General features: G+C 38.4%; 1 pseudogene; it reads right to left on the bottom strand.

Annotated features, from left to right (window-relative positions):
• Positions 1–7,813: 7,813 nt before the first annotated feature.
• LOC114080911 (egl nine homolog 1-like) lies at positions 7,814–63,268 on the bottom strand (annotated as a pseudogene).
• Between the last annotated feature and the right edge of the window lie 63,746 nt (positions 63,269–127,014).

Raw genomic sequence — 127,014 nt, 5'->3', positions numbered from 1 at the left:
AGCAAATAAAACCAGAGGAAATGCCTCCAAAATGAGCCACATGCCCAGTCCTTTTAATTAATTAATTAATTAATTAATTTCTTGAGACAGAGTCTTGCAAAGTTGCTTAGGGCTTCACTAAGTTACTGAGCCTGGCTTTGAAGTTGAGATCCTCCTGCCTAAGGCTCCCACCACATGTTACTATGCCTGGCTTATGTGTTTCTTCTTTTGAGAACTTTCTGTTTAGTTCTTTTGCCCATTTATAGATTGGTCTATATGGGGGGGGGGGGCATTGAGTCTTTTTTTTTTTTAAGTTCTTTATGTATTCTGGATATTAATCTCCTCTTAGAGGAGTATCTGGCAAAGATTTTTCTCCCAATCTGTGGGCTCACTCTTTATTCTCCTAATCATTTCCTTTACTGTGCAGAAATTATTTAATTTGATGTGTTCCACCTATTGATTCTTGGTTTCATTTCTTGAGCTTTAGGGGTCTTGCTGAGGAAGTCAATGCCTTAACCTATATGATGGGGTGTTGATCGGATGTTTTCTTCTTGCAGTTTTAAGGTTTCTGGTCTTTGATTCATTTTGTTTTGACTTATGCGCGGGGTGAAAGATAATGACCTAAATACACTCTTCTAATATGAATATCCACTTTTATAACACCATTTGTCATAAAGTGTATTTTTTCTCCAACATATGTTTTTGGCACCTTTGTCAAGTATTTGATGGCTGTGTAATTTTGGTTTGTCTCTGTGTTTTCTTACATTGGACTTTATGTCCATTTTGATGCAATACCATGCTGTTTTTGTTGCTATAGCTCTGTAGTATAATTTCAGATAAGGTGTTGTCATGCCTCCTGATTTGGCTTTCTTGATTAGTATTGTTTTGGATATTGTGGGTCTCTTATTCTTCCAAATTAATTTTAGGAATTTTTTTCTAGTTTTATGAAGAATGACATTGGTATTTTGATGGAGATGGCATAGAATTTGTATATTGATTTTGGTAGTAGGGCTGTTTTGACAATATTAATTCTATTTACACAAGAAAATGGTAGGTCTTTCCATCTTTTGTCGTTGTCTTCAACTTATTTCTTCAGCATTCGATAGTAGAGATTTTTCACCTTCTGGTTAGATTAATTCTCACATATTTAATTTTTTTGAGGCTAGTGTTAATGGAGTAGTTTTCCTGATATCTTTCTCAACTGAATCACTACTGTAGTATAGAAAAGCTATTAATTTGTGTGTATTGATTTTGTATCATGTTACTCTACTAAATTTATTTATCAACTCTAGAAGTCTTCTGGGAATTTTTGTTTTGTTTTGTTTTCTAGATATAGCATTATGTTATCAGCAAACAGTGATAGTTTGACTTCCTCTTTTTCAATTTGTATCTCTTTAATTTCTTTCTCTTGCCTGATTGCCCTGGCTAGGGTTTTGAGAACTACATTGAATATAAGTGGAGAGAATGAATATCTTTTGTCTTTTCCTTTATTTTAGAGAAAATGCTTTCAATTTTCCTCCATTCAGTATGGTGTTGACTATAGGTTTGTCTCATATAGAATTTATAATGTTCAGGTAATTTCCTTCTATCCCTAATTTATCCAGTGTTTTTAGCACAAATAATTGCTGTGTTTTCTGCATCTGTTGAGATGACCATGTCATTCTCATGCTTAATTCTGTTTCACTGGTGAATTACATTTATTAATTTGCATAAGTTGAACCAGACTTGCATCCCAGGGATGAAAGTCATATTTTCCTAACAGTTTTTGAATACAATTTGATAATATTTTATTAAGAATTTTTGCATCTGTGTTCATCAGGGATATTGGTTTGTAGATTTATTTCCTTGATTCATCTTTATCTGGTTTTAGTCTCAGAGTTATACTGGCTTTATAGAATGTATTTGAGTATTAAGTTTCAGTCTTTTGAGAACATCACTGAATCTCTTAACCCTCCCTCTCCTCTCTGAAGGGAACCAAGCTGAAGAGCACCAAATTCAAAGGTTTTCTCAACCAATCCCCACAGGACACAGTGCCCATTCTCTGTTCCTGATTCACCCTGCCAATCAGCACCTGCCGTGTCCCCTACTTAACCCTTCTTAAGCCGAAGCTTGTAAGCACATGATCTTTGCCCTCTTCTTCTCTTCTTTTTCTCCTCTCTCTGCTCTCTGCCTCTCCTTCCCTTCTGTCAGCCCCCCAATAAAATCTCTTTGTTGACTCTCTGTCTCGGGTGAGTCACTCACCTTTCACACTGGACACAAATTTTAAAGTATTTTAAAAGATAATGACAGCTTGATCATTTAAAGGTTAATATTATAAAACACTTTGCCACTTTTCCACAGAAAAGGAAAGTTAAAAACTCTCAGCCTTTCCTTGATTCATGTTTTAGATGTAATACCATATTGTGTTAGCTAACATTCATACAGACTCAGGAAACAATATATGGAAATTTTATAAAATGATATCTAAAAAAGAGAGATCAACTTCAGAACTAGAACATTTTACCTAAGATTTGTAAAGAGCCCCACTTTACCTGAGATAAGGCTCTGCCTTCCACTTTATAGTGTGTCAGAATGACTCCAAAGTAGGTCAGACTTCAGTTCATTTAAAGTTGTATTCAAAGATTGATTTTATTTTAAGAATTACTGTGTTCTCAAACAGGTGATATAATGTATGACTCAGCCAACGTTCAAAATTATATACAAGCTAAATATGTTTTTACTCTTGTTAATTTCACTTTCTATTTTTCTTATAACTAATGCCTATTAATGTTTTGCAGAGGTAATAATTCAAGAACACACAACCTAAATTAATTTGAGATATTAAGCCATCATCCATAGACAGACAGTAATTGAAAGAAATAAAATTAACTGTAAAGTAATGAACATTAACATTAAACTCAAGTACTCTTAGTTTAAGACTGATAAGACTAACTTGCTGAATGTTTAAGGCCAAGGTTTAAAGATGAAGTTTACAATAAAAGGGGCCAAGAAAACCATATTTGACTCTTGACCTCTGAGTCAGCCTGAACCTAGGGAAAAGGGGAAGAGCTTTGCAACCCTGGGCCACTTAATCTCTCAATAAGGGAGATTAATGAGACCACTGGAGAATGGAAAGCCAATCAGTGGGCATGCTGCAAAAGAGGAGGGTCATTGAAAAAAGGAGACCCACCTGATAATTCCAAGGAAAGCCACATGGTCAGCAAGATCTTGACCCATCCTAACGCAAATGGCACTAGCAGAGCTAAAATGCTGCTCACAAGTTACCCAAGAGTGTCCCCCAAGGGAACTCAGCTGACTCTTAACAATAGATGGGAGCAAGGTCAGTTTGAGCATCTTGATCTTAAACACCTAGCAAAAGCAGTCAAAACCAAAGCACAGCCATTCTTTACTTGTATTGACTAGGAACATTTTGATCTATTTCTTTTAATTATGGTTATGGAAAATCCCATGAGAATACAAATATGATTAATTACCTTGCATTGTTTTGCTAACAGCTGTACTCAGCTTCTGTATGCGTGTGTGCTTGCTTGCTTGTTGCTATGCCAACATAACTGCATTTGTGTGTGTGTGTGTGTGTGTGTGTGTGTGTTTTTCTGCCTTTAAATATCCCGAAGTGTTAAAGGTGGGGCTGCTTTCTGTGGAGACAACTTGGTCCTGTGAGAAGCAGACACAACCAGTCAGAATAAAGACTCTTTAATTTGGACAAACTTGGGACTTGGTGAGTTTTCTAAGTGACCCACCCCACCACACATGTGTGGATAAGATACCATGAAAAATGAATGAATACCCATGGAGAAGAGTGGGATGGAAGTGGGAAGGGAAAAGGGAGGAATTGTAGAATGTTATTGACCAAATTATGCTACGTACATAAATGAATATACCACAGTGAGTGTTATCTTTATGTATATCTATAAAGCACTAATTAAAAATTAAAAGTCTACAAATAAATAGAAGAAAGACCAGTGAATTAGAGAGAGGTGAGTAGAGAGAGAGGAGGGAAGGGAATGTGGAAGTACTGAGGACTTAATTGGAGCATGCTATAATTTATCCATGCATGATTATGTCAAAATGAACCCCAATTTTGTGTGTAAATATAATGCACTAATAAAACATAAAAAATTCTGGAGTGTGACTGGAACACATGATTTTCATAGTACTAGCCTCAGACTCTAAACATTTAGAGACCACTAACTCTGGATTCCTGTGGCAACCCTTTTAAGCAAACTTTGGAACCCACAATGCTATTATTTACCCCAAAACCATAGCAAAGACTTTGAAGTAATCAGGGAAATGAGAGTAGCCAGTGGAAAAAATGAAGAAAGGAGAAAACTTTGTGGTTTTCCAGCTTCACTTGGAAGCTTGGCTTCCTGCACTCTATCTAGAGTTTCACACATGGAAGCAATCATTCATCATGAGGTATATTAAGGCCCCTTTGCCATATTTGAAAGAAAATACACCTAAGAGTATTTTCTGTCAGAGAACAGCATTTCTTGTGAATTTATAAAGTTTACAATAGTGACCAATTGCCATGCCTTTGCAAAAGAAATTCCCTTCTTTCATTTTATGCCCATTTGAAAGTTTTCTCATCCCCCAACCCCCCCACTAAGTTCTTTGTCTCTAGTACCTCATTGCTACACTGGGTTTAGGCACATTTGAGACATAGCTTTTCAAGTCTCACCTTTTCCAAGTCTCACTCTCTTGAATTTTTCTTTGGTTTTTGTCTAACAAGGTTCAAGGTATTTTAATCTCATACTACTGTGGCCTTGGCTATTTTGTTCTGAAAAAAACATTTAATTCTACAAAAATTTTTATGATAGGGAGAATCTTCCCTTTGCTACAGATTTATTTCAGCTGGAGATTCACCCGTCAACTTGTACTTGAACTGAAACTAACTGCTATTTGTTTTTCTAGAATCTGGCTTCAGCAGATCCAATGGAGACCAATACTTATGTATGCACTTCTCAGATTTTGTTCTTTCTTGTTTGCATGTTAAAATTTTGAATAACTTATGCTGGCTTCTTTGCCTATTGTTTAGTGTTTCTCACCTTCCTGGTACTTTGATAAGCACACTCTTTAAAAGTATGTGCTGTACTAACCTCCCCATTTTTAGTTATTAGATTCTTAAAGTTGGTATGTCAATGCTTTCATATTTAACATCAATCTCTCATTCAGATCTGTCTCTATCATCTATAATTTTCTAACACAGGTGTTCTGTAATCTTTAAGGGGTACCTGAAAATGATAGTTGTAATAGGTTCTCTATTTCTTTACAGGTCACCTTTTATAGGAAGTGGGGTGGTGGTGGGGAGTCATTTCAGTTAATCTTTCTTGCTCTTTTTGAATACAGACACTCTTGCTTATCTTGCTAAAAATGAGTTGGAGCTGGGGGAGGTCAGTATTTTATTTGTTCTCTGTTCTTGAGAAGACCTGAAACTTTACTTAAAATACAAATACAAGGAATCTTGAGAGCATTTTCCATAAAGGGGGAATAAGGTAATAATAGGATATTATTTTCTGAAGAGTCTCTTGGCTTTCTTCATAAGAAAGAACCTGGAAATATCTAAACTAAAAAATTTCTGAAGAAAGCTTATGCTATTAGTAGTTGTCAGAATTTGTAAAAACAGAATGATAGATTCAAATACTTCATATACCTTTTATAGAAATTCTTCAGGTTACCTTTTTTTTCCTTGAATTAAACTCATGATGTGATTATAGTGAGGGGCCCATTCTTCTAAATATGAATATTTAGTTTTTTCTAGCACCATTTGTTTAAAAGATAATCTTTTCTCCAATCTATGGCTTTGGAACCATTGTCAAGGATCAGATGACTCTATCTGTATGGATTTTTCTCTGTGTCTTCTATACTGTACCATTGGTTTACATGTATGTTTTTATGCTATACCATGCAGTTTTTGTTACTATAGCACTGTATTGCTATGCCTCCAATATTGCTTTTTTTGGTTTAGAATTACTTTGACTATTGTGGTTATTTTATTCTTCCAAATTAATTTTAGAACTTTTTTCCCTAGTTTTGTGAAGAATGTCATTGGTATTTTGATGGGCATTGAATTGAATCTGTAGAATACTTTTCACATTATGGCTATTTTGACAATATTAATTCTACCTACCCGAGAACATGGGAGATCTTTTTATCTCTTAGTGTATTTTTAAATTTTTTTTGGTGTTTTATAATTTTTATTATAGACAAATTTTTTTTCTTCTTGGTTAGATTTATTCCTCAGTGGGGTTTTTCTGAGCCTCTTATAAATGGATTTCATTCTCAGCAGTTTCATTATTAGTGTATTTAAGAGATACTAATTTTTGTGTGTTGATTTTGTATCCCAGAACTTTGCTGATTTATTCAGTTCTTGAAGTCTTCTGGTGGGCTTTTTTTGTTGTTGTTTGTATATTTTAAGTACAGGATCATATCATCTGCAGATATTGGTAATTTGCCTTCTTTCTTTTCTATTTGTATCCCTTATAATCTTCTCATGCTAAATTTATCTGGATAAAATTTGGAGTACTATATTTAATAAGAATGGTGTTGATGAAAATCTCTGTGCTGTTTCTGATTCAAGAGGAAATGCTTGCAGTTTTTCCCCAGTCAGCATGATTGTGGCTTTATAATGTTAAGGTAAGTTCCCTTTTAACTCTAATTTCTTCAGTGTTTTTAACATGAAAAAGTGCTGAAATTTATCAAAGGCCTTTTCTGCATCTATTAATATGGTCATGTGACTTTTGTCTTTAATTCTGTGCATATATTGAACAATTCTTGTATTCCTGAAATTCAGCTGACTTGATCATGATGTATATTATTCTTAATGTAATTTTGAATAAAAATTGCTAATATTTAATTAAGCATTTTTACATCTCTGTTCATCATGGAAATTGGTCTGTAGTTTTCATGCCTTATGTGTCCTTAATCTGTTTTTGTTATCCAGGTGATACTGACTTTTTAGAACAAATTTAGGAGTATTTCCTCATCTTATATTTTATGTAATAATTTACAAAACATGAACATTAGCTCTTCTTTAAAAGTCTGGTAGAATTTATAGGGATTCTGATCATGGAAATATACAGGAAAGCATTCCTCTGGTGAGTAAACTCCCGGGGGTAAAAGGCATACTGTTTCCCATGCTTAGAATGCTCTGCAGTTTCTCTGAGAAGCTAGTAAGATAACTAATATATGCAATGTCTAGTTGCTATGGTAATGTTCTTCGTGAAGAGGCTCTGTGCTAGAGCCTTATCAGCATGGACCTTGATCTCAGACACTCAGCTCCTGGGAAAAAAGAAACACTAAACAATATTGACTTAGAGGTATGCCTCTAAGTCAAAGCATCTACTCATTGTATTCACAGTGCTTTAATCAACCCCTTCCATCTTTTTGAGGGAAGACGATGGTCACCTGTAACTGCAAATACATGGTAGCAAACCACACACTAATGTTTTTTCCAACTCCAGTAGTTCTGAAATGGATAAAATGAGGGTATACTCTACAAGATTGTTTTTCAAGAAAGTTAAATTGATATTAAACTGTATAGGACATGAAAATAAAGATAAAGGAGAAGAAGGATAAGAAGAGGAAAAGAGAAAGAAAAAAAAGAAGCAGCAGAGAAGAGAGGTACAGCCACAAGTATGTGATACTAATTAGAATAAGTTATATTCTATGTAAGCATAATATGTCTAAATACACTCTACTGTCATATGTATGTAAATAGGCAGGCAGACTCTCTGCCAAGGGGCTTGCTAGACAGATTTGGTAGCAGCCCTTCTAGCAAGAGTAAAAGTTTGCCTTGCCCACCCATATTCTGATTTCTTGGTATTTCTAACACCTGTTAGATATTTCTAATACCTGTTAGATATTTTAATTTAGTTCATACTTTCTCATCTATATCAAATACAAAAGTTATTGTGTACCTTGTAGCATATGCTGGTTGCCACCTCATGTAGCATGTGAGAATTGCCACCAGTCTAATCAGAAAAATAATAGTCTATCAAATTTGGATTCAATGTTAGCAAACTGGGCTTTTCCTTCTTGGAAAAGTTGAAGTATACTTCCACTTACCTTAGCACCCCAGTTTTTATTTAAATAATATATGTACCACACACATCTTTTATTTCCATTTGGATTATCAACTGGAAAATCTGTCCCACTGCTTGGGTTACCAGCAACCATGGCTTTCCTCTGACCCTTGATCTTGTAGTTGACCAGCTTGCTGTTGCAGTGGAGTATCAGGTCATTCTTACTGTTCATGAGCAGCCTGATGGTCTCACAGCTGGCCTTCTAGCCCTTGGTCAAGGTGATATTGTCACCCCAGATGTCCTTGGATGAGTCACTCTTCTAGTTGAATAGCTGCCATTAACTTGATGGAGTTGTACAAGGCAAGAGCAGTGGAGCTGATCTGCTGCCTGGTCTTCTTTTCCAGGAAGTCATTCACCACTTAGATACTTTGCTTAGTGAGGCATCTCATCATGTATGCTAGTGCCAGCTTTAGCATGGGAAGCAACTTGGTTTGCTAGTATGTTGGCTTCTGTTGGAGGCTCTGTGCCACTGGGTGAATTGCCTCCAGGCATAGGCAGGCACCATGAACACTGTGTGGGTGGCTTCTCCTGATCATGCTCAGATGCAATACAGTAGACCTGGTTCTGGGATGCGCATGCTCATCACTGCCTTCCTTGTCAGTTCCTCCTGGGATGGGCTGACTGGGCACAGGGGCCAATGGTGAGGTTGGTGTATATTAGCCTTTGACAGGAGCTATGCTTCTTCCAGTCCTAGAGACAGTTAGTGCTCCTTGCAGCAGTAGAAGGAACTGTGGCAAGGAGCCTACTTCAGTAGAATGTAAGCTGCTCCAGTGAGGGAGATTTAGAACTAAGATGCTAAATAAGGAATTTAGGAGCTGGTCTAGGTGTTAAGAGTATAAAGAAGTTCCCCCAGTAAGGTCAATTTCTTGGTTGAGGAAATGCTCACGGACATGAACAGGGGATACATCTGAGGCCGGAAGGTAGGTCTCCCATAGGCAGATAGGATAAGAGCCCTCAAGGAGCATAGGATGGGAGGGGAACATTATGCCATCATGAAAGGAGACAGCATGGTTTGAAAGACATCTGTGACTCACTGCTCTATGCCAATGTTAATCAAAATGCCTTCTTCTGACCAGTAATGCCGGTTTCTGTTCTTCACAGCTGCAACTACAGCAGCCTTTCCCATGTTATCCTTGCCCTACCCTAGAATGGCTGATTACAAGCAGGCCCCTACTCAATATTCTTCCTTTTTCTAACAGGAAGGTTAAAAACCACCAAGTGAGGGATTCAAGATGATGAGCTAGAGGAAGGCTGCATTCCTTGTCACTTTGTGATTCGTGACTCAAGCAAAGAAAATACTGTTTCTCTGGAAGACAGTGCTCGCTGCCAATTGATCCTCTATTCTTTGTCCCCTCCCCTGTTTGTCCACTGCAATTACCAGCCTTTGGCCAGTATATTGTCTGATTTTCATCTGCAGCCACCTCTGCCTTCTCAAGGTGTGGCTCCCCCAGTCAGGGGACACTGGCCAGGAACTAGAAATATATTGTCAGAGTACCTGTAGGTCTGGTTGCCCTTACGGTCTTCCTGCTGAGTGTTCTAGTGGCCTCCATCTGGTGGCCTCTTTGCAGGATCTCTACTTTGTGTGAGTGCATCCCTGGTGGTCTCTCTGCAAGTTGGAATGGCATTGAGATAGTGGGATGGTGGTAAGGCAGAGCCTGCAAAATATGAAGCCCAGGTCTGTCAGATTGCAGCTGGATCTGCATGGGCCAGTCTGGGCCTGACAAGCCTGTGGAAAGCCAAAGATTGGGGGCAGTTTCCCAGGGGTAGCACAGGTTGGGCTCTCTCCAGCTCAGTGAGTCCTGAAGTGTGTGGGGAAGAAAGGAGCTGGCTACAGGAGGAAAAACTGGAAGAAGGTGTAAGGGCATCCTGTTTCGGCTCACCCAGTCAATTGGTCCAGCATGCACAAGACTGGAGGTACAGTTAAACTTCAGACAATCCCACCTATAAGCAGAGAATGGAAGGTGAGAAAATTATTGAAAGCAAACAGAAGCAGTGATAATTTTCCATAGAGACTTTCCTTTTTCTTTTCCATCTCTTTCATACCTCTACTATCTTTAAATCCAAATATGTTTTATGCATCAATTTATTAAAGAGTGGGATGTCTGAATAGTATATTACATTTTGGTTGTGTATTCTTATATTTTAACTTTGTAAAAATATCTGTATTTATTTTTTCTCTCACTTATATGTCTCCTTGGATTCTCTTCCTCACTTCTCATGCTTACAGCCAACCTCTATTAATTCCTTCCTTTTTCTTCCTAAATTTTTTTACCTCTATCTTCTCTCCTTCTCCTTTATAAACATCACATCCTACACTACTTCTGTATCTCTTTGTCTATCATTTGAAGTGGTAAACATTTTTAGCAAACTTACTGTTTATATTGTAGACAATAAGTGAACACATCATTTCTATTTATTGCAACAAAACTGTAGATGCCTTAATAGGAGCTATTCAGTTTAAGGTTGTATATTGTTTGCATTGGATGTTATTAACATTGGTCTGCACCTTAAAGGTAAGGGACTGGAAGCCTTCAGGTACATTATAAGATTATAGGAAACTGTACTGCCTCAGATCCATGCCACTAGATGGGAAGAACACAAACGACTTGAAAAACAAGGGAACAAAACACCTCAAACAAACCAAGATGTTTCAGTAATATAATCTGTAGGCACAGTAGAAGAAATTCCAGTCCAGAGAAGGAGTTTAGAATGTACATAGTTGAATTAACCTGCAAAGTATAGTATGAGGAGTAAAATCAAAGAGAAAATACAAGAAGTGAAAGATCACTTCAATAAAGAGTTAGGTTGGCTGGGGTTGTGGCTCATACAAAGAGCACTTGCCTTCCATGAGTGAGGCACTAGGTTTGATTCTCAGCACCACATAAAAATAAAATAAAGATATTGTGTCCACCTATAAGTAAAAAAATAAATATTAAAAAATAAAGAGTTAGATTGTGAAAAAAAAAACAAGCAAAAATTCTCAAAATGAAGGAATCAATAAACCAAATTATAAATTCAATAGAAAGCATCACCAACAAACTAGATTAATTGGAAGACAGAATCTCAAGCAATGAAGAACAAACTTTATACTCTTGAAAATAAAGTCAACTGTATGGAGAAGAGGAACAGAAACCAGGAACAGAAATTATAAGAAATATGGGAATAACATGAAAAATTAAATTTAAGATTTATTAGAATAAATGAAGGCATGGAGATACAAGCTAGAGGTCTGCACAATCTTTTCAATTACATAATATCAGAAAATCTCCCAAATCTAAAGAATAAAATGGAAAATCAATTAGAAGAGGTTTACAGGAATACAAATGTACAAAATTACAATGGACCCACACCAAGACACACTATAATGAGAATGACTAACATACAGAATAAGAATATAATTTTAAAGGCTGTGAGAGAAAAAAAGTCAAATTACATGTAGGGGAAGCCAATTCATATTTCAGCTGACTTTTTCAATCCAGACCCTCAATGTCAGAAGGTCCTGAACTACATACATCAAACCTAGAAAGAAAATGGACCTCAACTGAGAATTTTAAATCCAGTGAAACTAAAGCTTCAGATTTGAAGATGAAATAAAAGCATTCCATGATAAACAAAAGTTAAAAGAATTCACAATTAGAAAGCCTACAGTATAGAACATTCTCAGAAAAAAATATTTCACAAAGAGGAAATGAAAAGAAAAAAATGAAAAACAGCAAAGAAAGGAATTACACTAAAGGAAAGGTCAATCGAAGGAGAAACCAAGTCAAGTTAAAAACCAAAAATAAACCAAATGACCAGGAATGAAAATTATATTTTAGTAATAACCCTGAATGTTAATGGTCTAAACTCATCAATCAAAAGACATAGACTGGCAGATTGGATTAAAAAATAAAGACCCAACAGTATGTTGTCTTCAAGAGACTCACCTCCTAGGAAAAGACATTCATAGACTGAAGGTGAAATGTTGGGGGAAAAATGTCATTCACATGGACTTCCTAAACAAATGAGGTTTTTTCCCCTCATATTAGGTAATCTTCAAGCCAAAGTTAATCAGAAATGATAAATAAGAACATTTCTTATTGCCAAGGGAATCATACATCAATAAGACATAACAATCATAAATATATATGCCCCAAACAATGGAGCATCTACATACATCAAATAAACCTTTCTTAACTTCAAGAATCAAATAGACCACAACAGCATAATACTGGATGACTTTAACACACCTCTTTCACCACTGGGAAGATCTTTCAAACAAAAAGTCTCTCATCATTGAGTGAATACACTTTCTTCTCAGACGCACATGGATTCTTCTCTAAAATATACTATATGTTATGTCACAAATCAACTCTTACCAAATACAAAAAGTTAGAAATACTACCCTGAATTCTATCAGAATAATAGGACTAAAACTAGAAATCAATGATTAAAAAGAAAAAGCACCGAAGTTACTCCAACATCTGGAGGCTAAATAACATGCTGCTGAATGATGAATGCATAGCACTAGAAATCAGGGGCAAATAAAAAAAATACTTAGAGGTAAATGAGAACACCAATACAACATATCAAAATATCTGGAACCCTATGAAGCCAGTGCTAAGAGGAAAGTTTATTGCATTGAGCTCATTCATTAAAAGAATAAAACATCAAAGAAGTGGCCTAACATTACATTTCAAAGCCCTAGAAAAAGAAGAACACATCAACATTAAAAGCAAAATAAGACAGGAAATAATTAATATCAGAGTTGAAATCAATGAAATTGAAACAAACAAACAAAAAATTTAAAAAATTGACAAAACAAAAAGTTGGTTCTTTGACAAAATAAATAAAATTGATAAACCCTTAGCTTATCAATGAAGAGAAAGAGAAAACAAAAATTTCTAAATTTGTATCATAAAAGACACTATTAAAATACAGAAGATAATTAGAATATAGTTTGAAAATTTATACTTTAATAAAATAGAAAATCTCAAAGAGATCAACAAATTTCTAGAAACATATGAAGTACCCAAACTGAATCAAGAGGACATACACAATTTAAACAGATCAATTTCAAGCAATGACATAGAAGATGCTATCAAAAGCCTACCAACCAAGAAAAGCCCAGGACAATAAGAATTTTGAGCCAAGTTCTACAAGACCTACAAAGAAGAATTAAGACCAATACTTCTTAAATTATTCCATAAATAGAAAATAAGGGAACCCTTCCAAACTCATTCTATGAGGTTAGTATCACTCTGATACCAAAAGCAGAAAAAAACACATGAAGGAAAGCAAACTTCAGACCAATATCCCTGATGAAAATAGATGCAAAAATTATCAATAAAATTATGGCAAATTGAATATAAAAACCTATTAAAATGATAATGAAACACGATCAAGTGGGGTTATCCCAGGGAAGCAACTTTGGTTCTGCATGCAAAATTCAATAAATGTAATTCATTACATCAATAGATTTAAACACAAGAATCATTTGATCATCTCAATATATGCAGAAAAAGCATTTGCAAAATACAGCACCCCTTCATGTTGAAAACAGTAGAAAACTTAGGGATAGTAGGAACATACCTCAACATCATAAAAGCTGTATATGCTAAACCCAAGGCCAATATAATTCTGAATGGAGAAAAATTGAAAGCATTCCCTCTAAAATCTGGAACAAGATAAGGATGCCCTCTTTCATCACTTCTATTCAACATCATCCTTGAAACTCTAGCCAGAGCAATTAGACAGGAGAAAAATATAAAGGAAAAAAAGAACTCAAAAACAATCACTATTTGCTAATTACATAATTCTATATTTATAAGAGCCAAAAATTCCACTAGAAATATTCAAAAACTTATAAGTAAATTCAGCAAAGTAGCAAGATATAAAATTAACACCCATAAATCAAATGCATTCCTGTACATCAGTGATGAATCTCCTGAAAGAGAAATTAGGAAAACTACCTCATTCACAGTAGCTTAAAAAACTTCAATAAAATAAAACAAAATAAAATAATAACAACAAACAAGGTGAAAGACCTATACAATAAGAATGACAGAACATTAAATAAATAAATTGAAAAGTTAGCCAATCCCCCAAAAAACAAATGCCGAATGTCTTCTCTGATATAAGGGGGATGACTCAAAATGGGGTTGAAAGGGAGAGCAAGGAAGGAAGATTACCTCTAGATAGGGAATAGGGGTGGGAGGGAAAAGGAGGGAGAAGGAGAATAGCATAGATGGTGAAAGGAGACCCTCATCACTATACAAAATGCATGTATGAAGATGTGAATTTGGTGTCAACATACCCTATATATAATCAGAGATATGATAAATTATGATATAATGGTGTATTAAGAATTGTAATGCAAAAATAAATAAATATTAAAAAAAAGAAATTGAAGAAGACCTTAGCAAATGGAAAGACCTTTCATGCTCCTACTTAGGCAGAATTAATATTGTCAAAATAGCCATACTATCAAAAGTGTCATACAGATTTAATACAATTCCGATTAAAATCTCAACAACATTCTTTATAGAACTAGTAACAGTAATCATGAAATTCATCTGGAAAAATAAAAGACCCAGGATAGCCAAAGAAATCCTTAGCAAAAACAGTGAATCAGGAGGCATCTCAATACCAGACTTTAAACTATACTACCTTAAACTATACTATATAACAAAAATGGAATGGTATTGGATCCAAAACAGACATGTAGACCAATGGTACCAAATAGAAGACACAGAAACAAACCCACATAAATGTAGTTATACTAGACAAAGGCACCAAAAACATACTTTGGAGAAAAGATAGCCTCTTCAACAAATGATGCTGGGAAACTGGAAATCCATATGCAGCAAAATGAAATTAAGCCTCTATCTCTCATCCTGCACAAAACTCAACTCAAAGTGGACCAAAGACTTAGGCACTAGATTTGAGACCCTGTGCCTAATAGAAGAAAATGTAGACCCAAATCTCCACCATGTCTGTTTAGGACTTGATTCCTTAACCAGACTCCTAAAGCACAAAAAGTAAAATCAATGATCAGTAAATGGGATTAAATCAAACTAAAAAGCTTCTTTTTAACAAAGGAAACAATAATTTGAAGAGGGCCTACAGAAAGGAAGAAAATCTTTACCATATGCACATCAGATAGAGCACTAATCTCCAGAATACATAAAGAATTCAAAAAATACCAAAAAACTAAATAACCTAATCAATAAATGGGCTAACTAAACAGACACTTCACAGAAGAAATACATTAGATCAAAACATGAAAAATTGTTCATCATCTCTATTGATTAGAGAAATACAAATCAAAACTACACTAGGATTTTCTCACTCCAGTCAGAATGGCAATTATCAAGAATACAAGCAACAATGAATGTTGGTGAGGATATGGGGAAAAAGGTACATTCATACATTTCTGGCAGGACTGCAAATTGGTGCAACCACTATGGAAAGCAGTATGGAGATTCCTCAGAAAACTTGGAATGGAACTACTATTTGACCTAGTCATCCCATTCCTTGGTTTATACTCAAAGGGCTTAAAGGCAGTATACTACAGTGACATAGCCACATCAATGTTTACAGTAGCTCAATTAACAATAGCTAAACTATGAAACCAATGTAGATGCCATTTAACTGATGAATGGATAAAGAATATGTGGTACACATACACAAAGATATATTACTCAGCCTTAAAAATTGATGAAATTATGGAATTTAGCAGTAAATGATGGGGCTGGAGAATATCATGCTAAGTGAAATAAGTAAAACCCAAAAAACAAAAGTCAAATGTTTTCTCTGATAAGGGGATGTTGATCCATAATGGGGGTGGATAATAAAAGGACTTTTGATTATGCAGAGGGGAATGAAGGGAGGGGAAGGGGTTAGAGGATGGGAAGTGTAGTGGAATGAGACAAATATTATTATCCTATATACAAGCATGATTACACTACCAGTGTGACTCAGCACCATGTTCAGCCAGAGGAAGGAGATGTTGCATTCCATTTGAGTACAATGTGTCAAAATACATTCGACTGCCATGTATAACTAATTAGAACAAATTTAAAAATAAAAAACCCACCAAGTGAGATTAATTTTCTTAATTATGTAAATGAGGGATTGAAATTATTCTCTCCTTATTGGCTTAATAAGTCCAAATCCATCAGCTTGATTGGTCTGTAGCAGCATTTCCCAATAGCACAGACTCTCATTCCCCAAACTAGTAGATAAGCCCTTAATATCCCAAGCAAAGAGGAGCAAACCGTATCCTCTCTTGGGACCCCTTCCATTCTTTGGGAGTCTTGTCTTTCTCTGCTTTAAATAAAACATATTACTTTATCCTCCACTTGCATGGATCTCATTCCTTGAATTTATAAGGCAAAGAATAAAACTGCCTAAATCCAGTGTTATATATTGGTAGCTTGTCTGGGCTTCACAAAGGGCAAATAATATGAACAAAGGAACTCTTATCCCTCTTTTCTGTGATTTTTCCTAGTTAGCAATTTGTCTGAAAAAGAATGAGGGCCTGTCAGTTGATGAGTTACATGTGACTAACACAGCTGCCAGTTTTAAACTCGGTGATAGTTTTCTCATCTTGCCTAGGAGTCAATTCCCTGATGCTCATTAAGAATGTTGGTCCTGGAGAGATGATTTCTATTTTCAGTTTTTTTTTTGTACACAGAAAGAGAGCAGAAATAGGTTCATGGGCAACTGAGGATCTCAGGTAAGAGCTATCCTCCCATGTGATCCAAAGGCCCTAAACTGCAACCTCCCATCAGGGTGAGAAGCCTGAATTTTGCACTTTCATATTTCACTTTTGCATTTTATTGGGAAACTGAGATCTGATGGTGTTGAGTGTCTGCATCTGTTGATCCTGGATCCCAGTTGGTCTGGGATCTGTGACATCAGATTTAATGGCAACCCAGGAATCCCCAGAGTAAGAATCTCAAATCCCTTCTTTTTGCCTGGAATTCTGTCTTGACCCAATCTGTCCCTCTCTAATTCTCCTAATTCTTCAAGGTCTCTGTAAAAGAAAAGGAAAGATTTTTTCTCATATTCTTTGTTGTCTTCCCCAAAACTGCTCTTGGTGTGCCTTTAAAGCTCCAGTCCATATTCCTGTGACCCACTACCCTCATGTGATTCTACAGCATTATCCAGAGGAAAGCTCTTCCATAGATCCTTCTCATGCACTAGTTGTCCTGTAGATACATTTAATCAAGTGTCCAACTACAAGGGAACTTCCATTAAAATACCATTTTGATGTCCTAACCTCTAGGACTCATTTCTTGGCCATACTTAAGAATGGATTTTTGTCTCTGGTCATATGATAAGGATTGTCTCATTCAGTCATGCAGATTTTCAGGGATCCCCATATGACTTTGAAGGCCTCTAAGGTCATAAGGCCACCTTGCCAAGACTTCTAGAAGATGAAAGCTGGATAAAACCCAACTGACCTACACTTGACCTGCTTGAAAAAATTGTAGAATCATATTGTCAGAGAGCTCCAATACCATAACCCCAAAAGTATTACAATTGGTTTTGGGATCAGGACATCCCAGAATTAAATAAGTTTAAGGCATTCTATCAGTGAGGTCATTTAGTAGATCAGAGGAGGGAGTCAGATGAGGCCTTGGTGGTAAGAACATGACTTAGTCCACTAGGTTGGTTCCTCTCATGATTGAGCATGAGGGCAAAACTGCCACTATGCAGCACTGTGTAGATGTTGTTAGTACAGGTGAAGTTGCCAGTATGCAGCAGTCAATATGGTTGTTATTAGTATGCAGGCAAAAAGCGGTTACTATTCAGACACTGCACAGCACTGCACAGGTGTTGTTAGTGTGCAGGGAAAACCAAAGGATGCTCTGGTTCACAAGAGACAATAAATTTTGGGGGATTTCCTGTATCTTTCCTCTGTCTCACAGATGGGAAGCCAGGTTTCCACCCCTCTGGGATGCATAGAAAAAAAAACCACTGGGATATACTTGACCCCTGGAACTTAAGGAAGAAACATTGAAGGTTTTTCTGAACTCAAGTCTGGCCAACATATCAACTGGAGGATGGAGAAAAATGTCCTCTTGAGGGAAGTATCAGCTATAAGGCCATCTTACAATGAGATCTATCCTGTAGACAGGAAGGCAAATGATCTCAAGCCCCTTAACTTCAAGGCTTCTTTGCTTTGAAAGACATTCCTCAGTTATATGCACAGTGCCAGTTAGACCCAGACTTTATAAGAGCCCTCATCTCTGCACCAGGTATCAAGAAAGATCCTCCAACTCCTTGTCTACCTTATCCAGGATCTTTTGGGGCCTCAGGTTCAAGTGCTCCAAAATTTATTACTCCTAAGTTTCCATTCCTCAAAACCTTAAAGCCACTTTTCTGGATCAATCCTCCCCTATTTCCATTAAAAGTGACAGGAATTTCTGGGAGGCCCATCAGAGTGCATACTGCTTTTAACTTACAGAATACAGGACAGATAAAATCAGCTCTGGAGAAGTTCTCAGAAGACTTTAACAAATATATTGAAGGCATGTAAAAAGTTTTTCTCACCTTTGACCTAACCTGGAGGGATATTATGGTACTTCTAAACCAAATCCTGATGTCTGAGGAAAAGACAGCTGCCCTTTAGGCAGCTGAGATTTACAGAGATGAGCACATTGTAATCTATGAAAGGGAGACCTATTATATGGCCAGGTCATAGAACATCCATTTCTCCTGGGGATAGAGGCAGTTTACCAAGATGACACATTCTGGGACACCAGCCATCAGATAGGACAATGGAGAAATAAATATCTCCAACAATGCATCCTTGAAGGGTTTTATCATATCTGCACTAAGCCTTTAAACTACACCAAACTTTCCTAGGTTAGCCAGGGACATACTGAGAGTCCCACAAACTTCCTAGAACAAAAAAGGGGTCCCTCATAAAGTTTACCAAGTATGCTTAATTATATGAGAGATGATTGATTTTAAGGGATCATTTTATTACCCAGTCAGCAACAGACATCTGTGAGAAACTCCAAAAATACCTCTGGATCCAGACCATGCACTATAAAATCTCTTACAGAGATTTTTAAAGTTTATTGTGACAGAATCCAGGAGGAAAGAAAAACAAAGAGGTTTGTAATTAGAGAAAAATAATGGCTCTTGTAGCTGCTTTAAGGGAGGCCAATTATGAGCCTGAGGATTTCCAGAGAAGGTAAACTCCTCCCACATATTACTGCTGTGGACAAAAAGGCCATGTTCAAAAGGAGTGCTCTTGAGAGCCCCAAAGGCTTCAAAGGCCCTATCCTTTGTGTCAAGGAGACTATTGGAGGATAAGTTGTCCATGAAGGTGAAGGCTGCCAGGTCTAAGTTCTTCCTTGATGGTACAAGCTCAGGGCTGAAGGAGCCTAGGTGATTCCCTTCTGGTTCCTATGTCACAGACTACTATCACTGAAAAGGAGTCTCAGGTAAAGATGACCACTGAAAGAAAAGAAATTGATCTCCTCTTAGACACAGAAGGCAGCTTTTTCATACTCCTGGCAAATCCTGGTTTCACTTCTATACTCCAAATAAAAGTACAAGAAGAGATCCACCCAACTAGCCTGTGCAGGAACCAGGCTCACAGTAGGCCCTTTCCACCCCTCCACAGGGGCGAGGGTGGGGGGAACAGACACCTGCCAGAGCCTAACCTCTGGTGCAGGACCACCCCTTCTGACTCGGGAGGTCAAGTCCAGTGGCCCAGATCTACCCACACCAGCCTGTGCAGTGCCCAGGCTTGCTCACAGTAGGCCTGGGTCCACCCCTCCACCAGCAGGCAACAGCCAGGGCAGAGCCTCCAGCATAATACCAACTCTTCTGACCAGCAGACTACTGTGGGAGTCAGGACTGACCCAGATCTGTCCGGACCAACTTGCTCAGGACCCAGGTCCAGGATGCAGTAGCATACATTGAGATACTTCAGCAGGGACTGAAGCCCACCATCAAGGTGAGGTACAGACAATCTGCATAGGTACTACATGAATATAGGGAAGAAACTGTAATATTTCAGATCCACACTGCAAGAAAGGAAGACACATAGACAACATGAAAAAAAACAAGGGAAGAAAGTGCCCACCCCCCCCAAACCAGGACACTATAATAACAGAACCCATGGACAGTGAAATTGATGAAATATCAGAGAAGGAGTTAAAAATGTTCATAATTAAAATAATCTGTGAATTAAAGAATGAGGTAAATTAGCAAATACAGGCAAAAATTGATCACTACAACAATAAAATTAGAGAGCAAATACAGGTAGCAAGAGATTACTTCAAGAGAGAGACTCTGAGAAAAAAAAGTCAGAAATCCTTGAAATGAAGGATAAAATAATTCAAATAAAAAACTCAATAGAAAGCATAATCAGCAGACTAGATGGATAACTTGGAAGAAAGAATGTCAGATAATGAATACAAAGTGTACAATCTGGAAAATAAAGTTGATGACACAGTGAAGATAGTAAGAAACCATGAATAGAACATCCAAGAACTATGGAATAACTTCAAAGGCCAAATCTAAGATTCTTGAGATAGAGAAAGACACAGAGATTCAAACCAAAGAAATGCAGAATCTCTTCAGTGAGATAATATCAGAAAATTTCCCAAGCAAGAAGAACAAATTGGAAAACCAAATACAAGAGGCTTACAAGACACAAAGCTTACAAAATTACAACAAATCTACACCAAGGCACATTATAATAAAAATGCCTAGCATACAGAATAGGGATAGAATCTTAAAAGTCACAAGAGAGAGGAATCAGATCATGTATAGGGGGAGGCCAATTTGTATCTTAGCAGATTTTTCAACCCAGAACCTCAAAGCCAGGAGTTTGTGGGACAGCATATACCAAACTCTGAAATAAAATGGATGCCAACCAAGAATCTTATATCTAGCAATACTAAGCTTTAGATTTGATGATGAAATGAAAACCTTCCATGATAAACAAAAGTTAAAAGAATTTGCAACTAGAAAGTCAGCACTATGGAACATCCTCAGAAAAATATTTCAAGAAGAGGAAAAAAAAAAAAAAACAATGATGAAAATCAGCAGAGGGAGGTAGTACATGAAAGGAAAATCTAATCAGAGGAGAAACCAAGTCACATTAAATACCAAAAATAAACAAAAATGGCTGGAAATACAAATCACGTCTCAATACTAACCCTGAATGTTAGTGGCCTAAACTAACTAATCAAAAGAAATGGACTAGCAGATTTAGACATCCACAGACTGAAGGTGAAGGGTTGGGAAAAATCATACCACTCACATGGACTGTGGAAACAAGCAGGGGTTTCCATCCTCATATCAAATAAAGTAGGCTTCAAACTAAAATGAATCAAAAAGGATAAAGAAGGATACTACATACTGCTCAAGGGAACCATACACCAACAAGACTTAAAACAATTATAAATATATATGTTCCAAACAATGGAGCATCTACATTCATCAAACAAACTCTTCTCAAGTTCAAGAGTCAAATACACCACAACAAAATAATTTTGGGTGACTTTAACACACCTCTTTCATCACTAGATAAATCTTCCAAACAAAAGATAAAAAAGTAACTATAGAATTCAATAATACAATAAATAATTTAGACTTAACTGACATATATAGAATATTTCATCCTTCAATGAGAGAATTCACTTTCTTCTCAGCAGTACATGGATTTTTTTCCCTAAAATAGATCATTTACTATGCCACAAAGCAACTCGTAGAAAATATAAAAAAGTAGAGATACTACCTTGCATTCTATCAGATCATAATGGAATGAAATCAGAAATAAATGATAAAATAAATAATAAAATCCACTCCAACATCTGGAGACTAAATAGTATGCTACTGAATGAATAATGGGTTGCGGAAGACATTGAGATGGAGATTAAAAAATTTTAGAGGTGAATGAGAACAAAGATACAACATATCAAAATCTCTGTGACACTATGAAAGCAGTTCTAAGAGGAAAGTTCATTGCATGGAGTTCATTCCTTAAAAGAAGAAAAAGTTAACAAATAAATGACTTAATATTATATCTCAAAGCTCTAGAAAAAGAAGAACAAATCAACACCCAAAACAGTAGAAGACTGGAAATAATTAAAATCAGAGCTGAAATCAATGAAATTGAAACAAAAGAAACAAATAAAAAATTTGACAGAACAAAAAGTTGGTTCATACTTAGAAGATAGAACATCTGACAATGAAGACAAAGTATTTCAACTTGAAAAGAACATAGACAGCTCAGCAAGACTGTTAAGAAACCATGAGCAGAACATACAAGAAATTTGGGATAACATAAAGAGACCAAACTTAAGAGTCATTGGAATACAGGAAGGTATAGAGGTCCAAACCAAAGGAATGAGCAATCTGTTCAATGAAATAATACAAGAAAACTTCCCAGACTTGAAGAATGAGACAGAATCCCAAATCCTAGAAGCCTACAGGACGCCGAATGTGCAAAATCATAAGAGATCCACACCTAGACACATTATAATGAAGATGCCCAACATACAGAATAAGGAGAGAATTTTAAAAGCTTCAAGAGAAAGGAAGCAGATTACATTTAGGAGTAAACCAATCAGGATAACAGCTGATCTTTCAACACAGACTCTGAAAGCTAGAAGATCCTGGAACAACATATTTCAAACGCTGAAAGAAAATGGGTTCCAACCAAGAATTGTGTATCCAGCGAAATTAAGCTTCAGGAAGGAAGAGGAAATTAAAACCTTTCACGATAAACAAAAGTTAAAAGAATTTGCAGCTAGAAAACCATCTCTTCAAAACATCCTCGGCAAAACATTACAGGAAGAGGAAATGGAAAATAACAATGAAAACCAACAGTGGAAGGTAGTACAGTAAAGGGAAAAATAATCAAAGAGGAAAAACAAATCATGTTTAGTAACATAAATAAACAAATATGGCTGGAAGAACAATCCATATCTCAATAATAACCCTAAATGTTAATGGCTTAAACTCACCAATTAAGAGACACAGGCTAGTAGAATGGATCAAAAAAAAAAAAAAAAAAAAGATCCAACAATCTGCTGCCTACAGGAGACGCATTTGATAGGAAAAGACATACATAGACTGAAGGTGAAAGGTTGGGAAAAATCATATCACTCATATGGACTTCGGAAACAAGCAGGAGTGTCCATACTCATATCAAATAAAATAGATTTCAAGCCAAAGTTAATCAAAAGGGATAAAGAGGGACACTACATACTGCTCAAGGGAACCATACACCAACAAGACATAACAATCATAAATATATATGCTCCAAACAATGGTGCAGCTATGTTCATCAAACAAACTCTTCTCAAGTTCAAGAGTCTAATAGACCACCATACAATAATTATGGGAGACTTTAACACACCTCTCTCACCACTGGACAGATCTTCCAAACAAAAGTTGAATAGAGAAACTATAGAACTCAATAATATAATTAATAACCTAGACTTAATTGACATATATAGAATATACCATCCAACATCAAGCAGTTACACTTTTTTCTCAGCAGCACATTGATCCTTCTCAAAAATAGATCATATATTAGTTCACAGGGCAACTCTTAGACATTATAAAGGAGTAGAGATAATACCATGCATCTTATCTGATCATAATGGAATGAAACTGGAAATCAACGATAAAAGAAGGAAGGAAAAATCATGCATCACTTTTAGAATGAACAATAGGTTACTGAGTGATCAATGGGTTATAGAAGATATCAAGGAGGAAATTAAAAAAGACTCTTAGATTTACATATTGCCATACTAGTGTCTGTTGTATTCTGCTGCCTTTGTAACTGATGTGATTCTGCAATCTGTATACGGGGTAAAAATGGGAGTTCATAACCCACTTGAATCAAAGTGTGAAATATGATATATCAAGAACTATGTAATGTTTTGAACAACCAACAATAAAAATTAAAAAAAAAATTCTTAGAGATAAATGAAAACACAGACACAACATATCGGAATCTATGGGACACAATGAAAGCAGTTCTAAGAGGAAAATTCATTGCCTGGAGTTCATTCCTTAAAAAATCCTAGAAAAAGAAGAGCAAATCAACAGCAAAAGAAGTAGAAGGCAAGAAATAATTAAAATCAGAGCTGAAATTAATGAAATCGAAACAAAAGAAACAATTGAAAAAATTGACAAAACTAAAAGTTGGTTCTTTGAATAAATAAATAAAATCGACAGACCCTTAGCCATGCTAATGAAGAGAAGAAGAGAGAGAACTCAAATTACTAGCATACGGGATGAAAAAGGCAATATCACAACAGACACTTCAGAAATACAGAAGATAATCAGAAATTATTTTGAATCCTTATACTCCAATAAAATAGAAGATAGTGAAGGCATTGATAAATTTCTTAAGTCATATGATCTGCCCAGATTGAGTCAGGAGGATATAGACGACCTAAACAGACCAATATCAATTGAGGAAATAGAAGAAACCATCAAAAGACTACCAACTAAGAAAAGCCCAGGACCGGATGGGTATACAGCAGATTTTACAAAACCTTTAAAGAAGAACTAATACCAATACTTTTCAAGCTATTTCAGGAAATAGAAAAAGAGGGAGTACTTCCAAATTCATTCTATGAGGCCAACATCACCCTGATTCCTAAACCAGACAAAGACACTTCAAAGAAAGAAAACTACAGACCAATATCTCTAATGAACCTAGATGCAAAAATCCTCAATAAAATTCTGGCCACTCGGATACAAAAACATATCAAAAAAATTGTGCACCATGATCAAGTAGGATTCATCCCTGGGATGCAAGGCTGGTTCAATATATGGAAATCAATAAATGTTATTCACCACATCAATAGACTTAAAAATAAGAACCATATGATCATCTCAATAGATGCGGAAAAAGCATTTGACAAAGTACAGCATCCCTTTATGTTCAAAACTCTAGAAAAACTAGGGATAACAGGAACATACCTCAATATTGTAAAAGCAATCTATGCTAAGCCTCAGGCTAGCATCATTCTGAATGGAGAAAAACTGAAGGCATTCCCTCTAAAATCTGGAACAAGACAGGGATGCCCTCTCTCTCCACTTCTGTTCAACATAGTTCTCGAAACACTGGCCAGAGCAATTAGACAGACGAAAGAAATTAAAGGCATAAAAATAGGAAAAGAAGAACTTAAATTATCACTATTTGCATTGACATGATTCTATACCTAGCAGACCCAAAAGGGTCTACAAGGAAACTATTAGAGCTAATAAATGAATTCAGCAAAGTGGCAGGATATAAAATCAACACGCATAAATCAAAGGCATTCCTGTATATCAGCAACAAATCCTCTGAAATGGAAATGAGGACAACCACTCCATTCATAATATCCTAAAAAAAAAAAATAAAATACTTGGGAATCAACCTAACAAAAGAGGTGAAAGACTTATACAATGAAAACTACAGAACCCTAAAGAGAGAAATAGAAGAAGATCTTAGAAGATGGAAAAATATACCCTGTTCATGGATATGCAGAACTAACATCATCAAAATGGAGATATTACCAAAAGTTTTCTATAGGTTTAATGCAATGCCAATCAAAATCCCAAATGGCATTTCTTGTAGAAATAGAGAAAGCAATCATGAAATTCATATGGAAAAATAAAAGACCCAGAATAGCAAAAACAATGCTAAGCAGGAAGTGTGAATCAGGCGGTATAGTGATACTAGACTTCAAACTATACTACAGAGCAATAGTAACAAAAACAGCATGGTACTGGTACCAAAACAGGCGGGTGGACCAATGGTACAGAATAGAGGACACAGAAACCAATCCACAAAACTACAACTATCTTATATTTGATAAAGGGGCTAAAAGCATGCAATGGAGGAAGGATAGCATCTTCAACAAATGGTGCTGGGAAAACTGGAAATCCATATGCAACAAAATGAAACTGAATCCCTTTCTCTCGCCATGCACAAAAGTTAACTGGATCAAAGCTTGATATCAAATCAGAGACACGGCATCTGATAGAAGAAAATGTTGGCTACGATCTACATACTGTGGGGTTGGGCTCCAAATTCCTCAATAGGACACCCATAGCACAAGAGTTAATAACTAGAATCAACAAATGGGACTTACTCAAACTAAAAAGTTTTTTCTCAGCTAAAGAAACAATAAGAGAGGTAAATAGGGAGCCTACACCCTGGGAACAAATCTTTCCTCCTCACACTTCAGATAGAGCCCTAATATCCAGAGTATACAAAGAACTCAAAAAATTAGACAATAAGAAAACAAACAACCCAATCAACAAATGGGCCAAGGACCTGAACAGACACTTCTCAGAGGAGGACATACAGTCAATCAACAAGTACATGAAAAAATGCTCACCATCTCTAGCAGTCAGAGAAATGCAAATCAAAACCACCCTAAGATACCATCTCACTCCAGTGAGATTGGCAGCCATTATGAAGTCAAACAACAAGTGCTGGCGAGGATGTGGGGAAAAGGGTACACTTGTACATTGCTGGTGGGACTGCAAATTGGTGCAGCCAATTTGGAAAGCAGTATGGAGATTTCTTGGAAAGCTGGGAATGGAACCACCATTTGACCCAGCTATTCCCCTTCTCGGTCTATTCCCTAAAGACCTAAAAAGAGCATGCTACAGGGACACTGCTACATCGATGTTCATAGCAGCACAATTCACAATAGCAAGACTGTGGAACCAACCTAGATGCCCTTCAATAGACGAATGGATAAAAAAAATGTGGCATTTATACACAATGGAGTATTACTCTGCATTAAAAAATGACAAAATCATAGAATTTGCAGGGAAATGGATGGCATTAGAGCAGATTATGCTAAGTGAAGCTAGCCAATCCCTAAAAAACAAATGCCAAATATCTTCTTTGATATAAGGAGAGTAACTAAGAACAGAGTAGGGACGAAGAGCATGAGAAGAAGATTAACATTAAACAGGGATGAGAGGTGGGAGGGAAAGGGAGAGAGAAGGGAAATTGCATGGAAATGGAAGGAGACCCTCAGGGTTATACAAAATTACATACAAAAGGAAGTGAGGGGAAAGGGAAAAAAAGGGTGAAAAATGGATTACAGTAGATGGGGTAGAGAGGGGGGAGGGGAGGGAAGGGGGGATAGTAGAGGATAGGAAAGGCAGCAGAACACAACAGACACTATTATGGCAATATGTAAATCAGTGGATGTGTAACCGAAGTGATTCTACAATCTGTATACGGGGTAAAAATGGGAGTTCATAACCCACTTGAATCAAAGTGTGAAATATGATATATCAACAACTATGTAATGTTTTGAACAACCAACAATAAAAATTTAAAAAAAGTTGGTTCATTGAAAAAATAAATAAAATTTACAGACGCTTGGCCATGCTAACAAAGAGAAGGAGAGAGAAAACTCAAATCACTAACATACGTGATGATAAATGAAATATTACAACAGACACTACAGAAATACAGAAGACAATTAGAAATTATTTTGAAAACTTGTACTCCAATAAAATAAAAAATACTGAAGGCATCAACAAATTTCTAGAGACATATAATTTGCCCAAATTGTATCAGGATGATACACATAATTTAAACAGATGAATTTCAAGTGAAGAAATAGCAGACACCATCAAAAGTCTGCCAGTCAAGAAAAGCCCAGGACCAGTTGGATAGACAGCCGAGTTCTACAAGACCTTTAAAGAAGAACTAATACCAGTACTCTTCAATTTATTTCAGGAAATAGAAAAAAGTGAGCACTTTCAAAGTCATTCTATGAGGCCAATATCACCCTGATTCCAAAACCCGGCAAGGACACATCAAAAAAAGAAAACTTCAGACCAATATCTCTAATGAACATAGGTACAAAAATTCTCAATATAATTCTGGAAAATCTAATACAAAATCATCAAAAAGATTGTGCAACACAATCAAGTGGGCTTCATGACAGAATTGCAATGTTGGTTCAACATACAGAAATCAATAAATATAATTCACCACATCAATAGACTTAAAGATAAGAATCATATGATCATCTCAATAGATGCAGAGAAAGCATTTGATAAAATACACACCCCTTTATGTTCAAAACACTGTAAAAACTAGGAATAAAAGAAACATATCTCAACATCATAAAGGCTATCTATGCTAAGTCCCAGACCAACATCATTCTCAATGGAGAAAAATTGAAAGCATTCCCTCTAAAAACTGGACCAAGACAGGGATGCCCTCTTTCACCACTTCTATTTGATATAGTTCTTGAAACACTGGCCAGAGCAATTAGAGAGATGAAAGAAATTAAAGGGATATACATAGGAGAAGAAGAACTCAAATTAGCACTACTTGCTGATGATATGATTCTAGACCTAGAAGACCTAAAAGCTCCACCAGAAAACTTCTAGAACTAGTAAATAAATTCAGCAAAGTAGCAGAATATAAAATCAACACCCATAAATCAAAGGCATTTCTGTATATTAGTGACAAATCCTCTTAGAGAGAAGTGAGGAAAACAACCTCATTTATAACTAAACAAACAAACAAACAAAAAACCTACCAACAACAAAAACTTGGGAATCAACATAATAAAAGAGGTGAAATATCCAATCAACATAATAAAAGAGGCAAAATATCTATATAATGGAAATGACAGAAATCTAAAAAAAGAAGTCAAAGAAGACTTTAAAAGATGGAAAGATCTACCTTGCTCTTGGATAGGCAGAAGTAGTATTATCAAAATGACCATACTACCAAAAGCACTATACAGATTTAATGCAATTCCAATCAAAATTCCAATGAATTTTTAAATAAAAAAATTCCTCATTGAAATAAAAAAAAGCAGTCATGAAATTTATCTGGAAAAATAAGAGACCCAGAATAGCTAAAGCAATCCTTAGCAGGAAGAGTGAAGCAGGTGGCATCACTATACCAGACTTAAACTATACTACAGAGCAATAGTAACAAAAACAATATGGTATTGGAACCAAAACAGATTGGTAGACCAATGGTACAGAATAGAGGACACAGAGACTAACCCACAAAATTACAATTATCTTATATTAGACAAAGGTGCCAAAAACATGCATTGAAGAAAAGATAACCTCTTCAACAAATGGTGCTGGGAAACTGGAAATCCATATGCAACAAAATAAAATTAAACTCCTGTCTCTTACCATGCACAAAACTCAACTCAAAATGGATCAAGGACCTAGGAATAAAACCAGAGATCCTGCGTCTAATAGGAGAAAAAGTAGGCCCTAATCTTCATCATGTGGGATTAGGCCCCAGCTTCCTTAATAAGACTCCTTTTGTGCAAAACTTAAAATCAAGAATCAATAATCGGGATGGACTCAAACTAAAAAGTTTCTTCTCAGCAAAAGAAAAAAATCTGTGAGGTGAATACAGAGCCTACATCTTGGGAGCAAATCTTTACCCCTCACACATCAGATTAATCTCTACGGTATATAAAAAACCCCCAAAGCTAAACACCATATAAACAAATAACCCCATCAATAAATGGGCCAAGTACCTGAAAAGACACTTCTCAGAAGATGATATACAATCAATCAACAAGTATATAAAAAATGTTCATCATCACTAGCAGTTAGAGAAATGCAAATCAAAACCACTCTAAGATTTCATCTTGTTCCAGTCGGAATGGCAGCTATTATGAATACAAGCAACAATAAGTGTTGGAGAGGACATGGGGAAAAAGTACACTCATACACTGGTGGTGGAACTGCAAATTGGTGCAGCCAATCTGGAAAGAAATATGGAGATTTCTTGGAAAACTGGGAATGGAACTACCATTTGACCCAGCTATCCCTCTCCTCGGTCTATACCCAAAGGACTTAACAGCATACTACAGAGACACAGCCACATCAATGTTTATAGCAGCACAATTCACAATAGCTAAACTGTGGAACCAATCTAGATGCCCTTTAATAGATGAATGACATATATAATTCTATTATGTATACAGTGGAATCTTACTCAGCAATAAAAGAGAATAAAATCATGGCATTTGCAGGTAAATAAATCAAATTAGAGAAGATAATGCTAAGTGAAGGTAGCCAATCCCCCAAAACAAATGTTGAATGATTTATTTGATATAAGGTGGCTGGTTCATAGTGGGATAGGGAGAGGGAGCATGGGGGGAATAGAAGAACTCTAGATAGGGTAGACGGTTGGAGGGAAAGGGAGGGAGTATAGGGTTAGAAATGATGTTGAAATGTGATGGGCATTATTACCCAAAGTACATGATTAAAGACACAAATTGATGTGAATATACTTTGTATACAACCAGAGATATAAAAAAATTGTTTTCTATATGTGTAATAAGAATTGTAATGCAGTCTGCTGTCATATATATATATATATATATATATATATATATATATATATATATATATATATATGAATGAAATGCTTGTAAATCTTTAATAAGGAGATTTTTTCAGGATTTTTCTGTTGCAAATGGGATAATATTCTTTTTTACTCAGATTTTCTTGATCATGCTTGGAAGCCCTACCATTTTATTGGAAAGAGAAAATTTAGCTCATTTACAAAGAACTGATTACATTTGGGCAGCTTCTCTGCCTGCCATTAATGGAGGTGGAAATAGACCCTAAAATTTGGACTACCTAAAGCAAGATAGGAAAGAACATTGAGACCAATCCAGCCAGGATTCATCTCAAAAACCTCATATCTTTACTTCATCAGAAACAATGCCCCCCAAACCACAGACAAAGAAAGAAATTCAGGACATAATAAATTATCAGAAATTGTAGGGACTCTTAGTATCTTGCAACACTCCTTGAAACACACTTATGGGGAGCGTACAAAAACCAAATGGGGGCTGGAGGCCAATTAAAGACCTGTAAGGCACTAGTTCCTTGATACCTAGTTGTTCTTAATTTTTACACTCTGTTATGTCAGGTTCCAGAAGATTCTGAATGTTCATAGTACTATACCTAAAGGATGCTTTCTTTTATAATCTTTTACACCCTGATTCCCAATTTTTATTTGCTTTTTAGGACCTCACATACCAATCAACCCAATTGACTTAAACTGTTTTACCATAGGGATTCAGAGATAGTCCATATCTCTTTAGACAAGTTCTAGCCAACACCTGTCCCAATTCAGCTATGCACAGAAAAGTGTTATTCAGTATGTAGATGACCCTTTCTATGCCCCACTGCAAAAACTGTTTCAAGAGGGCACTCAAGCTTTTTAGCCAAAAAAGGATATAAAGTCTTCAAATCTAAGGCCCAAGTATGCAAGACATCTGTCAGGTACCCGGGCCTAATTTTGAGTAGTGGGATCAGAGTGTCCTATGAGCATTTGTAGCAGTGGTTCTTCTAGTCTCAGAAGCTACTACATGAATTTTGGTGAGAGAGCTAATCATGCTCACCTTTCATGATGTAGCTGGACTTCTAGAGGCTAAGGGAAGCCTCTGGCTGTTAGATAATAGGCTTCTTAAATACCAGACACTGTTAATTGAAGAACAAATTTTTCCACCAAAAACTTGTTCAGCTTTAAACCCAGTCGCTTTTATCTCGAAAAGGTAGATGAAATCAGTAAACATAGTTGTACATAGTGTACAAGTTATACTCCAGACCTATGCTGAGAGAGAAAATCTTGGGGAGAGAACTCTGGAAGCCCCAGATCTAATCCTTTGTACTGATGGAAGTTCCTTCATGGAAGCAGGAAATTTCCAAGTCAGGATATGCTGTAGTCACTGCCAAGTAAGTCACTGAAAGTTTACTCCATCCACCAGGCACTGGTGAACTCATAGCTCTCACCTGGACATTAGAAATCATTTGAGGCAAGAGAGTTAACATATATACTGACTTTAAATATGCCTTTTTTGTTGTATATGCCCATGGTGCCATCTGGAAATTGATACACTTCCTAACAATTAATAGATCCCTTATAAAATATCAGGAGGTCAACAGGCTTTTATTCACTGTCTTCTTGCCTTCTAAGGTTGCTTTAAGTCGTGGTAAAGGATATCAAAAAGAGAATAGACAGCTGAATGCAACAAACTGGGCAGACTCAGCAGGTAGGACAGCTGTGACCAGGAATCCCATGACCCCAAACAGTTCTAGAGGTACCTTTATTATGGAACAATTCTGTTAAAGAATTACAATCCAAATATTCTCAATCTGAGAAGGATGAAACCCTTTCTCAGTAATATATCATACTAACTTCAGGATGGATCCGGAACCTCAATGAAAAAGTACTCATCCTGGTGGCAAATCAAGGGAAGGTTATTAAAACATTTTAATAGCACAATGCAATAAAGATGAATGACTTTATGACATTTGCTGGTAAATGGGTGGATTTGGAGATAATCATGCTAAGCCAGTCTCCCAAAACCAAAGTGTGAATTTCTCTGTGATATATGGATGTTAACCCACAACAAGGAAGGGGAAGGGGAAGAATAGAAGTTCAATGGATTAGATAAAGGGAAATGAAGGGAATACTGAATAGATGGGAATAGGAAAGACAGTGGAATGAAACTGATATAACTTTCCTGTGTACAAATATGAATATAACACAGTGAATCTCAACATTGCACACATCTGTAAGACTGGGATTACAATAAAATATATTTCATGCTTGTGTAAATATGAAAAAATAGATTATACTGTCATGTGTAACTAAAAAGAACAAATAAAAAAAAGGAAAATGAAAAAAAGAAAAACACTCCACCAGGCCTTCCATTTGAGAATAAACAAAACCTATCAAATGGTACAAAGATTATTTACAGGAAAAATCTCTTAAAGACAGTCCAATAAGTAACCAGGACATATTATCAGAGAAAGAACTTCTTCAATAAGAGGATGAGTCCTCCTTTTCCCTTGTGTAAGGGGTTCTATCTGGGAGAAGGCTAGCAATTAGATTTTACCCATATGCTGAAGTGCCAAGGCATACAGTACTTACTGATATGGGTGGGTACCTTCCCCAACTGGGTGGAGGTATTCCCCTGCTGAATTGATAAAACCATGGATGTGACAAGCTTTCTGGTTTTTGAAATCATTCCCAGATTTGGACTCCCCAAAAACTTACAAAGTGGTAATAGACATTCCTTTGAGGTCACTGTCACTCATGGAGTCTCTGAGGCATTGGATATCAAATATCATCTACATTGTGCCAGGAATGGTAGAAAAGAGTAATGACACTATTAAGAGAGTAATGAGGAAATTGACTCAAGAACCTTATCTTCCATGAGCTACATTTCTTCCTATGACATTGTTACATATGAGGAACACACCTTAAGCCATAGGAATAAGACCATATGAGATGTTAGTTTATATGGGAGGTCATTTCTTAGCAATGATTATCTACTTGATAAGAAAATGACAGCACAGATACAGGACAAATTCTAACAAACCTTACAGCAGTTGTAAGAAGCCTGTAGCAGGAGTCAGGGCCCCCAACTGTTTAACCCTGGAAATCTGGTGCTGTTCACTTCTCTCCCTTCTGTCTCCCTGTTCTTAGAACTAGTCTGAGATGGTTTGTACACAGTCATTCTGGCAACTCTCACTGCCATCAAGATTTCTGGAATTGACACCTGGATTCATCACTTCCTAGTCAAATGTTGGAGACCTGCAGGAGCTGAGTCAACTTCATAGCCTGATTCAGGAGAGGAACCTGACCAGTACATTTTTAATTCTAAAGAGGATTTAAAACTCCTCTTCAAATAGCTACCATCTGGTAAGACCCATCCATGACAATTGATCATCAGGCTCTCAAAAAAACCCCTGTTTTTGATAGTGACTTTATTGTGGATAGTTGCTATAGTTTTTGTTTTCTGTGTTAGCCATTGCTTGCTTCCACTGGGATGGAACTTCTCAAACTCTTTATGTCCACCCCCATAACTCTTTTAATGACTCCTATTATTTTGACCTCTCATTAACAGCTTGAAGAGGAAAATACCCTCCTAAACCTAACTCATGTCTTGGCTTGTGGCCCTGAGATTCATAATTGCTGGGTATGTTACAAAGGTATCAAGGCAGGGGCCAATGTTCCCTTGTGGAATATCTGACTGGCAAATAAATCAGAGCCTACTGGTATCATTCTTGAGGGAAAACCCCTTTTACCTCTCAACCCAATCATCTTTCTCAATTACCTTGTCTGGACAAACAAAAAACTATGGTATGTCTCAGTGAGTACTCTTCTCTGGAAAACAAATGTAGATCTCTCTTCTTAAAAACTTAATGAGAGATTTTAACCATAAATTTACAGAAGATGAATGTCTAAAGAAAATCAATTGTTTTGCAGATTGGTATGTGGCTGTCAGGCATTAAAAACAAAACAAAACAAAAACCCCCAAACTCCTCTGGTTCTGGATTAACAATCCTCTGACATATGTCTATTTAATTACTTTTCACTCACTCTCCTCTATTAACATGACTCTTCAGAAATATTCTAAATTTTTTAGCTAAGAAAGGTGAATTCTGTGCTATTGCCAACACCTTTTGCTGTCATAAATTCTACCACAGAGGTGGAGTCACAAGCACAGATGATTCTAAAAAAAAGTTAAATGGAACAGGATCAAGCCCTCCAATTCATGCTAACTGAGGAAACATAGGAACAGATAAAATATAGGATGCCTTCTCTGGTATGGCTAACCACACTTTTTGAACCCATAATAATAATTGGTTTATTTTACTTTTTGGAACACATCTCTGAAACTTCCCTACAGGATTTCCTTCTCATATAGAGAGCATGAAGCTTCAAATGGTGATGGAAATTCAATCCCTCATGGAACTTCCTTCTGACTTCTCTGGAGGCCTTCTAGACAGCGCTCTGAGGGAGGGGTGAACTCTGACTGCTGCAGCCAGTGTCTCTTTTCAGTATTAAGCAGCCAGAGTGATCATTGCCCAATTCTATCTAATGGCAGTTAGATACCTCTCTGGAGGAGGGATCTGAGGTAAAGAGGTACATCCCTGAAAATGGATATGATTAGGACAGAGAGGGACATCATACCAACTGGAAAAGAGACAGCAGGCCTGAAAGACATCCTGTGACTTGCTGGTCTCTTCCAGTATTAACCAAAATTCTCTCTTCTGATAGGAATACCTGTTTTTGTTCCTCACAGCTGCAACCACAGCAGCCCTTTTTTAGTTATCCTTGCCCTACCCCTAGCAATGGCCAATCACAAACAGACCTCAACTCAAAATCCTTCCTTTTCTAAGAGCAGTGCCCAAAACCACCAAGTGAGACCAATCTTCTTAATTATGTAAATAAGGGATTGAAATTATACAATCTTGATTGATCTTCCTAATTATGTAAATAAGGGATTGAAATTATACAATATTGATTGGTTTAGTAAGTCCAAATTCATCTGCTTCATTGGTCTATAGAAGCATTTCCATTAGCATAGAACCTCACCATCCCCCAGTCTCCCTGCATAAAGCCAGTAGATAAACCCTCAAAAACTCCAATCAGGAATATTACTCAGCCATAAAGAAGAATAAAGTTATGGTATTTGCTGGAAAATAGATGGAACTAGAGACTCTCATGCTATGTGAACTAACCCAGTTTCCCCTGAAACCAAAGGCCAAATGTTCCCTCTGATATGTGAATGATAACACACAATAAGGGTGGTGGTGGTGGAAGAATAGAAGTTCATTGGATTAGATGGAGGAAATGAAGGGAAGAGCAGGGGATGGAAACAGAAAAAAACAGTAGAATGAGTCAGACATAACTTTTCTATGTTTATATATGAAGACATGACCAGTGGAACTCCACACCATATATAACCACAAGAATGGGATCCTAATTAGGATAAGATACACTCTGTTTATGTATAAAATGTCAAAACACCCTCTACTGTCAAGGATATCTAAAAAATGAAGAAAAACAGAAACAAAAATAAACAAGCAAAGAGCAGCCAGCTGTACTCTCCCTTGAAACTCCTCCCATTTTTTGGGAGTCTTGTTTTTCTCTGCTTTAAATAAAATCTATTACTTTACCTTCCACTTGGCCATGAATCTCTTCCTTGAATTCAAAAGACAAAAAGAATGTGACTGGCTAGATCCTGTGTTACAAAATCAGTTACCACTGTGTTCTAGACATAAGTGGGGGATTCAACAGAAAGATTAAACAGATGCACGAACATGGGGTGCCAATGAGTGAAATAAGGAGAGCATGGAGAGGGGATGAGATAGAAAAGGGAGGAAAACCCAAAGCCCATAAAAAGAAAAGTACTTTCCTATCAGACTACCAGTTCTTGGGCCCCTTCTCTTTAAAGAAGTCTGTTACTTTATTTATCTATTTATTCTTTTTAGTTAAACATGACAGCAGAATCCATCTTGATATAATCATACGAGTATAACGTGTAAATTATTCTAGTTAGGGAAGCCTATTACTTTGTTTCTTTTGCTCTTGCAATAAACCTGCTGCTTTCTTGCTATCTCTTTGTCCTGTTTTTCAGTTCTTTGCTGAGTGGATATAAGGAATCTGAGACCATTAGAAAGTAACAAGCCTGGGTCAGTAACAGTTATGTTAAACAGCTGTTGAAACTGAGAAAGTCACTGTTGATTGTCTGGCTCTTCTTTGGGCCCCCGAGGCTGGGGAAAACTCAGCCATGGTTAGCACTGCTGAATTCCCAGACTGACTGACTCCTTTTGTTTTCTGAGTAGGTACAGAATGAGCAATGAACTCCACTGTTCCAGACAACATTGGTACAGTTTCTTCTTTTCTTTGTGGGAGACGATTCTGTCTTCAGATGTAAGGCTCCTACTAGGTTGCTTATGTCCTCCACTGCTGGGGGAGAGGGGGACTATCAATAGAAGGAAACTAAGACCAGACCCAGTATGGAAGAATTCCCCCATTTCTGAGACCTTTAAGTGATCATCACCCCCTATTTCACAAAAGCATAACGACAAAAAATAAAAATAACAAAAGGGAATCAGGAGAGGGAAAGGAAGAGGAAATTTTTATAGTGGTTGACCATCTCCTATATTTTGACTGCATAGAGTTTGAAAAACAAGGACTAGGTGGGTTTCAACACCACATTCATAGGTGCAATTACTTTATCCTAGACTGGAAAATAATTGCCTAGATAAAAAAGTGACCAAAAAATTCTTTACAAGAAGGATGCCCTCCCTAGAAATCCTTTCCCTTTTGGTGGCCATCAATTCTATTGTAGTAGCAATGTTAGGACTGAATGATTAGAGAAATCTCCCAAGACAGAATCTCATGCTCAGTAAGCAAAGTTTATTGACAGAGATGTCCTACCAGGCTGCCCAGTTGAATGGCACATCAGCCAGTGGCATTTGAGTGGAGGCTTATATACTTTTTAAAACAAGGAACAAGAGCAAGCTCGAAATGACCTAAATGCAGATGGTTGGGTAATAACAGATTTTTGTGTTTAGGAACATTGGGAGGATTATGGGAACAGGATATCTTAAGTTTCTTTTTCTTGGCAGTTTATAATTTCATTTTTGAGTTAAAGTATAGTTCCAAGTTCAAAAAGTGTGTATTCCTAGGACTCATAATATAATATTGCCTTCCCTATTTCAAAACATATATATTTATATATATTTTCAGACATATTTTCACATGAGCAGTCTTATGAATATTTATGTTTTCTGATATTACTATTTATTCCTTAAACCTAACCCTAACCCAGCCCCCTCTTGCCTATGCCACTGGAGACAGGACCACTGAGCCCATGTGGAGAGGAACACTGTGCCCATGTGGAGAGGACCATCACACTGTGGTTCCATATCCACTAACATGGGACTCCACCCAAACCACCTCCATCATGGGACAGTGCAGCCACTGCTATAGCCCTCCCCATGTGATAATCTCCACTGTGGGACAACAGACAAGGCCAGGATGCAGCTGCCCATTGCAGCATGGCACACCACAGTATGGCATCACTGAACAGATTGCCCAATGTTATTGCATACCCATACTTCCAGTCCTAGCTCTGAGAGCTATTGCCTCCACCTTGGTACACCTCTACTGCCATCTTGGGTTACCTCTACTGCCACTTCTGCCATTTTTAGTTGGGGAAGCTTCCATCTTGGGACACACATTGGTGTCTTTAAGCCCAACATCAAGGTACCTACAGGTTTGACACAACTGCCATCACCAAATAGGAACATGGCTGCTTACATCTAGGAACAACAACCAGGACCTAGAAGATCATTACCAAGGTCCCTGTGGGCCTAGCTGCACCAGAAGTATCCCTACTAGATGTGCTAACAGACATCATCCTGTTACAGGGAAAAAGGGTGCACTTTTGAGTTAAGATGTAGTTCATCTCATTCTCTTTTTTCTCCTGCTAAGAGCAAATTAATTTTAATTCCCCTTCACTCATCCTACAATCTAATACCTCTATATTCTCACATCCTACCTCATAAACATCACATCCTATCCCCCCATTCTCTATCAGTTCACCATTAGAAACTATAAACGCTTATGCAAACCTACTGCATATATGGTAGAAGATAACCAAATTCATCATTTCTGTTTATAGTGACAAAACTGTAAGTGTTCAAATAGGAGCTAATGCATATTGGTTGCATTGGATACTGTAAACATTGATTTTCCCTGTAAAGGTAAGGTACTGGTAACATACAGGAACATCAAAGATTTTAGGGTAGAAAATGCAATACCTCACATGTGCATTGCAAGAGAGGAAGAAACATAGACAACATAAAAAACCAAGGAAGAAAATTATACCACACAAGACAAAATACTGCAATAATAGAATCAATTTTCAGTGCAGTAGATAAAATGTCAGAGAAAGAGTTCAGAATGTATATAATTAAAATGATATGTCAATTAAAGAATGACCTAACTGAACAAATACAAGAAAGGTTGATGACTCCAACAAAGAAATAAGTGAGCAAATACAGGCAACCATTGGTCACACCAACAAAGAGACAAGAGAGCAAATACGGGTAGCAAAAATTACTTCAAGAAAGACATAGACATTCCAAACAAAACAAAACAGAAATACTTGAAATGAAATAGTTGAAAAAAGAAACTCAATAGAAAACAACACCAACAGACTACATCACTTGGAAGACAGAACCTCAGACAACAAAGACAAAATATACAATATTAAAAATAAGTTGACCACACAGTGAATATGGTAAGAAACCATAAACAGAATATTCAAGAATTATAGGGTAATATAAAAAACCATATCTAAGATTTATCAAAATAGAGAAAGGCACAGAGATTCAAACCAAAGGAAGGCACAATCTCTTCAATAAAATAACATCAGGAAATTTCCCAAACATGAAGAATGAATTGAAGAATAAAATACAAGAGGCTTACAGGACGTCAAATGTGTAAAATTACAACAGATCTACACCAAGGCACATAATAATGAAAATACCTATCATACAGAATAAGGGTAGAATTTTAAGGGCCACAAGAGAGATGCATTAGATTACATATAGGGGGAGATCAATTCAGATCTCAGCAGATTTTTCAACCCAGACTCTCAAGGCCTGGAGATCCTGGAACAACATATACGAAGCTCTGAAAGAATATGAATGGCAACCAAGAATCTTATCTCCAGCAAAATTAAGCTTCAGATTTAATAAAGAAATAAAAACCTTCCATGGTAAACAAAAGTTAAAAAAAATTTACAGTAAGAAAGCCTGCACTACAGAACATTCTTGGCAAAATATTTCATTAGGAGGAAATAAGAAACAACAATGAAAATCAGCAAAAGGAGAAACTACATCCAAGGGAAGGCCAATCAGAGGAAAAAAAACAAGTCAAGTTAAAGACCAAAAATAAAACAAAATGATAAGGAATACAACACAATTTTCAATAATAACCCTGAATGTGAATGACCTACCCTCATCAATTAAAAGAAATAGACTAGCAGACTGGATTAAAAAGATAGCCAGAAATATGCTGCCTTCAAGAGACTCATCTCACAGGAAAAGACATCCACAGTCTGAAGGGAAAAGAATGGGAAAAAACATATCACTCACTAGGACCATGTAAAAAAGGAGGGGTTTTCATCCTCATACCACATAGAGTGGACTTCAAACCAAAGTTAGTGAAAAGGTACAGAGAAGGACATTTCATATTACTTAAGGGAATCATACATCAGCAAAACAAAACAATCATAAATATCTATGTCCCAAACAATGGGGCATCTATGTATAGCAAACAAATCCCTTTTAAATACAAATACAAGAATCAAATAAGCTACAACACAATAATACTGGGTGGCTTTAACATTCCTCTCTCACCACTGGATATATCTTTCAAACAAAAGCTAAACAAAGAAACTATGCAACTCAATAAAACAATCAATAATTTAGACTTAACAAACATATATAGAATATTACATCCATCAATGAGTGAATACACTTTTTTTTTCTCAGCAGCACACGGATCTTTCTCCAAAATAGACAATGTTATGCCACAGAGCAAGTCTCAGCAAATTAAAAAAAAAATAATAGAAATACTCCCCTGAATTCTATCTGACCATTATGGAAATTAATGATAAAATTAGAAATCAATGTTAAAATAAAAAATAGAAGCTACTCCAACAGGTGGAGACTAAATAATGCAGTATTGAATGATGAATGGATAACAAAAGACAACAGAAAGGAGATAAAAAAATTGTTAGAGGTAAATGAGAACTCCAATACAACATATAAAATATCTGGGACACTATGAAGGCAGTGCTAAGAGAAATATTCATTGCATTAATATTATTCATTAAAAGAAGAAAAAGTCAGGCCCGGCCTCGAGTGCCAGACCAGGGGAGGAAAGCCCATCAACCCTTAAAACCCATCAACAGGGGGCATGGCTACCAGCACGGTTCTGCAGCTGATCCAGGTACCGGGTTTCCAACTCCCCCACCCTTAGCTGCGATAACTCAAAATTTTTCCAACAAGCTTTTGGGGGGTGTAGCTATCAACACAAAACAACAACTGTACAGGCACCTGTTTCCATCTCAGAGACTAGAGTAGGGAGGCTACAGGTCGAAGCTCAAGTCCTTTCACACTGGCTTCATCCACCACCCTGAATGCAGAGGCTCAAGCTAGACAACACCACCCACTGGAAGAAAGGAAAACAGAGTTCTGAGACACTTTTTTTTTCTTTCTTTTCTTCTCTCTCTCTTCTCATCCATTCATCCAGTCTCCTCTAACCTTCCCCCTCTGGTCCTCACAACCTCAACATATGTGAAACCAAAAACTGTGCATGAAATAGGACCTTAACAAGAACTGCATGAAATAGGACTTTAACATCTGAATCAACAGAATAATATTATATAGAGGAATTGCATATGCCCCACCTCCTCCCCTTTTTTCTTTCTTATTTTCTTTTTGCCTCTCTCTCTTTTCTCTTTTTTTCTTGTTATTTTTTTTCCTTCTTACTCCCTCTACCCCACTTTCAACCCGCTAACTTTTACTAGTTTATACATAGGGTAACTTTCTAAATACAGATAGGAGTTTGAATCTATACATTCTTCTGTAAATTACCCATCTATTGGTTAGAGTTCTCCAAAGTTGCTAAGTTAGATTAACCTCATACCCTCACTCCTTTCCCCCTAAGCATAACATCCTATGTCTGAAATTCAGTTTTCTATATGCCATCAGAAATGATATGCCTTTTATGAAACTAATGACTATATTTTTAAGTAGTAACTGAAGCCAACATCTGTAGATTTACAGTCTAACTATAAATGTATTAATAATGAAAACTTGTGCTTAGATGATGTACTATTGATATTGGGAACTGTTAACATTGTATTTCTTCACAAAAGAGAGATTTTGGAACTATACAAGAGCCATATAAATATATAGGGAGAAAATCATTAACACAACAGTTTCACAAAGCTGGAAAGAAATGTGAGCAGTATGAAAATACAAGGAAAGAAAGGACCACAAACAATGCAGGTCAATTCAACATTAGAAGAGGTAATATCTTCAGTAGATGGAATGTCAGATAAAGAGTTCAGGATATATATGCTTCAGATGATCTGGAGTCTCAAGGAAGACATTAGACAGCAAAATCAGACAATGAAAGACCACTTTGACAATGAATTACATAAACAAATCCAAGAAGAAAAAGATTAACTCTACAGGGAGATAGAGGCTATAAACAAACAAACAAACAGAAATCCTGGAAATGAAGGAAATAATAAACCAAATTAAAAACTCAAATGAGAGTATTACCAGCAGAGTAGAGCACTTAGAAGATAGAACGTTGCTGAGAGCCATAGCCGCATTGGAATGACGCATGGCATTTTTGCCAGAACTGAGTGGTTGAGAGGTGACACCAGCAAGCCATTCAGATGATAATGGTTATGTTAAGCTGTGTATTCAATTGTATATTAGACCCCTGCTGTCCGCCTCAGCCTGCTACTTTGGAGTTCTTGAGCTACTTTGGAGTTCCCGTGGGGATTCCCCGAGAGTTCCCATTGGTTGGGGAAGTGTGGGAAGAGGGATTTTTGGAGAAGGGATTTCCGGGGTGTGGTGTATCCTGGGAGAAGGCTGCATGCAAGAGTGTGGAGAATAAAGGAGTTCCTGTTTTTAACCTACAAGGCTGTGTGGTGGCTCGGTTATTTTGTGCCCAGCCAGACTGCGGTAGAACGTCAGACAATGAAGACAAAGTATTTCAACTTGAAATAACATAGACAGCTCAGTGAGACTGTTAAGAAACCATGAGCAGAACATGCAAGAAATATGGGATAACATAAAGAGACCAAACTTAAGAGTTATTGGGATACAGGAAGGTATAGAGGTCCAAATCAAAGGAATGAGCAACTGTTCAATGAAATAATACTAGAAAACTTCCAAGAGTTGAAGAATGAAACAGAAATCCAAATCCTAGAAGCCTACAGGATGCCAAATGTGCAAAATCAAAGAGATCCACACTAAGACCCATTATAATGAAGATGCCAACATACAGAATAAGGAGAGAATTTTAAAAGCCACAAGAGAAAGGAAGCAGATTACACTTAGGGTAAACCAATCAGGATAATGGCTGACCTTTCAACACAGACTCTGAAAGCTAGAAGATCCTGGAACAACATATTTCAAACACTGAAAGAAAATGGGTTACAACCAAGAATCATGTTTCCAGCGAAATTAAGCTTCAGGATTGAAGATGAAATAAAAACCTTCCACGATAAACAAAAGTTAAAAGAGCTTGCAGCTAGAAAACCAGTGCTTCAAAACATCCATGGCAAAACATTACATGAAGAGGAAATGGAAAATAACAATGAAAACCAACAGTGGGACGTAGTACAGTAAAGGAAAAACTAGTCAAAGAGGAAAAACAAATCATGTTAAGTAACAAAAATAAACAAATATGGCTGGAAGTACAAACCATAGCTCAATAGTAACCCTAAATGTTAATGGCTTAAACTCACCAATCAAAAGACATAGGCTAGTAGACTGGATTCAAATAAAAGATCAACAATATGCTGCCTACAGGAGACTCATCTGATAGGAAAAGACATACACAGACTGAAGGTGAAGGGTTGGGAAAAATCATACCACTCACATGGACCTTGGAAGCAAGCAGGGGTGTCTATACTCATATCAAATAAAATAGACTTCAAGCCAAAGTTAATCAAAAGGGATAAAGAAGGACACTACATACTGCTCAAGGGAACCATACACAAACAAGACTTAACAATCATTAATATATATGCCCCAAACAATGGTGCAGCTACATTCATCAAACAAACTCTTCTCAAGTTCAAGAGTCAAATAGACCACAACACAATAGTTATGGGAGATTTTAACACACCTCTCTCACCACTGGACAGATCTTCCAAACAAAAGTTGAATAAAGAAACTATAGAGCTCAATAATACAATTAATAACTTAGACTTAATTGACATATATAGAATATACCACCCAACATCAAGTGGATACACTTTTTTACACATGGATCCTTCTCAAAAATAGACCATATATTATGTCACAGGGCAAATATAAGCAAATACAAAAGAGTAGAGATACTACCATGCATTTTATCTGATCATAATGGAATGAAATTGGACATCAATGATAAAATAAGGAAGAAAAATTCCTACTTCACATGGAGAATAAACAATATGCTACTGAATGAACAAGGGGTTACAGAGGACATTAAAAAATTCTTAGAGGTAAATGAAAACTCAGACACAACATATTGAAATCTCTGGGACACTATGAAAGCACTACTAAGAGGAAAATTTATTTCATGGAGTTCATTCCTTAAAAGAAGAAAAAGCCAACAAATAAATGATTTCACACTACATCTTGAAGCCCTATAAAAAGAAGAACAAATCAGCAGCAAATGCAGTAGAAAGCAAGAAATAATTAAAATCAGAGCTGAAATCAATGAAACTGAAACAAAAGAAACAATTGAAAAAATTGACAAAACTAAAAGTTGGCTCTTTGAAAAAAATAAATAAGATTGATAGACCACTAGCCATGCTAACAAGAAAAGAAGAGAGAGAACCTAAATTACTAGCTTATGGGATGAAAAAGGCAACATCACAACAGACACTTCAGAAATACAGAAGATAATTAGAAATTATTTTGAAACCCTATAGTCTAATAAAATAGAGGATAGTGAAGGCATTGATAAATTCCTTAAGTCATATGATCTACCAAGTTTGAGTCAGGAGGATATACACAACTTAAACAGACCAATATCAAGTGAGGAAATAGAAGAAGCCATCAAAAGATTACTAACCAAGAAAAGCCCAGGACCGGATGGGTATACAGCAGATTTTACAAGACCTTTAAAGAAGAACTAATACCAATACTCTTCAATCTATTTTGGGAAATAGAAAAAGAGGGAGTACTTCCAAATTCATTCTATGAGGCCAACATCACCCTGATTCTGAAATCAGACAAAGATACTTCAAAGAAAGAAAACTTCAGACCAATATCCCTAATGAATATAGATGCAAAAATCCTCAATAAAATTCTGGCAAATCAAATATAAAAACATATCAAAAAGATCGTGCAACATGACCAAGTGGGATTCATCCCCAGGATGCAAGGCTGGTTCAATATATGGAAATCAATAAATGGAATTCACCACATCAATAGATTTATAAAGATAAGAACCATATGATCATCTCGATAGATGCAGAAAAAGTTTTCGACAAAATACAGCATCCCTTTATGTTCAAAACACTAGAAAAACTAGGGATAACAGGAACTTACCTCAACATTGTAAAAGCTATATATGCTAAGCCTCAGGCCAGCATCATTCTAAATGGAGAAAAATTGAAGGCATTCCCTCTAAAATATGGAACAAGACAGGGATGCACTGTCTCATCACTTCTATTCAACATAGTTCTTGAAACACTAGCCAGAGCAATTAGACACATGAAAGAAATTAAAGGCATAAATACAGGAAAAGAAGAACTTAAATTAGAACTATTTGCAGGTGACATAATTCTATACCTAGCAGACCCAAAAATTTCAACCAAGAAACTTCTAGAACTAGTAAATGAATTCAGCAAAGTGGCAGGATATAAAATCAACACGCATAAATCAAAGGCATTCCTGTATATCAGTGACAAATTCTCTGAAATGGAAATGAGGACAACTACTCCATTCACAATATACTAAAAACAAACAAACAAACAAAAACCCTGGGAATCAACCTAACAAAAGAGGTGAAAGATCTATACAATGAAAACTACAGAACCCTAAAGAAAGAAATAGAAGAAGACCTTAGAAGATGGAAAGATATACCTTGCTCATGGATAGGCAGAATTAATATTGTTAGAATGGCCATATTACCAAAAGCACTTTACAGATTCAATGCAATTCCCATCAAAATTCCAATGGCATTCCTTGCAGAAATAGAAAAAGCAATCATGAAATTCATCTGGAAAAATAAGAGACCCAGAATAGTTAAAGTAATTCTAAGCAGGAAGAGTGAAACTGGTGGTATCACAATTCCAGATTTTAAACTATACTACAGAGCAATAGTAACAAAAACAGCATGGTACTGACACCAAAACAGGCTGGTAGACCAATGGTATAGAATAGAGGACACAGAGACAAATCCACAAAATTACAACTACCTTATATTAGACAAAGGTGCTAAAAGCATGCAATGGAGAAAGGATAGCATCTTCAACAAATGTTTTTGGGAAAACTGGAAATCCATATGCAACAAAATGAAATTGAATCCCTTTCTCTCACCATGCACAAAAGTCAACTCAAAATGGATCAAGGAGCTAGGAATCAAACCAGAGACTCTGTGTCTAATAGAAGATAGAGTTGGCCCTAATCTTCATCACGTGGGGGCAGGACTCAAATTCCTTAATAAGACACCTATAGCACAAGAGTTAAAACCAAGAATCAACAAATGGGACAAATTCAAACTAAAAAGTTTTTTCTCAGCAAGAGAAATAATATGTGAAGTGAATAGGGAGCCTACATCCTGGGAACAAATTTTTACTCCTCAAACATCAGATAGAGCTCTAATCTCTAGAGTATACAAAGAACTCAAAAAGTTAAACAACAAAAAAACAAATAACCCAATCAACAAATGGGCCAAGGACTGAACAGACACTTCTCAGAAGAGGATATACAATCAATCAACAAATACATGAAAAAATGCTCACCATCTCTAGCAATCAGAGAAATGCAAATTAAAACTACTCTAGGAGCCCGCGGGGACTGCTTCTTGGAGCTTACATTTATAGGAGCTTACACCGAGCACGGAGCGGCCGAGTTCCGGCTCCCAGAACTTCCCTGGCCCGGGGCTAGGAGCCCGCGGAAACTGCTTCTCGGTCCGGGTCCTGCTGAGGGCCGGTCAGGACTCACCCGGTGCTTTGGTTGCCCGGCAAGGGGAACGAAATGCTGCCATTCGCATAGGATACCAACATGGCAGAGATCTGATGTCATCAGAAAGCGGCGGAGGAGGGAACTTCATCAATACCAGTGGTGACATAAGCAGTTGGTCTCCTGGTAGGGGGGGTGAGGCACAGTCACCCGAGTCTCCTCAATTTGTCGTCGAGCCAGAGGGAAGGAGCCGGGCCGCCGCCAGCGCCCGGAGCAGGCCCGGCGGCTCGCCAGCGTGGTGACCGCGTGACCCCAATTGGAGAGGGGGCGGAGCGGAGCCGCCACCTGCAACCGCAAGGTGGGCAGACCCGCGACCCAGTGGTACATGGGCGTGGTAGGAGGGGCAGGGCAGAGCCGCGGTTCGCGCTGTGACGAATGAGCATGCAAGGTAAACAGACCTGTGACAGCTTGGTGGGTCAGGCCCAGTGGCCTGCCAGTGTGGTACACACGTCACCCCAACTGGAGTAGGGGCAGAGCAGATCCTTCGCCCACGCCCGGATCAGGCCCTGCCGGTGTGGTGGTCACGTGACCCCAATTGGAGTGGGGGTGGAGCGGAACCGCCACCCGTGCCCGCAGGGTGAGCAGACCAGTGATCAACCTGCAGATCAGGCCCAGGGGTCCGCAGGCGAGGTAGGAGGGGCAGGGCAGATCCGCCGCCCGCGCCTCCAAGGTAGGCAGACCTACAACAGACCGGCGGATCAGGCCCAGGAGCCTGCCGGCGTGGTACAAACACCACCCTAATTGGAGTAGTGGCAGAGCAGAGTCGCCGCCCGTGCCAGGAACAGGCCCAGCGTCCTGCAGGCGGGGTAGTCACGACACCCCAATTGGAGTAGGGGCAGAGCAGAGCCTCCACCCGTGCCCGAAAGGTGGGCAGATCTGCGACCGACCAGCGGGACAGGCCCAGTGGCCTGCCGGTACGACAGACACGTCACCCCATTTGCAGTAGGGGCAGAGTAGAGCGGCCGCCCGCGTCTGCAGGGTAGGCAAACCTGCAACCGACCGGCGGATCAGGCCCGGTGGCCTGCCGGCGTGGTACACTCGTCACCCCAATTGGAGTAGGGGCAGAACAGAGCCGCCGCCAGCTCCCAGAACAGGCCCAGTGACCTGCCAGCGTGGTAGCCACGACACCCCAATTGGAATAAGGAGAGAGCAGAGCCGCCGCCCGCACCTGCAGGAAAGATACGCAAGCAGTATGAAAAGACAAGGAAAGAAAGGACCACAAGCAATGCAGGACAACACAACTTTAGAAGAGGTAACAGCTGCAGCAGATGGAATGTCAGATAAAGAATTCAGGATATACATGCTTCAGATGATCTGGAGTATCAAGGAAGACATTACACAGCAAAATCAGACAATGAAAGATCACTTCGACAACGAATTACGCAAACAAATCCAGGAAGCAAAGGATCAACCGTACAGGGAGATAGAGGTTATAAAAAACAAACAAACAGAAATCCTAGAAATGCAGGAAGCAATAAACCAACTTAAAAACTCAATGGAGAATACTACCAGCAGAGTAGAACACTTAGAAGATAGAACATCAGACAATGAAGACAAAGTATTTCAACTGGAAAAGAACATAGACAGCTCAGCAAGACTGTTAAGAAACCATGAGCAGAACATCCAAGAAATATGGGATAACATTAAGAGACCAAACTTAAGAGTCATTGGGATACAGGAAGGTACAGAGCTCCAAACCAAAGGAATGAGAAGTCTATTCAATGAAATAATACAAGAAAACTTCCCAGACTTGAAGAATGAGACAGAATCCCAAATCCTAGAAGCCTACAGGACGCCGAATGTGCAAAATCATAAGAGATCCACACCTAGAGACATTATAATGAAGATGCCCAACATACAGAATAAGGAGAGAATTTTAAAAGCTACAAGAGAAAGGAAGCAGATTACATTTAGGGGTAAGCCAATCAGGATAACAGCTGATCTGTCAACACAGACTCTGAAAGCTAGAAGATCCTGGAATAACATATTTCAAACACTGAAAGAAAATGGGTTCCAACCAAGAATTGTGTATCCAGCGAAATTAAGCTTCAGGATGGAGGATGAAATTAAAACCTTCCACGATAAACAAAAGTTTAAAGAATTCGCAGCTAGAAAACCATCTCTTCAAAACATCCTCGCCAAAGCATTACAGGAAGAGGAAATGGAAAATAACAATGAAAACCAACAGTGGGAGGTGGGACAGTAAAGGGGGGGGGAATAATCAAAGAGGAAAACAAACCATGTTTAGTAACAGAAATAAACAAATATGGCTGGAAGAACAACCCATATCTCAATAATAACCCTAAATGTTAATGGCTGAAACTCACCAATTAAGAGACACAGGCTAGTAGAATGGATCACAAAACAAGACCCAACAATATGCTGCCTACAGGAGATGCATTTGATAGGAAAAGACATACATAGGCTGAAGGTGAAAGGTTGGGAAAAATCATATCACTCATATAGACTTCGGAAACAAGCAGGAGTGTCCATACTCATATCAAATAAAATAGATTTCAAGCCAAAGTTAATCAAAAGGGATAAAGAGGGACACTACATACTGCTTAAGGGAACCATACACCAACAAGACATTATAATCATACATATTTATGCCCCAAACAATGGTGCAGCTATGTTCGTCAAACAAACTCTTCTCAAGTTCAACAGTCTAATAGACCACCATACCATAATCATGGGAGACTTCAACACACCTCTCTCGCCACTGGACAGATCTTCCAAACAATAGTTGAATAAGGAAACTATAGAACTCAATAACACTATTAATAACCTAGACCTAATTGACATATATAGAATATACCACCCAACATCAAGCAGTTACACTTTTTTCTCAGCAGCACATGGATCCTTCTCAAAAATAGATCATATATTATGTCACAGGGCAACTCTTAGACAATATAAAGGAGTAGAGATAATACCATGCATCTTATCTGATCATAATGGAATGAAACTGAAAATCAATGATAAAAGAAGGAAGGAAAAAGCATTCATCACTTGGAGAATGAACAATAGGTTACTGAATGATCAGTGGGTTATAGAAGACATCAAGAAGGAAATTAAAAAATTCTTAGAGATAAATGAAAACACAGACACAACATATCGGAATCTATGGGACACATTGAAAGCAGTTCTAAGAGGAAAATTCATTGCTTGGAGTTCATTCCTTAAAAAAAGAAAAAACCAACAAATAAATGATCTCATACTTCATCTCAAAATCCTTGAAAAAGAAGAGCAAAACAACAGCAAAAGAAGTAGAAGGCAAGAAATAATTAAAATCAGAGCTGAAATTAATGAAATCGAAACAAAAGAAACAATTGAAAAAATTGACAAAACTAAAAGTTGGTTCTTTGAAAAAATAAACAAAATCGACAGACCCTTAGCGATGCTAGCGAAGAGAAGAAGAGAGAGAACTCAAATTAGTAGCATACGGGATGAAAAAGGCAATATCACAACAGACACTTCAGAAATACAGAAGATAATCAAAAACTATTTTGAATCCTTATACTCCAACAAATTAGAAGATAGTGAAGGCATAGATAAATTTCTTAAGTCATATGATCTGCCCAGATTGAGTCAGGAGGATATAGAAAACCTAAACAGACCAATATCAATTGAGGAAATAGAAGAAACCATAAAAAGACTACCAACTAAGAAAAGCCCAGGTCCAGATGGGTATACAGTAGAATTTTACAAAACCTTTAAAGAAGAACTAATACCAATACTTTTCAAGCTACTTCAGGAAATAGAAAAGGAGGGAGAACTTCCAAATTCATTCTATGAGGCCAACATCACCCTGATACCTAAACCAGACAAAGACACTTCAAAGAAAGAAAACTACAGACCAATATCTCTAATGAACCTAGATGCAAAAATCCTCAATAAAATTCTGGCCACTCGGATACAAAAACATATCAAAAAAATTGTACACCATGATCAAGTAGGATTCATCCCTGGGATGCAAGGTTGGTTCAATATACGGAAATCAATAAATGTTATTCACCACATCAATAGACTTAAAAATAAGAACCATATGATCATCTCGATAGATGCGTAAAAAGCATTTGACAAAGTACAGCATCCCTTTATGTTCAAAACTCTAGAAAAACTAGGGATAACAGGAACATACCTCAATATTGTAAAAGCAATCTATGCTAAGCCTCAGGCTAGCATCATTCTGAATGGAGAAAAACTGAAGGCATTCCCTCTAAAATCTGGAACAAGACAGGGATGCCCTCTCTCTCCACTTCTGTTCAACATAGTTCTCGAAACACTGGCCAGAGCAATTAGACAGACGAAAGAAATTAAAGGCATAAAAATAGGAAAAGAAGAACTTAAATTATCACTATTTGCAGATGACATGATTCTATACCTAGCAGACCCAAAAGGCTCTACAAAGAAACTATTAGAGCTAATAAATGAATTCAGCAAAGTGGCAGGATATAAAATCAACACGCATAAATCAAAGGCATTCCTGTATATCAGCGACAAATCCTCTAAAATGGAAATGAGGACAACCACTCCATTCAAAATATCTTCAAAAAAAAAAAAAATAAAATACTTGGGAATCAACCTAACAAAAGAGGTGAAAGACTTATACAATGAAAACTACAGAACCCTAAAGAGAGAAATAGAAGAAGATCTTAGAAGATGGAAAAATATACCCTGTTCATGGATAGGCAGAACTAACATCATCAAAATGGCGATATTACCAAAAGTTCTCTATAGGTTTAATGCAATGCCAATCAAAATCCCAACGGCATTTCTTGTAGAAATAGAGAAAGCAATCATGAAATTCATATGGAAAAATAAAAGACCCAGAATAGCAAAAACAATGCTAAGCAGGAAGTGTGAATCAGGCGGTATAGTGATACTAGACTTCAAACTATACTACAGAGCAATAGTAACAAAAACAGCATGGTACTGGTACCAAAACAGGCGGGTGGACCAATGGTACAGAATAGAGGACACAGAAACCAATCCACAAAACTACAACTACCTTATATTTGATAAAGGGGCTAAAAGCATGCAATGGAGGAAGGATAGCATCTTCAACAAATGGTGCTGGGGAAACTGGAAATCCATATGCAACAAAATGAAACTGAATCCCTTTCTCTCGCCATGCACAAAAGTGAATTCAAAATGGATCAAGGAGTTTGATATCAAATCAGAGACGCGCCGTCTGATAGAAGAAAAAGTTGGCTACGATCTACAGTCGGTGGGGTCGGGCTCCAAATTCCTCAATAGGACACCCATAGCACAAAAGTTAATAACTAGAATCAACAAATGGGACTTACTCAAACTAAAAAGTTTTTTCTCAGCAAAAGAAACAATAAGAGAGGTAAATAGGGAGCCTACACCCTGGGAACAAATCTTTACTCCTCACACTTCAGATAGAGCCCTAATATCCAGAGTATACAAAGAACTCAAAAAATTAGACAATAAGAAAACAAACAACCCAATCAACAAATGGGCCAAGGACCTGAACAGACACTTCTCAGAGGAGGACATACAGTCAATCAACAAGTACATGAAAAAATGCTCAACATCTCTAGCAGTCAGAGAAATGCAAATCAAAACCACCCTAAGATACCATCTCACTCCAGTAAGATTGGCAGCCATTAGGAAGTCAAACAACAACAAGTGCTGGCGAGGATGTGGGGAAAAGGGTACACTTGTACATTGCTGGTGGGACTGCAGATTGGTGCAGCCAATTTGGAAAGCAGTATGGAGATTTCTTGGAAATCTGGGAATGGAGCCACCATTTGACCCAGCTATTCCCCTTCTTGGTCTATTCCCTAAAGACCTAAAAAGAGCATGCTACAGGGACACTGCTACATCGATGTTCATAGCAGCACAGTTCACAATAGCAAGACTGTGGAACCAACCTAGATGCCCTTCAATAGACGAATGGATAAAAAAAAATGTGGCATTTATACACAATGGAGTATTATTCTGCATTAAAAAATGACAAAATCATAGAATTTACAGGGAAATGGATGGCATTAGAGCAGATTATGCTAAGTGAAGCTAGCCAATCCCTAAAAAAACAAATGCCAAATGTCTTCTTTGATATAAGGAGAGTAACTAAGAACAGTGTAGGGACGAAGAACAGGAGAAGAAGATTAACATTTAACAGGGATGAAAGGTGGGAGGGAAAGGGAGAGAGAAGGAAAATTGCATGGTAATGGAAGGAGACCCTCAGGGTTATACAGTGGATGAGGTAGAGAGAGAGGAGGGGAGGGGAGGGGAGAGGTGGGGAGGGGGGAGGGTGGAGGATGGGAAAGGCAGTGGAGCACAACAGACACTAGTATGGCAATTTGTAAATCAATGGATGTGTAACTGATGTGATTCTGCAATCTGTGTACGGGGTGAAGGTGGGAGTTCATAACCCACTTGAATCAAAGTGTGGTATATGATATGTCAAGAAATTTGTAATGTTTTGAACAACCCACAATAAAAAATTGAAAAAAAAAAAAAAAAAAAAAACTACTCTAAGATACCATCTCACTTCAATAAGAATGGCATCCATTATGAAGTCAAACAACAATAAGTGCTGGCGAGGATGTGGGGAAAAAGGTACACTCATACATTGCTGGTGGGACTGCAAATTGGTGCAGCCAATTTGGAAAGCAGTATGGAGATTCCTTGGAAAGCTGGGAATGGAAACACCATTTGACCCAGCTATTCCCCTTCTCAGACTATACCCAAAAGACCTAAAAAGAGCATACTACAGGGACACAGCCACATCAATGTTTATAGCAGCACAATTCACAATAGCTAGACTGTGGAACCAACCTAGATGCCCTTCAATAGATGAATGGATTAAAAAATGTGGCATTTATACACAATGGGATATTACTCAGCACTAAAAAAAAAAAAAAAACAAGATCATGGCATTTGCAGAGAAATGGATGGCATTAGAGCATATTATGCTAAGTGAAGTTAGCCAATCCCTAAAAAACAAATGCTGAATGTCTTCTCTGATATAAGGGGGGTGACTCAAAATGGGATAGGGAGGAAGAGCATGAAAAGATTACCACTAAATAGGGAAGAGAGGTGGGAAAGAAAAGGAGGAAGAAAAGGAATTTCATGGAAGATAGAGGAGACCCTCATCATTATACAGAATACATGTATGATGATGTGAGGGGGGAAAATAAAGTGTGTCACATTAGATTGGGTAGAGAGAAGTGATGGGAGGGGAGGGGAGGGGAAGGGGGATAGGAAGGGCAGCAGAATAAAATAGACATTATTATGGCTGTATGTATATAGGTGACTGTATGACCAATGTGATTCTGCAACCTGTACAATCAGAAAAATGAGAAATTATACCCCATTTGATTCAAATGTATGAATTGTCAAGACCATTGTAATGTCATGTGTAGCTAATAAAAAAAAGAAGAAAAAGTAAAAAAATAAATTACCTGACATTACATCTTAAAGCCTTAGAAAAAGAAGAACAAACCAACACCAAAAGTAGAAGAAAGGACATAATTAAAATCAGTGCTGAAATCAAAGAAATTGAAACAAAAGAAATAATTCAAAAATTGACAAAAACCAAAAGCTGGTTCTTTGACAAAATAAATAAAATTGATAAACCCTTAGTTACACTAATGAAGAAAAAGAGAAAACAAAATTTACCAAAATTTGTAATGAAAAAGGAAACATGACAGACATTATTGAAGTACAGAAAAAAATTAGAAACTATTTTGAAATTTTTTCCAATTAAGGAAAATCTCAAAGACATCAACACATTTCTAGAGACTTATGAACTACCCAAACTGAATCAAGAGGACATACAAAATTTAAACAGACCAATTTTAAGCAATGAAATTAAAGATGCCATCAAAAGCCTATCAACCAAGAAAAGCCCAGGACCAGATAAAATTTGAACCAAGTTCTGCAAGACCTACAAAGAAGAATTAAGATCAATACTCTTTAAATTGTTCCATGAAATAGAAAATGAGGGAATCCTTCCAAACTCATTCTATGAGGCTATTATCATCCTGAAACCAAAACCAGACAGACACACAAAAGAAAGCAAATTTCAGACCAATATCCCTGATGAACATAGAATGCAAAAATTCTCAACAAAATTCTGGCAAAATTGAATACAAAAACATTAAAACATAGTGCATGATGATCAAGTGTGTTTTATTCCAGAGATGCAAGGTTAGTTCAACAAATAAATAAACATAATTCATCACATCAATGGACATAAAGATAAGAATCATAAGATTATTTCAATTGATGCAGGGAAAGCATTTGACAAAGTACAGAACAGTTTGATGTTCAGAACACTAGAAAAACTTTAGGTAGAAACATACTTAAACATTGTAAAATCTATCTATGCTAAGACCAAAGCCAATATTATTCTAAATGGGGAAAAATTTAAAGCATTCCCTCTAAAACTAGAAGAAGACAGGGATGCCCTCTTTTACCACTTCTATGCAACATAGTCCTTGAAAGTGTAGCCAGAGCAATTAGACAGATGAAAGAAATTAAAAAGATACTAGTAGGAAAAGAAGAACTCAAACTATCATTATTTGCCAATGATAATTTTATACTTAGAGGATCCAAAAAACTCCACCACAAAACTTCTAGAATTAATAGATTCAGCAAAGTAGCAGAATATAAAATCAATACCCATAAATCAAATTCATTTTTAATACATCAGTGATGAAGCTTCTAAGAGAAATCAGGGAAACTACCCCATTCACAATAGGTTAAAAATACTCGGGAATCAATTTAACAAAAGAGATGAATGACCTTTACAATGAAATCTACAGAACACTAAAGAAATTGAAGATCTCCTTAGAAGACGGAAAGATCTCACATGCTCTTGGATAGACAGTATTAATATTGCCAAATGGCCATGCTACCTAAAGTGCTATACAGATTAAATGTGATTCCAATTAAAATCCCAATATCCTTCCTTATAGAAACAGAAAAAGCAATCAAGAAATTTATTTGGAAAAATAAGAAATCCACAATAGCCAAAGCAATCCATAGCAAAAAGAGTGAAGCAGGATGCATCACAATACCATACCTTAAACTATACCTCAAAGCAATAGTAACAAAAATGGCATGGTATTGGCACCAAATAGACATATAGACAAATGATACAGAATAGAAAACACAGAGAAACTCACATAATTATAGTTATCTCATACTAGATAAAGGCTACAAATGCATATATTGAAGAAAAGATAATCACTTAAACAAATGATGCTGAGAAAACTGAAAACTCATCTGCAGCAAAATAAAATTAAACTCCTATCTCTCACCATGCACAAAACTCAACTTGAAGTAGATCAAGGACCTAAGATTTGGACAAGAGACCTTACACCTAATAGAACAAAAAGTAGACTCAAATATTCATCATGTTGGATTAGACCCCATCTTCCTTAACAAGAATCCTAAAGCACAAGATATAAAGTTAACAATCAATAAATAGAATGGATTTAAACTAAAAAGCTTCTCAGCAAAATAAACTATCAATGAGGTGAAGAAAGCACCTACATTTTGGGAGCAAATATTTTTCTCATACCCATCAGATAGAGCACTGATCTATACTCTAATATATCTCAGAATATATAAAGAACTCAAAAAACTTAACACTAAAAATAAATGAGCTAAGGAGCTGAACAGACACTTCTCAGAAATATGTAAAAAATGTTCAACTTCTCTAGTAATTAGAGAAATGCAAATCAAAGATATTTTCAGATTTTATCTGACTCCAGTCAGAATGGCAAGCAATAATAAGTGCTATTGAGGATGTTGGGGAGAAGGTACACTTATACATTACTGGTAGAACTACAAGTTGGTGCAGCCAATATGGAAAGCAGTATGGAGATTCTTTAGAAAACTTGAAATGGAACCACCATTTGACCCAGTTGTTCCACTCCTAAGTCTATACCCAAAGGACTACATACTACAGTGATGTAGCCACTTCAATGTTTATAGCAGCACAATTCACAATAGCTAAACTGTGGAACCAATCTAGCCTCCCTTCAATAGATGAATGGACAAAGAAAATGGTACATATACACAATGGAATATTACTCAGCATTAAAAGAGAATAAAATTATGTCATTTACAGGTAAATGAATGGAGTTGGAGAATATCAGGCTAACTTAGTAAATCTCCAAAAACCAAGGGCCAAATATTTTCTCTGATAAGTGGATGCTAATCTATAATGAGGTGGGCATGGAATGAGTGGAGAAATTTTGGGTATAGCAAAGGAAAGTGGGGGGAGCATGGGGTAGAAAAATTGGTGGACTAAGATGAACTTCATTACCCTAGGTACATGTATGATTGCAAAAATGGTGTTACACTACTTTATGTACAACAACATAAGTGAAAAATTGTGCTTCATTTATGTATAATGAATCAAAGAGCTTTCTACTGTAATGTATAATTGATTAAAATTAATAAAAAAATTTTAAAAAAAACCTAACCCTAACCTAACCCAAATTTTAATACTTACCCTAACCTTACTGTCATACCTAAACCTAATTTTACAAAAAAATACATACAGTAATTTGAACATTTATGTGTATTTTGACTTATATATTCAATTATTAATAGTTCATTTGCATATATTATATTTATTTATATATCTATGCATCACCAATTTTAAGTATGCATATTCCTAAAACTCACATTATCCTTGACCCTGTTTCAGAACATATATATTTGTGTATGTTTTCATACATATTTTATGCATACTTATATATGCATTCTTATAAATATTCATGTTTTTAAATATACATATTCATTTCCTAACTCTAACCAACAACCCAACCCAAAATATAATACTAAGCCTAACTTTCCTATATACATAAACACAATTTTACATAAAAACATGTATCATGCTATGAATATGTGTATTTTGACATATATATTATTTTTTCAATGGTTTATTTGCATATATATTATTATATACTCATTTGCATGGTATATCCATGCATTAACAAATTTAAAAATGTGTATTCTTATGACTCAGATTGTACTTTTCTATATTTCAGAACATATGTGTTTATATATGTATATACATGTTTTACACACATATTCTTATGAATATTCATATTGATTTCAAAAACCTAACCCTAACCAACCAAAATTTTAATACTAACCCTAACCTTACTGTTATACTTAAACATAGTTTTATATAAGAGCATATAGAGTAATGTGAATGTTTTTTTTTTTGACAAATATATTCTATTTTCAATGGCATGTTTGTATATATTGTATTATATATTTATATATATGACATTTCCTTGCATCCTGAATATAAAAAATTGTAACCTTATGACTTACATTGTTACATTTTACCATTCACTATTTCAGCACATGTTTTCATACATATTTTTACACTTTCATTTTTATGACTATACATATTTTTTGATCTACATATTTACTTCCTAAACCTAATCTGCCCCAACTTGCATAGCTGATCCTAAGAAACTAGTAAGGGGTAATGGGGATTAAGAAACACACACACACACACACACATTAAGATAAAAGCCTGGGGTCAGGTGGAACAGTGCTGGAGAAGCCATGAATAAAGAGGTAACCCAGTGAGTTTTATTTATATATGGTCTCTTTATCAAGAAGTTAAAAAACCATAGGCATTATTCTTTATGCTAAGAAAGATACATGACTAGAAACATTTATGTAGCTTTTCCATTGTTGCAATGTGCAATGTTAGTAGCTTTCTGCAGCACTCAAGAAACTCATTGTCTAAAATTACTGTTAAGCTGGTAGGCTCAGAGATACCAGTGCTGGTGAAACATTGTGATTGTCTTGCCATGTTCAGAATTTCTCTATCCCTGGGGGCTATGTGTCTGAGATCAAGCTTGAAGTTGATACGACTTGTTCACACAATCTCTTTGGGTGGGATGTCACTGTAGCAATTGGGAATTTTGTACCCTTGCAAAGAAGCATTCCAAAGGAGCAGGCACACCATAGTAATTTAAATATTTAATTAGCAAGCTATGTGGGATCCACAGAATCAATCTGACTTTCTCGAATGTCCTGGATATGGTGATGTAACTCCATAAGATCCAAGCTACCATCATTTCTCTGCCAAATGCTCATTAGATGATATTTTAATTTTCTCCCAATCCCATTGAGAAGCATTATTCTTTGCTGATGTGACACAAATGTATTTGTAGTTAGCATGGCAGTGAAGCTTCTTTCTGAATTTAAGAACAGTAACTTCATTACCTATAATAATAATTGTAGCTTCCAAGATGTTTAATTTAGTTTCTAACATGTCATCAAGACCTGCCTGTTTTTTCAGGGCTTTGGAAGTATTTTGAAGAATTATTAAGAAAGTGATAAGGCTATCACAGAGGTCATGACAGAAATGCAAATGGATATCCAAGTGACTACTCCAAATACAACAATACCAAGAACATCCTGGTGATACCGCTGTTGACCGGTGACGAGTTCTTGCTTCCCCAATGTTGAAGAATAACACCAAAGAAGCACGCCGAGGAAAGGTCAGAGTAGAAATTAGAAGTTTATTAAAGGACAGCAGAAAAGACTTCTCCCAGAGGAAGAAGGGGACCCAAGAGGTGGAATCCGTGGAAGGGATGTTGTCTCCCCTTTTTATAGTTCTTTCAGTGATGGAATGTAGGTGGGAAGGACCGAGGGGTGGGACACAGGTGGGCCAAAGAAGTAATCGGGTCAGGAAGGACTTGAGTCAGCACCTTTTTGCTGGGGGCTGTTCATTAACATTTCTTTGAGGTGGACTTTGGCCTAGGGCCTTTTTGGGACTTCATTAACATTCCATGAGTTGTCCTGCGTTTCCTGGAATCATTGCCAGCATGGCCTCCATTTTAGATTTCATTAGACCCGATTTATCTAACTACACTGACTACCTAACTTTAAATCTGGCTTCACTGGTATCTTCCTAAGTGGTCATGAATCTGCTGAAGTAATTGAATTCCAGTATCAGAATACCAGGGCTCTGAAATATTAGCTGGAGTCATAATAAATTAAGGTTTCCAGGTTTCCTGGCACCAATTGTTGGAAGAGGCTCTCTTTTCTCCAGTGTATGTTTTTTGGTGCCTTTGTCTAGTGTGAGATAACTGTATTTATGTGAGATTGTATCTGTGTCCTCTCTTATGCCCAGACATTGTTCTTTTAATTTTTCCTAATAAATTATAAGATACACCTAAGAGTAGACTCCTGAAATAATATAAAATAAAGTAGAAATCTCTTAAGTTTGTATTCAACTTCTTCTGACTCACCTGACAATATCCATTGGTCTCCGTATCCATTTTGGTGCCAATCTTATTCCATTTTCTTTCTGTTCTCATGAATGCAAAGAGATTCTAGCATGAAATTTAGCCAATCCATACTTTCCAGACACTGCTTGAAATTTCAGTGCTGTGGTTGTGGGATTAAGACCTTTCACTCAGGGACCAGTCTTCTAAAGCCACATCAGTAATGATTAACAGTTACTTGTCTCTGTGGGCCATTTAGTAGCCTACATTAAATCACTTAGTGGTCTAAATTTAATTCCAGTTTGAAAAATAGAACAAGAATGGAATGGACCTGTTAACTAAGAGTGAATTTCTTCTGTGGACTTAGCAAAGTTTATCTCCTGAAACTTAGAAGTGGCCTTCGAGTTTTATGAAGAGAAAGATGTTTTATGCAGTGAAACATTATAGTGAATAAGCAGATTTTTATTGCAGTGTGTACACAAGGGTAATCCTCTTACTAATAATATGAATTTAGAAATGAATATCATGTTTCTGCCTTTATTCTCCATATTTGTCTTGTCGAATTTCATTAAAGTGAACTACGTCATACTATTTATTGTCAGGTGAGTCAGAAGAAGTTGAATACAAACTTAAGATATTTCTACTTTATTTTATATTATTTCAGGAGTCTACTGTTAGGTGTATCTTATAATTTATTAGGAAAAAATTAAAAGAACAATGTCTGGGCATTCTCCACATACTTTATAATTTATATTGAAAGCAAATGGCTGATAAAGTGTGTCCTGGCAGTTTGTGGCTATTCCTCTCAGGTGACATTCGTTATGGTGGTGACAAGGCTGCTTAATGTGTAGTTCTTGTGCATTATTAGTGATTGATACCTTCCTTAAGTAACTTGGCACACTTTCCTAGAAATACTCCAGATCCCAGGGGAAATAAGTGGGGAAAAAAGAAAAAACTACTGTCAGCAAGTGAATATTTAATAAGCACCTAGCTCAAAGGCAGATAACAATAATATGCTCTCTGGTTATCAAATAGAAATTGTTGTACAACTTTTTAAAGATAGTTTTAATGACTTATAGATAGTCTTTTGAAATTCATAATCTCCTACTTAGAACCATTTCAAGCATCTTCACAACAGGCATTTTAAAAATGTGATATGAACAAAGAATAAATGTACCACTGATTACTTCTTTCCCACTTCTGCTGACTGCCTATTCACAGCCCAGGAAGGGGGCTTTTCAACAGGTTTTCATTTCTACTGGATGTTGTTGACAGTCACAAACCAAGGTAATGGTGTCTCATGGTTCATGACTCTCAGACAAATAATGGTTCAAACAGCAGTCAGTGCCACAGGGTTGTGTCTGGTATTACTGCACAACCCCTGATAGTGTAGGTATAGTGCCAACCACAAAATCTTCAGTGATTCAGAGGAAGCTTGCTTTTTACTAGTTCCACTTTCTAAGACCCTTTTATCATAAGTGGGTACTGACTCTGATTGACCTATTTCCCCCAGTCAAGTAAGAGAGTGTCATAATTGTTGATTTTACTTCTTTTTATAACTCAAAACAATTTCCTAACTAGGTCATGTTGAGCAGTGGAAAGTTATCATAAACACATAATTATTATCAGCATTTTTGACAGCTAATTTGTTACTGAAAGGTAATGTGTTCAAGACTATCACATGAACTAAACTTCATAGAAATATATCAGTTTGATTATGACACAGAGAATATAAATGTACTTTAAACTCTTTGAAGTGAACACTTCTGATGGACACTATCATGTGGTTCTCTCTTTGAATTGTATTGTTTTAAATTTAAAATTTATGTTCAACTTTCTGATTTAAATTTATTAGATTTTTATTCTTTGTAAGAATTTCATTTTAATATTTTTCCTTTAATTTAGTGATTACACAAAGAGATATGCTTATATGAGGATCTCTGATAGACCCAATATAACACCAATCACAACGTTCCTTCACAGAGGAAATTTGTTTTGTTTCCCTAAACTTCAAAATTAAAAGTGAGTTCTTTCATCCTTGGGTGATATAAACTACTGTTGAATGGAGTTCTGCTCCTCAAAATTCTTGTTGAATTCAAACTCCCAATATTATAGTATTCGGCCTCTGGGAGATAATTTGGTTTAGATGAGGTCATGAGAGTGAGAACCCTGTAACAGAGTTAGTATCCATAGAAGAAGAGAAGTCCAAACAATGTCCCCCCACCCTCCCTTGTTCTCCCTCTCCCCCTCCCTCTTCCCTCCCCCACCTCTCCCTCTCCCTCTTACCTGTGAGGACACAATGATAAGGCAGCCCTCTGAAAGTCAGAAAGAGAGCTCTCACCAGGTACCTGATGAAAGGGGAAGTCAGTTGAGCTTCAATTTCCCAGCCTCAAGAAGTATAAGAAATAAATTCCTTTTGTTTAAGTGGGGATTCAGTTATGGCACCTTGTTATGGCAGTTCAGACTAATACATCAATAAACAAAAGAGTTGCTCTATTTGTTTCCTACTTTATTTGTGATTTTCAGCCTGACCCAGCCAGTATTCTTTCAGATTGGCCACAACTTCTACATGATGTATCTAACCCCCTTCAAACCACAGTAATGGTCCTTCATAGACCAAAACACTCTGGGTCTGCAGGTCTTCATTAAATGTTCACCGAGAGAGTTTAATAGCTCCCATTATTCATTGTTTACAAAATGTCAGCCATTTAGTAATTTGTATTACCAAACTAATTTTAATCACATTTAACATAAAAGCTTATTAATATTCTAAGAGCTTAACTATTTTAAATGTTGACTTATCAATATTCATCGATTTCAAATTTAGTAATTATAGTAATCTATACAAAAGTTAATTTTTGGAATTAAATGCAAATGGGGGAGCCCCATGTTGGTAGATGGGGTCTACCTGGGAGTGGCAGCTGGAGTTCCTACTTGTGGGAAGCTGCCAGGTGTCCTGTGTGGGAGTGGCATCTTCTGCTCAGGTGGGTGACTGAAAATTCTGCAGGGGTTCTGCTGCTGCAGATGGTCTCTCTGGGGCACCCAGTACTCCTGCATGGGTGAGTAGTTGGGAGACCTACTCTGACACTGATTCCTGGAGCCAAGGATGGGCACAGGACCATGATTCCTGTGCGGCAGCAGGAACATTGCTGGCAGAGAAGCAGTATTCTCACTACTTGAATCCCAGGTCACTTAGAGACACAGAATGCTACCTCACTCTGGCCCACCATCTTGAATCCTTCAGAAAGTAACTTTCTTAAAAACCATGATCTGGTGTAGTTGTGTTTTGGGGAAAGTCTGTTTGATTGATCCACAGGAAATTGTCATTTTTGTAAGTAAAAAACATGACAATATCATATGACTGTATGTAAATACAAGTGGACAAGAAAAGGACAAACAGGTGTACAAAAACTACTTACTCCAGAACCAATTAGTACTAAAAGTCAAAGGCAGAGCTGGGGCTGTAGCTCAGGGGAAGAGCACTTGCCTAGCATATGTGAGGCACTGGGTTCAATCCTCTGCACCACATAAAAATAAACAAATAAAATAAAGGCATTCTGTCCATCTACAACTACAAACAAAATTTAACAACAACAACAAAAAAAGTTAAAGGCATTTATAATTAACATGATGATGGCCACTTGATATACTAAATATATATATATAATTAAATAGGGAATATATTTATTGTTGTTCTCTAGATCATACAAAGTTAAGTCTCCCAGAAAGAAATGGAGTCTTGTCCACATAGATGAATTAAATTTCTTCTATGAACCATGTATCTGAGATATGAAGATCATTGGAACTTTTCCAGAAGCTGTCTATCCACCACTAACTTAAAATATTTATTACAATAATTTAAATTCTAATGTTATGAAAGTTTTAATCAATTGACAGTGGAGTAATTATGAATGAATTAGTAATAATAAATGACACAAATAACATTTGACATATCAAATTCTTACTATATGTCATGTACTATTTTTAAGGTTTTTGTTATATATGACTGATGTGATATGTATAGCAATAAGAAAACATGTAACAAAATAATAATTCAACAAATCTGTGAGACTTCATTTTCATTGCAGTTTGTGACTGTAATTTGTAATTTTGAGATCTAATCTCTAGGAAATGAAATACCCCAAATTAAACTAAAATGCAAATACTGACTAGACTGAGAAACAATTTTAAATGTCCCCAAAAGAGAATAAGAAATTAGCTTTAAAATTTTAAAAAATGTGATGTTTGACCAATATCCCTATTGTTTGAATCCTATAAAAACAGAAATAAATATCCTGGTCAAAATTTTATATACTTGTATGCAAAGAAAACACACACAAATGTATGTATTTGCTGCATGTGCTATTTTTTTTCCTGCAAAAGAATTAAAAGTTTCTGGAACTTAGGAAAGTAAAGAGTACTGCAGTGATTTTAGCAATTTCTGAGAGTTGTTATATTCATCTTGGTTTAGAAAGCTAAGTTGTTGGGCATAACCTTTTGATTCATTTTCATTTTTCTTGTTACTAGTTTTTTTTTTTTTTACCATGATTTACAAAATCACACTTTCATTCCGACTATGGAATCTCTGACAGCTCTAGTTCTAGAAGGCTACATTCTACATGTGTTAACATTGACTCAAGCTCTTTACAGTCTCCTATTGATATTGTTTTGCATCTAGAACTTCATTTGTATTTTAAGTATTTTAATTAGGTATATATGACAGCAGAATTCATTTTTGATTCATTGTACACAATTGCAGCCCAACTTTTCATTTCTCTGATTGTATAGGATGTAGTGTTGCACCATATGTGCAGTCATACATGTACCTAGGTATGATGTCCATCTCATTCCACCATCTTTCCTGCCCCCAATCTTCCTCCCCACCACTCCCTTCCCTTTGCCCCATCAAAGTTCCTCCATTTTTTCCACACTCCCCATTATGGATCAGCATTCACTTATCAGAGAGAACATTTGGCCTGTGGTTTATGGGGATTGGCTTACTTCACTTAGCATGATATTCTCCAACTTAATCCATTTATCTGCAAATTCCATAATTTTATTCTCTTTTAATGCTGAGTAATATTCCATTGTGTAAATGTACCACAGTTTCTTTATTCATTCATCTCTTAAAGGGCATCTAGGTTGATTCCACAGTTTAGCTATTGTACATTGAGCTGCTATAAACATTGATGTGGCTGATTTTAAGTCCTTTGGGTATAGATCGAGAATTGGGATAGCTAGGTCAAATACTGGTTCCATTCCAAGTTTTCTAGGGAATCTTTATACTGTTTTTCTATAATGGTTACACCAATTTGCATTCCCACCAGCAATATATGAGTGTACTTTTCTCCCACATCCTCGCCAACACTTACTGTTGTTTGTCTTCATAATAGCTGCCATTCTGACTGGAGTGAGATGAAATCCTAGAGTAGTTTTGATTTGCATTTCTCTAATGTTGATGTTGAACATTTTTTATATATATATTTGTTGATTGAATGTATATCTTCTTCTGAGAAGTGTCTGTTCATCTCATTAATCCATTTATTGGTTGGGTTGGGTTTTGTTTTTGGTGTTAAGTTTTTGGAGTTCTCTGTATATCTTGGAAATTAGTGCTCTTTCTGACATACCTGTGGCAAAAATTTTCACCCCAAAATGCAGGCTCTCTCTTCACCTCATTGATTGTTTCTTTTGCTAGTAAGAAGCTTTTTAGTTTTGAGTCTATCCCATTTATTAATTCTTGATTTTTTTTTAATGAAGGTAAAAATCCTCATTGAGTTCCTTAAATTTCTTTTAGAGTGTGTGGCATGCAATTTTGTAATATTTCATACCTTAGACTACTTATTATTGGAAGGTATTATATTTTATATTATCTGGTTATTTTGACCCCCATTGCATTTGAAACTGCCTTAGAGGAAGAGCTGGACATATTTCCTTAAATAAACACACATTTTTCTTCAAATTGCCAGCATCTGTCTTCTTAATAGGCTTCATGGGAAATAGATATTTTGACTTTGAAGTCACATGTGTTGTGTTCATGTTGATAAGTTTGTTTCATACCTTTATTTTTCTCATATTGACCAATGTCTTTCAATTCAAGTTTGTTTTAAAATGTTTAGCACAGAGTCATAACTTATCCTTTTCCTGTACTATCAGGAAATATTTTTGCAAATATAAATGTAATATTTTATATTTTGTTGTATATTCTCACCAAATGTAATATAATGTACCAAAAATAAAATTTTTAAATGCATGCAGACTACATGAAATATTTAATTCTATTTAGTTTATTATCTCAATAATTAATGAGAGGTTGGCTCATCATTAAAACAAACAAACAAAACAGAAAGCATTTTTAATTGGGGTCTGAAGAAAAATTAATTTACCTTGTCAATTTCCTAGTTTTGCTAAAGTGACAAAGGGGTAATAATTACTGGAATGAAAAGTGGTCAGGAAATTTTTCGTGCCACTAAATTTGTCCTCATGGAATTATTTATATGAAACTAGTCTTTTTCTAAAAATCATTTATAAAATGACTAATACATTTAAGATTGATAAATGAATAGAGTCTCTGAAAGAGGCTGAAGCCATGATATTCCATGGAGGTTTGTAGAATTGGTTTGTATGTTCTCTGTCTAGACAGAAATAATTTGCAGATTATTCAGCATTCCAGTTTTCTAGGCTCCTAGTGTTGGAAAGATTGTATTTGAATGGACATAAAAAGTATTTGATGTTGAAAGAATGATTATTTAATATTCTAGATTAAAATATTTTGGATATTTAAGAAAGAAGTTAATAAACAGAAGAATGAGATCTAAAAAATTAGGGCATGATATCACTGATATGTTTGTTATTGATATTTTCTTTCAGGCTTGTGAAAATTGGTCTCTGAAAATCAGAATCAGGCTAGCCAGCAGCTAATTCCTGTGTCTCCTATAGTAAGCAGCTTAGATAATCACTTTCTACCATGGCTGGGAAAGTTGATCTTTTTGTATATTCCTTTATAACCTGTAAGCAAATTACATTTTATCTAGATATTTATCCTATATGCAAATTATAATTTAGATATTTGGCTGTAACTCTGAAAGAAGGAAAGTATATTATTTTGTTCACTGCCCCATCCCCAGCATGGCCGACCAAGCCCAAAGCAGCCCAGGAGCCCAACATCAGTAGTCATGAAGGGTAAAAAAAATAGATTGCCTTACTTATATATCTATTTAAGCAAGTAGTGGACTGGAGTTGTAGCTCAGCAGTAGCATACTTGCCTGGCATGTGTGAGGCACTGGGTTTGATTCTCAGCACCACATATAAATAAATAAAATAAAGATCTATCAGCACTATTTCAGCAAGTAGAAATCTCAGTCATTTGTATCCAGTAACTCCCTATGTTATAGTTGATTGATGAAAAATATCTTTTGCCTTTTCACACTCTGTTTTAGTTAGCTATGTGCCACTGTGACTAGAAGACCTGCCAAAAACAAAACAGAGGTGGAAAAGTTTATTTTAGCTAGTGGTTTCAGAGATTCAGTCCATTGCCAGCTGACTCCATATCTCTGGGACTGAGCTGAAACAAACATCATGGTGGAAGGGTATGGTGGAGAGAAGCAGCTCAGGACATGACATTCAGAAAGTAGAGATCTCGAGAGAGCTGTGCTCACCAGGAACAAAATATAAACCTTAAAGACACACCCCACTTCCAGACACACCTTACCTGCCTATAGTTGTCACCTAATTAATCCATATCAGTGGAGAAATCCACTGATTAGGAAGAAGCTCTCACAGTTAAATCATTTCACCTCTGAAAATTCTTGCATTGTCTTGCACATGAGCTTTTGGGGGACACCACCTATCTAAACCATAGCAAACACACAAGTATTTATAGATGATATTCATCTAGAATGACTTTTCTCAATTTCTGAAGTTATTTTGTCTATTGACAGTCTTAGTTTCCTTATTTCATGAGAATTGTTCAAAAGCATCTAAAAATACTGGAATTGTGTCCTGTTTAATTTAGCAGTATTTACCCCAAACATTACCCCAAACACACTCTGGAAGTGATATGAAATGCACATGGTGGCCCTCACCCAGAATCAGTTGTTGCACTAGTCATTAAGCAAGCATACTAGTGTCTGGTTAATTTAAAGCTTCTAGATTCTAGTGTCATTGTGTTTCAAGAATTGGAGGCTGGAACACTTTTAGAATTAAAGCTTGATTCTCTACATTCTGTTTTGTCCCCTTATCCAGGGTTGCCCCTGCTGCTAAGTTTAATTATTCCCTAAATCAATTTTGCATCACCTAAAAGAACAAATTGTTTATTTCTCCACAGATTTGTAGCTGTCAATCTCAGCAGTAACTCAATGATTGATTTTTTTTTTCAAACTTCCACATCAGAAAGACTCAGATGGGAAGGAATAATTTGAGTTGGACTCCCAGGATGTACTAGTTGAAGTATGAAAGTTAAGACTTCATGCCATACAAAGTAAATGTTTGTCATTAATTTCTTAAACCATCTTTGAAAGATATAATTGGAAAGGTCATAAAGTAATTTTACTTCCCACTTTCTGATTCTGTTCCTTCATTGTTCTTTTCATATTATTGCTTCTCAGTAGTGGTATCAACTAGAAATTCTTAAATTATGACTCAAAGTGACCTCATTTCTAAAGCATTTAAAGTTATCACAGGTGAAAGCTTTCTCAAGAGCTTTCAGTCTTTCAAATGCATGGATATGCAATTTATGTCAATAAAGAATACTGAACATTAAATTGACCTGAAGATTGGAGCCCAAACATTTTTTCTCAATTTTGACAAATTTTTGACATAAAATTTAGAATGTAAGAGTTGAAAAAAAGCAATTAGAATAATGTACAAACAGACTGGTAGACCAATGGTGCAGAATAGAGGACACAGAGCCAAACCCACAAAATTACAATTAACTTATATTAGACAAATGTGCCAAAAACATGCATTGTAGAAAAGATAGCCTCTTCAACAAATGGTGCTGGGAAAACTGGAAATCCATATGCAACAAAATGAAATTAAACCCCCATCTCCCACCATGCACAAAGCTCAACTCAAAATGGATCAAGGACTTAGGAATAAAACCAGAGACCCTGCATCTAACAGAAGAAAAAGTAGGCCCTAATCTCCATCATGTGGGATTAGGCCCCAACTTCCTTAATAACACTCATTTGGCACAAGAATTAAAATCAAGAATCAATAAATGTGATGGACTCAAACTAAAAACTTTCTTCTCAGCAAAAGAAACAATCTGTGAGGTGAATAGAGAGCCTAAATCTTGGGAGCAAATTACCCCTCACACATCAGATAGAACATTAATCTCTAGGGTATATAAAGAACTCAAAATGTCAAAACACCAAAAAAAAAAAAATAATCCAATCAATAAATCGTCCAAGGATCTAACAGACACTTCTCAGAAGAGGTATGTAATCAATCAACAAATATATGAAAAAATGTTCATCATCACTAGCAATTATAATTACAAAATTACAAATGCAAATCAAAACCACTCTAAGATTTCATCTCACGCCAGTCAGAATGGCAGCTATTATGCATACAAACAATAATAAGTGTTGGTGAGGATATGGAGAGAAAGGGACACTTACACAATGCTGGTGGGGCTGCAGACTGGTGCAGCCAATATACAAAGCAGTATGAAGATTTCTTGGAAAATTGGGAATGGAACCACCATTTGGCCCAGCTATTCCTCTCCTTGGTCTATACCCAAAGGTCTTAAAAACAGCATACTACAGGGACACAGCCACATCAATGTTTATAGCAGCACAATTCACAATAGCTAAACTGTGGAACCAACTTAGACACCCTTCATTAGATAAGTGGATTAAAAAATGTGGCATATGTACACAATGGAATATTATTACTCAGCAATAAAAGAGAATAAAATCATGGCATTTGCAGGTAAATGGATGGATTTAGAGAAGATAATGCTAAGTGAAGTTAGCCAATCCCAAATAACCAAATGCCAAATGTTTTCTTTGATATAAGGAGGCTGATTCATAGTGGGATAGGGAGAGGGAGCATGGGAGGAAGAGACAAACTCTTTATAGGGCAAAGGGGTTGGAGGGAAAGGGAAGGGGTATGGGGTCAGAAATGATGGTGGAATATGATGGTCATTATTATCCAAAGTACACATATGAAGAAAAGAACTGGTGTGAATATACTTTGTATTCAATCAGAGGTATGAAAACTTGTGTTCTATAGTGTAATAGGAATTGTAATGCATTTTGTTGTCACATATAAATAAAAAGAGAAAGGAGACCTAGAAAAAAGAAAAAGAATAATGAGAATAATGTACAGACTCTGAAAAGATTTCCAGATAACTACATTTTTTTCTTTGATAACTATAACTGAAATTTCCAATAAGTTTTACTGAAGAATAATTTGACTTTCTGAATTTGGTAGTTTAGAAAAAGATAAAATTATTAGAGGAACTGTAAGTAATTCAATAAAGAACTGAAGGCAAAATATCATGTACTTGATAAATTTATGTAAAGGTTCTTCCCTGAGTTCATTCTAGCACCAAGATAAAATTATCAGGGTCATAGAATTTCATTCTTCATGATTCAGGTAGTTTACTTTGACTTTCTTCCTGACAACCATTGAAGTAATCCTGCCCAGATATCCTATACATCTCAATACAACAGTGAATGAATGATGAAAGACAGACCAGAGCCAATGCAGAGCCATCACAGATACAATATCTATAAGTGAATATATTACTAGTGTGATAATATAGGTGCATATTTATATATGCCTACATGCATATATATAATGTGTATACATAGTATCACACATATACACATCTATCTACATATTAAAACAATTCTTTACAAAAGAAGCAGATCTCTGATTTAATGACAATTATTTGTTTTCATTTTAGTTTTTAAAGCAGTGAAATTAAACCAGACTAACATTCTGTTTGATGAAAGGTCAAGTTCATGCATTTGTAATTTTACAGGATACAAAATATCTACAAAAATGTTTCAGAGGGAGCAATAGTTTTTGACAGTTTCCTAAAATGGGCAACAGTTAAACTCCTCCTACTGTTTGGCAACTTAAGGAGTGTTCTAAATTCATAACTTAAAATATTTATATTGTTTATCTCTTAGTAACAAGATAAATGACAGGTTTCCTATCTGAAATGTAAACAATTTACCATCATTATTTCTTCTCTTTAGACACCCAAGCATAATGCCCTGCCCAAAGCATTCATAGCAAATGTTTGTTGAAGATATTTAGTCAGTTGTCTGTGGTAGAGGAAAAATGTCCCAAACTCTTGACCTACAATTACAATTTCTAACAACCTTAAAATGTACCATCTTTAACATTTATTTAGAATTTATCTCCTTGATTTCTTTTGGCTCAGAGTCACAAGTGTTAATTGAGGACTTGTAAAGCAACTTGTTTTGACCTCTGCTCTAATATTTGCCAAATTATTTTAAATTGAGCCAAAAAATTCCTATGTATTTTATCAGTGCAATAACCAAACTTCTCAATTAGCCCATTGGATTATATTTCAAAAATTCTCCCACTCTGTGTACACTAAGTTGTTTAAGATTTTATTGGCAAATTCTTCATTTTCCTGGAGTTTGTATTTGAAATTTCACCAGGTGAACATCAAATCAATAATGCTTAATTAAAACTAAATATAGGTGCTCTGTATATTTCACAATGCTTAATTAATCTCCCTCAATAATATAGTTCAATTCTGTTTTCAAAATGGTAATAGTATTATGAACTCTAAAAATATATTATGTTTCAGTCAGTTGTGAATTATGAAGCAAAACTTCATTCCTATTTCCCCCTTGGTGTGCCATCACACTATTTACTGTTTATTATGTCCTGAATTTTATACCAGTTAAATTGGTTATATATACTATAATTGCATATAGTTAATGAGTATTCTATAATTTTTCTACTGCTTAAGATCTGCCTAAACTATATTTTTATTATCTCAGTATCCATTTTATTGAAGTTACTACATCAAAAATGTCTTCTTAACCTTCATGAAGTGGCTTAAGCCAAGACTATTTCTTTCTAGATATAACATTATTTCTAATGTCATTAAATAATATACAAAGACACATTGTCAAGAAAAGGCAAAAAAAAAAAAAATACAAGAATGGGTACAGTCCACACTTAATTCTTTTCACATTACTGTAAAAATTTGATTTGCCATAATGTTAGTTGATTATTTGGAACACTGAATCCAATCAATCAGTTAACCAAGGAAACTGGATAGTGTTAAACAAGAACTTTAATAAGATTGGTATGGAGTACTAAAATAGATTATCTAGTTTGAGTCATGTTTTAATAATAGTGGTGCTGTGTACTTTCATAGATAATATATATGTTCACACATAGAACAATTGTTAGAGTCTGCAAACAAATCAAAATAACACCTGGCATTTTGCCAGGGGAATGTTAGAGTTCATAAACAAGTCTGGATGGTGCCTGGCAAAATGCCAGAGGGAGTGGTTTGAGAAGTAACAAAAACAAGCCATTAAGTGTGGAGATTCCTTATTGGTTGACTGATGTATCTAGTTTATGTTAATTAGATAAGCTGTGTGGAATGTATAAATACTGCTCCTGTCCTGCAATAAACGGCTCCTACTCCTGCTGTATCAAGTACACAAGTTGTTCGTCACCCCCTGATTATTCTGCGGCAGCCGGACTGCGGCAAACAATGTTGACAAACTTAATTTTCATTTCTTCTAAAAATAATCATCTTTGCATTTATTGCATTGTAGTTCAGTGTGAATATTGTGTAGTATATGTCTATGAGTCCTTCAAAGAAATATGATTATAAAACTGCCAGAAACCAAATATAGGACACTCATACTAAATCATACAGATTCCTATATATCTCACCTTGTAAATATTAGAGATACTGAAAGCTTTGATCTAGCTGAAAAATAACCTACATAAACATGTTTTATGTATTTTTTTCATAGATGCCTATAGGGATAGCAAACAGTTAATAACATTAAGCAATTTTAGTGTAAAATCATCAGTTTCTTTTGATTTTAAAATGAGGATTATGAAAACAATAATACTTCAAAAGCAACTAGGTTTCCATTTTCATTGGACATAAAGCAATTAAATACTAATACTTCCCCAAAATATTAAACTAAAGCTTTTCTTTGTTATAAAAGCAAATGCAGATACATAAAATGGTCTTAAAGTAACTTGAGTCCTTTGTATCTGCAGTTTCCACATCTGTGGCTTCAATCAACTGCAGATCATTTACTACATATGTAGTCGGGCCTCTCATGGCTGTAGCTGTACTAAACATGTACAAGCTTATTTGTCATTCCATAAACAATATAGTATGCAAACTATTTAACTACCATTTACATTGTCTTAGGTTTATGCAGAATCTAGAGATGACTGAGAGTACCAGGAAGAATGTGTGTATATTACATGGAAATACTATACCATGTGATTTAAGGGATTTGAGCATCAGTGCACTTTAGTACCTGAAGAAAATTTCAGGAACCATTCTGTACAGACCAAGGACAACCGTGTATGAAAAGAAGAAATTATTAAACAACTGTTTTGAATTACTGTATACATAGACAAATCTCATTTTTAATGTAATTAATCAAGATTATACTTATATAACTTTCTTTTTATAGCATGTTCTGTACAATGTTTTTCTTACAGATAATGGTTGAAAAATTAGGAGAGTATAATAGAGATGTTTTTGTTACTACTTAACAGTTCACTTGGTGTTGGAAGAATGTAAGTAAAGGATAATGTGTAAACTAATAGGATTTAAGTTCTATTTGTTCTTTCAAATGAGAAATAAAGAGTGCAACTCCATTTTTAACAACAAAATTTATAAAACAGAATTTGTCTTTAATTCATGTTTGAAAACTAAGTACACAATATCATAAAATATAATACCTGTGTATTTTGTGTGTGTGTATGTATACACTCACACATATGTATAAAGATAGAGACATTGATTGGGTGATCAATGGAAGAAAGATACTGAATTATTACTCCTAATTTAAGAGCCAATTTCCAACAATTTGCTGTATTTTTTCTGCTCTTATTAACCAAGTCTTTTTTATGGCTACAGCCCAAGTTATCCTCTTCAGCTTTAAAATAACACAAACACTAAATTCACCCATTTGTTTGACAAGCATTTCTTTTCGTGAACTGTCCTATGCCTGGCTTCATGAGGGTAGAAATGATAAGCTTTGCTAAACCCAGAATCTATGTCTACAATCTTGTATGTATAAATTGAGGATGAAATGTAAATCTGGTTTATGCATGATTGGCCGTAGTATATTGACAGAATTTTTATACCAAGGAACCAGAAAAAAATGATATCTATTCACAATATGTAAAGAAAGAATCCTAGAATGGACAAAATCTTTTGGATTCTTCAGTGTCTCAAGAGCTTTGACTTCTGAAGTATGTAAAACTCAATGCAATTTGTAGAAAAGTTGGAGCCACTGCTGTGTTCTCTGTGTGTGCTGTGGGTCATGCTTGTATCAAACAGGGGGCGTTGAGAATCCGTCATCCTCAGCTCACTTTCTAGTCAGTGCATCTTTTATGTCCTTCCATGAAAGCAGCAGCACTCTGCCATTATCCTAGGTGGACCATTTTCTTTCTCTTAGAAGGTAGTTCCCATGACCTTCTGTGACCACTCCCTTAGGTCTTTTTCAAGACCTCCTGGGACTCTTGCATTCAGTCTTTCTTGGTTTAATCATATACTTCATCACACCAGGCTGAAAAAGAGGGACAAGAGGAAAAGGCAGAAGTAGAAGAAGTCTTGAAGGACTCATTGAGGAGGGCCATAATACATCCTCCAGTTACTATGAACTGCCTGATATACATCAACCTCCCTGTTCCAGTGTTGACCTGTTGAGTGAGTATGAAGTCTCTTCTCTGGATGCAGCTTGGGAGTAGTTCATTAAATGAGAATTATACTCATATCAGTCATATTTCTGGGGGGTTCAGTGAAAATTCGGGATGATGAACATGGGAATAACCAGAGTGGGGTGGTTGTGGAGTCTGCAACAGTCCCACAGGCATCACTGATGCACGTGTGGAGCAGAGATCTTCATGGTCTCTTTCCTCCAAGCTGTAACAACTGACCTCTCCTATAATATTCTTGCTAATTTTTGGTCCTGAACAGTAAGCCTACTTTGAGGTTTAGTGAGTGTACAAATAGAATAATGCTTTTGATTGCATCATGGGAAATATTGTTTGTATGGTCCCTCATAAATGTCTTAGAATTATTCCTGAAGGCCTGGACTGGACCCTGACACACTTCACTCCCTTTAATAGTAATTATCCTATTTTCTCAGTAGCATAAAAGATCTTTCCTCATGGAAGATCTACAGATCCCACACATTTCAGTCCCCATAAATAATCTCAAATTTACCAAGAAGCACCAGCTTCTGGAGTAAGGTCTGAGTTTTGAAGAAAGTTTTCTAGAAGCCAGTCTTCAAGTTTTTCTTGATCACTGGGATAATGAATAGTTTTAACTGATCACCAGATTCAGAAAATAGAATATGATGCTATTAATTGACCAAATAAAGGATATCTGACCAGTGACTAAGGAAATGACACCTTTCCATTTCTCAGAAGATACAACTGAAGAGTTCCTTGAGTGTCCTCCTCAGAGTTTTTTTTTTTTTTTTCATCACATAAAGAACACTCATCCTGTAAATAAATTGGTATAGGGTTGGTAATAGGGTATAAGGTTAAATTTTTCTTGAGATTGTTTCTGCCTAAATATATTTGCCGAAACTCAAGGCAATGTGAAGCAAAAGAGCCAGTGGACTCCAGGAAAATGTGAAAATCATAGATAATGAATGTAATGGTGACATCTTGAGATTGCAAGTTCCAAGGAAGAGCAAAAGCATGGAAAAGTACTTATTTCATCCATTCTGATAACCAGGAGGGGTATCTATTTTTTTCCCCTGGTGGTTCTTTTCTGGTTTCTACCTGTAGTAACCTAGAAACAGTCTTTCCCATGGTGTTAAACTTATGTTTCCTTTATTCATAGTGACTTGCAAGGTAAGTGCAAGGTAGTTAGGAGGAGCCACATGTCATTTTCTGTGTGTTGGGCCTGAGTTTGTTGGCTTTGTTGAATTCCATAGCAAGAAATGTGACCAAATCAAAGTCATAATAAATCAAAATATTAAAGAACAAGGCCTGATTGCCCAACATATTTTGGAATCAATAGTGACTCAGAAACTTTGATTTAGCTGAACCATTCAAGGAACATGGAGCAAAAGACCTGGGGTTGTACCATCTGTTATGGCTGTTATTGTGGTATGACATGCCTGAACCATGCAGGGAAAGATGAGTCTCCTTCCTCATCAGCAATGTTACCTAACCAGTGAACTGAGCACCTGAAGCCCTCTCTCACACTCCACCCTCCTTCTCAAATTCCCATGAAAGTCACACTCTTATAATCAAGGGGTTTGATTTGTTTCTCTTCTTTGAAGGGATAACCACTCTGCCTTCTGGAGCTTTCCCTTGCAGGTTTTAATCAAGACCAGGTGAGTAGTTGTAAAGTCCAATCTTTCATATTTTAGCATTCTGCTCTTCTTACATACAAGTCCCAGCTTGGAGCTGCAAGTGTAGGAGGACATGAATGAAGTGCTAATAGACTCATTGAATGAGGTATTTTTGGCTCATTCCAGCTGTCATGACTTGTTTCACTCTGCCAGCTTCCCAAGCAAGAGTCCATCCTCCCTCTCTGAGGAACATGTGGTTTACTCTACTCTGGATGTGGCCAGTGAATACACTGCTTACAAAAAAGACAGTGGGCTGAGGCTGTACCTCAGGGGCAGAGTGCTTGCCTAGCATGTGTGAGGTACTGGGTTTGATCCTTAGCACGTCATAAAAAGCTAAACAAAGGCATAAAAAATAAACAAATAAAGCCGTCCATTTACAACTATTAAAAAATTAAAAAGAAAAGAAAAGGTGGCTCCTGATGGCTCCCCAGGTAGTCTCCCTATTCTTCAATTTCAGCCTTTTGTGTGGGTAGAGAGACCTCTCTGCAGGCAGGTCCCATAGTTACTCACTGGTATGAGTCAAACACTATGACTAGGTCTGAAGCACAGGCATTGGGTGGGTCAGGTAGCTTGCACTCTTACTACTTTTAGCCCCACCTGTCCCACCTGGCACTCACTGGCAAATGCAAGTTATGGAACATTGCAGGCAGGGGTGAGGAGAGTGAATGTATCCAAGAAACTCATTCAGTTCTTCAACATGCAGATGCCTCATCATCTATCTAAAAGATTTTTTTTTTTTTTGCAGTAGGTTCTCTTATCTCCTCTCTACTTGTCCTCTTAAATGTCAATCTCAGCAGTGTTGTTTGAGCATTTGTGGCTATCCAAGAAGGACAGCAAAATCGCTTATATGTTTAAAGATGGTACCGTGTTTGCTTGGCTCTAAGCTCCGGTCCCAAATCCTCATTACCCATGTATGGCATTTTCCCTGAAGGAAAGGCTTCACTCTGTCACTTGCAAATTCCATGAATGGCCAAGCATCCTGTGTCCATGGAGCATCAGTAATTCTTTCCCTTGTGAGAGTTTGCATATTGCATCTAAATCTACTTTCTGTCTCTTTTCTAATTTGAACCAACATCAAGCAAAGTGTCTACTGAGGCAAATTACCCATGTGTTTTAGAAGGCAGCAAGGCACTTTTAACAGGATCTCTGGGGGTGAAAAAGTCATGCATGACTTTTTGCCGGATTTCAGATGCAGGATCTGGGTCAATAATTTATCAAAACAGGACCGCCTACTCACTTGGTCCCCCAAACAAGGCCAGTTTTTCTCATAAGTGCAGAGTACCTACATTTAAGTTCTCGTTCAGTATTCTTCTCAGGATATCCCAATGTACCCAGAGAACATTTATATGCTTGTGTTTGCAATGTGTAAAGCAGAAGTGGTGTAATGTGGCTGGTCCAGTCTGGTTTTATTGGCAGAAAACAAGATAGTAAGGATGAAGGACAAGAGCCAAATGTCCCCAGGTAATTCTCATTATTGAGGGGTGCTAAGCTAACTAATGTGATATGTTGATTGTATATCATCTTCCCTCCAGATCCAGGGAAAAATTGGTCTGCTCTATTTACATATCTATTGCACACTATTTAAAAGTGTGTTTTCAAAGTATGTCACTTGATTTCTTCAATATTCCTGTATTAAATGCCAAAATTTATTATTTCTGAACTTACTGAAATAGAGTTCAAGTAAACTATAAATGCTCATGGACTTCTGACATTAAATGAGTCAGAATTGCACTGAAGGACTTTCCATGATACCTTCCAAAATGCCTCTCTCAAATCCTTATCACTTCTCAATACTGCATGCATTCTGATGCATTCCCTTCTACTTGCATCAGGAAATTCTTTCTTCTAAGTCATGCTCAAGCTTGAGAGCTGTCATCCAGTTACTCCAGCAGTCACTGTAAGGGAGAGATGCCTAATTCTCCTTCAGTCAGCATCTCAAGGACTTCCTCATTAAGGAAGACTCTGACAGTCACCTGGGGCAGGTCCTCTGAGAGCAAGTTGCTGATGGGAGTAGGCTGGCACAGCACTTTGTCTGCAGGCTCAACCCAAGTGGAAGGACAGAGAGAAACATGGCCACATCCATGACAGAGATACACACAAACTGCTGATTTTTACCAATTCCATTCACCCAAACAACAATGCCATTGCCCACATAAGTTTGTATGTTTTCCTTCCGGTACTTGTAGTGTTACTCTGAATGAATCAGTTTCGGGATTTCTTGTACCCCCAAGTCCCATCCACCTTTTCATGTTTGGTCTAAAGGCAGGGTTAAATTTAGACTTCCTCTCACATACTTAATCTTTTTTAGTAGTGATCTCATGGCAAGGAATGCAGTTAGATATATTTCTATACTTATGTATGTTTTATCTATACATATGTATGAATGTATACATATACATATATGTGCTTAAATGTATAGATATACAAACATACACAAATGTATTTTTTATAGTATCAAAAGAAAAGAACCCAGAAAGTATGTGAAGTACCAACATTGGGTGTTTACTAGTCTGCAGAAGCTAAACTGATAGTTGCAAGAATGTATGCACAATTGCTCAAAGTGTACCAGAATTCTGTTTGAAAGCTTCAAAGGGCTATTGTCATAGAAATCTCTGTTCAAATCCTACTATCCCATCATTCATTGAATTCTAATTATAAATTTCCCCTTGTATCCTACCTTAGGGATTTTAATTTTCTGATTGAAGTTCAGGCACCAGAATTGGCCCACTGAAGGCAGAAGCTGCAGGAAGATGGAGATGCTTCTTTTTTCCTCAATAGGCATATCAAGGACCTCCTCACCCAGCATGACCCTGAGAGCAACTGGCTGAGGAGTGCAAGCTGGAAGAGCACTTTGTAAGTTACCCAGAGTTCCTGCTCAGAGAAAGCTGCTCCAAGGTGCCCAGCTTGTGGGAGATTCCATTAGGGAAGTGATATTTGTACCTGCTCTCCTGGTATCCACATTTTGTTTGTAGTCTTGAATGATGAGGACTGCCTCAGTGGGAGGACAGTAGATATATCCACAGGTTAAAGGTCATACTGTCCCAACACTGTTCCTACATGAAGGCATGTGCCAATTAGATGGCAGGCAGCCTGTACTCAGCATACTTTCAGGAAGGAGAGTGTGACAAGTGCAAGTTTGTGGGTTTGAAAAGAGCCTGCCCTAAGAAAGAAAATTTTCAGGTATCTGCAGGCTAATTTAATTGTGGGCCAAAGGGTGATTTATCCTTTCTGTATGTTTACTCTTCTCAAAAATATTGTTTAAAATGCACATTGCATGATAGCTGTACTTTCTAAAGAATAAAGTCACTTCCATTTTTTTTATGGAGTTGAAGTAGTAGAATCTGAGGATGGGATGTAGGGTACACTGTAATACTTAAGAGGTGACATGAAGAGACTTTTCCCTGGTTAGGTCATAGAAGGCAGGGAGGGTCCTGTGAAGTTCCCAGGTGTATGGAGTATCATGGGACAGGGTTGTCTTTCTTCCCTGAAGAGGAATGAGTAGGTTTTCTATGAAGCCATATTGGGAAGTAAACCATTGAGCCTGGGAAGCAGCCATGTGGTAGGAGGTAGGTACAGCTGGAGCTTCCCAACATTCACCAGTTGTCTCTAGTTTCTGTTGATATGGGGAGAAAAAGACATTTTCCTCTTTGCCCAGTTAAACAAAAAGCATGCTGCTAAGGAGATCCATTTGATGGGGGCCACTTTGTTTTATAGATACCTGTTCAGGATATTTGTTTAAAGAAATTCATGAGCCCTTTCTAAATTCATACTAATAATTTCTGTGTGCCATGATAGGCACTGTGTTTTTAACAGATGAGGTAGAACTGCCTAAAATCTAAAAGGGCCTTTATAAATTTGTTTGTAGGAAACAGTGAAGAGCATCATGATGAAGAAAAAGCATCACTTGAGTTACTGATTCCCAGGGAATCTTCAGGGGAGGGTAATTATCCAACAAAAAGGAGCACATAAACAGACCAAAATAGCTGTAAGGGTAAAAACCATCTGCTGGTGTCACTGGCTTACTATGCTTAATCAGTCTGTATTGCCTGTTTTCTGTTGGGCATTTTTATCATTTATCTTAGGAGTCTTGGGAACTTTTTCCCTTAAAAAAGTCACTTGTTACATTGTAAGTACTAAAATGAGAATGACATGAATAACTTCTTTCAGCAGTGTTATCCCAAGACCATGGACAGTTCTGCCTTAGCAAAAACAGCAGCTACACAAACAACAACAACATATATGATGTGAAAATATTGATAGGAAGAGGCCTAGAAGGCACAAGTTCTCTGGATCTTTCCACATGCTGGAGACTATATTCACTGGACAGGTGAGTGTAAAATTCAACTTTGATTATGCATAAGGTTGAATCACTTCTATGGTTTTCACTCTGAACCCTTTTCTGTATCCAAAGCTGCTGTCTTGCTCTTCTCTGTAACTGCCACACTGACACAGAGCCAACTCAGTGTCCAAATATTATGAAAATTATCCTTCAAACACATGGTGCTGTCCCTGAATCACACACTTTGCAGGCTGTTTTGCCTTCTCTTCCCAGCTCCCTCAGCTCCACTCCCTCTTTCTCCTGGGAGGCATGGTCTTCACAAATCACTGGCACATGGACGCTTTTCTATCTTTTAGAACAGGAGGAAGACCTATCTTTTAGAACCAAGAGGAAGTCAACCTGTAAGCCTTTTTTTTCAGTCAACATTTAACTTTTATATAAATTAAAAATTTAAAACTGATCAAGAGCCCCAATTACAAACCCTAAAGTGAAATGTGGAGTATATGTGGGAAACAAACTCTTCTAAGGACAGTTTTCTCTTCATTACATCTGCAGAGTTATGTGCAGGAATCTGTATGTGGCACTCATGGACTCAATGAAGGGGACACTAACTAGAACGCTTTAGATGACACCATAAATGGACTCCTTCTAATAACAGTGATATGCAACCACTTTTATGCATTCATTGAGTGTATCCTGGAAGGTGCCTCAGTGCTTGGTCTTCACTGGAAACTATGAACAGAGATGGGTTGAACATAATCTTAGCTTTCACAGAACTGTCAGTCTGGTGAACAGCAAGTGAAAGAATTGATAGTAGGCTAATTGGTGAATGTAGCTAGGGCTGTATCAAAAAATGTTGGTAGTCAGGTTGATTCCGCTACTGGTTGTTTCCAACAGGTTCCAGCATAATGATGGATGACTTCTCAGACCAACACCTGCTCTCCAGTTTGGCTCATAGAAATGTATACTCTCAAGGTCTGAAGATGATTCTGATGATATCAGTAGCTACTGAGTATTTTCTGGCCAACTGGAGAAAGAAAGAGGCAAGTTAAGTAAGATACATCAGTTCATCCTTGAGAAAATTATCGTGATGTTTTCTCTAGACCTCAGCATTTTCTATCCACTTCAAAACAAACTAATATTAGTCATCCCTCGAAGTGCAACTCTTGTTTTTACTCAAACTTCATTTCAAATGCAGGGAAAGAATTGAAGTAATTTTCAGGTTTGCAGTCCAAAGGGAGGAAGGTGGGGCTAAAAGCCTGGCTTTCTGACATTCAAGTGGATGAGAGTTGATGACTCTTGTGTTCATAGAAGCAGAATAAACTAACTCCCTGCTTTGCTCCTCAGTTTACCCTATCATGTGTATAAAATGTAAAATCTCCACGTATCTTGAGAATTTGCATTGTAAGTGAGTTAAGCCCAATGAATGCATTTGCTGAGCTCCTACAGGTAAAGCATTGGGCTCATTTCACTGGGGCACACTAGGAAGGGTATCCAGTCTTTACTGAAAGGAGCTTAAAGTGTCTGCTCCACATTCAGCCATGCTTCTCAGTAGGTGAGAACATCAATAGCAGACACCAGTAGCCTGACCTAGTGAAGGGAAGATTGCCATGAAGAGCAGAGTCAGCACTGGACTTTATGTGCTGAGGACTTAGTAAGGGGAATCTGGAAAATCTCTTCCAAAGAGCCCCACAGTTGAGGGTTCACAAATATTAGCATGGTTCCCCTCCATGTTTCTATTCTCCCTACCATGTTCCTATTGCCTGAGCCAATAGGAACTTAAGTAATGGAAGTGAGGAATTCCTTCAGAGTCTGATACATTAACAGATGTTCCAGTGAGAGAAAAGAGGCCACAATAAAGATGGAGTATAACAAAATAACATTGATAAAGTGCAGAAAACAATTTCAAACTCTCATGGTTTACTTTTTAGTGTTCTAGAGTGTTCGTTGTTCTGTATTTTTAATGGATTTTGAGTTAAAAAAAAACTTTAGTCTGATTACTTCTAGTTGGATACAGAAAGGAACCACAGAGAAAAAAGACACTTTGTTAAAAGATGGACTTCTTCCATGGTTGAGAAATGCAGTCATACCAGCAGCTTGAGAAGAGAAGAACACTATGACTATGTTACATTGGCAGTTTTGCATTGTTCCCTTGAGGAAAAGCCTTATGATACACTTTAATATAAAGAAAACAATGAGGTGACCACTGGGTAGTCCTGTAGATAAGTTTAACTTGTTGGGAAACCATTTTTACTTTGAGAATTCTCAACATACACCCTTAGGAGAAATGTGAAATAAGATAAGTTTGGAGAGGGAGCAAAGAAAAGTTGGTAATATTGGCATGAGGGTACACAAGTACTGAGACTGCCCGATGAGTGGTGGTTTACATCTGTGGTGATCTTCTGAAGAAACCAGTAGATCAGCCATCATGAGGCCATTGGAAGGCAGGGGCTCCCCACATTCCATGACATCTCCTACCTTCTGATTCTGTTAGACTGTTACCTAGCACACTCAGCCCTACCTCCTCATTCCTGTCTTGAGTCCATGCTATAGACTCAGGTATCAGAATCCTTGTTTGGAAGGTGAAGGAGTTTTAAGTGTTGTTGACTGCTGAGTACTCAGTTTTCAACTGTAAGTTAATCATGACAACTGCTGTCATCCCTTAGTCCTGATGAATTCTACTTGGGTTATTATTATTTTTTAATTTGAATCAGAAGCACTCAAACACTGAGCCACATACACAGTCCTTTTTTGTATTTTATTAAGAGACAGGGTCTCACTGAGTGGCTTATTGCCTCACCGTTGCTCAAGCTGACTTCTAACTCCATATCCTCCTGTCTCACTCTCCGAACCTCTGGGATTACAGGCATGTGCCACTGCAGCCAGCTCTTGGGTTCACTTGTTTTTAACCATAACATGTTTGGGTTTCTTCTTTGCAGGCCCCAGCTGTATGTGTACTGTACAAACACCACCATGGCAGTATCCTTCAGCCCTTCCCCTAATGGAGGGGCTGAAATGAACCTTGAAGAAATCATGTGGGGATTACAATCTGAATCATAAGAACACAAACAGAATTTCTGAGATCTGGAAAAAAAAATTCATCTTATGTCAATCTACCATGTATGCCCTGGCCAACCAGTTCCAGAAATATCGTAAGTTGCAGATAGGTCACTAAATGGAAGTATGATCGTCTGTTTCCCCTCTGAGAAAAAGATTTTCTCCAAAATTTATTCTCCTCTTTTCTTTCATCAAAATGAAATCCATCATTAGCACCTTTCCAGAAGCAAAAATATTGATATTTTGCCATCAGTTTACTGACAAGGGGGAATAATGAAACACAAAGACTTCAGCAACTTCTAGTTTACAGGGAAGTGTAGGGTGGGAATAGGGTTAATTCCCAGTTACTGATTTCTACTGTAGGCATGGAAATGCCTTTTCATCCTCAAGAATAGCTCAAATCTTTTTTATTAGGATCCAGTCTGTACCATGTCAGATCCACAGACATATAACAGCCTTGTTGGTAAAGGTCTGGGACTAATGACTCTCCATTCAGTTCAGGCTTCCCCTGTGTTTGTAGTGAGTGATGTAGAAACTACTCATTGACTGACTGCACATTTCTGAATTTGATTTCATAGAGTAGTGCAGAGGAGGAGAGTGGAAAAGAACAGAAATTACTGGCTCCCAGGTATCAATGAGTGTTAAGAGCCTGGAAGAGGATGGGTTAAATATAAGGAGGGTTCCCAGATGAGCAAACCAAGAGGTACAAAGTGTCCAGACAATTCACATGCAAAGGCAAACACAAGCTGCTAGTATGACTGCATTCCTCAATTATGGAAGAAGTCCATCTTTTCACAAAGTGTCTTTTTTCTCTGTGGTTCCTGTCTGTATCCAACTAGAAGTAATCAGACTAAAGTTTTTTTTTTTTTTTTAACTCACAGAATCTACATCTCCTGTCTTGTATGGGTCCATTGAGTATGAGATATAAAACTGGTTTCTTTCTGGTTGATATGACTTTTTGGCAGGAATGTCATAGCCTTGGGTGGGGGGAATACACATACATACACATACACAAACACATGCACACACACAACACACATGTAAAATCCATTCTCTATGTATGCTCTGGGTCCTGGTTGTATCACACAGGGAGAGTGGAGTCTCTGTCCTCAGCTCTTTTCTAGTCAGTAGACTGAGCCTCTCCTCCTATCTCCTGTCATGAAGACATCTGCAACCTGCCTACATCCTAGGAGGATCATTTTCTTTCTCTTTCAAAGGAGTACCTACTAGCCCTTCTGTGACCATTCCCTTAGGCCTCTATTTAGACCACCCGGGACTCATATTTAATACTTCTGGTTTAATTGTACTCAGTATGAGACAAGCCACAGAGGAGAAGAAAGAAATCCTGCTGGACATATTGGATGAAGGCTGTAACACTTGCCCCAGTCACTCTGAATCATCAGATAGCCACCAGCCCCCCTGCTTCAGTGCTGATCTGTTGGGTGAGCATGAAGTCTCCCATTCTGTAGACTGCAGCTCATGACTACCCAGTTAAAGCACAAATGCACTCCTAGCAATCATACTTCTGAGGGTGCAGTGACAAATTCAGGATGGTAAACCTAGTACTAAAAAGAGTGGGGAAGTTGTAGAGATTATAACCTACTCACAGGCACCATTGATGTGTGTGCATATCAGGGCTCTGCATGACCTTATTCTTTCAACCTAGGACAACTGATCTCTCCTACAGGGTTCTTGCTCATGTTTGATCTTTGACTCTAGGCACAAGCCTATAATCCCAGATTCTCAGGAGGTTGAGGCAGGAGGATCTCGAGTTTAAAGCCAGCCTCAGTAAAAAGCAAAGCGCTAAACAACTCAGACCCTATCTCTAAATAAAATATAAAATTTTATGTTGGATAACACCGTGGGGCCAGGAATGAGGACTTTGAATGCCAGATGGGAGTTGGAATTATTCAGGGGGATGTAGGAATACAGTTTTCACAAGCAGAGTGGGAACATGTTAAGAGCAGGACATCGAGTGAGAAGGATAGTGAGGCTGGACTCGGCAGCACACACAAGTGGTCCCAGCATGAGGTTCTCTCATGGCCAGGAGTGTGAGGCCAGCGTGGGTAACACTGTGCAGCTGTATCTTAACAAAAGTGAACCTGAGGAGACAGTTGATCTTTGGGGAACTTCACAACCAGAGAAGGTAATGAGGAGAGTGGATGAATCTATAGACACCAGTGATGAGAGACTGATGTGGTGTGCTCTCAGGGAGATGGAGCCGGTCACATGGAAGAAATTTAGAGAAAACTGAAGCAGACCGTGGTGAGAATGAGAAGTTTTTATGGAGACCGTGTGGAGAACACAGCAGTGAGGAGCCGGCCATGTTGGTCTCATTCCTTTCTGAGCCTGATCTGAGTTGGCATGAGGCTGTTGGAAGACTTCAGTCAGCTCAGTTTCTGAGGGCATCTGTTCATTTCCCTAGGGACATAGAACTCTATCAGGATGAATGTCCAAGATGCCTCATAAAGATGTGGAAAATATAAGGATTTTGGACCCGGCATCTCTTCACAGTCCCATACAATTTATTTACAATAAGGAGCCAGCTCCTCTGCTGCATTGCTTACAGCTGCTAACAGCCTCCAGGTGGCAATAGACTGTATATATTTATGGACGGGTGGTACATAGGCCACAGGAGTCATAGGCGTCCAAAATCCAGAGAGGGTCCCATAACTAGAAATGTTATGTAGCCACTCAACACCCCTTTCCATGGTATCCTAGATTCTTTCCATGATCTTTCCTCCCTGGGGAGAGAGATCAATAACTCTTTTTATTTCAGACATGTCCTTGGGTCTCAATAGAATGTCCTCTCTACAAAAAGTGACTGAGTTTAATAATACTGGGAAAATAGCCTTCAACTCATTTTTCCTTCAAAGCCATCTTAAGTGGATGATTTTTCTTTACTATTTTCTGGGCACCTGCCTTTGTTGTTGTTGTTCTTGTTTAGTAACATATGACAGTAGAATGTATTTTGCAAATTATACATTATTAGAGTATAACTTATTTATGGTCCCACTCTCTCTGTACACGATGTGAATTTATCCTGGTCATGTATTCAAATACAAGGCTAAGAATGTTAGGTGCAGTTAATTCTACTGTCTTTCCTAGTCCTCTATCCCCTCCCATCCCTTTATTTTCCTTTGTCCAATCCATTAGATTTCTATTATTCTCTTCCCCTACCTCCCTTGTTTCAGGTTAGCATCTACAAATCAGAACATATAGCCTTTGGTGTTTGGGATTGGCTTATTTCACTTAGCATGATATCTCCAGTTCCATCCATTTACTGGCAAATGCCATCGTTTTATTTTTCTTTACGGATGAGTAATATTCTATTCTCTACATACACTACATTTTCTTTATCCATTCATCTGTTGATGTCAAATGGTGGTTTCATTTCAGGCTTTCTAAGGAATCTCCATCCTGCTGTCCATAGTGGCTGCTCTAATTTTCAGTCCTACCCAAAATGTATGAGAGTACCTTTCTTGCTCCATCCCCACCAACATTTATTGTTACTTGTATTCTTTATAATTGCCATTCTGATTCAAGCAAGATGGAATCTCTGTGCAGTTTTAATTTGCAGTTCTCTAATTGCTAGGGACGTTAAAGAGTTGTGCATATATCTTTTGGCTACTCCGATTTTTTTTCATCTGTGAAGTGTGTGTTCAATCCTTTGCCCATTTATTTATTGGGTTATTTGGGGGGGGGGGTTATTGTTTTGTTTTTGGTGTTGAGATTTTTGAGCTCTTAATATATCCTGGAGATTGAATGCTCTTGTCTGAGGTGCATGTGGTAAAAATCTTTTCCCATTCTGTAGGTTCTCTCTTCACATTATTGTTTCATTAACTGTGAAGAAGCTTTGCAGTTTGCCATCCCATTTATTGATTCTGGCTTCTTAACATCCCAGACACAGAAACCAAAGGTGACATATCCATCACACTCATGGTCTCTGTCACTGTACCTGAGTCACTAGATGATTTTTCCCACAGGCAGGGACATAAGAAATGGGCATTCTGGGGGTACTAAACAAAGAGAACTGGGATAGTTACTGAACCCTCTTCTCCTTTTAGGTGACACTGAGAAGGTCTGTTTCCAAGGGCCTTTGAGTGGACATGTGAGCGCCAGTGTGTCAGAGATGCAAGCTTCAGATGCACACCTGGATTTAAATGCCCAAATGAGAAGTTGTCAGGGGACAATGTTGGACACTAGTTCAACTGTGGTGATGGTGGAGCCAGGCTGAGCCTTCCCTCTGCTATCAATAGCTGTGTAGCCAACACTGACCCTGGTAAACAGTGGATGCTCTTCTCAGGTCAAGAAGGAAAGGGAATTTGTAAGCTCTGATCCACGTGTTGGTTGTCAGAATGTTGTGGGTGGCAGAGATGATGGGCCTGTCTTTGTTCTCTCAGGGTCAGACTGAAATCTGAGATTCTCTGACATGTTGATGTGAGCTGGAGCCTGGGGTCTAGGGTTAGACACACTCATAGGTCCTGGACTGGCCTTGACCAAGTGGATATCTTAGGTGCTTTCATCTCTTTCATGGTTGTATTAGTTAAAATAATTTCCGTAGTGCCAATTCAATAAAAAAACTTTTTAATGCAAGCTTTGATTATGTAATCTCAAATCCTTAGATAACTTCTGGTGATTTGATAAATATAACTTCACAAAAGATATTTTCATTTGATATAGAGCAATTTTTCAGTAATAGTATCAATCCTGGGCCCACAAGTCTGTGTCCTGACATATCCAGCTCACTTTTCTCCTTTCCTCATCTCTTTGAATTAATGTGACACCTTCACACAGAAAGTGCACAAATTGTCTCCTTGATGATTCCACACTGAGTCCATCCTCTCCATTCATCTCTCTCCATAGCCATGTTGTCAGTGTCCTCACAAGGACTCAATTCTGCTCAGATGTGAAGACTGAGTTTCAGTCCCTCCTGCCCCCTTAATCTGGGTTGTGTTCATTTTGATTCTCTGTCTCCCTCAATATCAGCTTCTGGAGCCTCTGGTTCTCATGTCAGGTGCCACACTCATCTGGCACATGTGGGCAACCTTGCACTCATTATAAACATTTGAGGGTCATGCAAGAGAAGAAACACCTGTCCCTCATGTGGAGCACTCCCTGGCATGGGCTCACTGTGTGTCACTGGTGTGTAGTTCTTGAAGCACGTGTGAAAACTTGAGGAGGTTCCTCATCTTTACTTCCTGCTGGACTCTACTGGATGCTCCCAGAATCCCAGTCAAGACTCAGCCTACAGGCTCAGTTGTGTGATTGTGTTCTGGTGTCTAACAGGGCATTTTTTAACATCTGCTTTTCAAACATCTGTTTTTTTTCTCATGTTTCTAAATTATTTCCAAATTCTCGTGGCCAGCATATCAATAATATACAATCCCTCATTTAAACATTCGTAATTTTGTGTTCATCAGATGTATCCATCCTATGTTAGGTGTATACAGTAGTTCAATTAGTAATAATGCCTGTATATAAAATAAGTCAGTCGTAAGTAAGATTTAAAAATTTCCAGGGATGATTCTTCCCCACTTCTTGACTTTCACATAGTTTTTTCTTCTACTATGATTTTGCTTAACTTTGATAATCTCTTTCTGACTAAAAGCTCTGCCTATATCTCTAATGGTATTATTGCCTTATATACCAGTGAGCAATAGATGTCTATAACTTCCATATTTCTTGAATATTTTCTAGAATTGGAAGCACACTTGCCTCCTGTCAAGTTTATCATTACTGGATATATCAGAAGCATCAACAAAAGTATCAGTCTCTATAAGCTGCACATCAATCCTTAGACTTTCTTGTGCAAGGCTGCTTTCTTGATTTGGTGACCCTTTTGGATCAATAGGTGTGTCACAGGATAATAATTCCTGTTTTATTTTCAGATCTGAAGTTGGATACTTGCACTAAATTGAAGAACCCTCCCAAGCTTGAAGGTGACGCCCTTGGAGGCTCAGCTGTCAAAACACCTGGGTGTAAGCTGCATGTCCTCATTGACAACATTACACAGAAGATCATGAAAAGAAAACAGCTCTTCCGCAAGTGGAGAATGGCAGGCAGATTCCCAGTACTTCAAGCTTCAGGTAGAGTGGTGACAGCTTTTGTGGTTCTGGGATGCACTTTCCCATTTTAGCTCTCTCTATGAGGATGTAGCTCCTTCTGCTGTGATTTCTCTTCACCATTGGTTCTTTCCAACAGCAGATGGAAACTGTCTGGTCTTATGTCTCTTTCTTATGGTCTCCCACCCTGAGAGGCCCTTCCATCTCCATCTCCTTTTTGCATTCTGAATTCTGTTCTGTTCCTATGTCTGCTGTACTGATATTCCCTGTAACTGCCACAGGAAAGCCCAGCCTGATTGGGGGTCCTAATCCCATGAAGAGCATCTTTCAGACACATGCCACCTTCCCTGGAATCATACGCTGTCTGGGCTTTTGATCTACACAGCTTCCTTGACTCTGCTGCCTCTTTATTCTGGGAACATGGCCTTCATAAGTCACTGGCACATGGCTCCTTCGTGGACCCTCCTTGGCAAACAGGACTAAGTCAACCATGGATTCTTATCTTGTACACACAAAGCAAAATTGTGAAAACTGATGAGAAAGATTATGACAACTAAACTTCATCTGGGCTGTAGGTGGCAGACCCAAACAGGTCTAGAGTCATTTTGTCTTCACCCCTTATCCCACTCCATTTTCCATGACTCCTTTTTCTGCTCATTCCTGACCTACATTGCAATAACTTTCAAGATTTCCTGCAGATTCTTATTCCTGTCTAGCCAAGGTGACTGAAGAATCCAAGTGGCCTCTATGTTAAAATGGGTGAAATAGCACTATTTAATGACTCCTGGATGTTTTTGAATTGTTTGCAGAAAACCATGAAAATGATGATGAAAAAGATCAAAATTCACTGAATTCCAGGTAACAACAAATAATCTGGGGATTGTAAGAAAGGGCAAAATAAGGGGTTAAGGATAACCTGAAGGATTAGATCATGAGGTCAAAAGTAGACACATTTGATGACCAAATGTAAAGAAAGACTACTGTTGGCAGTGGTGATGGTGACTAAGCCCAGTGTGATGGAGCCCTTTAGCAAGGTTATCTTTTATCTTCCTGGTGATGGTAGAATGAGTGTGACTATGAAGAACTGCACAGTCAGTCTTGGGCATATTTTGCTTTTAATGAAATCATTTGTTAACTTTGTAAATTTCAAAATCAGGTTTAGAGACATACCATCTTTCTACACTAATGGTCTGAGATTGTGGACAGGTGTGCCATAGCAAGAAAAGCAGAAATACGCTCTGTCCCTGAAAGAACGAACAAGGCTTGTCATTGGAGCAAATGCCCATTTATTGAGGAATAGCTCTGCATATATATAGAGCCAGGGGTGGTTTGACAGTTGGCATGGGGTGATTTTTGATTAGAGGGTAAGGATCAGGTAAGCCAACAGGACTAGTCTGATTGGTGGGTAGGATCAGGTGAGCCAGCAGGGCTCTGATTGGTGGGTAAGGATCATGTGAGCCAGCAGGGCTCACCATTGGACAGCTCTTCTTGGGGGATGGGGAAGTTAGTCTTTGGAGCCTGGGCGACTCCCAACATTCCCCCCTCTTTGTTATTAAATGAGAATGGGCGTCGACTCATTCTGGCTGCTTCCTGCTGAAATGAGGTGGTGAAGGAGAAAGAGGAGGGAAGTAAGGAGCCCCCACAGGAGGGCAGAGAAGACCGGTATCAATGAAGGTTCCTTGCCACCACAGATCCATGATGATGTCAGTCCATTTCGGTATAGGTCTCCACTGGAGGTATCATCAGTAGCCAGGAGTTGGTAATTCCTGAGGAGAAGCTGGTTAAAAGCTTGATCAGAAATTTTACCTACCTGAGTTTGAATGAACTTTATGATGGGGGAAGGAATAGGCACAGGGAGTTTTTATAGCCCAAATCTAATAGGGTCTCTGGGTTTGCAAGCTGCCTTGTTGGCCCAAGGGGGGTTAAGTGTTCAACCCTGAGTGGGGGGTTGAGTGTTTAGCCTTGAGTGGGGGCTTGGGAATTTGGGCTTGAAGCAAACAGGTGATATAGAACCAGAAAGAGGGATTGAGAGGCCAGGTCACCCTGCAGCTAACTTTGTTTGGCATGCCCTGCAGGCCTGCAGACCAGCCTGTCCTGCACCTAAGACCCTCAATTCCACTCTTCATTCCTAGTCCAATCTAGCTCCCTCTCCTCTCTATTAAGGCTGCTCTTCAAACTTTCTCCTACCTGGGTGTACCAGCTACCATATTTCCCTTTGAGAGTAGTCAGATCTCTCCAGGTTTTATGTGAAACACCTCAACTTTAAATACTGATACTTGGAATTCTTACAAAACTGGGAGGCCCTCTGGAGCCCTGTGTAAACTTGAAGGTGGACACACTAATTGCATGCTATCACACTTGGCATAGATGCACCAGCTAACCACTGGTCTGAGCAGCGAGTCTCAGTGGTACTTAAAGTACACTCCAGCTGCCATCAGAAGATGGTGATTTCTTCCCCTGGGAACTTAAAACTGAACTCAGACATGCACACACATACACATAGGAAAAGCAGAAACTATCAAAGCCTGTAACTAGCTTATGACACCAAAGATTCTCACTCTTCTATTGGCAAACAGGCAGGACCCAAAGAAGCACCTTGATTTTTCAGAAGCAGGGCATGTGGATCACCATAACAGGGCAACCTCCACACAGGATGGAGAAGTTGAGGAAAGGAAGGATTTAGAGAGTACTTCAGACAGGGGAAGACAGAGTGACTATAGAGCAGGTGGGCTGGACCAGAGCACACCCAACACCTCACCCAAGGAGAGCTCAGGTTGCCTCCCAGGACAGTTATGGACTCACTGAAGGTAACTCAGGTAGGGGTAGATGTAAGCAACAGGAAGAAACAACTTCACCAGGAACCCAGGCGTGGGAACGCTGTTGGAGGGTGGTGATGGGAACATCAGTGTGTGCACATGCCCAAACTGTACGCGCCAACTATGTGCAGGGTCCTGCACACCAGTTACACCTCAATGAAACTGGAAGGGTAAACAAAACACACATGTTTCTCCTTAGGCCCAGAAGGCAACTGGTAAAGTGCTCTCTTATGATCACACTTATTCAGGGGTCACCATGCTCTGGACACCTAAGTGGTTTGTCAGTGGTTTGACACAATGGTCCCACTACCGGCCAGATCCAAGCAAGTAGGGGGTCTGTAGGGAAGAGAAGGGGATCTGGCTGGAGGGGGCCCTTAGGGTAAACTGCCTTGAATAAAGGGCAAAGAGAGGACCCAAGAGGGGCCAGGAATGAGGGGGAGCATTCACAAGAGTACTTAATGACAGGTGACGATCATTGGCTCTTCTGATGAAGCTGTAGGAGTGCCGGGCTTAAGCCTGGAAATATGAATCCACGGGTAAGTTGATTATTAGGTAGTTTGAGTTTGGCTGCCAAGGGAGTGCACATAATCACCTGAGCAGGACCCTCCCAGTTTGGTTTTAGAGGGGGCTTTTCCCCCGGTGGGCAAAACAAGTTGACCAGGTGTTAAGGAGGTAGGGTTTTGAGAGAGACTGGGGTCAGGAAGGAGCCAGGCTTGATAGTGCCAGAGGTCAGAACATAGATGGAAGAGGAGGGGCAGGGCATAGGTTTCGGAGATGGATAGGGGTTCTGTAGGCAGTCTGGGAGGAACGAGGGGACGGCCATACATGACTTCGAAAGGTGAGAAATTAGAAGGCTTTATTGGCAGGGCCCTAATGTGCAATAAAGCCAAGGGGAGCACCTTTACTCAGTCCAGGCTTAATTCCATGGTGAGCTTGGTGAGGGTCTCTTTAAGGGACCAATTGGTCCTTTCAACCTTTCTGGAAGCCTGGGGGCTGTAAGGGCAATGGAAATGCCAAGGGAGTGATAGCACGTGAGCCAGACCCTGAGTTATCTTTGAGGTGAATTCTGGGCCATAATCTGATTGGATAGAAGTGGGCATCCCAAAACAGGGGATTAGTGAGTAAGCAATAGATCAACTACCATAGAGGCCCATTTATTGGAAGTGGGAAAGGCTTCAACCCATCCTGAAAAAGTATCTACCAATACAAGAAGATATTTTATGTTTTTTACTTGGGGAATGTTGGTGAAATCAATCTGCCAGTCTGCAGCTGGGGTATGACCGCGGGCCTGATGAGAAGGGAAAGGTTTATGTTTTAATGGAGTATTGGTATTGGTTTTCTGGCATATCTGACAAGCATAAGTGATCTGTTGTAGGAGGGTCTTATCGTGTGGGAAAGGGTGAAAAAGGAGTGAAGGAAAGTAGTAAGACTCTGTGGACTAGAATGGAATAGAGAGTGAAGAAACTGGAAGAGTTGTTGGGGATCTTTGGGCTGATCCCCAGTGGTAATGAAGAGTAGCAGAGAGGAGGTAAAGCTCTGTAGGGAAGCTGATTGAGCTGCTTGATTGGCCTTGGAATTCCCCATAGTATTAAGGGAGGAGTCAGTTTGGTGGGCTTTGCAATGGATTATTCCCAGTTAGGAAGGCAGCCTGGAGGCTTGTAGTAGGCCAGAAATAAGTGTGGAATTAATGACTGCCATCCCTCTGGTGGTCAATACCCCCTTTCTTTCCAAATGGCTGCGTGGGAGATCAGGATATGGAAGACATATTATATAGGATGATGGATGAGAGGGAAATGACAGCATACCCCGCTACTTTAACCCCTTTGTATATAAAGGAGCTACCATCTGAGAACCAGACAAGGTTCAAAGAGGGCAGGGGTCCCTCCGAAATGGTGGTAGGGCAGGGTAAAATCATCTCTAATACCTCCAGGCATTTGTGGATGGGATCTTGTGAGTGAGAAGATGGGAGGAGGGAGGCAGGGTTTAATGGAGAGCAGGACTGAAAAGAGATGGAGGGATTTTCAAGGAGAGACAAGGAGGGATAGAACCCTGGAAGGAGGAAGTGACTGTAGCCCCCTTGTAAGTGAGAAAATCCTTTAATGGTGAGGAGATGAGATGGTTTTCAGGGAGCCAAAGATAAGCTTGTGTGCTTCTTTCTGGAGGTCATGGGCCACTGCTAGGGCTCTGAGGCATGGGGGCCAGCCCCTGACGGTGGGTCAAACTGTTTGGATAGGTAGGCCACTAGTGCAAATGTGGGGCCATATTCCTGACCCAGAACGCCCAGACTTTGTCCCTGTTTTTCAAGTACATAGAGGGTGAAGGCTTGGGAGAGGTCGGAGAGATGCAGGGTGGGTACCCAGAGGAAGGCCTTTTTAAAGGGCTTCCCTACCGCTGAGGGTAGGGGTTCATCTTGAGGGCCCTTGGCTAGATTATATAGTGGCCTGGCAAGGAGAGAGAAATTCAAAAGTAATCCAGGCCCTGAGGTACCCAGCCAAATCCAAGAAGGAGAGTTATCTTTGGTCTTTGGTGTAGGTATAGACACAATAAGCTGTTTTCTGTCTACTGTAATGGCCTTTTTTCCCTTGAGAGATAGAGAACCCTAGATACATGCTATTTGGGCCTTTTGTGGAGAGGCCTCATATCCCTTTTTTTAAAATTTTTTATTGTTGGTTGTTCAAAACATTACATATTTCTTGATATATCATATTTCACACTTTGATTCAAGTGGGTTATGAACTCCCATTTTTACCCCATATACAGATTGCAGAATCACATCAGTTACACATCCATTGATTTACACATTGCCATACTAGTGTCTGTTGTGTTCTGCTGCCTTTCCTATCCTCTACTATCCCCCCTCCCCTCCCCTCCCCTCCTCACTTCTCTCTCTACCCCCTCTACTGTCATTCATTTCTCCCCCTTGTATTATTCTTCCCTTTCCCCTCACTTCCTCTTGTATGTACATTTGTATAACCCTGAAGGTCTCCTTCCATTTCCATGCAATTTCCCTTCTCTCTCCCATACCCTCCCACCTCTCATCCCTGTTTAATGTTAATCTTCTTCTCATGCTCTTCGTCCCTACTCTGTTCTTAGTTACTCTCCTTATATCAAAGAAGATATTTGGCATTTGTTTTTTAGGGATTGGCTAGCTTCACTTAGCATAATCTGCTCTAATGCCATCCATTTCCCTGCAAATTCTGATTTTGTCATTTTTTAATGCAGAGTAATACTCCATTGTGTATAAATGCCACATTTTTTTTTTATCCATTCGTCTATTGAAGGGCATCTAGGTTGGTTCCACAGTCTTGCTATTGTGAATTGTGCAGCTATGAACATCGATGTAGCAGTGTCCCTGTAGCATGCTCTTTTTAGGTCTTTAGGGAATAGACCGAGAAGGGGAATAGCTGGGTCAAATGGTGGCTCCATTCCCAGATTTCCAAGAAATCTCGATACTGCTTTCCAAATTGGCTGCACCAATTTGCAGTCCCACCAGCAATGTACAAGTGTACCCTTTCCCCCACATCCTCGCCAGCACTTGTTGTTGTTTGACTTCCTAATGGCTGCCAATCTTACTGGAGTGAGATGGTATCTTAGGGTGGTTTTGATTTGCATTTCTCTGACTGCTAGAGATGGTGAGCATTTTTTCATGTACTTGTTGATTGACTGTATGTCCTCCTCTGAGAAGTGTCTGTTCAGGTCCTTGGCCCATTTGTTGATTGGGTTGTTTGTTATGTTATTGTCTAATTTTTTGAGTTCTTTGTATACTCTGGATATTAGGGCTCTATCTGAAGTGTGAGGAGTAAAGATTTGTTCCCAGGGTGTAGGCTCCCTATTTACCTCTCTTATTGTTTCTTTTGCTGAGAAAAAACTTTTTAGTTTAAGTCCCATTTGTTGATTCTAGTTATTAACTTTTGTGCTATGGGTGTCCTATTGAGGAATTTGGAGCCCGACCCCACAGTATGTAGATCGTAGCCAACTTTTTCTTCTATCAGACGGCGTGTCTCTGATTTGATATCAAGCTCCTTGATCCATTTTGAATTAACTTTTGTGCATGGCAAGAGAAAGGGATTCAGTTTCATTTTGTTGCATATGGATTTCCAGTTTTCCCAGCACCATTTGTTGAAGATGCTATCCTTCCTCCATTGCATGCTTTTAGCCCCTTTATCAAATATAAGATAGTTTTAGTTTTGTGGATTGGTTTCTGTGTCTTCTATTCTGTACCATTGGTCCACCCGCCTGTTTTGGTACCAGTACCATGCTGTTTTTGTTACTATTGCTCTGTAGTATAGTTTGAAGTCTGGTATCGCTATACTGCCTGATTCACACTTCCTGCTTAGCATTGCTTTTGCTATTCTGGGTCTTTTATTTTTCCATATGAATTTCATGATTGCTTTCTCTATTTCTACAAAAAATGCCGTTGGGATTTTGATTGGCATTGCATTAAACCTATAGAGAACTTTTGGTAATATCGCCATTTTGATGATGTTAGTTCTGCCTATCCATGAACAGGGTATATTTTTCCATCTTCTAAGATCTTCTTCTATTTCTCTCTTTAGGGTTCTGTAGTTTTCATTGTATAAGTCTTTCACCTCTTTTGTTAGGTTGATTCCTAAGTATTTTATTTTTTTTGAAGATATTTTGAATGGAGTGGTTGTCCTCATTTCCATTTCAGAGGATTTGTCGCTGATATACAGGAATGCCTTTGATTTATGCGTGTTGATTTTATATCCTGCCACTTTGCTGAATTCATTTATTAGCTCTAATAGTTTCTTTGTAGACCCTTTTGGGTCTGCTAGGTATAGAATCAGGTCATTTGCAAATAGTGATAATTTAAGTTCTTCTTTTCCTATTTTTATGCCTTTAATTTCTTTCATCTGTCTAATTGCTCTGGCCAGTGTTTCGAGAACTATGTTGAACAGAAGTGGAGAGAGAGGGCATCCCTGTCTTGTTCCAGATTTTAGAGGGAATGCCTTCAGTTTTTCTCCATTCAGAATGATGCTAGCCTGAGGCTTAGCATAGATTGCTTTTACAATATTGAGGTATGTTCCTGTTATCCCTAGTTTTTCTGGAGTTTTGAACATAAAGGGATGATGTACTTTGTTGAATGCTTTTTCCGCATCTATCGAGATGATCATATGGTTCTTATTTTTAAGTCTATTGATGTGGTGAATAACATTTATTGATTTCCGTATATTAAACCAGCCTTGCATCCCAGGGATGAATCCTACTTGATCATGGTGCACAATTTTTTTGATATGTTTTTGTATCCGATTCGCCAGAATTTTATTGAGGATTTTTGCATCTAGGTTCATTAGAGATATTGGTCTGTAGTTTTCTTTCTTTGAAGTGTCTTTGTCTGGTTTAGGTATCAGGGTGATGTTGGCCTCGTAGAATGAATTTGGAAGTTCTCCCTCTTTTTCTATTTCCTGAAGTAGCTTGAGAAGTATTGGTATTAGTTCCTCTTTAAAGGTTTTGTAAAACTCTGCTGTATACCCATCCGGTCCTGGGCTTTTCTTAGTTGGTAGTCTTTTGATGGTTTCTTCTATTTCCTCAATTGATATTGGTCTGTTTAGGTTGTCTATATCCTCCTGACTCAATCTGGGCAGATCATATGACTTAAGAAATTTATCGATGCCTTCACTATCTTCTATTTTATTGGAGTATAAGGATTCAAAATAATTTTTGATTATCTTCTGTATTTCTGAAGTGTCTGTTGTGATATTGCCTTTTTCATCCCATATGCTAGTAATTTGAGTTCTCTCTCTTCTTCTCTTTGCTAGCATGGCTAAGGTTCTGTCGATTTTGTTTATTTTTTCAAAGAACCAACTTTTAGTTTTGTCAATTTTTTCAATTGTTTCTTTTGTTTCGATTTCATTAATTTCAGCTCTGATTTTAATTATTTCTTGCCTTCTACTTCTTTTGCTGTTGTTTTGCTCTTCTTTTTCTAGGATTTTGAGATGAAGTATGAGATCATTTATTTGTTGGTTTTTTCTTTTTTTAAGGAATGAACTCCAAGCAATGAATTTTCCTCTTAGAACTGCTTTCAATGTGTCCCATAGATTCCAATATGTTGTGTCTGTGTTTTCATTTATCTCTAAGAATTTTTTAATTTCCTCCTTGATGTCTTCTATAACCCATTGATCATTCAGTAACCTATTGTGCATTCTCCAAGTGATGTATGCTTTTTCCTTCCTTCTTTTATCATTGATTTTCAGTTTCATTCAATTATGATCAGATAAGATGCATGGTATTATCTCTACTCCTTTATATTGTCTAAGAGTTGCCCTGTGACATAATATATGATCTATTTTTGAGAAGGATCAATGTGCTGCTGAGAAAAAAGTGTAACTGCTTGATGTTGGGTGGTATATTCTATATATGTCAATTAAGTCTAGGTTATTAATAGTGTTATTGAGTTCTATAGTTTCCTTATTCAACTTTTGTTTGGAAGATCTGTCCAGTGGCAAGAGAGGTGTGTTGAAGTCTCCCATGATTATTGTATGGGCGTCTATTAGACTCTTGAACTTGAGAAGAGTTTGTTTGATGAACATAGCTGCACCATTGTTTGGGGCATATATATTTATGATTGTTATGTCTTGTTGGTGTATGGTTCCCTTAAGCAGTATGTAGTGTCCCTCTTTATCCCTTTTGATTAACTTTGGCTTGAAATCTATTTTATTTGATATGAGTATGGACACTCCTGCTTGTTTCCGAAGTCTATATGAGTGATATGATTTTTCCCAACCTTTCACCTTCAGCCTATGTATGTCTTTTCCTATCAAATGCGTCTCCTGTAGGCAGCATATTGTTGGGTCTTGTTTTGTGATCCATTCTACTAGCCTGTGTCTCTTAATTGGTGAGTTTCAGCCATTAACATTTAGGGTTATTATTGAGATATGGGTTGTTCTTCCACCCATATTTGTTTATTTCTGTTACTATACATGGTTTGTTTTCCTCTTTGATTATTTTTCCCCCCTTTACTGTCCTACCTCCCACTGTTGGTTTTCATTGTTATTTTCCATTTCCTCTTCCTGTAATGTTTTGCCAAGGATGTTTTGAAGAGATGGTTTTCTTGCTGCAAATTCTTTTAACTTTTGTTTATCGTGGAAGCTTTTAATTTCATCCTCCATCCTGAAGCTTAATTTCGCTGGATACACAATTTTTGGTTGGAACCCATTTTCTTTCAGTTTTTGAAATATGTTATTCCAGGATCTTCTAGCTTTCAGAGTCTGTGTTGAAAGATCAGCTGTTATCCTGATTGGCTTACCCCTAAATGTAATCTGCTTCCTTTCTCTTGTAGCTTTTAAAATTCTCTCCTTATTCTGTATGTTGGGCATCTTCATTATAATGTGTCTAGGTGTGGATCTCTTATGATTTTGCACATTCGGCGTCCTGTAGGCTTCTAGGATTTGGGATTCTGTCTCATTCTTCAAGTCTGGGAAGTTTTCTCGTATTATTTCATTGAATAGATTGCTCATTCCTTTGGTTTGGAGTTCTGTACCTTCCTGTATCCCAATGACTCTTAAGTTTGGTCTCTTAATGTTATCCCATATTTCTTGGATGTTCTGCTCATGGTTTCTTAACAGTCTTGCTGAGCTGTCTATGTTCTTTTCAAGTTGAAATACTTTGTCTTCATTGTCTGATGTTCTATCTTCTAAGTGTTCTACTCTGCTGGTAGTATTCTCAATTGAGTTTTTAAGTTGGTTTATTGCTTCCTGCATTTCTAGGATTTCTCTCTGTTTGTTTTTTATAACCTCTATCTCCCTGTATGGTTGATCCTTTGCTTCCTGGATTTGTTTGTGTAATTCATTGTTGAAGTGATCTTTCATTGTCTGATTTTGCTGTCTAATGTCTTCCTTGATACTCCAGATCATCTGAAGCATGTATATCCTAAATTCTTTATCTGACATTCCATCTGCTGTAGCTATTACCTCTTCTAAAGTTGAGTTGACCTGCATTGCTTGTGGTCCTTTCTTTCCTTGTCTTTTCATACTGCTTGCATGTCTTTCTGCTTGGTGAAACTGTTGTGTTTTTGAAATGTTTTTTTCCCCTATATATTTATATTGCTCTTGTATAGTTGAAAAGTCTCCCTTGCAGGATCGGGCAGCGGTCTGCCTAACTTGGAGGCATGGGCGGCGGCTCTGCTCTGCCCCTCCTCCAATTGGTGTGAGGTGTCTACCACGCCCGCGGACCCCTGGGCCTGTACTGCCGGTTGGTCGCAGGTCTGCCTACCTTGCAGACGTGGGCAGCGGCTCTGCTCTGCCCTTACTCCAATTGGGGTGACGTGTCTACCACACCGGCGGGTCGCTGGGCTTATTCCGGGCGTGGGAGGCGGCTCTGCTCTGTCCCCCCTCCAATTGGTGTGACTTGTCTACCACACCCGCGGTCCGCTGGGCCTGTTCCGGGCGCAGGCGAAGGCTTTGCTCTTCTCCTACTCCAATTGGGGTGACATGCCTACCACCCCGGCTGGCCGCTGGGCCTGTTCCACCGGTCGGTCGCAGGTCTGCCTACCTTGCGGGCACGGGCGGCGGCTCTGCTCTGCCCCTACTCCAAATGGGGTGTTGTGACTACCACACCAGCAGGTCGCTGGGCCTGTTCCTGGCGTGGGCGGTGACTCTGCTCTGCCCCTACTCCAATTGGGGTGACGTGTGTACCACGCCAGCAGGCCTCTGGGCCTAATCTGCCGGTCTGTCGCAGGTCTGCCTACCTTGCAGGCGCGGGTGGCGGCTCTGCCCTGCCCCTCCTACCACGCCCGCGGACCGCTGGGCCTGATCTGCAGGTTGGTCGCAGGTCTGCCCACCCTGCAGGCACGGGTGGCGGTTCTGCTCCGCCCCCACTCCAATTGGGGTCACGTGACCACCATACCGGCGGGGCCTGATCCGGGTGCGGGCAAAGGCTCTGCTCTGCCCCTACTCCAGTTGGGGTGATGTGTGTACCACGCTGGCAGGCCGCTGGGCCTGACCCGCCAGTCTGTTGCAGGTCTGCTTACCTTGCAGGCGCGGGCGGCGGCTCTGCCCTGCCCCTCCTACCATGCCTGCGTACCACTGGGTCACAGGTCTTCCCACCTTGCGGGCGCGGGTGGCGGCTCCGCTCCGCCCCCTCTCCAATTGGGGTCATGCGACCACCACGCCAGTGAGCCGCTGGGCCTGCTCTGGGCGTGGGCGGCAGCCCGGCTCCTCCCCTCTGGCTCGACGACAAAGCGAGAGACTCGGGTGTCTGTGACTCACCCTCCCTACCAGGAGACCAACTGTTTCTGTCGCCGCTGGTATTGATGAAGTTCTCTCCTCCGCCACTTTCTGATGACATTAGATCTCTGCCATGTTGGTATCCTACGCGAATGGCAGCATTTCGTTCCCTTTGCCGGGTGATCAAAGCAACGGGTGAGTCCTGACCAGCCCTCACAGGCCCCGTCTCAGTCCTGTTGCCACTGCCCATGAAGGCTCGGTTGGTATTTACCTCCACAGTACTCAGCAGGACCTGGACCGAGAAGCAGTTTCCGCGGGCTCCTTAGCCCTGGGCCAGAGCAGTTCTGGGAGCCGGAACTCGGCCGCTCCATGCTCGGTGTATGCTCTCCTCATATTCCTTTAAGGCCAAAAAATTAAGTAGGAGAACTGTGTCATCTGTTGAGTGCCCTTTGGATGGGCTAGAAGAGTTTGTAGAGGTTTGCAAGGGGTGCAGAGAGCAGGATTGGATCGGAGCAAGAAGAAAGTCTGGAAGAGATCCCTTAGAATGGAGGGATCCAGGGACCCAAAAAGGGGCCATCTGCTTTGGTTGTCTAAGGGATAAGTGGGCCAGGCCTGGGTGCTATATTTGATCCAAGAGGCATTGTAGGGAAGAGTTGACCAGCAGAGAGAACACGTTACCCATGTAAGGAGGAGGGAAGAGGACGCAGAGAAGGAGGAAACTGACTTATTGGCAAAAGGGCATCCCCGCTAGAGCCAAAAATCAGGAGTGCCTTAGTGGCAGGTTTGAGCTGCAGAGATTGGTTGTCACCGAATCCTGACAGTTGAAGCTCTCATCCTGGCCGGAGCCAGAGCCGTGGGAGACCTTGGCCAAGGCTTTTCAGGACCCCTCCTGGAGAGGCCGGATACTCCCAGGGCCAGGAATTGTGGAGAGGAAGAGGAGGGTAAATGTCTCTCTAGCGGCCGAGTCTTAAGGTGAGAGGACTAGGACTTTTGAATCTGCACAAGGAAGGAGTCCCTGAGGGCCACCGTAGCCTTAAAGGCTGTGGTGGGGTGCTTTCCTCCCCACAGGTGGGCAAAGAGATTTGCCAGATGATAGTCAACATATTGCAAGAGGGTGGATTTGGGGCACTGGGGGTGAAAAGATTGGAGGTTGGAAGCCAAGGTTTGTCCAAAGAGGTGTAGACTATCTCGAAATCCCTGAGGAAGAACAGTCCAGGTTAAAGGCAAAAAGATATCCTTTAAATCTATGACCGATAAGTGGGTGGCAGTGTGGGGGATCTGAGACAGCAGGGTGTATGGGTTGGGAACCAAAGGATGTATGTCGTAGGCCCAGAAGAACTTTATGGGCCTAACGGAAGTGTTGATGAGTTGTAGGTAGGACCCATTGGGATTTTTTACTGATAGTATGGGAGTAAGGGGAATGAGCAGGATGGAGGTACCCCTTGCTAAGAAGGTCCTGAATAATCAGGAAATGGTGGAGGGGGTGTGGGTATCCCATAAAATCAGGTCAACCAGGTTAGTGTGGTGTTTCATGTCAGCCTCACAAGTGGAGCAGAATGGCCAGTTTTCTGCCAAAAGGGCCAGAAAAGATGAACAGGCCAATTCTGGGGCCTGACTGTAGCCCGTATGTTGATTGTTGTATTTGAATTTAGAGAGAATATCTCAGCCGAGCAAAGGAACTTTACATTTGGGGCATAACTAGGAACGTCTGAGAGGTTGGGAAGTTGTCTATGGAACAGAGTAATAGGGGAGTCTTTCTTGGATAGATGGTCTTTCCTCCTACCCTGACAATAGGAGAGGTGGACGGCACTGTTTGCCCCCAGAATTCGGTCAGGACTGAGAAGGTAGCTCTGGTGTCAAGGAGAAAGTCAACCTTGCACCTATCCACCTGAATCTGCATCCTGGGTTTCTGTCTATTGATCGTTACAGCCAGGGACAAGGACCCAAGGCACAGTCAATTGATTGCCATGCCTAGAAGGTCGGAGGGTTCCCTGGCCATAGGCCTCCTACAAGATCTAGGACAGTCAGAGCCCCAATGACATTGTTGTTGACATTTAGGGCATGGGGTACGTGGAGTGCATGGTGCAGGACATGCCCTGGCCCAATGTCCCTTCTTGCCACATTTGAAGCAGGCGCCCAGGGGGGTTTTCGGTGATGGGCGGCAACCCAAGGAAGCACCCTGCAGGGCCTGGGTGAGCATCTGAAATTTCTCAGTCTGTGGGGTGGCAGGGCCTTGTTTGAGCTTTTTTAGTTTGGCCCAGATGTCGGGGTAGTTCTGTGAGAGGAAATATGTCATAAGGACATGACGGCCATCTGGGGTTTTGGGAGTTTGATTTAGGGCAGCAAGTGGCCCTGGAGGGTGATTGGGATTAACTCAGTGAGTTTCATCCGCAAGGGCTCTGGCAAGTTCCCAGACTCTGGTACATTCCTCAAGAAGGAGAGTATTAGCCAATAACATATAAGTGAGGCTATAAGCCTGGAGCACCCATTGAAACTCTCTTCTGTGGTGAATGAGCCCAACCTTCTCTCAAGTTGCATGAGGTCATTCATAGAGAATGGGACATGAACCAGGATAATGCCCTCAGTCCAGCAACCTCTCTTAAAGGGGCCATGGTTTGTGGGACTAGGGGCGGGACCTAGTTTGGGGAGAACTAAAGGTGTCGGCCGAGTCAGGGGGAGCACCTTAGGGGCTAGACGGAGCGGACGGGGGAGGTCGGTAGAGAGGGGGTTCATCTGCCTGATAGGTAGGGGTGAGAAGGAGGAAGAGAGAAAGCCTCAACATAGCGGAACTCATTCCACTTTTTTGAGTGCTTGCAGGAGTTAAACAGATCTCTAAGAACTGCAGGATCTAGGGATCCTCCTGGGGGCCATTGACTTTGATTGTCTAATTGATAGTAAGGCCAATCTTGTATGCAGAATTTAATAAGGGGGAGTCTGCAGGGAGGGAAGAAGAGGTCCCCCCATAGGTCAGGAGAGGGACAAGGGTGGTTGAGAGAACAGGAGAGGGGGAGTGGCTGTTCTTCCACCCCTCAGTACCTCCAACTCATGAACCAGGTTCCAGAGAGTCCACCGTGACCATGAAGGTCGTGGTGGGGTGTGTTCTCTTCTCCAGATTGGGCATCAGAGGTTTGCCAGACGATCATGGTCAAAGCCCCTGCGTAGCCCATCTGAAGTTGGATACACGATAGGGGAACTCAAATACTGAAGATCTGGTGTTGTAAACAGCACTCGAAAGAGTGGACCAGGACGGCAAGCCTTGAGAGAGGGGGCCCTTGAGCAGCAAGGCATTCCCCATCCCAGGTTTCGGCACCAATGAAAGAATGAACAAGGCTTGTCATCGGAGCAAATGCCCGTTTATTGAGGAACAGCTCTGCATATTTATAGAGCCAGGGGTGGTTTGACAGTTGGCACGGGGTGCTTTTTGATTAGAGGGTAAGGATCAGGTGAGCCAACAGGACTAGTCTGATTGGTGGGTAGGATCAGGTGAGCCAGCAGGGCTCACCATTGGACAGCTCTTCTTGGGGGATGGGGAAGTTAGTCTTTGGAGCCTGGGCGACTCCCAACAGTCCCCCCCAAAAAAATATGTTAGAAAAATAGATAGAAAAAGTTCTAGAAGGCACATATTCTCTGGCACTCTATCATGTACCAGGCTGTATTTGCTGGCCATCTTTATATAAGTGTCAGTGTCAGTCATGCTCTAGGTTCAGGCACAGCTTTGCTTCTCATTGTGTGCTCCTTTCTGTGACTGTACCTTATAGAAGGAGTTAAGCCTCCTTTCTCATCAGCTTGTTATCTGGCCAGTACACTGGACACGGTGACTCTCCCTCTCTCTCTCATACCAGGGCACCTAAACTATGACCATGAGTTGAAAATGGTTTTCTGGATCATTTTTGAAGGGAGGCACCTGTTTGGGGACTCCACTCTTCAACTCTGAATCAGGACCAACTGGGAGGCTGTAGATTCTAAACCACCTTGATTTTATCTGTTATTCTTCCTTGTCTCAGCACTCTCAATGGTGACCTGCAGGAGGAGAAAGAGAATGACCTCCTGCTGGACAAAAAGTCCTGACTCAAAATTTGACTCACAAGAACTTTTCAAAAGCTCTGTCTTCCCATCTGATGAGCCTACAGTCAGCTCTGCTGCGGATGAAGCCAGTGAATACTCCTATCATACTTCAGATGAATCCAACTTGACTCCCTGGGAAAGCACAAATTCTCTGCACTCAACTCCACTGTCTAGGTTGAGATATATGCATGCAGAGGCAGGAGACTCATTTTGTTTCAGAGTAGGTACAGAGGTCAGGTGGATCTTCAGCTTTGCTATTTTCCTATGGTCTGGTCAGGTTTATTTCATTGTTGCCTTTGCTGTGCCAGCCATATATTTGCATGTAGGTTGCAGTAAGAGGGAGGGCATCAAGAGCACTTCATAGACTCTGACTGATTCTGTCTTTAAAGTATGTGCACTGTGCTGGGCATGGTGGGTCAGGCCTATAATCTGAGTGGCTTAGGAGGCTGAGAGGAAAATCATGAATTCAAAGCCAGTCTCAGCAACAGCAGGGTGCTGAGAAACTCAGTGAAACCCAATTTGTAAATGAAACACAAAATAGGGCTGGGGATGTGGCTCAGTGGTTGAGTGACTCTGAGTTCAATCCCCCTACCCCCACCTCAAAAAAAAAAAAATGATGTCCACAATTTCTATCCATGATCTTTTCTGCCTGTGGATAAAGATAAACAAATCCCCTTTTTTTGTCTCATGACTTGGTGTCTTTGTAGAATATTCTCTCCAGAAAAAGTAACTAAGATTAATCATATTGCGGTAATAAATATGAAATCCTTCTTACTTCAAAGTCCTCTTTGTCAATTGGATGATTTTACTTTAGGGTCTTTTGTACGGGCACCACCCATCCAAGAATACCTAGGCACATGTACAAAAGATGACATGTCCATCAGACACATGATTTCTGTCACTGTGCCTGGGTCACTAGGTTGGGTCAATCGGCAGGGACATAAGAAATGGGTTTTTCAGGAGTGGTTAGCAAAGGCAGAACTGGGATTGTTACTGAACCCTCTTCTCCTTTCAGCTTCCTCAGAGAAGGCTCAAGGGCCTTTGAGTGGACACATGAGCCCATACATATCATAGATGCAAGTTTCCCATGCACAGGTGGAGTCAAGAGCCCCAAGGAGCAGTTGTCCATCAGATAAATATAGAGACCCCTCTTGTGTGTATTACACATTGTTTATACATGTGCTTTATCATGTATAATGGGTATACATGCAGTATATCATTATTATTCGTATTTTTTAATTCCTTAGGATAAGTTTTCCTTTTCTTAATAATGTGTTTGTTTCTCCTTTGATTTCGCTTGATTTTTATTATCTCTTCCTTCCCTAAAGCACAACCTACCTCCACTGTGATTTCCTAGTATTTGTCAAATATATCTAGGAGTTATTGGATTTTACAATTGCTATCTTACTTGCACATACTTACAGAGCATGTCCTCAATGATGCCACAGGTGTCTGCAAACAGAAGATAATTACAAGAAAAATTCTGATGATCAAGAGGAAACTAGCATGCAGATTCCCTGGCTTTCAGGCTTCAGGTATGTTGGCTCTGGGATGCACTTGACTCCTTTTAACTCTATAAGATTGTAGCTCCTACTTCTGCAGTGATTTCTCTTCACCTGTGCTTGTCTCCAACAGTAGACTGAGCCTCTGTTTAGTCTTATCTGTATTTTCCACAGCCTTGTAGCCCTGACCTGCCCTTCCATCTACATTTCCTGTTTTTATTCTGAACTCTGCTCTGTTCTCACACCTGCTCTCCTGATATTCCTGATAACTGCCACAGGGAACCCCAGTCAGATTAGGGTCTCAACCCTATGAAGAGCATCTTTCAGACACATGCTACCTTCCCTTAAATTCCATACTTTCTAGAATTTTTTGCCTTCTGTACCTGACTTCCTTGACAGCATTACCTCTTTCTGCTGGGAATGTGGCCTTCCTAAGTTACTAGCACATGGATTTTTTTTTTTCTGGGGGTTTTCATGGGGAACAAGTCTAACTCAAGCCTGGATTGTTATCTTAGACATGCAAATGAAAGTGTCATTTTTTATTATGTTTATTTTATTAGTTCTTTTTAGTTATACATGAGAGTAGAGCCCATTTTGATATCATATACAAGCTTGGAATATATCTTATTCTAATTAGGACCCCAGGCTTGTGGATGTACTCAATGGTGACATTCTCTGTGTTGTGTTCCTATATGTGCATAGCAAAATTATGTCACATTCATTCCTTTTCTTACCATTCATTTCCTTTCCTTACCAGTTCCTCTTTTTCTTTCATTTCTCTTTGTCTAATGCCTGGAATTTGTATTCTTCCCCTCTTCCCTCCTTAGTGTAGGTTAGCTTCCAAATGTCAGGGAAAAGGTTTGATCTTTGTGTTTTGGGGGATTGACGTATTTTACTTAGCATGGTAGTCTCCAGATCTATCCATTTACTGGCAAATGTCATAAAATCATTCTTTATGGCTGTGTGTGTGTGTGTGTGTGTATATATATATATATATGTATATATATATATGTGTGTATATATATATATTTATATATATATGTGTATATATATATTTATATATATGTGTGTATATATATATATATATATATATATATATATATATATATATATATTTGACTCCACAGCTTAGCTATTGTGAATTGTTCTGCTAAAAACATTGTTGTGACTGTGTCACTGTAGTGTGCAGAGGATAGCCTCTTCAACAAATGGTGCTGGAAAACCACTCACCCCACTCAGAATGGTAGACATTAAAAATCAAAGCAACAATGAATGATGGCAAGGATGTGGGGAAAGAGATTCAATTAATACATTGCTGGAGGAACTGCAAATTGGTGAAACCACTCCAGAAAGCAGTGGGGAGATTCCTCATAAAACTTGGAATAGAACCACGATTGGACCCCATCATCACACTCCTCACTTTATTCCCAAAGGACTTATAATCAGCATACTACAGTGACACAGCCACTTCAATATTTAATAGCTGCTCAATTTACAATAGTCAAGCTATGGAGCCAACCTAAGTGCCATACATCAGATGAATAGATAAAGAATTTGGTATACATACACAATGGAATACTACTCAGCCATAAAGAAGACTGAAATTATATTATTTGCCAGTAAATGGATGGCAGTGGAGACTATCATGCTTTGTGAAATAAGCCAGTCCCCAAATCCAAAGGCAGAATGTGGATGCTAACTCACAACAAGGGAGTGAAAGATTAGAGGTTCAGTGGACTAGACAAAGGGGAATGAAGAGAAGGGAGGGAGCATGGTAATAGGAAATACAGGAGAATGAATAGGACATATCTTTCCTATCTTCATCTATAAATACATGACCAATGTAGCTTCTCATCATGTAAAACTACAATAATAGGGGGAACCTATTTTCAAAAAGTTAGATTATTCTATGTATGTATAATATGTCAAAAGATACTATAATGTCAAAATAATAATATTTTTTAAAAGAAGTTGCAAAAAATATTGTATTCCTAGATCTGAGGTTGTAGCTCACTGGTGGAGCACTTTCCTAGCATGTGTGAGGCACTGGGTTGGATCCTCAGCACCACATAAAAGAGAATTTAAGTAAAGGTATTAAACAAAAATAGCTCTACCAAAAGAAAAATACTATATATATATATATATATATATATATATATATATATATATATATATATATATATATATTTGTGTGTGTGATTCATTTATTTATTTATTTTATTTATTTATTTGATTCCCACTACTTCAAGTTGGGAAGTTCATATATTAGCCCACATATTTGACTCCTACTATCTAATTCTTGAACTAGTTTTCTATTTCAGTTGGTTTTTTATTATTGGTACCATTGTTAAATATAAAACTCCAGACTATAAGTAATGCTGCAGAGTTGTAGTAACAAAAACAGCATGATATTGGCACCAAAAGATGCCGAAAGTCCAATAGGACAGAAGAGAAGACAGAGACAAATCCACATACTTAGAGCCCTCTGATACTTAACAAAGGTGCAAAAAATATACACTAGAGGAAAGAGCCTTTTTAATAAATGGTGCTGGGACTACTGGATATGTATATGTAGAAAAATAACACTAAAACCCTATTTTGCACCCTGCACAAAACTCAAATGAAAATGGATCAAACACTTAGGAATTAAAGCAGAAATCTTACAACTGCTAGAAAAGAACATAAGGCCAACACTCCATCATAAAATGGCTGGCACCAGCTTCCTTAACAGGACACTCAAAAGTACATAAACTGAAACTATGAATAAATAAGTGGGATGCCATCAAACTACAAAACTTCTTCCCAGCAAAGGAAATAAGGAAGAGTGTGAAGATAGAGCCTACAGAATGGGAAAAAAAATCTTGGCCAGAACTCATCTGATAAGGAATTTAATACCCAGAATATATAAATAACTCAATATAAAATATATAAATATAAAATATAAAAATATCTCAAATAACCCAATCACTAAATAGTTAATAGAAAAAACTAAATAGAAACTTCTTTACAAACAACAACAAAAAACACAAATAGCCAAATAGATGAGAAAAGTTTCAACCTCTCTAGCAATCAGGGAAAAGCAAATGAAAACACGAAAATTTCATCTCACTCCAGAATTGCAATGTTCAAGAATACACATAAACAATATGCGGGGAAGGTTGTGAGGAAAAGGAACACTTGTACATTGTTAGTGGGACTGCAGTCTAGTACAACTCCAGAAATATCTTTATTTTTATTTATTTTTACCTGGTGCTGAGAATTTAGCACAGGGACTCAGATGTGTGAGGCAAGTGATCTCCACCGGCTCAGACTTAGAGAAACCTGATCAGAAGTGATTGAGGTCATGCAGGTGATTGAGGTCATGCAGGTGACTGGAGAGGGTGAATTAATTGGTGCCTCAAAAGGCAAAACAGAAGACACAGAGTGGAATGATGAGTCCAGAGAACCCCAGCCCTAGAATGAATTCTTAAAAAGTTGTTATGTGCACATATAAATATACCACAGGGAACTCCACCTTTATGCATAGGTAGAAAGAAGCAATCAAATATAAATTGATATAAATTAATAGATGATCAAAAGGAAGTCTAGTAGAGTAGATGAAGGAGATTTGGGAGACATTAGGCAGGATGGGAAGAAAAAGAGAGAAGGAAAGGGGCAAATCATGGATGGAAGTCAAGTTGCATGTGTGTATGATTTTGTCCAGATGAACCCACTACTATGTATAACTAGACACTTCTAATTTTAAAAAATAAATGTATGTAAGAAAAACATTATTAAACCTAAAAGGCAAAAACAAAAAGTCTATGGAAGTTTGGCTATAGGTGGGAGACACATACTGGCCTAGAGCCTGTGTTTTCCAATGTCATTTATAGTAGGACAGGTTTTACTATATTTTTATATTTTACATGATCCAACTGACAAAGGGGGACACTGAGACATTAATAGACAAGCTGGGTTTCCAGGGGTTAGAGACCAAATCAGGTGCTTGGCCTTTTAGTTGGTCTTCCTTCCACCTCACTAGGCTCTGTCTCAGTATCACAGAAATTCCACACTCTCTAGAGTGGCTTCCTTTCCTTCACCTAGGGGGAACTCAGTATGTGGCAAAATGCTCATGTCCCTAAGGAAACCAGGGCTGTGGGAAAGTGCTGGGTGGCAGGCACATTTATTCCACGTGGTAGACATCCACTTGTGCCCCAATCTCTTGCCTGCCTGTTCAGATAAGCATGTTCACCAGATTTCTGTGGCTCTCTTCAATATCCAGCCTCTATCTTGCCTCCCTAGTTTTAATTTAAATGTTAACAGAGGCCCCACTCCCCAGCCTCTTGACACATCATTCCACTCTGTGTCTTCTGTTTTGCCTTTTGGGGGCACCAGTTAATTCACCTTCTCCCATCACCTGCATGGCCATATCCTCAATCACTTCTGCTCAGGTTTCTCTAAGTCTGAGCCTTGACATTCTCATGCCAGATATTCTTGGGTCACATTAATCCCTGGTTGCACTGAATACTCATTTTTCAGATAATGACCTCAATTTTCAAATAAAAATGGACAATTTCTTTGAATTTTTATTGTGGCCTTTAAGTAAGAACCATCTGTGAAGTGCTAAGCACAGTACCCAGCTGGCAGGAACTGCTCAGCATACATTAGGTTGCTGCCTTTCCCTTTTGGAGCTGCCATGGTGGGTGCGGTATTGAGTCTCCTCTTCCCTTCCTTCTAACAGGGCTTCCCTGTCACTGTTTTCCCATGTGCCAGCTGAGATGCAGCAGCATGGCTCAGTCCCTGCTCTTCCTCTTGTTCCCAGCCCCAGAGGCCTGAACTGAACCTGGCTCTGACCCACTCTCCTCTTACCAGGAACTCCTTTTATTGATAGTTTACATTTTGATCAACTTTGTAATACAGGGTATTTGAACCCAAGTCCTTCTGTGTGCCAAGCAAACACTCTACCACTGAACTGCACCCCAGCCCTTGATAAATATTTTAACATATACATATTTCACATATATGCATATGTGTGTGTATTTTATATATGTATGTGATTTTGTGCATATTTAAGTTTCACTACAAGGCATTGTACTAGAAAGCACATAGGAAATTATACTCAAAGTTGGTTTATAAAATTGTCCCTAACAAGTTTTTACTGGATGTTACATTCATTTGGAATACCCATCCATCAAACATTTTTTGTTCTAAATAATAGAAACATATCAATCTGTTGACTTTTGATTTTCCATGTGGCATATGAATGCTAATGATATGAGAGAGAAGTCCTGGTACCTTGGATCTAAGATTTTGTGTGCTGAAGGCTAGGGTGTGCATGATTTGGGGTGCAGGGTGTTTGTGGTGACCTAAATCCTGGTTGTTTTTACTCCCTAGATTCAGTTATTTCCTCTGTAGTTTGGGGTGTTGGCATAGATTTTCTAACTCTGGTCCTCCACAGCTCTTCTGTCTCTTCTCCTGGCTCAGATACTGTCATTGTCATCAGGACAAATGGTATAAATATGACAACTAAAGGGCTTGGACACAATGAAGGAAAATTATTAATGCAAATAACAGTTGGTCCTCTGTAAGTGTGTCATGTGAATTTAGAAAATTTTCTGTGCGCAACAAAGCCTTCAGTCCTGTTCCTTGAATCTTCTGTGGCTGCCTTTCTTCTCATTCTTCTTCTTGCCACAGTTGTCCTATTGCTCTGTTTGGGTCATTGCCCTGTACACATCTGTGCCTATTCTATCCAGAAAACTTTCATGTTTATGCTATTTGTCCTGAATAGCCCACTTGTCAATGAAAACAACATTTTTCTTCTGGAAAGTTTATCATTATGTAATGATGTAAGAAAGATTATAAAAATAAAGAAACCAAAGTCTCTATGGACTTGACCCACCCTGCATTTTTGAAGGCTGCCTTTCTTGATCGTAGGCTGTTTCACTTTTTTGCACTGGTGGAAACTGAGGATATTATCATGAATATATTATCAGATCCTTTATTATTGTGAGTTTTTTTTTTTCAGTGCTAGATTTGGATGATGCTCCAGGAATGAAGAACTCTCTGACCCTAGAGAGTGATACTTTGGATGGCTCCTTCACCAACAAGCATGGCTGTCACATTATAGGCCATTGATGACTATACTATACTGTCACATTGATGACTATACTGCTCTCAGAGAGCAGATTGGGGAGGGGAAACAGCTGGTTCAAAAGATCCAGTCTCTCCTGAGGCTCACATGCAACTTCCCAGGCCTTGAAGCTCAGAGCTCAGAGGTTGTCACACCTGCACCTCCTGGGTTCACCCTTTCTTTGTGCCCTTTATCCTTAAATCTACTTTCTTCTCCACTATTTATTTTTGTGGCCTGCATTTCCCAATGACAGAGAAAGAATCTTCCAATTATTCTAGCCAGGCCCTTGCTTCCCTATCTCCTGATTAATTCTAAATTCTACCCTGCAGTAGAGAAGGTCAACCAGATATTCTCCCCCAGAGCCACAGAGAAGTCTGTGCAGCATTGCCACCAAACTCAGTAAAACATTTGTTATGAGATGATGTCCATATGACGTTGGAATCGGCACCCTCTGATAGTTTATTATTTGTTACAGTCATGCTGGCCCATGTGGATAGATTAAAATCAATCAGATGGACAGGTAGTGAGGGATTTGCATCCATAAAGGCCTTGTGTGTGGGAAGAGTAAGAACCTGGCCACCACAGCATTTCTTTTTTCCCATGGAGCAACAGGAGGGAGGCAATCTGCAATGTCTCTCAGAGTACCTCTCTGTTGAAAGACAACAAGGGCCAATGGCTGTGCTGTCTGAGCCCCCCAGAGACCCATGGATGTGTAGACAGAGCCTTGCCTCCAGGGAACCCCCACTTCAGGGCAAGACACAGACCCCTATTTATAAACCAACTAAGGGGCCACAGGCCTAATGTGAGAAGTCACCTCTTGTGCCTCAAGTTCACTGGTGCAGAGGGGTCTTTTATTATATGCGAGGAAGGTAAAATGTCTGTAGAGGACATGACATGGGAATGAGCTTTGACAGCCTTATATAGGGTGTCCAGGTGAGGAGTCATTCAAGGTAAAACGAGCCACACTTCAGTCCTGGGACCTCAAAGGGATGAGCCAGGGTTTTCCAGGTTCAAGCAGCCCATGCTTTGTGCCTCATCAATAAAGGAAGCTTGAGTCTTATGCAGCCTTCAATGTCCTGAGCCCTGAGATGTCTCAGCTTCAGTGATATCCATGGCTACCTCCCACCTCTCAACAGGCACCAGGCAACAAATGTTTCCATGAGCTAAGGAGCAGCACCTGTTCCCTGAGGCACACCCTGGAGGAGTCAGCCTCCCTCCTGACCATGTTCTGGCGAGCAGCTTTACCAAGCTTCCAGAGCCCTGGGCTGCCTGGCAAAGTGGTAAGAGGCCAGTGTTGTCTTCTGGTATAAGACCTGCTCTTCTGCCCCATGAGATTCTGTATTCTCAGTTCCAGGACTTTCTGATGGTCAGGAGCTACATAGGTTGTTAGAATGTGCTGGACTTTAGTGCAGCATCCTGGAGGGAGACTCCTGGTCCTTGGTGAGTGCTTTCATTGAAGTTCTGATTACCTTACTTCATCCTCACACCCCAACTCCCAAGATAATAATTCAAAGAGAAGAAAATAAAATGGAGAAGCACAGACATAGACACCCTGGTAATCCATAAGTATCTACTTCCAATAATTCTGAAGTTTGAGCTGAAATTCATGGGCCTTTGAAACTTTTCCACCCCTCAGTGCTTCTTGGTCAAAAGATCAAAGGAAGTCACTGTGATCCTTCAGCTTCTTTCAGTTGTGCTCCTAGAATCCCAACACACCTTTTATCTCTGTTCCATTCTTGGGAAAAGGTAGAGTCCCTAAGGAATTGTTCTGCTTTGGGTGGACTAGTTTCTGGAACCCCCCCCCCCCCGCCCTAGTTTTTAGCTCCATATTAATGTTACTGGTATGTTTTCGGATCAAAAAATGCTAATTCCAATGGGGTACTTTACTATCTTCAGTTTTGTACAGACATTTTGAAATGTGAACACTGTCATCAGTGCAGTCCTGTGTCCCAGACATAGTATCTCTGAAATTCCAAGTCCTTCATGGATGGGAGAAGGGGGAGACAAAACTTCTTCAAGGACTGAGTTGGAGGTCTTGTTCACAGTTGTGAGTTGCTGTGGGTCTGGAGTCAGGTTCTCTTTGATCAAAGGAATGTAGGCCTGTGCTGGTCTGATTGGGGGCTTTCAGGTTCTCAACATTCCTACCTGTGGTCTTTTTCTCAACTGTTCTGAACTGAGGGATTGAGAAGCTATAATGAAGGGAACTCAGTCTGCAAGTGCTGAGAAGATTATAGAGTTCTGCTTCTGATTGGTAGGAACCACAAAGAACTGGATGCATTTGATCTCCAAACTGTTGTCTGAGAGCTTGTTCTTCTTCCCCAGGATGAATCAATGGAAAGGGAGCTCCTGGATCTGCGAGCCCAAGTATCCAAACAGGAGAAGCTCCTTCAGAGCACAGCTGAGCATCTGAAGACTGCCAAGCAGCAGAAGGAGAACATGGAGCAGTTCATTTTCAGCCAGCCTAGGTGCCCCTGCGTTGTGGAGCAGCAGAGGAAAGGGGTGGTCTTGTAGATTCCCCACTTATGCTGCAGAGAAACAGTGACCACAGAGGCACTGGAATGTTGGGAATGGAGAGTCTGATGCACTAGACCCAACCTTCCTGTGCCATGAGGAATTGTGGATGCAGAGGGAGGGGAGGAAGGGGTCAGCAATAGGCCATGATTGAGGGGGTGAGAAGAAAGTGGTCTAGAAATGCATGCCCAGCAATTAGGGCCCAGCTAGAAATTCCTTCTTTGGTGGGACTCTTTTCTTTTTTCAGTGACCAGGACACATGATGTTTTGAAGAAGGCAAGGACTAACTTGGAGCTAAGGAACCGGTTTCACCTTACACAGTCACAGAGCCAATTCAAATACATCACTGTCTGTCATCAGATCTGTGAGTGACCCTGACCTCCTTTAACTTCTAGGAGGTATCTGGCCCACTACATAGGTCTTAGCTCCTGGAGAGCCTCCTCTCTTCACACTCCTTCCCCCTCAGCTCCCTCCCCTGTTCTTGCTCTCCCCTAGTCACCATCTCTCCTCTTTACCCCAATTTTTTCCCCTTGATGTCAATCAAGCAAGGATCCAGGAGAAATGCAGTTCAGTTGGTCCTTGAGGGAAGAAACTTTCAAATTCTGTCTGTGAATTAGTTGTCTACCAAGAGATCTTGAGGCCATTTGTGCATTCTGGACTTTCCTGAACTACTTAATGAAAAACTAAATAAGGCATAATCTTATAAATTGGCTTAAGTGCAGAAAATTAAGTTAAGGATAGTAATTTTATTTTGGCACCTCATTTTCTTTAAAAAACATGAAGGAAGATCCACTCAGTCTCCTTGATATAAAAGAAAAACTGATAATAAAAAAGACTGAACTTTAAGGGACAAGTTTTTAAAATATATATATATATATATAGAGAGAGATATTCTCTACATTTACTTAAATGCTGTGCTAATAATTCCCTAGAAATCCTATGAAGAGAAACTTGATGGGTAACTGATTGTTTTAAACATAAGAATTTAAACCTTTAAACTTATATGGTAAACATCAGAGCAGTTGAGCCTTCTAGGAATGTTCCTAAGTTGTACCCTGAGAGCCTTGACACCCATAGTGTGATCAAGGATGGGCCATGTTTTAACTAGCTCTTGTTTTCTAATTCCCTTTGGATCTTCTCTGAGGATTGCTTTCTTTCCTGAGCCTCTTATCACAACACTTAGAGGATTGCCTCTGTAAAGCCTCCTCCTATCCCTGGCAAGTTAACCCACAGCCTCCAGTTCCTGCTGGCTCCCTCCAGTTTCCAGGCCACCCTCTTTTGTTCCTGATTTCTGGTCTCTAACTCCAGGCTTAATATTAACTGGTTGTATGCCTTTGGCTCTGTGAGCTACTGCCCCTCATCTGTTAAAGGTGGACCTAGACTTAGAGAATCTCTGAGGTTCCTGTCAATTTGACTTCTTCTTAAGAAAAATGAGACACACACACTTAACAGGGGAACTTTCCCCAACATGTCCTCTTCAGTACAGGCTGTTTTTTTCATGTGCATGTTTCATGCTCCATCCTTCTGTTCCCGGAATATGTCAAAGGCCTTTATTTCCCTTCAGACCACATAACTTGTAGCATGAACTGAGTAATAAAAGAAAAGTAGTAGGATCTGGCCATATGGCATGCAGTAGGGCTGTGGCTGGGGCACCAGGGATTTGGGTGCACAGGGAAGCTTATCCTCTAAACTGGAACCCTCTAGACCCAGTGTATCTCCTTGTCTCATTCTTTTAACCAAATCCCACCATGTTTCTGCCTTCCTGCATGCTTTGCCCTTATTCCAGGCTCTGGGCATCATAAATGGTATCTAATAGTTCCATCTGAAAAGGATTCTTTTGTTTGCTTGCAGGTGACATCCGTAAGGGCCCTGCTGTGTGCTCCAGCATTGACACCCTTGCCTTCCAGGAGCCACACAAGAAGCAAAGCAACCACCGGTCCTTAATGCATGAAGAAGCCTAGGCCTACCCCCCTCCCCACATCCGAACAACTGCCTATCTGCTAAGGAGCATCTGAGTCCTATTCCTTCAAAGCTGGTGCAGGTCTGAAGAGGTGATCAGAGATGTCTCCTACTAGGGTAGGCAGAAAGGCAGAATGACTTCCTGGCAGTGATGGAATACCAGTAGTCAAATACCACCAGACCCCCCACTAGGCAGAGTTCACCTAAGATTGCATGGTAAACCTGTGACACTGCTTCTGAACAGCCTCAGTGACACAGCACCTGCTCAGCACTGTTCTCACCTTAGCAGCTCTCCTCTGATGATCAACTCTGGGGAAATGATTGCCTTCTACACATGGGTCATGTGGTTCCAATGTGGAGCTTGTTGACAGTTCTAGAAGCACCCTAGTGAGAAGCAGGCACTGCTGGACAGTGTCAGTGAAACTCAGCTAGCACCTTTCACAGATCCACACCTGACCAGGTAGCTCCTCTGGGATAAGCCAGGCTGGACTTTGCACAGCACCATGAGGTCTGACCTCTTTGATTCCATGTGAGGAAGGACATTGGTGACCTCTCATTCATAGCCTAGCACAATCTGCTTCCTTTATTAACATGTTCTCCAAATTTTACTGCCCCCTCCTCCCCATTAAGTATGCTGTGCCATTTTGCTAACTTAACATCCTTCGGGGGAATATGAGACTGATGTCCACACCAAGCCTATGCAAAGTCTTGCATATGGCAGCCTCTACTTGTTTCTTAGTGGTGTGGGCCAGACCCCAATTGTACTGAAGCTTTCTATGTGTCTTTAGAGTGCTCCTAGGATGTGAGTAGGTGGGTATAAATGTAAGATAGAGGTTCATTTATGTTGCTGTAGCCATACGTTGAAGGCCAACATCACTCATTGCAGACAGGGTAAAATAGTAATGTCTTTCTGGCTTTCTATGGCTTATTTTTTTTAAAGCAAAGTTTGTATAAATAGTTTCTTTTCTTTCTTTTTTGTTTGTCTTTGTTTCCCATTTCTACACCAGACTAAAACAAGTGTTAGGAATAGAAAATAAAATAAGCCAAACCCAAAAAACCAAAGACTGAATGTTTTCTTTGATAAGCAGATGCTGATCCATAAAGCGAGGTGGAGGGGGGAATGAAAGAACTTTGGATTGGACAGAGGGGACGGAGGTAAAGGGAGGGGTGTGGAGGTATGAAGGATTGTGGAATGAGAGGGACTTTAATACCCTATATACATTTGTGACTACACTACTGGTGTTGACTCTGCACCACGTTCAGCCAGAGCAAGTGCTCCAATTGTGTACAATACTGTCATGTATAAGTAATTAGAATAAATTTAAAAATTAAAAATATTAAAACAAGATAAAAATTTTTAAAAGAAAAGAAAACAAGACTGTCATGAAGGAATTTATTGGCTAATTCTGAGGTTTAAGTTTAAAAAAATGAGAATTTTTCCTCTTTGCCATTTTTCAAAAATCTCTAAGACAAGTGATTCTTAAACCTGATGTGCCTTTACAATTTCACAGGGAAGGATATATTTTGCTGTTTGTTCTGCAGCATTAAAACTCAGGAGTCAGGATGGCAGTGGAGAATTGGTTTCTTTCCATCCTGGGTTTGAGCAAAATAGAGAAGAACATTTTCTTTGACAAGTCTTCATCTTTGATGACTGTGAGGCATGGAAAGCTTTTATAAAAACAGGTCACAGTGGGGGGAAAGGCAAGAAATGCCCAAGTGTGTATTTAGCTAGGCTGTGTTAATCAGGAACCCTTCCCAGTAGATGTTTCCCTTTGCACTGCCCATCAGAGCCAAGCAGTCCATCAGCCTCCATCATCAGTTTAAAGAAGATCAAAATTAAAACGAATTTGAAGATTTTCCTTTCAAAGGGGGTCTGTTTCACATTCAGCTATGGGGACTGTGGGAGCGACTCCCTGGGCTCCATATCAAGCACTCTAGTGGGTGTGGGACTCTAATCAAGGATCTGCCTCTATATGTAAGTATCCCAGGTGATGCTGATGCAGACATAGTTTAACACATTGATGATTCTGATACAGGTGGGCTGTAGACTACAGTTTAACACACATTGTGCATGTCATTGAGTCACAATGAATTTATTTAAGAACCTTAATTGATAATTATCATTTCATAAATTTATAAAAAAGTATTAAAACAATCCTTCAGAAAATTCTTGTGTCCTTTCTCCTTGCAGAATTAAAATGAAGCTATTAGTCTACAGTTATTTCCTAGAAATAGTTAAAATGAACACAAACAATGACAGAACAAAAACTGTAATCATTATCAACAAAACTACCACCATTACCAGCAGCAACAACAAAATACCTTCAATAGACCTCCCTTAGTAGAGACATGGCCACTCCCTTGGAGAGAGATGAAATCAACCTGTGTTTTACAATTGAGTGTTTTAAGTATTTGCATGAGTGATTTTGGCTTTGAAATACAGAGAAATCTGCTGGCAGATTTAGCTGAATGTTTGGAAACTCCACAGACCCATTACTAAATCTAAAGATACAGCAGCCAATGGTATAGATATACCTATACAATTTCACAGGAAAGGACATATTTTGCTGGTCAAGAGATACTATTATGTATTTTAAGTGCTACAATAGGTACATGTCTTCTTTTCTGGCCCTGAGTTTATTGCAGGAGCCTGAAAATTTCCTTCCTTTACTTCTGATCTTCAAGGGCTGGTAGTCTTGATAAAATAATCAATGATCACAGGACAACTCAAATATTTCTACTTAGTAAGTCAGCTTCCTAGGAAGCAACTTAACGATGAGAACAACATATTACCTCTTGTAAGTCTGAGACTGGTGGATATATTCCCCAGCTACTTTTGGAGAAAACTTTTGAAAGCTATTATATTTCCCCTTTTATGATTATAGAAATAATTCAAAATATCTGTTTGAATTAATAATTTTTAAAAAGGTGACAGCAAAAGCTGGAGTTGTAGCTCAGTGGTAGAGCATTTGCCTTGCAAGTGTGAGGCACTGGGATTGATCCTTGTACCACATAAAAACAAAGGCATTGAGTCCATATACAACTGAAATAATTAAATAAAAGGTGACAGCAAAATATCCTTGAGGCAAATTCTCCAGTATATAATTTTTTATATAAGTATATTATTTCCCTGTGTGTGGGAGAAACAGAGCTGTTTCTTATTCTGTAAGAATAACTGTTGGTGCAGTTCATATAGTTCAGTTCATAGAGTGCTTACCTTGCAAACACAAGCCCTGGGTTCAATCCCCAGCACCAGGAAATTAAAAGAGAAAAATAAAAAGGAAAGGAAAGGGGAAAACCTCAGTCATATATGACTACCACTGTCTTCCAATTTTTTCTAATTCAAATAAAATCCATGGAGAATCCTATGAGAAAAATAGAGTGAAAGTCTTTAAAGGGAGACAGAAAAGAAAAGAGGACAGGTACCTATTGTAGCACTTAAAATGCATAATAGTATCTCTTGACCTGCTGACCTAAGACCTTCAGAATTTACAGAGACTTCATCATAGGGTTAGGGTTATGAAATAATACTCTAATAGTGAAGTAGAAGAACATGGAGAAGGAGGAGGAGAAGGAGAGAGAAAAAGAAGGAAGAGAAAGGAGAGAAAAAGATAAAGAATGAAGAAAGGACAGTGTGCTGTGTCCTTGGAAATCTTCCAGAGGCTCCATTGCCTTCCAAACTTCTCAATGATTCTAATAAATATAGTCATCTCCCCCCCTCAATACAATGGCAGCCCTTCCAGAACTAAGTCCAACCATCCGTGCTCTCTGCCCTGAAATTACAATTATGCATTTTTCTCTATCACTGGCTCCTTCACCAACAAGTCTTCTAATCTAGTTCTGAACTTAGGAAAAAGAAAAACTCATGCTTCAAACTGTTTTAAAAAATAAAATTGGAGGTTATTAGACTGAAACCCCTCCAGTACTGTGGCTTCCTATTGAAGTAAAACAAACCACAACTCAATGAAAACAGAAAAAGGAAACTCAAGATTACTCACTAGACACCAACAATTAACTTACAACTAAGAGCTTTACAGTTGAACCAATCAAATATTTTGTCTTATTTCATTAGCACCTTAAAATTTATTTCCCTGCCACCCATTGAGCCCTGATCTCCTGCCAACTGAACTATTAATTTGTGAATCAATGCTGGTCAAATAACTATTTAAAATTTTAATATGAACAACTTTTTCTTTGATTCAAATAGCAAAATCCTCATCTTCCTATTCCTTATGTTAGCCAGCATCTTTTTTTCCTGAATTTTGATAGCAACAAGAGTGACAGCAACAAGAGTACATTAACCCTAATGCATTAGGTTAACAAGTTTTTATTTAAATTCATCAACGCATACTCTTAGAAATGTCAGTCATTAATCTAATCCCAGGTATCAACTGGTGAAATGTATCTTAAATTTTCCTCCTTCAGAAAAGATTAGAAATGCATATAAGGACTACCAAAGGGGAAAATCAACAGCACAGTTCAGTTAACTGTGAAATATACTGTCCTGGGGATCTAATAATTATTGAGCAAAACATAAACTCAAATAAGCTGCTTGCAATTGCCTACAACAATGTCCAGAACCACAGCTGTGAGCTATTCTCTATGAATGCAGGGTGAGACCTTCTCTGTGCTAAACATCTGCCCTGCTGTTGGAGAAAAAATAAATCTCTGGCAGCTATAAAGTCACTCAGGCTTATCTCCCATGTCACAGAGCAACAAGGGGCAAACAAAAACCTTATGCAATTAATGAGACTTGACAATCCATCCTTGATGGCAAATTAATATACTGCATAGTTTCATTTCTTCCTGATTTCAAGATGCTAACCATATGCCACGGTCTGAATTTTAGACTGAAAGCCTAATAGTATATCTTACCCAGCCAAAATTTCTATGCATTGTTCCTTGTAGAAATGCACACTTACAGAATCCATAATTAGACTTTGGTATTTGATACTTCAACAATTAAACAGATTAAATAAAGTCCTGCATGGGACAATAATACCTGCATTTCACAAGATGATATGATTATTAATACAATTATGCACACCTGCAGTCAATAAGGAAAAATCAAAGCAAAACTGTACATTCAAATAATCATCATATATAAATAATGGATGAATGAGCTCCAGGGAGAGTCTCCTGGTCACTGTAGAATTTGCTGCTGTTTCTTTAAGAAAAGGAGATGGGGCAGGGAAAGGCAGAATAGAAACACGATGAGCAATGGAAACTCCCCCATCATTAATTTACCAGGTGAGTGAAAAAGAAATCTAATTCTATAATATATTCTAGATACTTTGTCAAAGTACAGGTAGCACTTTCTAAGTAAATACCAGCTAGATGACACCCCTACTTGGATTGCATAAGTATATACAATTGAGGGTTACATTGAGCTCTGCTGTGAGACAGATTTCACATATAGAAACTTAGACTATTTATTGTTACCTTGAGAAGAGAATAAAATATCCATTATCCTGAAAATTTAAAAAGCAGATTGGTTTAGGCTAAAAAAATTTTATCCAAAAATGATATTTCAACTAGGAAAAATTCAACTATACTATTTAAAAGTAAAATTGCATAAATGTGGAATTTACAAAATCTGCTAAATAAGATGCATTTAAAATAAATTACAAAGTCCATTGTGACCCAATATAACATAATTATTTTTCTTAAATTTGAAAATCAGTTTTTATACTAATGATAATTTTGAAAACTAACCATTAAATTCCTTTTCCTAAAAAAAAAGATAATTTCACTTAGCATAACTAAGTATATTTATAGAATATCAAATATCTAATAACTAGTATTTCATAAAATATTTTAATTATTAGTATTATAAAAAATAATTTGAATTATACACTTCATCTGGACAAAGAAAAGTGAGGCTGATTATACTTAGAAACACACCAGAAGACCCAGAGAATGGTGTCATTCTAATGTCATGGTGCATTTGTCAGTGCTACCATTACAAAAGTAATTATGGAGTTGTACATCTCAATATGCTAGTAAATACAGAGAAGATTTAAAACACAGAAAAACAAACACTGTAGCTCAGTGGTAGAGCGCTTGCCTAGCACATGTAGGGCCCTGGGTTTGATTCTCAGCACTGCATATAAATAAATAAAATAAATAAATAAAAGCTTAAAACACATTGTAATTACATGAGTAAAAAATTAACATAAATAAAATATACAAAACAATTACATGGCTGCATTTTCTTAGTTTCAGAAAAGAGTATATCACTGCAGTGTTTTATACAAACAGTAATGTTTCCTACACTTAAACACATAAAGCAACCTTCAATGACAATAAATATACTCTATGTGAATGGCACTAGTGATAATGATTTATATACTACTTTCAAAGTTAGTAACATGAAATGCAAAAGTACTAAAAGAAATGATCTGAGCAAGATTGACAGACAGAATCGAAGATTATTGTCTTATATCATCTTGTTATTCTGAATAATTATAATATATGTGTGTGAGGTTGTATATTCTGAACTTAGTCCTATTAACAAAATTAATTATTTGACAGAACTAATTATTTTGAGATTAATAATCCACAGGTAGGGATAGAAACATTTGTATATGCAGACCTAGCTTCCAGGCCACACGTCAGAACACCCAGCATCACATTTAATTCCCATTAGTGAGTCCAGTCATTATTTTAATATGACTATACAGTCTTATAAAATGTCCTTTTCTATGAAAAGCAATCAATTTTCATTTAATAACATTTTAGATGCCAAGTATTTAGAAGTAACTCTGAAGAACAAAGTTATTTCCTGAAAATGTTCACACTAACATACAAATTAGCACCAGACTGAAGGCAAGGACAAAACAAAATCAAATATAAAGACTGGATTTTAAATGCCACTACTAATACCAGATTAATTTTGAATATTCCTATTTGTACTGGAGTATTCATAACAAAAAGAACATTTCTAGTTTAACATCTACAGAATAAAGTTTTAAATAGCAATCCTTAAAAGAGTTCATTTGAAAATATATATAGAAATATAATAAGCATACATAAATGTTTTTTCATCAGATTTGATTACATACTGAATGTAGATGTTATAAGTTATTCACCCTTGATTATCAGTAAAGTTTTCTAGATGTCATGAAGTAAAAGACCAGAAAAAAAGATTCTAGAATAAACACTGCCACTGGTAAAGACACTGAAAAGCAGCCGTTTGCAACATTTTGAAAATCTGCTTTCATATTTCAGTTTTATAAGAAGTAGTTTTAAGTATTACATACATGATGACAAATTTATACTTGTCTCATGTAGTCCTGAATTTGGTACGAAAGAAACTACTTTAAAATCACATCAAATCTCAAATCGAGAAAAGTGATTTTGTTTTGTTTTTTCCTTTTGATAAATGAACATGTGTTTTACAATCTCTCAGTTCACAGGAGTACAAAGTTAGACCCTGAACATGACTTGTGGCTGTCTTTGCCTTCCTTCAGAGCTCCCAAATCACAATGAAGAAGTATACTGTAACACAGTACTGATATTCAATAGTTGAACACCTGCAAAATATGACTGATTAACTGGTTAAAATGTAATCATATTCATCAATATAATTTAAGATTAAAAATAATTCTCATATCTTACTACTGATTTTCAATATCGCCCATCATTTTGATTCTTTAATGCTTGGTATATTTCTCTTAAAAAAACATATTGGGAAAGGATAGTTTCATTGAGATAAGGACAAGAACAAAAATTATTGAGCTCTATGGAAACTTTGATGATTAAACAGACAGCAGTTCAAGCACCTCTTACTTTCTTAGCTAAAGGTACTATTGATGGGCACATCAGGTACTAGGAAGGTCAAAGTGCATTGTGCTAACAGACATGAGAATTGTATTTAAGGTAGTATGTTAATAAGCACTGAAGAGATCCATTAGTAACTGCAATGAGGTTTTTTTAGTCAAAGGAAGTAATTAATAGAATTATAAATAATGGTTGTTATTCAATTCAACCCCAGAAATGATACTGAATATGAAAAGACGGACTTGATATTATCCAATAAAGTAATGTTTGGCAAGTGTCAATGTCAGACTAAAAAGGAGTTGATTGTGTATATCTCTAAGTTAAATACTACTGCATAATTTTTGAGTGACTTCTACAAGTGTTTTATTTGTAAGAAGGTTTTTCTTCTTTAAAAGTGGGGAGACACAAATTGCTATTTGCTTACAGTATTTCAAACTTTCACAAATAGTGAGGATGGGGGTTAAGAACATAATGTTGGATCAAATGTTCAAATGTTCTAATAAAGACAAAAAATGTAAAGAAATCTACAAGTACTGCAAGACTACTTATTTCTCAGTTCAGAAATTGATTTTATGACATCAATGACAGATCATTGTTAAAAAAAATTAAGACTAACTCCTTTAATAGGAATTTTTGATAAGATACTGAAATTGATCTTTTCCTTCACTTAATAAAATATTGATTCACTTTCCACCTTCCCTTCTGCTTTCTACCTTCCTTCAAATACATTAACATATTAAATATATTAACAGAATTTCCCATGAAATATGTTAACAGATTTGCCCATTCTCATTGACTTTCTATTCTCATTTGACAGCTCCCCAGCCTTCAGTGCCAAAAGGAAGCAAAAATAACAAAATGCTTGGCTCCAGAAATTACTCTAGGCAAGAACTTCTGTCTTCTGTCCATTCTTTTCCAGTTCATCTCCCATTGACCATGAGCAGTCTATCCTCCTTTCCTTTGGCACCTTGGAGAGTTCACTG

The sequence above is a fragment of the Marmota flaviventris genome, chromosome 10, assembly GCF_047511675.1.
Source record: "Marmota flaviventris isolate mMarFla1 chromosome 10, mMarFla1.hap1, whole genome shotgun sequence".
In the NCBI taxonomy this organism is placed as follows: Eukaryota; Metazoa; Chordata; class Mammalia; order Rodentia; family Sciuridae; genus Marmota; species Marmota flaviventris.
The sequence above is the reverse complement of the archived record's forward strand: the minus strand, read 5'-3'. Positions and strand labels throughout refer to the sequence as shown.